At 51.7% G+C, this 143295-nt stretch overlaps 1 protein-coding gene across 1 annotated transcript; it reads right to left on the reverse strand.

Annotated features, from left to right (window-relative positions):
* Nucleotides 1-2488: 2488 nt before the first annotated feature.
* Nucleotides 2489-58207, reverse strand: LOC123346978 (antigen WC1.1-like). Its single transcript, XM_044984436.1, has 15 exons — nt 57997-58207; nt 26373-26687; nt 25830-26144; nt 19735-20052; nt 19340-19654; nt 16834-17142; nt 16236-16298; nt 15836-16150; nt 15376-15411; nt 14867-15004; nt 11691-11786; nt 5788-5871; nt 4559-4648; nt 3437-3580; nt 2489-2637 (listed from the first exon to the last, which is right to left on the reverse strand). The coding sequence occupies exons 1-15, from the start codon at nt 58205-58207 to the stop codon at nt 2489-2491; spliced, it is 2898 nt and encodes a 965-aa protein (XP_044840371.1).
* Nucleotides 58208-143295: the final 85088 nt, after the last annotated feature.

Below are 143295 nucleotides of genomic sequence, written 5' to 3' on the forward strand. Positions count from 1 at the left end.
GCCTGGATTAAACCAAACTGTTACAGCCCTCAGGAGACTAAACTATTGAGTGCCACAGACAGAGACTAGGAGGGACTGAGAGGCACCCACACATGATGCCCCTTTAATGGCAGGGAATTGATTTGGTGAGATGTACCCAAATGATCCTAGCAAGTGACTTGTGTCCCATGTTGCAGAGGATGGAAAAAACTTCCAGTGTCCCTACCAATCTGACCTGGGGAAAATTTCCTTTCTGAACCCCAAAATGGAGATCAGATAGACCCTGAGCATGTGAGCGAGGCCCACCCGCCAAGCACCTGAGAGAAATAGTTTTCTATATCACCTGAGAGCACTTGCTTAAGTAGCCCCTGCCCCTCCCACCAACTCCATGTGGGGTGGAGAATCCATCATTTCCTTTGGAACTTTGTTCCAATGTTTAATCACCTATTTCAAATTTGTCCCTTATTTCTAATTTTAATTTCTCTGGCATTAACTTCTTTATTATGCCTTTGTCTGCTAGATGACAGAGACCTTTAGTATCCAGTATTTTCTCTTTGTGAGGGTATTTATGCACCGTAATCAAGTCACCTCTTGATCTTCTTTTTGATAAATTGAACAGATTGAGCTCTTGTCTCTCACTGTAAGAGCTCTTTTTCCAATAGCTCTTCTCTGCCCCCTGTCCAATTTTTCACTGTTCCTCTTAAAATGTGAACACAACTGGATGCAAGGTTTTGGTATTCGTCTTACCAATGTTGAATAGAGAGATAAAATCAGCACCCTATTTCTAGTCATTATTCTCTTGTATATACATTCAAGAATTGTGTTGGCCATTTTGGCTGCAGCATCACCCTGGGATTTCATGCTGAGTTGTTTGTCCATTATGACACATAAATCCTTCTCAGAGTCACATATGTATGACCTTGCATTTTATCAAAGCTCACTTATACAAGGGAATTCCATACTCAGTCACCTTCACCTACTGCTGTCCCTTTTCTCTTTCCTTTTCTCCAGGATCTGCGTGTACCATTTTGGGGGGAGTTCTCCTCCTCTCTTTGCCTGTGAGCAACGTGACACCCCTGGATGGACTGACCAAACCCAGGATTCCTTCAGCCTGAAAGAAGACAGGAGAGTTGACCTGCTTCCTCTTTAAGGCTCCATTCCCAGGCTCTAGGCATAGTCAGAAGCCTGGGTTGGCCGCTAAAGCACAAATATCCACCCTGGAGCCACCTCCTCTCTCTGGTCATTTCCTTTGTCCTGCACATCTGTCTTGAAGATACAACCCCTGGAATGGATTAGCACAGCCCCTGAGATTTCCCTTCTCAGTCTCCAAGGGTCAGTACACTGTATTACATGTCTCAATAATGTTGTCTTCTGTTTTTCCCTTTCAAAAGTAAATTGTTTTATTCCTAGTCTCTTCGTATGACCGTCCCACCCCCAAACTTCCTGCTTCCAATCATCTGCTTTCACCTTCTGTCAACCTTTTCTATCTCCATTGTATCTGTGTACAGATGAAGTGACCAAACTGAATGCAGGATTTGTGGTAAAGGAAAGAAAGACATTTCAGTGAAATAGCAATGTACTCGGCATGCGTTCTGCTACTGATTTCATTGAGGGTTCATCCAGAGAACACTTCTGGCTTCTCCACTGGTCAGTACTCAGCTCAGCATCGACATTAAACTATATTTGTAGATGGCATTGGAAATAAATATTCTACTGTGTGAACATGATCAGTTTTACTGGGGTTTCTAGTAACAACTCAGTGACTTGTTACTTGTTGTAGCTTTATTGGTTCAGTGGAAATCTAGACTCTGATTAAACTTCCCCCTGTCACTATTGTCTATAAAGTATTTATTATCCTAGCAGAAATATTCTTCCTTTGTATATTTATCGCTAATGGGGAATTCTTTTCTCCATTTGTTTAATTTCAGGTGTGAATTACCCAAGGGGAATTTCCCATTTATCTCCTTGGATTCAATGAATGTTTCAAATCTGAGTTTGCTTTAGGAACAACCATGTTGCTCATTGCAGAATGTTCTCTTGCTGGTGTCTCACTTTTACCACATGCCTGATAGAACATTCAGTGTAAACCATCCCACCTGCTTCAAACAGCTGGCCAGACCCAGAGGTAGCCCATCCTTGTCTCTTGGTTTGTTCAGTCTCAGCCTCTCCCTGTGATGAGCTGTGGAAACTGCACAATTCATCTGGCAAGACAAGCTTCCACTATGGGGAAGAATTTCAGAAAGGTTTTAATAAAAAAAGGCACAAATTGAATCTGAAGAAATTACAGGGATAAAAAAGCAGGAAACTTCCATCCTGGTCAATCAATGGGAAGTTACACAGAGGAAATCTCTGAACTTTTTCCCAATCACACTTGTATTTCCTGCAACTTCACACAAACCCTAAAGAAACATCTGCTTTGTCTATCTACCAGGCAGGGACTGTCTCTGGGCATCATGCCAGAGGGAGCATTTCTGAGAGAAAGAGGGAAAGCTTTTACATTATCCCAAGGTTATTTGGCCCAATCACATTTCTCTGATACTGATCCCCCAGAGTCACCATGTCCCACATCATCATAACTTGTGTCTCCAGGAGGCGGGAACAGGGTTTCTTTCTCTGTCGCAGAGACACCTTCATTCCTTAGAGAGTGCAGACTCCAACCTAAAATACAAAGAGAGACACATACAGTCAGTGGATACATTTTATGGCTACATAGCAATGGTGGAGGGCACTCTCTGGTATGGGTTAGAAAATGTTCCCTCTTCGTTCTTCTCATTGGGTCCATGACAAATTTTACTCTATCATCTCTGTACATATTCTGGAAGTAAAATCCTTGGTTTCCAGGCCATTTGCAGTTGCCAAGTGAGAACTGTATTCACTTGTCACTGCATGTACAAAACCCATGTACTTCCAGGAAGTAGCTCTTACTTAATGGCATTGTATAATTCACTCTGCACTAACACATAAACCTGTTATTCTTATCAAGTACTAAGTAATGCACATTTGATTGCCACTCCAATTCCTCTGAGGTAGCTGATGGTGTTTCTGCTCATGACACAATGGGGAAGGGAGGGGAGGGGAGATGATGGCCAAGGATAATGGGCAAAGCCTGACTTTTACAGGAAGTTTCATGGGCTCTTTAACAATGTGCATCAGTAACAGGATTTTGGTTTATAAGATTCTGTCCAAAAGATACACGCACAGTAAACTGGTGGGAATCCAGTAATCCAGGGTGTGGCAGCCACACAAGGATTTGAACCTAGAGATTGAGGGATTTTGCTGCTTTTCCCATCCCCACTGCAAGCACTGAAGCCTCTGCTTTGAGGGAAAGAATAGAAGGAAGAAGGAGACATGCTTTTTTTTTCCACAGGCGTTGGGTTGGCCAGGTTTGTTCCTTTGCTGTATAATGCATATTTCCACTCATCTCATTCTGTAGAGACACTCTGAAGTGCAAACTCACCTGTCTGTGAATCCCTGTTCCTGTCACTCGCCCCAGTGCCTTTCTCATCATTCTGCCCCAAACCAGGGTCATCTTCAGGCTCAGACACTTCTCTGGCATCATCATAACCATCCTCTGGGACATCTCCAGGCAGGGCAGGAGCATCTGACATGAAGATGTGAAGTAATTAAGAGAATATTCACAGTGAAGACACAATTAAACTACAAGCTGCAGATGCAGCAGCCTCACTGGTCCCTGGGGATCTCTCAGCTCTTCCACCCTCAGGGTGGTAAGAGGAGCCCCCTCTGGAACCCTCAGATTGAAGGGATTTACAGATCACATTGATTTGATACATTTCAGTAGCTGGTTCAGAGGATCCTAGAGCTCCCAGATGACAAGGGGGACGGGGAGTTGTTGAAAGATGTGACTGGGATCTAGTACAGAGGGATTGCTCCACAAGGCATTTGGTTACAATAATTACAAATGTGAATGACTTGGAATTCTCCAGAGTTTGTTCCTGGTTTCCTAAATTTGATAATATTTTAAAATGTCTTTTCAATGCGTTCTCCTGATACATTTTACCCCATAAACTGCCATCAGTCTCCAGTGCACTGACACCACTGGGAGCTGAGCCAGCTAATAAGGGTCAGAAATGGGATTTTGGGTGTAAAATCTCTATGTTCCCCTCTCCACCCCCGTCACAGCATGTCTGACACAGATGTATATAAGCTGCCATAGCTGCATGTCAGGAAAGGCTGGAAGGGAACATTGCTCCTATGTAAAGGTCTCTGCTTCAATGTGCCCGCTTTACAAATAGTGAGTAACCTTAGTGTTCATGGCAATGAGGGTCACAGGGCAGTGATCTGAGCCAAGTACCGCGTGGGCAGCTCATGAGCAAACTGCTCCTTCAGTCCCTGCAATGGGCCTTTGTCATGACCTAGGACATCACACGCTTCCCTACCCCTGGGCCTCCACACAGCTCTTGTAATGCACCTGGTCAGCGCCTCCAGTGTTACGCCAATAGACAATACTGGTGGGTGAACTTTGTGGTTTTCTTAACAAACCACTATTGTTCCTACTGGGAAATACAGTTAGTTTTTTGTCAGGGTGATGTTGCTTCCAGGAGGCGGATTCACTGCTCACCTCGGCCATCTGGAGTCTGGGAGACGTCGTTCAAGGCAGGCTCCTCCACATTATCATAATCCAACTGAGACCCCCCTGGGGAAGCTCCCTCTGAAACAGCAAATGCCACAGTCAGCTCCTGGCACCAGCAGCATCTCTTCAGCACAGGTGGCCCTTATAACTAGAGCTGTTTATCATGGCACTTCAGAGGGGAAGTCACAGGGGGCCCATGGTGAGAGGGCACAAGTCAGAGAACGACAGTAAAACAGGAGTCCCAGAAATAACTTGGGGCCAATCCTGTCCCTGCAGAATCCAACAGCAGCTCTTGTATGTGTTTCAGTGGGAGCAGGATCTGGGCTTGTGCTGAGATAACAGGTTGGGACACGGGCACTGCCAGGCCAGAGCTGGCCTGTGTGAATCCAGCTGATCTCTGTAGACAGGTTTGAATTTTCCTGTTACCCTGGGGGGGGGGGGACCTCCCCTCTGCAGGAATTAAAGCTCCCACTGGGAGGTCACTGGCCTGATCCCTTGTGAGCTCCTGCTCTCCACTAGCCTCTCAGGCAGCCCAGGGCTCAGCTTGGCAGTGCTCCAGCTTCTTAGCAGAACTGGCTCATCTGCTCAGTGTCTCCTCCCTCAACCACAGGCTAAACTCCCAAAGGGCCCACATTCATGGACTCCCTTGAGAGCAGCTGGGATAGAAATGCTGCCCTGTTTATACTTAGAGATGGGTCCAGGCCAGAAAGTTCAGATCCAGGGTTTTGCTTCACCTTGTTATAGCAACAGGTGTCAGCTGCAAAACTGACATCTGGAGCTGGGGCCAGAATCTGCAAATCCCCCGTCCCCCAAAGTTCTGGTGGGTTCGGATCAGTGAGTTGGGCTGAGCCCATCTGTAATTATAACACAAGACAATCTTCCCTCTCTCTAACATAGGACAATATTCCTCTTCTCAGGAGTGAGAGATGAGCCCTGCTGGGCACTGACGCCTTCCACCCAAAGAGACTGACCCGTCTCCTCCAGCTCCTCACCTGGGGAGGTCACTGCAAATCACTCCCAGGGGTGTGTGCTAAGGAGATGGTCACATGTTCCCATCCTGAGATTTTGGCAGAAATCCTGTTCACTGGGATTAGACTCAGCAGTGTAAAATGGGACCCGTGTGAGGGGAAATGGCTGCCATTGCAGAAGTGTCATAGAAATTCTGTTTTCTGCCTAGATTTGGGTCTCTTGGCCTGAGTCTGCCCCTCCCTCATTACCTTGTTCTGATCCAGGATCATTTTCCCCCTCACTGTCCCCGGCGTAATACTGCAGCTTTGTCACTGAGTCATCTGAATAGGAGACTGGAGAGATGAGAACCAGAAATTCATCACAGTGAGAACAGCAGAACTGTGGGACTGGGAACACACCCGGGGCCAGGAGCGGGATTTCCAGTTTCAGTCTATTCCTTCTTCTACAGGAGATGGTGACTCTTGAGTGGTGAGAGGCTGAGACACACTCCCCAAGAGAAATCTCCATGTTATTGTGGTAAATGTGACTGAGGGGATGCTACAATCTGACCTGAAATATACTGGGGCGAGTGAAGGGCACGTCTCTGGCTGCTGGTCCAGGGAAGTTCCACAATGGTCCTGGCCTCCTCAGCCACAGAGGGGACTCCTCCTCCCCCATGAATCAGTTGATCAGCTCTCCATAATGTTTCCAGATTAGGCCAAGACAGGCCCAGAGCAGAATCTGTGATTCCCTGTAACCATTTTAGCAGTGGTGCTGGGAGATGCCCTGAGCAAGTTCCCTGAGCCCCACCACAGCACAGCCCTTGGGCAGGATGTTCCCATCAGACATTGAGACAAAATGGCACAAAGGATAACAGGGCAGTGACTCAAAGTCATGAGGCTCTCCTGTGCTGATCTCTCTGCTCCGCAGGACTAGCTCACAACATTTTGGCACCTGAGGCGGGGAGCTCAAATGATGCCCCCATACCCCCTCGCTTGGGCCAAAACTTTGAAAGGTCTCAATTCTGCCTTCTTCCTGTTCTACTCCTCTCATGGTACTGCTCTACTACCTACCCCAATAAAGAAGAACTAACAACTTAAAATGCCTTGTTCAAAAATTTTAAGTAACACTTAACTTTCAAACACCTAAACAGCAAATGTAACTTTTCTTGTCTGCATAGTAAACACTGTCATTTTTATCTGTTTGAATAATCAAAGTGGTGCTTTTTGTGCCTTCTTTGTTGCAAAGATTTGAACTGCTTCCTGCTGAAGGGCCACAGTCTTGGCCAGCTCATGCTCTATTGAGATGGTTGCAAGGCCGACCAGCCTCTCCTGTGTCATTGTGGAGCATAGGTGTTTTTTTTATTAACTTCAGCTTGGAGAAGTTGCATTCTCCACTGGCAACTGTTACAGGAAGTGTTAGAAGTATATGCAGAGCAACAAAAGTATTTGGAAAGAGTGTGGCCATCTTATTTGTGCACATATATTCCAGAACAGCCTTTGGAGTTAATCCTGCTGAAATGTATCTTGAAAGGGCTTTCAGTTTGTCACCTAAATAACTCGCATCAATATTGCGCATGCCGTCATGTGTCAACACTGTCTCTGGTGCTCTGCATTACTGGTGTAGGTCTTCTTCAGGCATAGTGAGGAGTTTTGGAATATCATACAACATCCCGAATATACTGCTGTGTTCCTTGAGCTGCATGAAACGTTCTTCAACTGACTGTATTGCACAATCTAGCACCTGGTTAAAAAAATCAACTTTGAATTGTTCTTTGGGGTCTCTTATGGGATTATCCCATGCCTCGTAATCAAAATATCTTCTTCTTCAGTGTGAAGTTCCTCTGCCAACTTCTGTGCACTCTTCAGAACATTTTGAAAGCCCTCATCTGTCCGGTAAGACTGTAGGTATGACTTTGCTTTGTCCAGTTGTTCCATTGCTCCAGATATATCAAAGTCAACACCTTGGAGTCTCTTGCTTACAACATTTATTTCAAACAGTATGTCCTGCCACAACACTAAGCCACACAGAAATTTGAAGTTATGTATGTTTCTGGGGATTCCATTTCCCTCTGCCACTGTTCTCCCACATTCCTGTCATAGCATTATCCTCCATAATGGCAACTATGGCATCATCTATCTTCCCAATTTGGTGTTTGATAGGGTTTAATGCCTCCAGTTGCCTTTCCCATCTTGTACTCAGTGGTTTCAGTGTCAGAGAGAATGTTCCCAGATGTTGCTTCAAAATTTGCCATCCATGTGTTGATGCAGAGAAAAATACATAGATGCTTTGAATTACATTAAAAAATTCAGCAGCCTCACTAGAAGCTGATGCTGCATCACTGATCACCAAGTTCAATGTATGGGACATTGAACTGTATGGGACAAAAAGAGCTCGAGGGTTTAACTCTCGGATCCGTGTCTGCACTCCTCTATTCTTTCCTCTCATTTGGCACCATTATCGTAGACCTGACCTCTCATGTCAGTTATCGCAATTCCTGTATCTTCCAGCTTTTTAAGCACATTTGTTATACTAGCTCCTGTCATATCATCAATGTCAATAAATTCTAGAAAATGCTCTCTGACAGTCACCATTGCAGGGACATTTTCACTAGGTTCTGTTGTTACAAAAAACACCATTAAAGTCATTTGTTCAGTATGGCTGATGTCAGGTGTGCAGTCCAGAATAACAGAGTAATATCTTTAAAAAGCGACAAAGAGTCCTGTGGCACCTTATAGACTAACAGAAGTATTGAAGCATAAGTTTTTGTGGGTGAATACCCACTTCGTCATAGTAATATCTTGTTGACTTCAGATGTGCCACAATCTTATGTTTGACTTTTGTTGCCAGTAACTGTATGATCTCATTTTGAATTGTTTTTCCAAGGTAGTGGTGTGTGTACATTTCTTGGGTGGTGACTCTTCTTAGATGCTCCTGGAGTACAGCATCAAACTCAGCCATCAGCTCCACAATTTTAAGGAAGTTTCCATTGTTTGGCACATACAACTGATCTGAAGTGCCACATAGTGCTAGGTTTTGGGTAGCAAGAATTCTCACAATGGCAATGAGCCTTTTAGGAACCTTTTGCCAGTAAAGAGACTCTGCTGCAATCTTGTCTTGATGCTGATCATCTATGGTGGCCTTTAACCTTAGTCTCATCCCAAGCTCTTTCCACCTATGGAAAGGTCTCTGGTGATTTGCTGCCTTCCCACGGCATGCCCCATTTCTAGTCAGATTTTTCCAGTTCTTTGTTCCTGTAGAACCCAATGTGTCTGGAACATTATACTGGAAGAGTCTGCAACAAAAACAGTATGCAGCATTCTGGGTTTTTGAGTACATAAGCCATGGCCTCTCCACTTTGTCACCATTGGGGATTTCACACCAGTAATGTGTTAGATGGAAACTTCTATTTTCATTGTCTTTGGGGAACATGAAGTTTTTCACTTGCTGTGGTCCATGAAGTACAAGGAAGTCCCTCAGACTACTGCTCAGGTCGGTCCATAGTCCTGGATCATCTAGACTTAAGGAACTAAACTCAGCAGCAGCTGTTTCTAGCACCTCCACCACACTCTTCTCTGATCTACAATTTTCTTCAGGAATGTGCATGGTTACATCCATTTGAGATGGAGATAAGGATGCTGCAGTAGCTGCCAGGTCACCTGCACTCTGACTAACTGGAAGATCAGGCATCTCCTCGCCACTCACATACTCACTGGGGCTGGAAGTCTATGTATCTCAGGAGAGCTCCTTCCTGATAGCTAGAAAAGCTTCCTTTGCTTTCTTTCTTTTTCTGAATGCTGCCCCAGAGGGGCGTTTTCTTCTTGCACTCATGACTGCTGTCCTGTGCCAGCTAGAGTGGCTCTCAGCACTCAATGGAAGGGGACAAATAAGCAGGCTGGTAGCAGGGCCTGAGTGAGGGAAGATATCAGTGTCTTAAGGGCCTAACTGGCTCCTACTACTTCAGTTGACTGCCTGTTCTCCCCAGGTGGGTTCAGGGAAGCAGCAGGAAACAGGAAGCTCCCTGAGAAGCTGGTGTTAATCAGTCCAGGCTCCTGGGGGTGCTCGAGAGGGATACATAAGAGGCTCCTCCTCCTCTCTCTCCCTGCAGCTCCTGCTGCTTTCTGTTATTCCCTCTCACCTTTTCTCCTGCCTGCCTGTTATGTCTCTTGTGCCCTCCTTCCTCCAGCACATCACTCCACAATCTCTGTGCATCTAGAGCAGAGAGATACATATGCACCAGCAGCAGACACAATTTTCTACACTCTGGGTCCTAGTGCAACCCCCCATAGTCTGGCACCTGAGGTGGCCGCCTGAGTTCACTTCATAGTAAGGTCAACCCTGCTGCTCAGAGGGCAGGAGGGAGCTCGCTCAACACACCAGTGACTGCGGTGGGAGGGGGGCACAGGACATCCCCTGCTCCAGTGCTCCAGAGCAGTTTTCAAATGATAGTTTAGCCTGGCCACAGACAGTCGCTTTCCTGACCCCTCACTGGTTACACTCCAAGGCTGCAGGATGGGCAGATAGGGCATTAACTGTCCCTAGAATTGGGACTCACAGTGTATGTTGGGAAGGAATTCCATCTCCCTCAGTCTACAAGACTAACTGCTGGTCTCAACATAGAACCAGCTACCAGAGCTACAGCTTGGCAAAAAAAAAAAAAAAAAAAAAAAAAAATAGATGGTTTGGTTCTCTGGCCATTGTGGAAGAAAAGCAAAATAATTCCAAGATTGTTTTGAGTTGATCCCAAAATGACTTTTTGGGGAAATTTTTGGCAAATGAAAAAGTAAAAAAAAAGTTTAATGTTGACTGAAATCATTTGGACATTAGTTAATATTTGTTTGTTTATTTGTTTTTATAAATAAAGTTAAAGGAAATTTCTAATGGAAAAGTAATATAAAACTGAAAAAAACCAAAATGTTTTCTTTAGAAAGAGTTGAAATGAATTGTTCTGTGTGTATTTGGAACAATTGGGTGGAATTGTCAGGAATTTGTGAAATGTTTCAGTGTCTCTGAATCTGCATTTTTCACCAAAACATTTTGCAATGAAGACTTGTGCCCAGTTCCAATGACAAGCTCACAGGACTGAAGCTGCAGTGATATAACTCTGGGTCAGGGCCTCAGATCAGTGGCTTAGCCAGGTTCTAAGTGCAGGGGGAGCAAACATAAAAAAGGTGCCCCCCCTTGGCTCCTCCTCTGGCCGTTGTGTCCCCCGCCCCCGGCTGGCTCCTTCAGCCGTGCCGCGCCCCACCCGGCTTCTTCGGCCACGCTGCGCTGCGGCCATGCTGCGCCACCCCTCAAAGGCGCTCGGTCTGGGGGGAGGGGGCCGGGCGCAGTGCGGCCCAGCCTGGCCGAGGAAGTTTTTAGGAGGGGAGGGGGAGAAGAGGCGACAAAGTTTCACGTGTCCCTGGGAGGGACTCACCAGCTGCCGAGTGACCTCGGAGGAAGCCATGACACCGCGCTGGGCAGCCGCCACGGCAGTGGGAAGTGAGAAGCGCGCAGGAAGCTCCAGGTGGTTGGGATTTAACCAGAAACTAGAGGGTCCACGCGGGGGTGTGGGGCCAAGCAAACGGGTGGGGAGGGGTGTGGTGCAGGGGGGTGGGGTCATGGGAGCAGCCCGAAGGGCGTAGCTGCACTGTAACCACTTCACCCCCGTGCCCCGGGCAATCCCTGCAGGTGGCGGCCTGGAGTCTTGGACGTGACATGAGCAGGGAGTGGATGGTTGGTCCTTACCCTACCCCCACTCCTGCACATGGGCCGCAAGCCGCTGCCGGGAGATGCTGCTGCTGCCGCATTAGCAAGGGGCGGGAAGCGCTCGGCCGCCGAGCCCTGAGCCACTGCAAGAGGCGGCCGCGGCGATGTTGGGGCCGCGCTGAGCGTGGGGCACGATGGCCGAGGAGCTGTCCCCCTCACTCCTCCACCCCCCCCATGGCTCCTCTGGACGTGCTGCTCCTCCTTGCCTGTAGGAGCCCGGTGCCGGCCCCGCAGGCCAAGCTTCAGAGCTGAGCATGGGCCCCGCCTGCTGGCACCATGGTAACCCCTAACTATGGCGCTGCTTTTGGAAAATGTGCTGAGGGGAAGCGGCTGCTTCCCCTGCACCCCTCTAGCTACGCTACTGCCTCAGATCAAAAGGGCATTAGATAGCTGCTTCCTGTTAAGAGTGAGACACACAGACCTGAGCGACTGAACATCTCCTGCTTCTCTCTCATCAGGTTATAATCAATCTCCTCATACACGGCCTCAGAGAAGGGATCCAAGGGTCTTCTGGAACCTGAAAACAAAGGGCAGGGTTTGCACAGGGTCACTGAAACCAGAGATGGGAAACACTATGGGATCATCCAGCCCCTCCCCCCAGGGCCCAATGTGAGCCTACAACACATTCCCACTGCTGGAATTGAAATGAGCCCGGGGACAGGGTTTATTTCCACAACAGCCCTTTGATAATGGTTCCCAGGGCTAGTTCGCTGTCAGGGAGCTTCCTCACATTAATCTTAAATGTTCCCTTTTTAATCTCATCCCATTATTCCGGGCTATTCCCCTTTGGAGCATCTTAAATAACTATTCCCCCATGATGCTGTTTATCGGCAAAATGGTGATAACACCTTTTTTTTTTTAAATTGAGTTTAAGGCCAGAAGGGACCATTAGAACATCTAGTCTGACCTCCTGTATAACACAGGCCACTGCATTTCACCCAGATACCCCTAGGTTTGAGCCAAAAGATGCATTTAGACTAAAGCATTTCAGTCCTCAGGATAATAAGCTCTTGTGTGCCACAGGCAGAAAGCAGAAGCGACAAAGGTACCACCAATGCCCAAGGCCCCTGCAAAGGCAGGGAACTGACTAGACGAGAGACGCCTAGATAATCCTGGCAGGTGATCCATGCTCCATGCTTCAGAGGAAGAGGAAAATCCTCCAGGGTCCCTTTTTGCCAATCTGACCTAGGGGAAAATTCCTTCCTGACCTCAAATCTGACAATCAGTTTGAACCTGAGCATGTGGAAAAGACGCCAGCCAGATATCTTAGCAAGAGGTTTCTCTGAACCACCTCAGAGGACTGGTCCAGCCCATCCAGTGTCACAGCTCCCTCTATAGCTAATGTCTGATGCTTCAGAAGAGGGCAAGAAACAAAACAATGCAAAACAAAGCACAAATATGGGGGCTTCCCAGAATTCTTTCCTGACCCCAGCAGGTAACTGGCTGAAGCCCTGAAGCATGAAGTCTGATTATAGTCAGAGGTGAAAGTAAGCCGGTTTGGTCCGGTCCGGCGTACCGGCAAGTGCCAGTACGCTGTGCTGGACCGCACCGGCTTCCGCGGCGGAGATTTCAAGGGCTCTGGGCTCCCCGCAGAGTCCTTTAAATCTCGCCCGCAGCTCGGCGCCAAGGCTGTGGCTGTGATTTAAAGGGCTCGGAGCTCCTGTGGCTGCGGGGAGCCCAGAGCCCTTTAAATTCCCCCCCGCAGCTCTGGCAGCCGGGCTGGGGCCGGGATTTAAAGGGCTCAGAGCTCCCCACCGCTGCGGGGAGCCCCGAGCCCTTTAAATCCCCCCTCAGCTCTGGCGGCTGGGCCGGGGCCGGGATTTAAAGGGCCCAGAGCTCCACGGTAGCTGGAGCCCCGGGCCCTTTAATTTGCCCCTGAGCCCCAGGGGCTCTCAGCCACCTCTGCAGCTGGGAGCCCCGGGTTGATTTAAAGGGCCTGGGGCTCCCAGCCACAGCCAGTGCCCCAGGGCCTTTAAATCTTGAGATGCCCCGCCTCTTCTGCTTGAGGCCACGCCTCTTCCAGATGAGGCCACACACCCCTCAGGACTCCGGCAGTACCGGTAAATCCTGTAAGTTACTTTCACCCCTGATTATAGTCATTGTCTTACTGCAAAGTTGTGAATGTTACGTGTATGTTGATGGCCACCCCGTTCTCCATCTTCTTTCCAATGAGCTGTTATCTAATGTTTGTACAGTGTTTTATAGAAGTAAAATCCCCTACAAGTGCCAGTTTTCAGTACAATACAGTATAATCCTTTCCCGCACATCTCCTTCCTAAGATTGTCTTTTCTACTGGATCACTCTCTTCACAACTATTTACCATAGCTTGATTTTAATACACTTTTTTTTCCCCTGACAATATTTCCAATTTCTCTAGGTTCTTTTTCCACGATGTCTCTCCTCATGATATTCAGAACCCCTCCCTGTGACAGATACTGCAACCCCAGGCAGTATCTTTGGGAACCACTGTATTAAATCTATGAATAGTTTACGTTCTACTGCATTTGGGAGGGTTACCACAGCTCCTTCGGAAAGAAAAAACAGGGTGGGTGGGTGGGTGGGTGGGGGATGCGTGATTAAGGTGAATCAATGAGGCTATGGCTACATTAGCGCTTCAAAGCGCTGCCGCGGCAGCGCTCCCGCGGCAGCGCTCCCGCGGCAGCGCTTTGAAGCGCTAAGTGTAGTCAAAGCGCCAGCGCTGGGAGAAAGCTCTCCCAGCGCTGTCCATACTCCACCTCCCTGTGGGGAATAACGGACAGCGCTGGGAGCCGCGCTCCCAGCGCTGGGGCTTTGACTACACTGGCGCTTTGTAGCGCCGCAATTTGCAGCGCTGCAGAGGGTGTTTTTTCACACCCTGCTGCAGTGCTGCAAATTTGCAAGTGTAGCCATACCCTTAGATTGTAACAACTCCAGAAAGGTAACAGCCTTCAAGGTGGTTTATACAGACTGGTTCAAACTGGGTTATCAGAGTCAAGAGACAAAGAAAACTTCTGGTATGAAAGGCTGTTTAAACAGGCTCAGGGCCTTCGTTTTGATTTATCAAATGGGCAGGACCTTCTGACCACAGGGATCCCAACACTGAATCATTGGACGGACGGTGGTCTACCAGGCTGCTGAGAGAAAGCTGGCTCGTAACTTGTGACTGCTGGCAATGCACTGCTCAGAGCCTTTGGGGAGAACACACAGCACTGGGGCTGGCCTGTAGGCAGACTGGTTTGCTGGCGGTATCACAGTGGAAGGCAGGGGGCTGTGCATCATTAAAAACCCCTGGCCACAAGGAGGTGGGACAGGGGGTTCCCACCCAGAGACAGGTGATGGCTGGAGACCTGAGTAGGAACTCCTGGAGTGGATCACTGGAAGGTGGGGGGGGGGGGATAGAGATGCAGCTTCTCTGAAGCTGTCCCTAGCTAGTATCATCTCCAGATTTCATGACTGGACTGTTCAATTGCCAAACAGTTAATAAAATAGTAAACGAGAGAGGAGTTACCAGGCACCCCGTCCACCCTACCCAGCTCAGTATCGCCCCTCACCCTGACACCCTGCAGCCCCCCTGCTCTTGCAGAGGCATTTCACACAGTGACATCAATCAGCACCCACCTCTGCGCTGTGCCTTGGCACTTCGCACCTGCGCCCCCAGGATGATTAAGACCAGGCAGAGCAGGGCCCCCAGGATAATGCAGATGACCACGGGCACCATGACTCTCCCACTGTCAGTTGGAGGGCGGCGCGGGGGAGCTGGATGGAAATGAACAGGCAAAAGGGAGAGATTATCCTGTGAGAGTCGGGGGGCAGGGGCAGGGAGCTCCCCAGTCACTTATTGCGCAGCCCAGTACAGCAGGGTAATGGGCTGGGACACAGTCTGTGAACCATGGAGGCAGCTCACAGGCTGCTGTTTAAATCATAGGCCCTTCCTGGTCAGCTGGAGCCAGCAAACAGGAAACATCCTGCTCAGCAGGGCCTGCAGCTCCCACCCAGGTGTCATTCACCCTCAGATGTCACAGGCCATGGAAAGGAGATCCTTCCCTCAGGCTGCAGCTTGCAGCTCCTCCTCTGTGACCCAGCACCAGGGAAATTTAACCCTTGATGAGAGGAGAGGGATGGTTTACCTGGGGTATTTGGAGAATCTGTCCTCTCTGTCACACCTGCAAAGGGAAAGGGAGGAGAGTTGGAGTCTGGAGTGAGGGGGAGGTGACGTGTTTGTTACCAGGGGGAACCTCGCCACTGAGAGTCCCTGGTTGTCTCAAGCTGTCACCTCCACAAACTCCCTCACAGCAGCACAGGGCCTGTTTGTTAGTGATGTAGGGCCCAAGTCCCTTGTGCTCTGTGCAGCAATGAGGACTCTAGTAACAAACCAGCACACTGGGGCCTGTGATGGATGCAGGAGCTGTGTGGGCTGATGCCTGAGCCTGTCTGATCCCAGAAAGGTTCCACCCAACAGCATCCATGATGCTCCTGCACACAGGAGATGGGAGGGCCTGGTCTGGGACCAAGGGGGGCGGGGGTGGGCTGATCCATCCTCCTCCCTGAAAATTACAGCATGTAGCAGAAATATCTCCTGTCACTCACCTAAGCAATTCACAGCAGCATCTTCCTTATGGTCACAGTTACTCTCACCCCAGGGCTTGGCAGGACAGTCCCAGAGAGATGACTCTGTCCCTCGGCAATTCAGCATCTCCACCCAGATCGGGCCAGTCCCCTCGCCAAATGCAGCCTCACGTGGGGCAGATACAGCAGATCCACAGCCCAGTTGTTTACACACAACTTTGGCATCTGCCATGTCCCAGGAGTCATCACAAACTGTTCCCCAGGAGCCACGGTACCAAACCTCCACTCTGCCCGAGCATCTGTCCTTTCCTCCCACGACACGTAACTTATCCTGGTCTGGAATTGAAGAAACCTCACATGTTACTGGACAGCTGGGAAAGTCCTTAGTGACCAAGAGGGAGACAGTGAGAAGCAGAGATACCTGTGCAGCTTGGAGAGTTCGGGCACTCGGTGAATGGGTTTCGAGTTGGTTTTGCTCTTTTTCCTATGAAGAGAAAAAGCCGAGGTGAATGCACTGGATTTTGTGTGTGATGTGGGGGTAGAATTTATCTGTATTTTAAACCCCTAATTTCAGCACTGTATGAACTGAAATGTGAACTCTGGGTCATTTAATACCTAATTAATTTGCTATTCAGCTGTTACTGAGACACACAGGCCGACATGCACATAGTCTTGAGCCAAACTGCACAGCCTGGGCCCATCTCTGATTGTTCATCCCAAAAGGATTAATAACCACAGAGCTGCCTAATGACGGTCTCTAGGGAGAGGCTTTTCTTCGCTCTCACACTGCCTTAGCACATTGTATAATTAATTGATTAACTTCCATGTTTGTTGTAAATCAGACAAATGCTTATACTTATAAAACATCATGAAAATATGTTTGTAACTTGTGTTGAGAATTTACATCGGCCTACACTGAGATGTGAAGAACAAGAAGTTCTATCCTAACCATTCAATTAATTGAACACATCGCATACATGTGTGTGTGCACGCGCGCATGCAGGTAGTTTCAGAATTACCAACACAAGAAATATGGGTCTCTTCTGCTCGGTTATCACATGACTTTGGATTCCATTGGTCTGATGGGCACTGCCAGAGGGAGCTGTGCTGCTCACTGCATCTAACGTGGTCCAGCCATGTGGGACCCTTTCCATATTCTGAGACTCCTGCAATATTCCCTCCATCCCCACAGCTCAGCTGTTTGCAGACAATTACTGTGGTGACTTCAGACAGCTGATTGGAGCAAACACTGCCCCACGTCCCATTGTAGAAAACCTCCAGTCGCCCAGCACAGTCACTGTCGCTCACCAGCCTGAGATCTGTGAATTCTAGAAGGAAATGCACAAAAAGGGAATTTAAATCGTCTGATTCTGAAATGAACTGGGGTGTGAAAAGTGAAATCCCAGAGATTGCTAATGATCCTGCACATCATTCTGCAGGAGCAACTGCTAGAGAACCACTCCAAGAATAAGAGACTCTTTTAGACACCACAGGCCCCTTAGAAATACACTGGGCATCTCTGGAAAGCCACCATTTACCAGCAGCTACATACAGACTGTAACAGATAAAGGACGGGAAGGATTGTGACATTGGCAGACCAGATGCCAGCTCTTGCCCAGGCTGCAGGCATTAGCTAAGACCTGACAATCTTATAGCTGGAGACCAGACCAGGTCACCTGTGTGTTAGTTTTGCTCAGAAAAGGTAGGAAGTCTTGTAGGAATGTATTTAGTGTTTAGACTCTATGAAATGGTGGTTGGTTGCTGCAGACATTAATCTCACTTGTAATGTCTGTGGTCCTTGCTACAAGAAAATATGTAAGTTTTGCTTTATAACTGAAAATGTTTGCTCTGAACCAGTGAACTCAGGCACAGGAATCATCTCCCCTCCCCACCACCATCCCCGAGGACTATCAAAATCAGATGGCCCATCAAGGATCATCACAATATAAAGGATTGGATAATGGCCTTATCACACCCATTGAGATGCAGAAGGCCTCGTCCCATCACTTTGAAGGCTGGAAGAGGGAAATAAAAATAGTAGATGTGAAGATTTTTCATCTTTTGGGCTGTTTGAACTGTGACAGGGCTAGAGACACCAAACTGAAGCCACAGACCCCAAGGGGGGTTACCCTTGAGTCAGCGCTGAAGGACATTTGGAATTGACAGATCACTACAATTCTGTCCCTCCTAGGATGTAAATGGTAACTCATTTGTGTGTAGATGTTTGCTTGCTTTAACATGTATTTCTTTTTTTATTCCTTTTATTTCTTTTCCCCTAGTTAATAAACCTGTATATAGTTTATTACAGGATGGGCTGCAGGCATTGTCTTTGGCGTAAGATCTAGGTTAGCAACTGGTCTGGGGTAAGTGACTGGTCTCTTGGGACTGGAAACAACCTGAATGTCGAGTGATTTTTGTGTGTAAGCCCAGTTTGTGTCTGGGTGGCCAGATAGACTGAGAGTCTAAGGCGACTGTCTGTGACTCAATGGTAAGCTTGATATAGTGATCCTGGAGTTCACATCTGTTTCTGACTTGCTGAAATCTAATTATAAAATATACCACCAGTTGGGGAGTTGCCCTGTTTTTCACAGTTTGCCCGGAGGTGAGCACTCAGAGCTGTGAGCCACCCCAGACAGCGTGGCAGGGGTCAAACAATCTGACCTTCTGTAAAACAGCTGCTTAGAGCCTAATAAGTTGAGTCTGACTTAAGCAGAGCTTCCAGAAAGGCATCCAGTCTAGACACCAAGATTTCAAGAGATGCAGAATGCACCATTTCCCTGGCAGTTTGTTCTGATAAGTTAATCACCCTCCCTGTTAAAAACCTGGGCCTTATTTCTGAGGCGAATTTGTCTGGTTTCAGCTTCCAGCCATCGACTCTTGTTCTGCCTTTCTCCATTAGATTAAAGAGCCCTTTAGTAAGTGGTATGTTCTCCTTGTGACTGTCATCAAGTTTCCTCTTCATCTTTCTGTTAAGCTGAACAGATTCAGCATCTTAAATCTCTCACAGTAAGGCTTTTATTCAAGCCATCAGATCACTTTTGTGGCTCTTCTCTGCTCCCTCTCCAATTTTTGTGGACATCACAACTGGACACAATATTCCAGTATCTGTCTCACCAGTGCCATATACAATAGTAACGTTTAGTCCTCCCTCCTACTCTCTGCTCCCCTGTGTATACATCCAAGGTTCGCATTAGCCCGTTTTGCTACACACAGCACTGGGAGCTAATGTTCAGTTATTTCTCCACTAGGACCCTACATCCTTTTCAGTCACTGCTTTCCATGATACTGTCTCCTTCAGACACCTGAGATGCAGCATTCTAACATTAGGGAAATCTTCCAATAGCTCCAGTATCTCTGGGTGGGAGCTGAAGACTTTCTAATGGTGACTCTGGTAGGTAGTTACACAGGGGAAAGAGAGGCAGAGACTGTCAGGGAAAGTATCATTCTCACCAATATCCTTAAACATCTGCCCCCTCCATTAAATCCCCTGGTAACACGGCTCACCAGAGCATTCCCAGAACAGACCTGAGCAGAGAACTCCTGCATCCTCTTTGTGTCTGCAGTTGTGCTGGCCCCAGACCCTGGAAGGACACGACCAGAGATCAGATTCATTCCCAGAGCAGTTCACATCATCCAGCCAGATCTGCCCGGATCCTTGCCCATAATGAGCAGATACAGTTGCCCTGATGGCATGTCCACATCCCAGTTGTTTGCAGACGACATTGGAGTCTGGCAGATCCCAGGAATCATCACAGACTGTCCCCCAGCTGCCATGGTAATAAATCTCCACTCTCCCGGCACAGCGACCTGTCCCATTCACCAGTCTGATCTTCCTGCTCCCTGCAGGGATAGATCCCAGCTGTTAATATGCTTTTTTCCTACTGAACAGAGAATATTTGTGAGATTTGGAAATGAATCACCTGAGCAAACGACACCGACGTCCTCAGTAATTCCTGCCTGGGCTGCCTCAGACATGAAGATGTCACAGAGAGTCAGACGAGTCTCATTTCCTGCACACTGGACCCTTCTCAGCCCCACGGGGCCCGTTCCTCTCTCAAACTTAAGGGGGTTATAAGCTTTCTCAGCGACTCCACACCGGAGCTCCCTGCACACCACGCTGGCATCGTTCATGTCCCACTGGTCATCCAGCACTCTGCCCCACACACCATGGAGGGAAATCTCAACTCTCCCATCACAGCGGCTCTCTCCATTCATCAGTCTGAGTGATTCAGAGTGACCTGGGATCAGGAGAGAGGGGAAATACACTGAATAACACTCCCTGTTATACACTAGAAATAGTACAGAGTGTGCATGAAATTATGGACTGTTTCTCAGTAAGAAGATATAAGCCAATGATCAGAGTGTGTCATAGTGTTAAAGGGAACAGACTCTGTCAGAAGACACTTATTCTTTTCACTCTATAAGTGGAAGGTGCTATAAGAATTGTAACACTCTGAGCTTGACAGAAGGGCTTGCTAGCAGCCCCTGTAAATGAGTGAGCGAGGGAATTCCTGCAGAATACTGATTGGGAAAATAGTCTCTGTGTGTGGTGGTAGAATGGCTGCTGAGGTTTGTAGTCACTTTATCCAGGCTTAAATGCCTGGAAGCCAGTGAATGGTGTCTGCACAAGCACTTAGCAGGTGGGTCATGAATGATATAGGCAAGTTTGCCTTGAGGGAGTTTGGCCAATGGAAGAGCAGGGCTCACTGTGGTCAGGAACAGATTATTGTTGGTAAAATTCCTTAGTTCCCTCTTATCTTTGCTCAGTCGGTGGCAACTTTCTTGGTTCACCTGGGTCCAGTGCAGGAGCTCCCAGTGTGAGATAGTTCCTGGCACTGGTGGTTCTGACTGGAGCTGTCCCCTGAATTGTGGTGTCATCTCTGAGCCCAACATGAGATTCCAGCTGATCAATTCACACCACACTAAGCAGGTTGTGTGTGGGGCGGGGAAGGGGATGTTCTCTGTTGGTGAATATTGTGACTCCCTGGGGATGCGAATGTCAGTCTTTGCGTGTGTCTCAGAATCAGTGAGTCCTACAGCAAGGTTGTAAGTTAGGAATTACTCACCGAGTTCAAACACAGCTGCAGCCAGGAGAGACTGACAAAGTTAAAAGACAACAGAAGAGTCAGAGCAGGGCACACCCACTGGCTGTGTCAGGTACAGTCTGTACTAGTATGGCAACCTGATGGGTGCAGTGTGTGTTCACTGGACCCAAACAGTTCAAGGATCTTGGTAGCCAAATAACATTTCAAGGCTAAGAGTGAAATCCTGGCCCCACTGATGGCAGTGGTAAAACCTCCATTGACTTCAACACAGCCAGGAGTTTGCCCTAAGACTGAAGCAGGAGAATGCCTGTGTGCAGCAAGTGTAGTGCAGGGGTGTAGCCATGGGTGGGCTGTGGCCCACCCAGTTAGCATCCAGGCCCACCCAAATCAGGGCTGGAGCCCCCCAAATCTTACATAGGTGCCTATTACCTCCCACCACCTGTCCAATTTTTCACATTTGCTATCTGGTTACCCTAGGCACGTCCCGCAGCCTGTGTGGCCTGGCCAGCCTCAGCTTTGGGTGCCTGCTGAGCGGTAAGGGCCGGCTGGAAGGGGTGGAGGGAAAAGAGCCCCCCTCCTGCTCCCTCACCAGGGCACTGGATCCCTCCTACACCCATCCCTCTGGCCCTCCCGTCATTGTCCACTCCCCAAAATTCAGGGCCCCTGTTTGAAATGGGCCATCCAAGTGTAGTGCAGGGGTGTAGTCATGAGTTGGCTGTGGCCCACTCAGTTAGCATACAGGCCCACCCAAATCAGGGCCGAAGCCCCCTGAATTCACACGGTGGGACTCCCAAACTCGGCTCGGTGTCCGTCAGCCTGGAAGCGTCTCTCTCTTGCCGGCGCTGTGTGATGCTTCCCTGGTCTCTGACCCCAGCTCTAGCCCCATGGAGGGTGTGCCTTGTGGGAGCAGGTCTGGGCGGGGCTAGTGCTGGGGCTGGAAACTGGAACAGCAGCTCCCAGTGCTGGCAGGAAAGGGACGTGACGGACACTGAGCCAGGGTCGGGAAGGGTGGGTGGAGCTCGAGCCCCAGAGGGACCCCCCTTCACCCAAAGGGCACGCCTAAATGATGAGATGTCCTGACTTTATAGGTACAGTCCTGAAATTTGGGGACTTTTCTTATATAGGCACCTATTACCTCCCACCACCTGGCCAATATTTCACATTTGCTGTCTGGTTACCCTTGGCAAGCCCCGCAGCCTGTGTGCCCTGGGAAGCCTCAGCTTTGGGGGTCAACTGGAAGGGGTGGAGGGATGCAAGCTCCCCATCTCTCCTGCCTCCAAATCATGGCACCGGATCCTTCTTGCACCCCTCCCTTTGTCCCTCCCATCACTGCCCACCCCTCGAAAGCCAGATTTCCTGTCCTAGCTACGCCATGTAGTGTAGTGTGAGGGTAGACAGTAGATTTGGGGCTTTCCGATGAGGCTCATGGATATAACTGGGTACCACAGCCCCTCAGGAATGGCAGAAGGGGTCACAGCAGATGGAGCTCATACTGAAGGAACCAGGTGTTTTTTCTTAGAAGGGATTCTCCTTCCAGCAACTGTAGGGAGAAATCAGCATCCCCATGTGCTGAAGAGTTCCCTCGGAGAACCAGGGTATGGACTGGGTAGGTAGTTAGCAGAGACAGGGCAGGGCTGCAGGGAAATCAGTTAGGAATGCAGGTAGCAGCCTCTGTGAGAAGCAAGAGAGCTATGAGGTGAATTGCCCCCAAGGTACAAAGGTATCCGCTGTAAAGAGGAGAGCAGACCTCTGTTGAGAGTGCTGGACAGGGCCTTATAGGCCTAGTCATGGTGTGTAACGGCACCAGTGACACTGGGCTCTGCGGGAGACAGTCCTGGAACTGGAAGCTACGTGTCCATTATTAGGAAGAAGGTTGAAATCCAGGGCTTCTGCCTCATTCACTTTAGAATGTGGAAGGCCTGTAGAGAATGAGCAGGGCTGTGCAGGAAGAACTAGGATGATCTTGTTAAGAGCAGTGACCCTCATTCAGTAGAGCTCAGTTCTGTTCCTGCCTCTGCCACAGATTTCACAGGTGATGCTGAGCAGGTCTCTTAAGCCAATTTTTACGGGGTGTGATTTGCAGAAATATTGAGCACTCACAACTGCCAATAGGGTCAAGACAAGATGTGCTCAGCTTTTCTGCAGCCAGGCAGTGGCATTGGGTGGAACCAGCACAGGGCTGTGACGCAAAACACATTGTTGTATCCTGTCTCCGCTGCTGACTCACTGGGTGGCCTTGGGCAAGTCACTTTGCTTTTCTCTCTCAGTTTCACCATTTGTAAAATAGAGCTAACAATAATACTTACCCACCTGCTTCCCTGGAGTTTGGTGAGGGTTTATTAATGTCTGGAGAGTACTTTGAACACACAAAGCTCTGCAGAAATGGTGAGTACTCTGAAGAATCAGGCCCTGAGGGTCTCAGGTTGCTGCCCAATCACCCCAAATTTGGAATTTTGGCTTTAATCATTGTATGTCAAATTTTCAAAAGCAGCTAAATGATGTAGGAGCCTAAGTGCCATTTTCAGAAGTGACTTAGGCAGCAAGAGGGAGAAGTCTGCATGGTTCTTGGGCTCCTACGTTACTGGAGGAAATAGGATTTAAGTCTCTAAGTCACATTGGCATTTTGGAATATGTTATTCTTGGTCTACTAAGTGCTTAAGTCACTTTTGAAATGAGCATCATAAAAGTCTGCTATCTCCTGTGGTGTTATGAAGATGAATTCATTCATGCTCGTGGTGCACTCTGATACTACGGTGACGAGCACCATAGAAAAGCCCATGAAGAAATTAATAATTCTGTATTCAGTGCAGTGTTTGTATGGTATGGGGGATAGTTCAGTGGTTTGAGCATTGGCCTGCTAAAGCCAGGCTTGTGAATTCAATCCTTGAGGGGGCCATTTAGGGACCTAGGGGAAAAAAAAATCTGTCAGGGACAGCACTTTGTCCTGCTAGTGAAGGCAGGGGACTGGACTCAATGACCTTTCAAGGTCCCTTCCAGTTCTATGAGATAGGTATATCTCCATATATTCTATAGTAAATAAGACCCTGGATCACATGTTGAATGATGAGGATAAAAAGAAATATTCAACTGCTTCCTCCATCCTCTGAGCACCATCCTCCCAGTCCGCTGAAGAAGGCAGGAGCTGGAGGTAGGTGAGAGTAATAGGATGTGTGCATGCAATAAGAATGTATCATAACGTATATGCACAAAGGAGGGTGGGAGGCTGAATTAACATTACATAGGTAACCTTATCTTGTTAAATCTTGTGCCTTTGGATTTGACTAAATTAACTTAATGGTGTTTAATTTCTTTTTTTTTTTTTAATAAAAAGGGTAAATATTAGAGCGGGTCAACAACCCAACATTTTTCCCGTGAAGTATTTCTAATGCAGTATTTCAATTTTTAAACAGATCTAAGATACTGCAAATGGAATGAGAATTTTTGTTTAGATTCTAACTAAAATGTTGATTCATTTCAACTTTTGGAAAATTAAACATTCAATTTTCCTTTCCAGTTTTTGGATTTACAGGTTTGTCACTTCCTCCCTGTAGCAGGATGGTGACCCGCTCCAGTCCTGATAGGGTTGGAACCAGCCCTAGGAGAGGGCTGGCAGGCTGTGAAAGAAAGACCTGGGCTGATTGGAGAAGCAGCCGCAGCTGGGCCACGCCCCAATCAGGGCCCAGCTGGCCCTATAAAGGCTGGGAGCCAGGAGCAAGGACTCAGTCTCTCTCTGCATTCAGAAAGCGAAGGGCTTGGCTTCAGGAAGCTAGAGACTGGGTACCTGAGTGGAGCAGGGCTGGGGAAAGGCAGAGGAGCTGGGGAGCTCCAGCCTGGAAAGCCGCAGGCTGTGGCCTAGCAGAAGGGCAGCCCAGGGATAGGCCAAGGCAGCAGGTCCAAAACCAACCTTGCCAGTGATGAGTAGGCTGATACTGCAGTCTGCCCCAGGGTGTGGAGCTAGATGATGACCAGCAGTAGCCTTATACTGAGGTGAGTTGGGAATAGTGGGTGGAGGGTCCCTGTGGAGGGAAGACCCTAAAACTGAAGGGTTATGGTTAGGGGGCAGCACCCCAGTTACAAGGGCAACAGGGTCCAGGGAGGGACACAGGGGCCAGAGGACAGATGGATCCCTGGCCTGCAGAGGGCACTCTGGAGCTGGAAGGAGCTAATTCTGAGAAGTCACCAGCAGGGGGCACCACAGGGGTGAGTCCGCTCCTCTACATTCCCCCTTTCTATTTTTTCATCTTTTCTTCCACTATAAAAAGTTAGAAAAAAGTTAAAAAGTATAAGAAAGCAGGGGAAAACATCTTTTGAGTTTTTTCAATTGGAAAGATGTGAAAGTAGAGAAAACTAAGTGAGTGAAAGCACTACTTTCTCTGTGGTGTGCTACCAAAAATATCTGCAGGAACTCACGTGAGAGAAGGGAAATGGTGATTTTCAGCAGTTTATAATTCAACCAAACCCGGATGGAATCTCACTGCACTAGGAGAAGACACTTTCCTGGCCCCAGCACTGACCCCTTCCCAAATCACAAAAGCTCTAGCAATCAAGGAAAGTGCAAGAACGTCTCAAGAACATGCCGAGAGTATTTTATAATAGAAAGTGTGAAGCAACCTCCATATTGAGAGTCACTACCAGCTCCCCCTCTAATTACTATTGGAGAAGGCTGAGGACAATGTGTTGGTGACATTTATGTAACCCGAAGGACAAAGTGCTGCCCCTGCTCCTCTGCCCTGCGTAAGGACAGAGCTGATGTTTTTACTGGAGAATCCAGGGCTTTCCCAGGTCACAACTATACTTTTGTGATAATATTATTTACTTTAATTTTATTTTTAATACATTTACCATTATTTTACATGGTTTAGTATCTAGCTCCCCCTCTCCTTGCTGTGCCCTGAGGTTCCCTTGCTCTGGGGGCAGTGTCACACACTGACGGGCAGGTGTCATTAATCCAGCAACACTCCTGCACTTACCTGAACAAATCACACTGGCATCATTGTTGTGTGAGCACTGAGAGGCCCCCAGGGCAGTAACAGGGCACTGGCTCAAATGGGTTTCAGTCCCTTTACAGTGAAATGTGTCTGTCCAGACTGAGCCAGTTCCCTTCCCAAAATACGCTTCTTCTGGAGTCGATACAGCAAACCCGCAGTTGAGCTGATGGCAGAGAACGTTGGCGTCTGGTAAATCCCAGCGTGAGTCACAGAGGGTTCCCCAGGCACCAAGAACCTGGATCTCCACCCTCCCTGAGCATGTTGTGCTGCTGTTCACCAGCCGGAACCCTGTGTGCCCAGGGGAGAAGGGGTTTAGAGAGGGAGCCTTGGGGCTATTTTATAGCAAATAGTTAAAGAAAGGAAAGTCAGGTGGCATTTGATCCCTTTCTCATTATCTTGGCTTGTTTGGGGTTTGATCCAACCCTATTAAATCCAGCTCCCTACACAGTGAGAACAGTACATTGCTTCACCATAATCTAGAATACACATCACTGGGATTTTAAAGACATTGTGCTGAATTCTTACGTGAGCATATGACACCAGCATCATTTATGTGTGAGCATCTCTGATTCACTTGTGATTTCCTGGGACAGGAGAACAGGAGAGACTCATTCCCCACACACTGGAATTCTTCAGTCAAGATCTCGCCTTGTCCTTCTCCAAAATGACCTCCTCCTGGGACAGATACAGCTGTTCCACACTGTAGTTCATTACAGATAACATTGGCAACTTTGAGATCAAAGTGTGCATCACAGACTGTGGTCCACGTGTTTCCATGTATTATCTCCACACGTCCTGAGCAGGCACCATCTCTTCCAACAAGACGGGGCTTAATGTGTCCTAGAAAGTCAATGAAGGCTGAAAATTATAAAAGGGGCTTTGGGAGTTGGGGTGCTCCCCTGGTATAAAACATTTCCTAAAATCTCATTCTGGGTCAGTGGCAAAGTGAATGCAGCAATAGAAATAAAAAGGCAATATATTACAAAAATGGAAAAAGTGGGAAATAGAGGAAATCACTATACATTAGAAGTTATGATATGAAGAAAACTGACAAGGGAAGCTAAAGACATCAGGATAAAATCTGTGACAGGGAGGACTATGAAAAATAAGTCATTTTTAAAGTATATTAGGAACAAACTAACAAACAAATCCTAACAATGCTGTGGGACCATTAGAAATCGACATGGTAAAATTGTTAATAATGAGGTAGAAATGGCAGAGGTGTTCAAAACACATTTCTGGTTTTGGACAGCAGCAGGATGTCTATTCATATCCTGTAAAGAGTATGAATCACTCTACAATCTATTGGTACCTAGGGAGCATGTCAAATAGCATTTATCAGGGATCAAAAAAAAATTACATCAGAAGGCCTGAATAGCTGGTAAAACCACAGAACAATAGAAATGTAGGGTTGGAAGAAACCTCAAGGGATCATCTAGTCCATTTCCTCCTATCAAGGGAGGTTTAACTATACCTAGGCCACCCCGGCATATGTTTGTCTAACTTGTTCTGCAAAGTCACCAATGATGGGGATTACACAACCTCCCTACGTACCCTGTTCCAGTACTTAATTATCGGTATAGTTAGAAAGTTTTTCCTAATATCTAATCTGAATCTCATTTGCTGCACTCTAAGATAATTATGTCTAGTTCTACCCTTGGTGGATATGGACAACAATTGACAAACAATCTTTCAATTATTTGAAGACTGTTATCAGTTCACTCCTCAATCTTCTCTTCTCTAAACTAAAAATGTCCAATTCTTTCAACATTTCCTCATAGATCATGTTTTCTAAATCTCTTACTCTGTCTGTTGCTCTCCTCTGGACATTCTCCAATTTGTCCTTATCTTTCTTATACAGTGATGAGCAAAACTGGACACAGGACTCCAGCTGAGGCCACGCCAATGCTAAGTAGAGTGGGACAATTACCTCCTGTGTCTTACATATTACATTCTTTTTAATATAATTCAGAATGACATTTCCCTTTTCCGCAACAGCATCACGATTTTTCAGGTTGTGATCCACTGTAACTGTGAGATCATTTTCTGCAGAACTGCTGCCTACTCAGTTATTCCTTATTTTGGGGTTTTTTTGCATTTGATTTTTCCTTTTTAAGTCTAATGATTTGCACTTATCTTTACTGAATTTCAATTTACTGATTTCAGACTAATTCTCCAGTTTTAGTTTTAGATTTAGTTGGGGATTGGTTTTGCTTTGAGCAGGAGGTTGGACTAGATGACCTCCTGAGGTCCCTTCCAACCCTGATATTCTATGAATCTATGATTCTCTGATTTTGAATTTTAACACTGCCTTCCAAGAGTTTGCGACCCCTCTCAACTTCATGTCATCCACAAATTGTGTAAGTGTATCTCTACTCTATCACCCAAGTCATTTACGAAAATATTGAACAGTACCAGACCCAGGACAGTGTTATTTTTTATTTATCCATAGGAACACAGCAATCACAGAGAAAAGGGATAAAGTGACTGAAGGCCCACAGGCCTATGTCTTACCTAAAGTTCAGCTTTTCCCTCAAAACCTGGGCTGACTCAGCTTATCCCAGGAACTCCTGCTTCTGGGGATTGTGTTTCAGTCTCCTTCCCTGCAGACTCTGCCTCACCCACTCTGTTCATCAGGGCTCCCCTGTTAACAATTCCCAAGCTCTCTGTTTAAGATTTCCCACCTCATTGGCCCATCCCAAGGAAGGGGGCTTGTGCTCAGCTTGGCCAGATGCACAAGATCAAAACCCCTGACACCTGTATTGTCAGTTAAGTACCAGTAACTGGGTTCTATGAAACCATTGTCTGCCATCCTGGGACATGTGAGGACCTCACATGGGGGTTGCCCTTTGAGCCCTGGTAGGAAATGTGAAAATAGCAGTAAAAGAGACTGAGGTGCACATAATAGTCACAGAGATACATATATTTCCCATGTTCTGTGCAGGATTATAGTGGGCAAAGAACTGAACGTGAGCTCCCAGTGTGATGCTGCTGCAGAAACGGCGAAGGTGATCCATGGATGTATAAAGAGGGGAGCAATGAGCACAGCTGGCTGAAATGCAGGATTTCAGGTGTACAGGAAATTTCACTCTTTTAAAATTTCCTGTGAATTGGAAATCCAGCTAAAATTTTGTTTTGGAAACTCCAGTCCATGGTGTATCCAACATGAAATTTGCTCCCAGGACCCCCAATAGATGCGGAGTGACACTGACTCCTTGTCAGTGTCACCACTGTTAACCTCAGGACAAGCATGTCAATTTCTCACATCCACTGCTGGGGTTCTGGGGCAGCCTCCTCATGTAGCCTGCCCTGGACTGGGGACCCCCAGGCTCCCAGACTCCTTGGCCAGCTGGTAGCCTAAATAGGCAAATAGCCCAGTCCGGGGCATTCTGCGAGGCAGGGCTGCCCCAGAGCCACAGACCCTGGGGCACCAGAACCCATCCCAGGACTTCCAGGATCCCTGATGCAGACCCTGGAGCTGAGCCTTGGTTAGAGCTGGGGCTCCCAGGGCTTTCGGGTTCCTATCCCATGGCAGAGAGCCTGAAAGCATTGGCAGGGCTGCCCTGGAGGTACAGACCCTAGAAAGACTAGGGTCTCAAATTCTGGGACAATCTGTATGGTGGGGCTGCCCCAAAGCTGCAGATCCTAGAAGACTGGGGTACCCAGCCCTGGGACAATCTGCATGGCAGGACTAACAGAAGCCACCAGGGAACCTGGCAGGGAACCATGGACATTTCTACCAGATCCTGCTTGTGGTTTTCAGAAAGTTCTTTGAACTTGATTCACTATCATGACAAATATTGAATTCAACAACCTGGCATTTTCCATTTAAACTCTGGTTTGCCAAATAATTTCCAACCAGCTCTAGTAGGATGTTGATTTTTCCTGTGTGTACAGCACTGGGGAGACAAATACTGCATCTGCTTTTAGTGTCCACATTGTAAGAAGGATGTTAAAAAATGGGAAAGGGCATAGAGAAGATCCACAATAATGATTCCAGGGCTTGAAAATGTGCCCTGTAGTGAGAGATTTAAGGAGGTCAATCTGTTTAGCTTGTCAAAAAGATGACCTAGATGTGTCTTGATCGCAGTGTATAAATACCTTCCCATGGACAAAACACTGCATACTAAAGGCCTCTTAATCGAGTGGAGAAAATCATAACAAGAACCAATGGATGGAAGTTAAAGCCAGATAAGTTCCTATTAGAGGTAAGGCAGACATTTTTCACAGTGATACTGATTAAACATTGGAACAAACTACCAAGGGAAGCAGAAGATTCTCCACTTCCTGAAGTATTCAGAACAAAATTGGATGCCTTTCTGGAAGATATGCTTTAGCCAAACACAAGTTGAGATGAAGTACAGAAGTAATTGGTTTAAATTCTTTAGTCTTTGTTACCCAGGAGGTCAGACTAGATCTAAAGCTCCCTTCTGGCCCCAAAATCTATATAGCTCTGAATAAAAAAGAAAGTTAAAATTTGCAAAGAGAAGCATTCAAACATTCAGAACGCCAGACTTGTACCTGCCTGTGAAACCTTCATTAGTCCCTTTGTGACTATGGGTGCAGGTTCATTGTCCAGAACATGAACCTGGAAAAAGCGTGGTTGGTTTTGAAAAAACACAAACACTCATGAGAAGTGCTAGGCATTGGCACGTGCATAAACACATTGCAGAAGGGTAATACCAGAGCACCTTGATACAGGGTTATGGTGTAAACACACTTCCCAATGATGATACAGGGACACACTAACCCCTCCTAATGGTAAGTCAGGATGACAAGGTGATGGATAGAGATGTTTTGATCCAACCAAACTGTACCAGGTAAAGGGTGGTAATTAACCACGTCTGAGGGGCAAGACATAACTGGTTTCTATCAGAGTATAAAAGACAAGTCACAGAGGGAGTCTTCTTCTGGCCTCGGAGTGGGGAGGTGGGGGTGGAAAGTCTCGCCACTCACTGAGCCAAGTCCATTGTAAGAGGCATAGAAGTGCCAGTGTAACTGTGGACATTGATCCGGGGAGCTAGTACCATGCTTTGTCAGCAATAAACCGGAATGAGCGCCTTCACCACTGAACCAAATCTATAGTCTTCTTGGGCAGTTTGATTGAGGCCTGCTGCGTCTGCTATCTGCACAGAGCTGGTGCAACACACAGAGAAAAAACACACACAGCTAACAGCTGACAACACCTGGGAGGTAGAGAAGTGTAATTATCTCCATTTTAAACATGGGGAACCAAAGCCCAGAGACACTCTATGGCCAAAATTATCAAAAGCATCCACTGATTTTGGGTGCCCAACTTGAGATACCCACGTCCTGTTTTTTGAGAGTACTTAAGCTTGTGCAGCACAGCTCCCACTGACTTCAGTTTAGAGCTGAGAGTGCTCAGAACTTCTGCAAATCAGACACTCACAGTCTCAAGGGGGCCACCCATAAAATGAGGAACACACAGTTAATGACCACCTGTGGGAGAGGCAGGGATAGACTCTAATTCCCCAGGACAGCATCCAACTGCCCTAACAAGAGACCCTCCTTTCTGTTTCTGCTGAAGGGTTATGCTTGTGTTTGTTGTCAGATGCTCCCCGTGTGGTGCTTTGCTCTGTTCAATGTTGATATCAATCGGCTGCATGCGTGTGCTCCCTCTGTGTGCTGTCCCAGCTCTGTGCAGATAGCTGACACAGCAGACCCTGTGAGAACCCCCAATGACCACAGACTCTAGTAAGGTACAAACAGGGGCGGCTCTAGGTATTTTGCCACTCCAAGCACGGCAGGCAGGCTGCCTTCGGTGGCTTGCCTGCGGAAGGTCCCTGATCCCACGAATTTGGCAGCAGCCTGTGGGAGGTCCGCTGAAGCCGCGGGACCAGCGGACCCTCTGCAGGCATGCCGCCTAAGGCAGCCTGCCTGCTGCCCTCGCGGTGACCGGCAGAGAGCCCCCCGTGGCTTGCCTCCCCAGGCATGTGCTTGGCATGCTGGTGCCTGAAGCCGCCCCTGGGTACGAAGGCACTTCGGCCAGGTTTATTGTCAAACAAAGTACAATGATAATTCCCTCTAGACTTTATTCTACAGGCCATGCTATGAATATGTGCCCCCTGGCAATAGACTCAGCTCAGTCAGTGGCAGGACTTTACACTGCTCCCTAGGCTGGACAAAGACACCGCCCTAGGGATGCTTTGGTATACACAGGTACAAACAAGTTACATATCACTCCTTACGTATTGAGGTGCAACCCCTCTACGCAGCAAGGTACCGCCTCTCACCTTGTACATGTTGGTTTGAACAAAACAACTCTATCCATCATATTCCCCTTTTGGCCCTGTCATTGGGATGGGTCAGCTTGTTCCTTGTTACGTGTGGAATGTTTCAGTATCAGTGTGTCCTGCTACCATGTTTATACTTCTGGTATCCAATACACTATAGAGATATATGATTATACAACATCAGCCCTTTCCTTGCCAGGTTCTGTGAGCAGGGCCTGCCTCTGGCTCACAGGTTAACTTTGCTTTGTTAGCAAAGTCTTGACCATTACTTTAGTTCAGGCCTTAGGCCTCATACCGGGCCTCTGATACCAAGGGTTTATATTTCAGGGCCTCATCTTACTACAGTGTTCATTTTGGATAAAATGTGGTTTGCAGGGTGCTTATGCATAGGGAAGCAGGCTGTGGCTCACCAGCCTAGGAACATTCTAGAGAAGGCCGGGGGGCGGGTGGGGGTGAATTCAGCATGCGGCATGGAGAACTATGAGCATGTGATAAACAAATATATGGAAAGGTTAAATCTGATTGGTTAGAGGTTTGCGTTATGTAACTTGTTATGTAAGTGCCATGTGCTATAAAATAGCAAGGGGAGGGGCTCCTTGCTGGAGGGACTCTGCCTGATCTTTGTACCAGGGGTTCTCCCTTTGTGCACATTGAATAAAGCCTTGTCGAATTGAATCGAACCACATTGAATCGCATCGCATCAAATCAAAGTCCCTTCATTCTGCCCAGCTTCTGACTCATTGGGAACCACAAAATCCCAACAGTTTATTGGCTCAGCGAGCAGGATGAAAAATATCCTTCAGGATCATGACTTACAATCAAATTAGAGGGTAAGTTCATTCATTTTTTATTTGGTTGTGTGTCTCTGACCTGACTGGTGACTCTCAGACCTTTTGTAGTAAGCAAGTCTTGGTGTTGGGGAATTCAGGTGGTTTGTTGCAGTCTTAAGACATTGTACTTAGTGTGGGGGCTGGATAAGCTGTAAGTTCCTCTGACTAAGTGTTGTTGAAGTGGGAAATCAAAGAGGCTGTAAGGACCAACAGTTAGTGTAGGGGCAGGTATAGCCATAAGTACCTTTAGCTAATGTGTTGGCTGTCCCAGATCTCCTTATTGGACATTGTAATTATGCAAATCAAATAAATTGGAAAAAGGATTAATCTGCTGATTGGGCATTTCAGTCTGGGGTGTTTGGAATAAATTGTTATTAGTCTGTAAACAGAATTGTATTTAAAAATTTAGAGATCAGAGAATATTTAGGTTAAAGAAAAAAGGGAAAGATTAAGGGATATAGTGATCCACAGTATGAGGAGTGTATAATTAGTGCTTTTATAATTATTGTAGCAGTAAGTTTATTAGTTTTCTTGTGGAGATATTTTGGCTGTATGACTGGAATAAAGAAGAATCAAATGTCTGGTATGTGTTTAATTGTTGATTATGAACAGCTGGTTAGAAAGAGTGATGTGCTAAAAGGAAGGGTGGGAGAGTTAGAAGCAGAAGCAGAAAAACTGCAAGCAGAAGCAAAAAAGTATAAAGAAGCAGACTTGCAGGGAAAGAGATCTTGTCCCTCAGCACCTTTGGACCCTACATGTGTAACATGGGGATACCAGTCTAGTTTCATGGCTCTGGTGAGAGTGCACACTGTCCCTAATCCTAATCAAGGGGAAGGGGACCCTGCTACTGTTAGTCGCCTAGAGCACACTCATATGAGTCCATCTGACTTGCGGAGCATGTTAAAAGAATTGCCATATTTGCAGCTTAATAACCCAAACCTACCCTTCTGGGAAAAGGCATAGGAGTGGATGGAGGGAGGCTTACAGGCTTTTGATGATCACATAGTGTTTTCAGTCTTGGACATTAGCAGTGGCTTTTGGTCTGTTCCTGTGCACCCTTACAGTCAATTTTGGTTTGCATTCACTGTTAAAGGGAAGCAATATACCTTTACTCGCCTAAGCCAGGGTTTCTATGACTCACCTACTTTGTTTCATACAGTGTTAGCTGATGTGCTGGTAAAGCTGCCAGACATGGCTTCTTGTGTTGTACAGTATGTTGACGATCTTCTTGTCTCCTCACCAGATTGCCAAACGCACATGAAAGACTTAAAAGTGATCCTGCAGCACTTGGCAGACAGTGGGGTAAAATGTAATGCTAGAAAGGCTCAGATTGCAAAGGAGGAACTATCATATCTGGGGTATCTAATATCCAAGGGGTTCAAGCATTTAACTGTTGACCGCATGGAGGCTATGAATGCATGCTCATGACCAATTACGGTCAGGGGAGTTAGGAAAGTTTTGGGGCTATTTAATTTCTGCCAAACTCAAATCCCAAATTATTCAAGGATTGTCCAGCCCCTTAATAATCTCCTGAAGGGTGCCGGTGGACCACATGATGCAATTGAATGGACACTTGAATGTGAACAGCCATTTACCACATTGAAACAAAGGCTAAGTACTGCCCCAGGGTTGGGACTTCCTAATCCATTAATGCCTTTTACATTGTACACGCATGTCAGTGAGGGACATATGACAGCAGTGTTAATGCAAAAACATGGGGACAAACAGTGCCCAGTAGCATACTACTCTTCTAAACTAGATGCTGTCACTCAAACAATGCCACCATGCCTCCAGGCGGTGGAAGGAGCTTCTATGGCCCTAAGTCAGGCCTCACCACTAATTGGTGTGCAGGATGTAAATATTGTCATGCCTCACGCTGTCCTTACTATTTTATTAGGAAAGAAATCTTCGGCAGTCCATGTGGCAAGATGGACTCGATGGGAAACGAGCTTGCTAATGCCTTCGGTACACCTGCAAGGAACGTCATCGCTAAACCCTGCCACCCTTATGCCTACCCCAGATAAGGGACACCCGCATCATTGTTGCCTTAAGGAAGAGCCCATGGACCTTCCATTGGTAAAAGAAACTGAAATACCTGGTGCCCCTTGCCTATACGTGGATGGTTTTTCCTTCTATGTGGATGGCAAGCGACACACAGGATGGGCCGTTTGTACTCAAGATGGGCAGCTGGTGGCACATGGCAGTTTACCTGAAGCATCAGCACGAGTAACAGAACTACAGGTGTTAGTTGCAGCATGTGAAGCTACGGAAGGTCATGCTGTAAACATATATGTTGTGTATTTGGTTGTCATGGTAATAGAATCTTGTGTTGCTATGGCAACTGAGTCGGATTATTAGGGGATAGCCCAGCCTGTTTGGCTGGCTGTTTTTAGTTCTGTGTGTAGCAATAAATGGCTGCTCCAAGGTTTACAGCTCTCTGTGTCTCCAGTGATTTCTTCCTAAAGCTGCTGCCCCCAAGGATATAACAATGTGGCGACGAGAATGGGATCTCTGTGCTGCCCCAGCAACAGAAGGAAGTAGAAGTTAAGGTACAAAAACAAACAAACAAACAAACCTTGTTTGCTGCTGGAAAGGGGTGAGAACTGGCTTGTTTGCATTGACTGAAACTGAAACTAAAACCATGGCTACATTTACAGGGCCACTGGGACCTTTTGAGGAGACTATAGTGCAATGGCATGTGTATACTGGGCGTTTTGAGCTTTTTGTTATTGCAAATGACATTACAGAAGCAAAGAAGGTGCCAATATTCTTAAGTGTTGTAGGGGCTAAGACCTACTCCCTGCTACACAGCTTATTACATCCTGTTAAGCCAGAGACCAAATCTTACAGTGACATTGTGGAAATCCTGGGGTCCCATTTCAATCCCAAACCACTGGTAATTGCTGAAAGATATAGGTTCCACAAAAGAGACCAGAAAGGAGACGAAACAGTTGTACAATTTGTAGCAACTCTGAGAAAGCTGGCAGAACACTGTGAATTTAAGGAGATATTAAATGAGGCCCTACGTGACAGGTTAGTGTGTGACCTGCACAGTGAAGCTATATGGAAGCACCTATTGACAGATGCTCAGCTTACCTTACAGAAGGCCATTGATATTGCTGTCTCCATGGAACTGGCTACAAAGGAGGCACAATCCATCAATGCATCCCCTAGGGTGCATAAGGTGTCACAAGAACCTACCCACAAAACTGTGAGGAGTCAGGAATGTTACCGCTGTGGTAAGCCAGATCATCGTGCATCAGAATGCTGGTGTAAGGACCTGGTGTGTCAACACTGTGGCAAAAAGGGACACATTGAGTGTGCCTATAAACAAAAGAAAAAGAGGCCTGTGGTCTGGCCGACCAAAACAGGAAATCTGCATACCCTAGAGCAGACCCAGGATGACCAAGGAGATACCTCCTCACAAGAAGAAGAGCCACTCCACGTTTTGTCTTTGGCAGTGGGCTCACATGAATACTGGGTAACCCCGTTGTTGGATGGAAAACCTATACGCATGGAACTGGATACCGGTGCAGTGGTCTCACTGGTCTCAGAGACTGTGTATAAAGAAAAGCTACAGCATCTTCCACTTAAAGCAACAAAAACAGTGCTGAAGACATATACGGGAGAAACTGTGCCCATGTTGGGCACTACTGATGTTAAGGTGGAGCCCAATGAACAGGCTGCTAAATTGCCACTGTTTGTGGTGAGAGCTAACTACCCAGCCTTAATGGGTAGGTCTTGGCTTAGGAAGATCCAGCTGAATTGGGCAGAAGTGCACCGAGTGACAAAAGAAGAAACCAGTCTGACCACAATACTAAGGAAACATGCTGCTGTTTTTGGAGAGGCTCTGGGAAGTATGAAGGGAATCACTGTGACATTGAACATTAAACCTGACAGTCAACCAAAATATCTGAAAGCCAGAACTGTGCCATATGCTATCAGGCTGAAAGTTGAAGCGGACCTGGAGCACCTGGTCACAAATGAAGTCCTAATACCAGTTACCCATAGCTCATGGGCCACTCCTATCGTTCCAATAGTGAAGAAAGATGGCTCTCTCCGGATTTGCGGTGATTTTAAAGTCACTGTCAACCCAGTGTTGTGTGCAGAGCAATACCCGCTTCCCCACATCAATGACCTCTTCGCAGGCCTGGCTGGGGGACAAAAGTTCAGTAAGATTGATCTGAGTCAAGCATATTTACAGATGCATGTCGATGAAAAGTCCCAAGAGCTGTTGACTATTGTGACGCATAAGAGGCTTTATCGATACTGTCACCTACACTTTGGAATAACACCTGCTCCTGCCCTGTTCCAGAGGGCTATGGACCAGATCTTGTGTGGCTTGCCAGGAGTCCAGTGCTATCTGGATGATATCCTGGTCACTGGAAGGAATGAGGAGGATTACCTAAGGAATATAGAGGCTACCCTGCAAAGACTGGAAGAGTATGGACTGCGAGTCTGCAAAGACAAGTGTGAATTCTTCAAGCCCTCTGATTTAGTTGGGTTTGGTCCTGCTTTGAGCAGGGGGTTGGACTAGATGACCTCCTGAGGTCCCTTCCAACCCTGAGATTCTATGATTCTATGATTCTATGAATATTTGAGACACATCATTGATGCTTCAGATCTTCATAAGGCCCCTGCCAAAATTAAGGCTATTGTGGAGGCTCCCCCTCCTCGAAATGTTAGCCAACTTCGCTCATTTCTAGGACTATTGAACTATTATGGAAAGTTTATCTCACAATTAGCTACACTGCTAAAACCACTTCATGAACTCCTTGGGCAGAACAAGGCCTGGAAGTGGACTGAAGCCTGTGATGTTGCATTTAACAAAGCTAAGGATGCATTGCTAAATTCTGATGTTCTGACGTACTTTGATCCATCCTTACCCCTACAGTTGGCCTGCAATGCGTCCCCTTATGGAGTGGGAGCACTCGTGTCACACTTTATGCATTCGGGAGAAGAAAGACCTATTGCTTTTGCTTCACGCACTCTAAGCAAAGTGGAAACCAACTATGCCCAAATCGAACGTGAGGCATTGGGAATTGTTTTCGGAATTCGGAAGTTTCATCAGTACCTGTTTGGACGGAAGTTTACTCTTCTTACTGACCATCAACCCCTGACTTCAATTTTTGGACCCCACACAGGCATTCCTCCATTAGCCGCTAGTCGCATGCAACAGTGGGCATTGTTGCTTTCAGCACACACATATGAAATCGAATATAGGAAATCCACTCTGCACGGCAATGCGGATGGTCTCTCAAGGCTGCCCAGAAGGAAATCTTTTACTTTGAACAAGTAGAGAATACACCCATCACTGCTACTCAGATAAAGAAGGCAACTCACGGTGAGCCAGTATTGTCCCAAGTTATGGACCTGGTGATACATGGAAAATCTTAACAAACCTCTCCGGTCTCACCCGACCTTGTTACCTACACGTCCAGGAGACGGAGTTATCGATCCAATCTGGTTGTTTGTTGTGGGGAAGACGTGTCATTATTCCACCACCACTGAGATCACAGATGTTAGAACAGCTACATTCCGGTCACTGTGGAATAGTGCGCATGAAGGAAATTGCACAAAGCTATTTTTGGTGGCCTGGGTTGGACAGTGCTATTGAAGAGAAGGCAAGAGCTTGTATGTCATGTCAGGGTGTGAGGAATGCACCCCAGTGGGCACCCCTACATTCATGGGACTGGCCTGAAAAGTCGTGGCAACGTATTCACATTGACTTCGCTGGCCCCCTTGAAGGAAGCATGTTCTTTGTGGTGGTAAATGCCCATTCTAAATGGCCAGAAGTCTCTATAATGCAGTCCACTACTGCAGAGAGTACTATTCAAAAACTACGAGGACTCTTTAGTCGTTTCGGTCTGCCAGAACAACTTGTGAGTGACAATGGACCACAGTTCGTCTCTCAGGAGTTTCAAAAGTTTATGAAGGCAAATAGGATACACCACATCACTTCTATTCAGGAGTAGATGCAGGCAGGACCCTGGCCTGGGACCCGGTGGAGAGGGAGGGCCTGGATTTCCTAAAATACTGAGGCAACTTAACCTGGAAAACAAGGGGCTGGAGGTCAGACGCAGCAACCAGTAGGTCGCCCGCCCCTTCAAGCGCCCTGTTACAAACCTGAACTTTTTTCCCACTGCAAATGTGCAGCTCCAGCTGAGATGCAGGTGCAGTTTTACAGAAAGGTGCACAGAAGGGACTTTTGCTCTGATACCCCTTGGTTCTTGTGCAGCTCCCTCCTCCTGGTGAGGCTCAGAGGAGAGAGAGTCCCTGCTGTGCACTTGCTAGGTGTGCAGCACAAGGCATTGCAGTTGTTATTACCAGGTTAGGGAATTTACATTGACAAAGGTCGATCTGTTTTCTGCAGAGTTTTAAAGTCCTGACAATGAAGCTCATTTTTGTAAAGTTCCTGCCGAACCCATCTTTTTATTTTGTAAAAATACTAGGAAATTGCTGATAGAAGCACGGTCTGAATGAGTTCTCCCCTGACAGCTAGCTGGGAATGGGAAACACTTCAGGAGCAAACTGTATTTACATGAACACCCCTCCTCTGCCTAGATATCCAGCAGATAGAGCGGGATGTAAATTACTGGGGTGTAAATTTACCTCACACTAGCCTGCTGCACATTGAGTGTCTGTGTGGACCCTGCTGCTGCGCACTAACATTTCCCTAGTGCTGTGAAACAGGAGTAAATCAAAGCACACTAGGGAACTGTTAGTGCCCGCCAGCATGGATCACATGGACACTCGGTGCATGGCAGGACAGTGCAGGGTAGATTTGCACCCCAGCTTGCCACAAACTAAATGTTCATGTAGATCTGCTCTCAGTCTCCCCAACCCCACCCTGACTGCTTATTCCAGTCTCATTGCCCAGTTAGTTTTAGACTCTCCCCACACTCTGGTCCCTGATCTGGTCAGTCTGTCCTCACCCACCGCCAGTTCCACCCCACTGGTTCCCAGTCCCAGACTCCTTGTCCAGTCAGTCCCAGTCTCCCCCAGCTCCCAATCTCCTTGCTCAGCAAGTCACAGTCTCTGTCCCCCAACTCTTGTTCTATTTACTCAGCCAAGCCAGTAACAGTCTCCTCCCCTCCCTCCTCCCACACCCAGTCTCCTGGCCCAGACAGTTCCCATCTCCCCCTTTCTCTCCCACTCTCAGTTTCTTTCACTTCCTACCAGTATCCAGTCTCGGAATGTCCGTCTGTCCCCCGGCCACCCCACAGGCTCCTGGTCCCAATCTACTCTCCTCCTCTCATCCCGGTTTGATTCTTGTCCTTTCTACATTCAATTCAGGTGGTTTCCTTTCTGCACTGCCTGGGCCCAATAGGGGAAGACAATCTCCCTGGGACAGAGTGCTGGGGGTGAACAGATGAGCCTGCACTCGGATTGTGATGCTGGCAGACCAGGTGCCAGCTCATGCCAAAGCCCCAGGTCTCATTGAAGGCTTACAAATGCACGGCCTGGCTAATTTACCTGTGTATTAGTATTGGTCAAAGTGATTATTAAATGTGTAAATGTATAAGAGTGTTTAATCTTCAAGAAAACTAACAGGATGTTATTTGCATTGTTCTCACTTATCTATATCCCATTATAATGCAATAGCAAACATTTACACTGTGTATAGCCCTGTAACTAAATAACCCACCAAAGGAGAAAGAAGCCTTGTGGAATGCAAATAAAGAACTTTCACAGAAAAGTGCTAATTTCAAAGCAAGTGGTCATTGTGTGTGATAATTGGAGGCAAACACTAAATGCATTCCTCACTCTCTGTCATCAAAGGAAGAGTCCATGTGGGTAATAACCCTCTCAGTTTGTTTTCTCTGAGAAGAAGCTGTAAGTCTGGATTCAGGGAAAGATCCTTCATCTCTGGACTGTCTGAATTATAACAGGGTGGAATAAGTGAATGAAAAGATGGAGCTCCCCAGAGTTATTCAGGGTAGCCCTGAGAGACTTTTGGGAAACTGGCAGATGACTACATCTCTGCTACAATTTTGAATTATAGACGGTGGCCACTGGGAACTGCGGGCGGCTGTGAAATGTAAACAAACTGTCTGGCAGCCCAGCAACTGATTACTCTGATGGGCCACATGCGGCCTGCAGGCCGTAGGTTGCCCACTACCGGTCTAAGGGCACTGTCTGTGACTCCGTAGTAAGACTGTTATAGTGATCCAGGCACAGGTGCCAGCTTCCAGTTGTCCTGGGGGGTACTCAACTCCCGCTCCACCCCCAGTCCCATCCCCGCCCCACCCCTTCCCCAGTGCCCCGTCTCTTTCTACCCTTCCTCCGAGTGCACCCCATTCCTGCTCCTCCCTCTCAGTGCCTCCTGGACGCCACAGAGCAGCTGATCGCGGTGAGTGGGAGGCACAGGGAGGGAGAGGGAAGAGTTGATTGGCGGAGCCGCCAGCAGGCAGGAGGCGCTGGGTGGGGGGAGCATGGCTGCTGGTGGGTGCTGAGCACCCGCTAATTTTTTCCACAGAGTCGGTGCCTAGGAATCCAGGGGTTCACATTTGATACTGGCCTGGTGAAATCTAATTATAGAACACACCACCAGTTTGCAGTGTCTGCCCTGTTTTCTGACAGTCTGCCCTGAGGAGGCACTCACAGTCATAAGTCTTTCCAGACAGTGTGACACTGATCTCTTAGATGTCAGTTAGTCCCCCAAAGAAAGCTGACTGAGGTCATTAGCTAAGAAGGCTCGCAGGCTGGGCGGATAAAGAACCAAGTAGCCCATCAGCCCGAATTGGATAAAGAAGCACAAGAAGGATGCCCCTGGAGGGAAAGAGAGAGGGGAACAGGGCTAGCTGAGTCTAGTCTCAGAAAGGCCTTAGGGGAGGGAAATCTTTCTTTCCCATAGGTCCTGAGGTGAGGGCCAAAAACACAGAGGATACTGTGCACAGACTGTTGCATGGGAACTGTAGTGCCATGGTGGAGGGAACTCAAAATCAGTGGCACAGTGAATGCACAACTAGTGGAGTCTAGGCTGCGTCTGTTGTTTCTAGAGTATTTACATCGGCGAGGGCCAGTCCGTTTTGTGTAGAATTTCAAAGTCCTGGAAATGAAGCTCATTTTAATAAAGTCCTGCCTGTCATCTTTATTTTTTAACAATGCTAGGAAATTGCATAGCACGCCCCCCCTTCACCTCCCCCATGTTAAGAGGTTGTTGAGATTTTGCATAGAAACACTCACAATCCAGAGAGGGTTAAGATTAAACACTTACCTTTAGCTCCCATTGCCAAGGGAGCTGCTAAAACATTTGAAATTCTAAGAAAAATATTCTACTCTTCCTTGTACTGTTTGCATAGGAATTTATTACTCCTACTAACTGTTAAAAAGAGAAGAGTTAAAAACAAAACTTATAATGGACCCGTAGTTGTAATGTTAATTATGGAGTCACAGGAAATTCCTCCATAATACGATATCCTTGTGCCGGATAAGGCTGAGATATTCTTTTGGCTGAGCCCTCTGTGCTACACCAGATCTACAGGGTATCAGAGAGTCAGGATGATCAACCCATTGCCTGGTCACCCTATGAGGGTGGGAAAGGGGCTCCATAAACACCCTTCCCTCTGTGTATCTTCCAAGCTACTCTGGCTGGGTGCCTGAGTCTGAATTTTAGCCTAAGGGTAAAAATTTCAGATGTGCCTCAGTGACTTAGGAGCCTACGTGTCATTTTCAAAAGTGACTCAGGGCCAGATTTTAAAGGACATTCAGGCACCTAGGAGTGAAGACAGGAAACTACCGGGTCTTTCCAAATCTCCTGGGAGTTCAGCACCAGGCACATTTGAAAATCCCACTGAGCACCTATCTGCATTTATAGACACCTACATATCTTTTAAAACCTGGCCCTTGGGCACTTAGGAGCCAAAGTCTCATTGAAAGTCAAAGCAAATTAGGCACTGAACTCCGATCAGCCTCTTTGGTAATCCCAATGTAAATTCATATACAATTTTTTGAACAGAAGTTAATGGTTATACGGTAAACAACCAGACACATTATTTGCAAACAGGCAAATTCACTAATTCAATGATTTTCATTAAATGTTTCTATGACCATGACTGAGTTTCCCAAATATTTTCCCAAAAAAGTGGCAACTGGCAGCCTCAGTCCCAGGGCCCTGTGGGGCAGACAGCGCCAGCATCATTACTGCCCTGACGAATGACTACATCAACAAATAATCTTCCACCCTGCAGAGCAGGGCCAGCTCTAGGCACCAGCGCTCCAAGCGTGTGCTTGGGGCGGCACTTTCAAAGGGGCGGAACTCCAGCCCCCCCTCCCGCCCTTTTTTTTTTTTTTTTGCTTGGGGCACAAAAAGCCGGGAACCGGCCCAGAAACAAGAAGATGTTCCCTGCCAGCTGAGGCTTTCAGGCTGAGCTGGACCTGACACTGCAGTTCTGGCTGCAGTCGCTAGATGGCGCTCACGGCAGCCAGAGTCGCACAGGCTGGACCTCGGTTCAGGCTGCCCTGCCGCTGGGAAGCCCGAGCATCATCCCCCGGAGCTGAGCCGGGCTGCCGCGGCGAGAGGGGCTCAGCTCCGGAGGATGATGCTCGGGCTCCCCAGCGGCAGGGCAGCCTGAACCGCAGCCCAGCCTGTGTGTGAGGAGCTGGGGGGGGGGGGAAAGTGGGGCCCGGGATGCAGGGAGGGAGGAGGGGCCCTGCTGCCACCACCCCTGCCGCTCCGAGTCTCCCCAGGGCAGGGCAGCGTTTCCCCACCCGAGTGGGCTGTGCAGGGCGCCGCCGGGCTGGGCAGGGGGCACAGATCCCAGCTCGCGCACTGACAGGGCGAGTGGCTGGGCAGCCCGAGCTGCCAGGGAACTGCCACCTCCTGCCCCCGGACCCACCTCACCACGCACCTCCCCCACCTCAGCCCCCCGCTGAGGCGGGGAGATGCAGAGCCCGGCTCCGAGCGTGGCAGCGGGGGATACTGCCCCCCAGGGGACCCATGCGGCTCGGGCACCTTGGGGTGAGTGTCCGTCCTCTTGGCTCTGCCTGCACGGGGCTGGGGAAGCAGCTGTCAGCACCTGCCCCTCTCAGCTCTTGCACCCCCCATTCCACTCCCAGCCTCTTCACTTGTACCTCCCCCCATTGCTCCTTCCCCCAGCCCTCTCCTCCCGCACCTCCCCCCTTCCCCTGCACCTCTTCTCCTGCAACCCTCCTGATACCTCCCTCTCCTCCTCCACCCTCCTCCGTGAGTACATCACACCCAGCTTCTCTGCCAGTGTAGAGCCCCCAAGCGCCCCCACACCCGCTCCTCTGCCTGAACACTCTTTACTAGATCCCCATCCCTTTCCAGGTACAAGGTTTGAGGGTTAGTCCCTATGCCTTCCATGTGCATTTGGAGCACTAAAGATGGGATTTCGGGGGGTGGGGGCGAGATTTATACTAAAGTGAAATAAAACTAGGAGAAAGAGTTTGGGGATTGCTGTGGTGAGCGAGGTGGTCACATTTGTGGGGGGGAGCCCAAGGCTGGGGTGGCAGGGGGTGCAGGTGGGGGAGGGCACTGGTGTGGAGGAGGAGAGACCAGGGCTGGGGTGGGGGGCAGCCACATTTTTTTTTTTGCTTGGGGCGGCAAAAATCCTACAGCCGGCCCTGCTGCAGAGCAGGCAAACTCCTGGCTGGATCAGAGATTCCTACCAGATAAGCCTCCACCCTGGCCATGGTCCCAGAGCTGGGCTAAGATCCTCCATGACACTGACCCACATTCAGAAAACAAACTGTAAAATGGGAGCCATTCCAAGGGAAAGGAAAGGCCTGGCACTGGAGCATCTGCACACAAGAAAATGAAAACATTTTACAGTCACAGAGGAGGGTCCTTAGTGGCCAGCGCCCTGCAAACACTGAACCTTCTCCCCAGTCAAAAACAACCCCACACTTGTTACATTGTACAACCCCTTTGCCTCCTCTCACAACCCCTTCACCCTCACTCACAGGGTTCCAGCTAACACTGTCCTTTTACCATCATTAAACACGGGGACTGCTTCCATCTCCCACCTCACTGCTGCAATCCCCATGGCAAGAAGATAGCTGTGCTCTGCCACTGACACACTCTACAGAACACAGCACTGAAATGAGGCATATGGGATCCCCAGGGTAGTCAGGCACCTCTTCCCTTTCATCACATGGTGGTGCTTAGTCCCAGACCTCCTCATATCACAGTCACAGCTCTGCCAAAGTGCTCCCACTCATGCCTCCACCATTCAGCACAGCTACACCTAACACAATGACTGAAGCTGGAGCACATGCAAATTATTCCCAGTGCCAGTAGCTAGGTCCAGCTCCAGGGGGCAGAGTTAAGGCTGCCTTGGCATTTACCGTAACTATTGCCTGGTTTTCAGCGGTTTGAATTTGGCCCAACTCGATGTCCTAGAAGGGCACGAGATACCTGTGGGCAACATGCACTCTGTGTAAATGAAGCTTTCTGTCAATTAATTTTAACTTAACTCCACAGTCTCTGACATGCGGAGCTGTCTGTGCACAGGCAGTAAGGAGAGTCTGGCCTTCATTGCAGTGAATGAACAACGGCCTCCTGTTTTGGGTGGGACTCGTAGAGCACCAGTGACAATTAATAGGGCACCAGTGTGAGAAATGTTTAGCTCTAGCAGTGAGTGCAGGGCTATGTGCACACAGAGGGCTCAGGTCTCCATAGCGCTGGGTGTAGGCAGCTGCACTGATATAAACTGGGCCTTTGCCATCACCACTAGTGCACTGCACCCATTTGCCACCTCTGAGGTGACAGTTGGCTGAATGAAGTCATTGTAACTGCAACTAGACCCGCTGTCTTGGTGAGACAAGAGGCAGGCTCCAAAAGAGAATTTGGACAGTGGCTCAGCAAGAAAGGAAGCGATCAGCAAAATCTATATTGTGCATATTCTCCAGCGCAAGTCTGGGCAAATTTGGTGTAAGTGGCTGTTGTATGTGCAAAGCTGGTGAACAGGGGCCCTACTCAATCACAGCATTTAACAAGGCCATGCTCTGTGCTGGCTTCTCTGCTGTTCTCCCCTGGGGCATGTCCATTGTCATGCTCCCCTCCTGGTAGTGCCCTGTAGGTATAAGATTGCTGCCTGGCATGTAGACTGTGGGAACTGTGATGTTTTTACTTTGGTGAAATATGGATAATTCGCCATAATTGGCAGGAGGAGGACAATGGACCGAGCAGTGACAGGAGTCTAGGATAAGAACTGGCCTTTGGAGAGACATGGGAGCTCATCTGTGACTGAGAGACAAAGAGAGAGACAGAAAGAGAGAAGAATCCAAGGTGGGTCCACAGCAGCATGGCTCATGGTAGCCCTTCTGTGGCCCAATATGGAGTGGGGTTACAGTTGGAGGGTGCTGGAGGGAATATTTGAGGGGGTCCTGGAGGGGTGTGTGCGTACTGGGAGGGAGTATTTGGGGGATGCTGGAGGGGTGTGAGCTTACTGGGAGGGAGTATTTGGGGGATGCTGGAGGGGTGTGAGCTTACTGGGAGGGAGTATTTGGGGGATGCTGGAGGGATGTGTGAGTACTGGGAGGGAGTATTTGGGGGATGCTGGAGGGGTGTGTGCGTACTGGGAGGGAGTATTTGGGGGATGCTGGAGGGATGTGTGTGTACTGGGAGGGAGTATTTGGGGGATGCTGGAGGGGTGTGTGCATACTGGGAGGGAGTATTTGGGTGATGCTGGAGAGGGTACCTGCAGCCTCACTCTTGAGGTGGGGGTAAGTGTCACATTTCCTGCCAGCTGGTGCATGCCTGGTCGGCAGAGTCAAGGTCACCCTGCAGGCTTCTCCCCATTCCCTGGGCTGGGAGATGGGGCCTGGCCCTCTCACGACTCCTGACTGGGTTCTGAGGCCCTGTGGTGGGGCAGGTGGCCAGGCCAACAGGTGCTTGGTGGCTCCGCTTACTTGGTGGGCCAGGCTGGGATGGGGCTAGCAGGACGCGTCAGATGCGGATGCCCTGGGGAGGGACCAATCAGGGCGTGGAGATGGCTCTTTCTGAGCTGCAACATCTGGAAAAATCCTGGACATTTTCTCTTATTTGGAAAATCTTCCTGGACAGAAGTCAGCAAACAAAAAAAAGTTTATGTCCAGGAAAACCAGACGTATGGTACCTAACCGTAGGACTCCCTGATGCTGTGTTCCAGCTGACTAATAACCCCTGCTATGTTTTGAAAAGGCTGATAAAGACTCAAAATGAAGGACACACACTGAGCATTCATGCAGGAAACTTAAAGTGTTGAAGAATCTTTTCCTTTAGCATAAATGGCTCTGTAACCTCAGGACAACAATTCTTTATTTCTGAGGTAAATAATTTTCAGTAGTAAACGTGAAGGGACACAATTTATGTGGCTCATTGGTCACTTTGGTACCAAGATGAGTTACATCATCAAAACCAGGTAACTGGCGTTGGATGGCTGGAGTGAGAGTTTCTCAGACAGGTAAGTTTCTACTTTGCACTTATTCGGGATTTGCTTTGGAAACTGCTTGTGCCTAGTTCCCAGGCAGCCAGTCGAGTTCCTTTGCACCCTCTGGATACTCCCCAAATCCCCCAAGCAGCAGGGAACAGCCCAGAAGTTCAGGGTTTACAATCCCAGGCAGAGACTACCTGTGCCTGCTGATAGTACGGGGGGCACAATTTAAATTTTCAGCCACCCTTGGAACACCTCTAGTCATGCCCCATCCTGCAGACTGGCCCCACCCCCTGTTACCCTCAGTCTCCCCTCCTGGAAAGCAGCAGCCCCCTCCCTGCAGCTCCCATCTATTCCTCCTGCCTCTCCGCGTGGGGCAAAGCTTGCAGCTCACAGGTTCCAGCAGCTGCCACCAGGGGCGGCTCTAGACATTTCGCTGCCCCAAGCAGGGTGGCATGCCACGGGAGGTCCTCTGCCGGTCGCCGGTCCCGCGGCTCCGGTGGACCTCCCACAGGCATGCCTGCGGGAGGTCCACCGGAGCCGCCTGCCGCCCTCCTGGCGACCGGCAGAGCGCCCCCCGCGGCATGCCACCCCAAGCACATGCTTGGCGTGCTGAGGTCTGGAGCTGCCCGGGCTACCATGCAGGGAGGGGGCCGGGCCGCACCATGTGACCGAGCAGGGCTGGGAAACCATGGCAGAAATCACACAGACACACACACACCCAGCAGGGAATGGGGGTGTGGCTGCTAGGTTCCTGCTTTTGGCTCCTCCCATTATGCGAATGAGCTCCTCTCTGCAATTGTGCATTTCTGGTATAGAAACAGTGGCAATAAGGATGGTGCAGCTCAGTCAGTTACACCAGGGTCAGTTGAGAGACTGCAGCTGCAGGACTCACTTTACGTGGGAAACCCAGAATCAAGCCCAGAAAGAGACCCTCGGACCCGGTAGCTCCTTGCACCAGAGCTGAATCTGGTACAGGGACTGAGAGGGGAGCCAATGTGTAACCCATGCCTGCTGGGTGTGGTGCTCTGTCTCCCTTTAGTGGCACCTAGATATTGATACGTTTGCTACAGTTTTGTTTAATAGGCTGGTAATTTTTTAGCTCATGCAGTAGAGACCCATAGCACTAAGCTTTAGAGGTCCCAGGTTCAATCCTGCCCACTAACGACCAGGGTCTGTCAGTGTTACCTCCATGTACTGGGGGTTACTCCTGTTTAGGAGGCCCCCTGTACCAGTGTGAGACTCACCCCCGCGGTGCCTCCTGCTGGTGTTCTGGGAATTAGCTCATTTTCCAGCCTTGGAGCCCCCTCTGCAGGCCAGTGTCCCACTGCTGCTTGGCCCCTGTGTCTCTCTCAGGACTCCAGTGCCCCATTAACTGGGATGCTGCCGTCTGGCAGTACACCCCTCAGTCTCAGGGTCTCCCCTCCCCAGGGAACCCCTACCCCCACCTTGTCTCACTCATAGGCTACTGTCAGTCACCAGCTAGCCCCCGCTCCCTGGGGCAGACTGCAGTATAAGCCACTCATCACAGGCAAGGGGGTTTTGCACCTGCTGCTTTTCTGTACAACTAAGTACCTCTATGGGGCTTTGAACTAGGCCATGCAACCTGGGGAGGTGCCGGCCTAGAGCTCCCCAGCCCCTGTGGCCGCTCCCCAGCCCTGTCTTTCTCTAGGCACCCTGAGCTTCCCAGCAGCCAGGCCCCCCTCTCTCTCTCTCTGAAAGCAGAGAGAGACTGACTGCTCCCTGGGCCACTGCCCTCTTCTAAGGGCCAGCTGCAGCCTAATGGGGGCATGGCCCAGCTGTGGCTACTTCCCCAATCAGCCCAGGTTTTCCCCTACCACAGCCCTCTCCCAGGGCTGTTTCACACCCTTCAGGGCAGGAGCAGGGTCACTGCCCCATTACACCCCCACTGTACCAGGCATAGTTCTGAGGGAAGGGGCGGGGCTTATGGTGACTGTGGCCCCTTTGTGCTGACACAGCCAGGGCTGAGAGGGCACAGAGCTGGGGTGAACTCCCCCCCCCCACACACAGTTTCTGGAGATCCTACAATGAGGATAGTGAGTGAGTGGCAGGGGGCGAGAGGGAGACACACAGAGCACTGACCCCCGTGCTCAGATGTGACCTCACCAATGGTGGTGATCAGTGACTAGCAGAGAGGTGCAAACTGAGCTAATCAGAACAAAGAGGCATTATCGCTGTTCAGCCAGCTGTAGTGATCCATGTTCCTATCCTAAGTATTACCTGTCAGGGGCTGTTTCTATCAGTGCATTAGTCACTCTGTGCAAGCCCCTGTGCCCAGGCATTTTTCTTGCACAAGCTCTGAGGAAGCCAGGTTATGCAGACACATTTATTTCCCAAATGCAGAGTGCAGAGGGATCCAGGTGTATCACAGTGATATTGCTCTGGGGGTAAATCTAGCCCACCCTGCATGGGAAAGCAGCCAGGTGGCCTGTGGAGCAAAGAGCTACGCACCATGTGGGAGTTTCCTGCCAGACCCTGTGGGGGGATTCAGGGAAGGAGGGAGCCGTGTGGCGCAGTGTAGCCAGTTTTTGCCCCCTTGCACGTGCCCCAGCTGTTTTGGCCCCTCCCCCTTGCCATGGTCAGGCTCAGGACTCCTCCCCTGCTGCCTAAGGGAACTCTGGGGAAAGCTCCACAGCACTCGCCCCCCCGGCTCTATCTCCAGCAGCCACAGGCAGGGTCACAGCTGCTGCCGCTGTCCCAGGGAGACACTGAGCTGCTGTACCCAGGCATGTTCCAGCACAGACCTGATAATGGGGCCACCCACCCCACAACAACTGCCCCAGCTGCCCCTGCTAGTGGCCCAGAGGATGGCACAGCCTGCTCATCCCCAGTCTGCCCAGGGGAGCTCAGGGAGAGACTAGTCAGCTCCATCCTGACCCCAGTGCAGGGCACAGTCCAGCTCTGAGTCACCAGGAATGTCACACACTTTCGGTTCAGTCCCTTCTCCCTCATGGGGAGTTTCCTATGGGGGCAGGTTGGCCGAGTTCTTACCTGAGGAGATCACTCCAGTGTCATAAGAATGAGGGCACTGGACTGCACCCCATCCTCTATGACTGCAGTTCCAGAGAGCTGACTCGTCACCACCACAATCAACTCGATACAGCCAAGTCGGTCCAGATCCTTCTCCAAAATGAGCCCGACGTGGGGCACTGACAGCAGATCCACATCCCAGCTGCTTACAGACAACTCCAGCATCTTTCATGTCCCAGCCAGTCTGACACACCGTCCCCCACTGATCCTGGTGTTTAACTTCCACTCTCCCAGCACAGGGGCTGCCTCCATCCGCCAGCCTCAGCTCATCAGCACCTGCAAAGAGAGACACAGAGCAGGGTCAGAGCAAGCAGGGAGCCCCCTCACCAGCGTTATCACAGCAGACTCTGCACCCGGCAGCAGGGGATCCGTGCCCAGAGCCAGGAGGATGGGACATGCCCAGAGCTGCCTCATGGCACCACCTGATCCCATCTCAGGGCCTCACACTCGGGGCTGTCAGTGCTGCAGCTCTCGCCATTTTATCTCCACTCTGGTGATTTGGGGTGTTTTTACCCACCTCGTGAGAACACGATGAAAGACGCCAACTCGCCGAGTTTCCCGTATTCCAAAAGGCGCCATCTCCTGTCACTGTCACTGGGGCTGAAGCCAGCGAGATGCCGCCATCTCCCTACAGTATGCCCACATGCCCCTGAATAAAGCTGGCTGCCACTTCTCACTGTTTTCAATGAGACTGAAGGCCACAGGGAACGTGGCTTCCCCTGAATGGCTCAAGGGACTGGACAGGACCCAGGGACTCTGATGGGAAGCAGAGACCCTGTGCAAGGAGGATGGGGAGAGTGAGGGGAGAAGGGCACTGGGGGGCAGGAGGCAGATTCAGGGGTTGCTAGGGAATGGGGTGCAGGTGCTGTGTGGGCAGAAAGGAGGAGTGTAAAGTGGAGGGTGGAGGGTCTGGCGCAGGGGACCAGGGAAAGGGAGGGGGCTGGAAAATTGGGTCAGGAGGAAGGAAGAGGAGGGGGTCTGGTGTAGGGGAGGAGTGAGATCTGTGGAGGGGGCTGAGGGGGCTGGAGAAGGAAGCAGGAAGGAGGGAGGCAAGGAGTGTGGAGGGGCAGATAGGTGGGGGTCTGGAGCAGGGGACCAGGTGAAGGAAGGGGGCTAGAAAGTTGTGTCAGAAGACAGGGAGAGGAGGGGGTCTAGAGTTGGGGAACAGGGACAATTGGCTGAGGGGTCTGGAGAAGGAGGCAGGAAGGAGGGAGATGAGGGGAATGGAGGAGGGGGTCTGGAGCAGAGGGGCATGAGGGAGTAGTGGGGTGAGGAATAACGACTGGAGTAGGGGGCAGGAGGGAGGGTGGAGAGGGGAGGAGGGGGTCTGGAACAGGAGTCTGGAGGGAGGCAAGGGAAGAGGAGGGGCCTCTAGATTGTGAGGTGTGCTTCAGTCTGAGGCCTTGTCTACACTACCAGACTATTTCGAATCCAATTAAGTCGAATTTGTGGATTCGACCTTACGAAGTCGAATTTGTGTATCCACAGTAAATACACTAATTCGAATTTCTGAGTCCACAGTAATGGGGCCAGCGTCGACTTTGGAAGCGGGGCACTGTGGGAACCTATCCCACAGTTCCCACAGTCCCCGCTGCCCATTGGAATTCTGGGTAGAGCCCCCAATGCCTGCTGGGGGAAAAATGTGTCGAGGGTGGTTTTGGGTAACTGTCGTCATTCAACCATCACTCACAACCGCCCTCCCTCCCTGAAAGCGCCGGCGGGAAATCTGTTCGCGCCCTTGTCTTGTCAGTTTCAGCGCGTACGCCACAGCACTGCGAGCATGGAGCCCGCTGCGATCATCGCTGCACTTATGGCCGTTGTCAACTCCTCGCACCTTATCGTCCACCTCTGCAACAGCCAGCTTCTGAGAAATCGGGCGAGGAGGCTCCGGCAGTGCGGTGGGGACAGGAATTCACAGAGTGGCGCAGACCTCTCAGAAAGCAGGGTACGCCGCGCCGTGGAGATCATGGTGGCAATGGGTCAAGTTCATGGTGTGGAACGGCGATTCTGGGCCCGGGAAACAAGCACGGACTGGTGGGACCGCATAGTGCTGCAGGTCTGGGACGAATCACAGTGGCTGCAAAACTTCAGGATGCGTAAGGGCACTTTCCTTGAACTCTGTGACTTGCTGGCCCCTGCCCTGAAGCGCCAGGACACCCGGATGCGAGCAGCCCTGAGTGTGCAGAAGCGAGTGGCCATAGCCCTCTGGAAACTTGCCACGCCAGACAGCTACCGGTCAGTAGCGAACCACTTTGGCGTGGGCAAATCTACCGTGGGGGTTGCTGTGATTCAAGTAGCCCACGCAATCGTTGAGCAACTGCTCTCAAAGGTAGTGAACCTGGGAAACGTTCAGGTCATCATAGACGGCTTCGCCGCGATGGGATTCCCAAACTGCGGTGGGGCTATAGATGGGACTCACATCCCTATCCTGGCACCAGCCCACCAGGCCAGCGAGTACATTAACCGAAAGGGCTACTTTTCCATGGTGCTGCAAGGACTGGTGGACCATAGGGGACGTTTTACCAACATCAACGTCGGGTGGGCGGGCAAGGTTCATGACGCGCGTGTGTTCAGGAGCTCTGGTCTCTTTAGACTCCTCCAGGCAGGTACTTTCTTCCCGGACCACAAAATAATGGTTGGGGATGTGCAGATGCCTACAGTGATCCTCGGGGACCCAGCCTACCCGCTAATGCCCTGGCTCATGAAGCCCTATACAGGCGCCCTGGACAGAGAGAAGGAACTCTTCAACTACCGGCTGAGCAAGTGCAGAATGGTGGTGGAGTGTGCTTTCGGACGTCTCAAGGGGAGATGGCGGAGCTTACTGACTCGCTCGGACATCAGCGAAAAGAATATCCCAGTAGTTATTGCTGCTTGCTGTGTGCTGCACAATCTGTGTGAGAGCAAGGGCGAGACCTTTTTGTCCGGATGGGAGGTTGAGGCAAATCGCCTTGCTGCAGTTTACGCTCAGCCAGACACCCGTGCCGAGAGAATATCCCAGCGGGAAGCGCTGTGTATCCGGGAGGCTTTGAAAGCAAGTTTCCTCGGAGAGCAGGGTAACCTATGACTCTCCACTTGCTTTCAAGAGAAACTGACCCTGGTCCTGTGTCTGTTTCTGTCAATTTCGATCTGCGGCTACATACCGCCTTCTCCAAGTTTCCCCCACTTCCAAAGCACGTTTTAAAGCCAAGTAATTGTAACACTCATTATTAATAAATCTTTGTTTTACTTTGCATTTCTGTTCTGGTGTTGAAACATGGGCGCATACTGTGCTCGGCACGGTGTGCACTGACGTACAGACCGCTTCCTCCATAGAGGACTGACATCCTCCTGCTCCTACATAGGTCTCTGGGGTGGGGGACGGCTGAAAGTGGTTCTGCATGAAGGGGAGGGTTTCCAGGAAGGGGCGAGTGGTGCCTTCTTTGCATAGGGGTTTGGATGACGGCAGTGGGCTGCGGGTTTGTGCGTAGGAAGGGGTGATGGGTGTGGGAGAAGGGTGAGTATCTGTCCGTGGATGACGGCTCTTGTTGGGGCTCAGGGCAGCGGATAGGCTCGTTGATCCGTTGGAAGTGCATGGAAAGGGCAGCCTGCCTTTACATTAATGGCGTGGCAGGCGCTAGGACCCTGGACAAGCATACACATTACGGAATGACCAGGGGCAGCATACACAACACAGAATGACCCTGGTGCCTACTGACTGCAGTGTGTGTGTGCCCTGCAGTTGATCCTTTCCCCAAGTCTGTACCCTAGTACTGTAGGCTATACCGTGCAAGTATGAAACCCCTGTCCACCCCATACACCGAAAAATCCTCTGACAGGAAAGACATGACCGAAACAGTGATTAACAGCAAACATCTTTTATTAATCTAATAAACAGTGGGGGGATGAAACTTGGATTTGGGACTGGCTGAGCCTATAAGGGAAGCACTTCTACAAATTTCTAACGTGAGAAGTGCGGGGTACATGGTCGCTCTGTTCTGGTTCAGTGACAGTTCTCACGGCCCCTACCGCCCCTCCGTCTTGTACTTTTGGGTGAGGGGGGGCAGGACTTCTTGGCGGGGGAGGGCGATTGCAGAGACACTGCAGGGGGGCCCTGTCCTCCAGCCTGCGGTCCTGCAGGACATCAACAAGGCGACGAAGCGTGTCCGTTTGTTCCTTCATGAGACCAAGCAGCGTTTGGGTGGTCTGCTGGTCTTCCTGCCGCCACCTATTCTCACGTTCCATGAGTGTGCGATGCTGCTCACATAGGGTCTCCCTCCAGTGTTTCTGCTCTGCAGCCTCTGCTCGGGAGCAGGCCATCAGTTCAGCGAACATCTCGTCCCTAGTCTTCTTCTTTCGCCGTCTAATCATTGCCAGTCTCTGCGAGGGGGATGCCGGGGCAGTCCGGGAAAGAGCCGAAGCTGTGTGATGGGGAAAGTTAGTGATTTCCTTGAACAGATACATTTTTGCGAACAGTGAACACCGTCTAGTCAATTTCTATGAACAAGACTGTACCGGGCAACAAGTCTCACGTGGTCTCAAGACAAGCACGACATTTTGGGCTACGCTCTGATTGGCTGCGGCATTGCACAGGAGAGCGGACAAGTCGGGAGAGATAGCTGAATCCGTCTAGCAGACAGTCCTGGTAAGCCTTACAGTAGATTATGCTTATCAGTTAACGGATAGCTGTGCCCTCCTGCTAAAGGCAATCTGGAAATCAGATACTATGACCCTTTTGCAGCCACTCCCGACACTGCAGGGGAAAGATCAATGTATGCTTTTCCTCTGTGGCCTACAGCATGTGGCTGCTAAGCGAGGGGCTTTCTTATGCAAAGTATAAGTAAACCATTAAGAACAGTAACTATTCGCTAATTGCCCTAATTAGATGCAGCACTTCATGAACAAGATTACCCTGAGGCGGGTCTCTCATGTACAGAAAGACAGGATGTTAAGGGAAGCACTTCACCGACAGGGACCCTACGCGGCCATGCTGGTTGAGGTGATGGTTCCCCTGTATCTACGGATGTCGTGGCGTGGAAGAGTGTGCTTCACCGGAGGACCAAATAAGGCACCTCTTCCTAGAAACCTCCTGCGGAGGGTATTTGAGGAACTTTTTGACGCATTTGTGGAATTGTCCCTGGAGGACTATTGTTCCATCCCAAACTGTGTGGACCTACTGTTCGTATAGTTTCCCGTTAAAAACTTTTAGATATAGTATTTACATATAGAATTTCTATTTTTTGTATACATGTTTTCGTACAAATAAATGTTTTCTTGTTTATACGACTTACCGCCTGATCCTTCCCCTGACTCTGAGTCCGGGTTAACGGCCGGGGAGAGTTGGTAGGGGATCTCTGTGAGGGTGAGGAAGAGATCCTGGCTGTCAGGGAAAGCGGCATTGTGTTCGCTGTCGCCTGCGCCTTTCTCCACGGACCCTTCCTCGTCTTCCCCATCGACGAACCTCGAGTAGGAACTGTCCTGGTTCACTATGCCATCCACTGAGTCCACGGTCACTGGTGGGACAGTGGTGGCAGACCCACCGAGAATGGCATGCAGTGCCTCGTAGAAGCGGCATGTCTGGGGCTGTGCTCCGGAGCGTCCATTTGCCGCTCTGACTTTTTGATAGCCTTGCCTCAGGTCCTTGACTTTCACGCGGCACTGCATTGCATCCCGGCTGTATCCTTTCTGTGTCATGGCTTGGGAGACCTTCTCGAAGGTCTTTGCATTACGCTTGTTGGAGCGCAGCTCCGACAGCACAGACTCCTCGCCCCACACAGCGATCAGATCCTGGACTTCCCGGTCTGTCCATGCTGGGGATCTCTTTCTATTCTTCCATTGGGCTGACTCCTCTGCTGGAGAGCTCTGCATCGTTGCAGGTGCCGCGGAGCTCGCCCCGATGTCAAAGCAAGAAATGAGATTCTAACTGTCCAGACAGGAAAAGGAATTCAAATTTTCCCAGGTCATTTCCTGTGTGGCTGCTCAGAGAATCCAAGCTCGGACTGCTGTCCAGAGCATCAACAGAGTGGTGCAGTGTGGGATAGCTCCCGGAGCTACTAAGTTCGATTTGCATCCACACCTAGCCTAATTCGAGCTAGCAAGTGCGAATTTAGCGTTACTCCACCTGTCGGGGTGGAGTACCAAATTCGAACTAAGGAGCCCCCTAGTTCGAATTAAATGGCTTCCTGGTGTGGACGGTTGAGTGATTAGTTCGAATTAACGCTGCTAAATTCGATTTAAGGTCCTAGTGTAGACCAGGCCTGAGACAGAGAAGTTGCAGGGGTGGGATGGGGTGGGGGAAGCCAGGGAAGTTTTGCTATTTGCAAATGGCTAAACCAAACCCATCGTGTTACGGTGACATTATTGCCGATGTGAATGGTTGATGTCAGTGCGAAGGTCTCCAGTATCTGTAATTCAGCCCTGAACAGTAACAGAAGTTCTGTGCGCAAGTGTGAACCATGCTGCATGAATTAGCTCAGTGCCTGACAAACTATTTCCCAGCCACCCCTTCGTCTGTCAGAGGAACTGAACCAGGAGGGAGAGCAAAGGCAGTGCTGGGCAATGGACGGCAGTTCCCGTCTCAGGGGTGAGGGGAGGGAAGCGCAGTCTCCAGCTGAGCAGCCAGTGCAGTTTGGGTGCACTAAAGGGTGACTTTTCAGCCTGCGATTCTCACCCCCACTCTGGAGTAGAGGGGGGTTTTAAAGTCCAAAGACAGATGGAAAAACTAGACTGGATTTTTTTTTAACCTCACAATTTTTGTTCTGTGGCACTTGGCATTACAGCTTCCTCTCCCTCCTGCCCCACACATTTCCCTCTTCCACTGGTCTCCTCCCGCCCTCCTCCCCTGGGCTCTTCCCCTTCCCCATCTCCCGTTTCTGCCTGACCTCTCTGCCCTGCATGTACAGGCTGCTCCTTTCCCAGATAAGGAACAGACTCTGCCCCCACTTCCTGCCATTGGCTTTTCTCCCAGTAGCTCTAAGTTCCACTCCCAGCCCAGAGTTGTCTCTAGAGTTTTTTGTATCTCAGGGGGTTGTAGAGAGGCAAAGCTGGCTGCTGGGAGAGAGGCAGTTCACAGGGACTGTGAGGATGGGCCACTGCCTGCCACACAATCCTGGGAGACAAAACTGGCCCCCAGAACAGGTTGGTCCAAAATCTGAGAAATAGCGGAATAGATGGGGAAGTGCTCTCAGCTAAATCTAATTGTGGCCAAGCTGGGAGAATCTGCTCATTCCTCAGTCACCCTATGAGGGTGGCAAAGGGGCTACATAAATGCTCCACCCTCTGTACCTCTGCGGTTGGGTGTCTGGGTCTGGATTTTGGCAGGAGTGTAACATTTTCAAAAGTGCCTCAGTGACTTAGGAGCCTAAGTGACATTTTCCTTTTCCATTTCCTGTCCTATCTGCATTTTTAGACCCATTCTGAGGGAAAGGAAAAACATGACACTGAAACAACTGGAGATGAGATAACAGTCACACAGGGGGATCCTCAATGGCCAGTGACATGAACAGTAATAATTACAGCTCAGTAATAACAATCATTACAGGAATTGTCTGGTTTTTGTTCATTTCGCATTAAGGTCACACGCACACGATGCCCTCTGGGTTCAAGCCCTTTTGTCTCAGAAGATTTGCCTTTCAGGACTGAGCTGGCAGATTCTTACCTGAACAGGTCACTCCAGCATCCCACTCATGATAACAGTCATGCATTTTCCATTCCATGTTCCCGCAGTGCCAGAGAGCAGACTCGGTACCATCACAGGCAACTCTATCCAGCCAAATTGGTCCAGATCCTGGTCCAAAATGAGCATTACGATGGGCACTGACAGCAGCTCCACATTCCAACTGCTTACAAACAACCCCAGCATCTTTCATGTCCCAGTTGCTATCACACACCGTCCCCCACTGATCCTGGTGTTTAACCTCCACTCTCCCGGCACAGGGGCTGCCTCCATTCACCAGCCTCAGCTCCTCAGCACCTGCAAAGAGAGACACAGAGCAGGGTCAAAGCGAGCAGGGAGTCCCCTCCCCAGCGTTATCACAGCAGAGTCCACGCTCGGCAGCAGGGGATCCGCTCCCAGAGCCAGGAGAATCCCAGAGCTGCCTCATGGCACCACCTGATCCCATCTCAGGGCCTCACACCTGGGGCTATCAGTGCTGCAGCTCTTGCCATTTTATCCCCACTCTGGCGATTTGGGGTGTTTTTACCTGTCTCATGATAACATGATGAAAGGCACCAAGTCACAGAGTTTCTCTTATTCCAAATGGTGCCATCTCCTGTAACTGTCACTGGGACTGAAGCCAGCAAGATGCCGCCATCTCCTACAGCCTGTTGGTATGTGGGTGTGTGGCCACCCTGAGTAAAGCTGTCTGCCGCTTCCACTAAAGCCCACGGGGAACACAGCTGTCTCTGAGTGGCTGACGGGGCTGGAGAGGACCCAGGGACTGTGATGGGCAGCAGAGACCCTGTGAAAGGAGGATGGGGAGAGTGAGGGGAGCAGGGCCCTGGGGGGACAGGAGGCAGATTCAAGGGTTGAAAGGGAATGGGTTAAAGATGATGAGTCAGCCAGAAGGAGGGGTGGAGAGGGGCTTCTGGAGCAAAGGGAGGAAAGAGGGTGGGGAAGGGAGAGAGTCTATAGAAGGCAGCAAGAGGGACAGAGGGGAGGAGGGTCTGGAAAGGGGAGTAGGAAGGGGCAGGAGAAAGGAGGTGGGTCTGGAATGGGTTTGGGAAGGAGGTCAGAAAGCGGGAGCAGGAGGGAGAAGTGGGGAGGGGAGGGGTGTCTGCAGTGGGGGTTAACAGGGAGGCAGGAGAGAGAGTCAGAAGGGAGGGGAGGGGACAGGGATCTGAAATTGGGGCAGGAGGGAGGAGTGGAGATGGAGCACATGGGGAGCAGGGAGCATGGGGCTGGAGGGGGTTATTGAGAAGGGGTAGCAGTGAGAGGGCAGGGGGTCTGGAGTGGGGGACAGGAGTGAGAAGTGAGGAATCAGGCAGGAGAGAGAGGAGAAGGGGGCAGAAGGAGACATGGGGAGAAGGGAGGTCTTATAAGGGAGGAAAGAGAAGGGAGGGGTGGGGAAGGGTGAACTTGTGGGGAAGAAGTGAGGGGGCCTGAAGCAGGGCAGCAAGAGGATGTGGAGGGGAGGTGTGTAGAGCAGAGGATGGGAGGTAACGGAGGTAGCCTGGAGCAGGGGCCCATGAGGGAGTGTTGGGGAGGATGGAGGAATTGGGATGGAGTGGGGGGGGGGTCTGGTGCCAGTGGGCAGGAGGTAGGGGAAGGGTTCTGGAGCAGGGAGACAGGAGGAAGTATTGGGAGGGGGCAGGAGGGAAGGAGAGATGGGGAGGAAGGTGAAGGGGATTTTAGAACGGGGGCAAAGCTTCCCAGTCTCACGCAGAGAAGTTGCAGGGGGTGGGGTGGGGTGGAGGAAGTCAGGGAAGTGTCGCTGTTTGCAAAAGGCTAAACCAAACCTGTCATGTTACAGTGACATAATTTCTGTGAATGGTTAATGTCAGGTCAGAATTAAAGTCTCCAGTGTCTCTGTCTGTAACTCACCCCTCAACAATAACAAAATTTCTGAGTGTGAATGTGAACCATGCTGCATTGATTAGCTCAGTGGTTGTCAAGCTAGTTCCCAGCCAGCCCTTTGTCTGTCAGAGGAAATGAACCAGGAGGGAGAGCGAAGGCAGTGCTGGGCAATGGGCAGCAGTTCCATGTGTCCGGGGTGAGGGGAGGGTAAGCGCAGTCTCCAGCTGAGCAGCTAGGGGGAGTTGTGCAGTTTGGGTGCATTAAGCGGTGACTTTTCAGCCTGCGATTCTCACCTCCACTCTGGCAGAAGGGTAGAGCGGGGTTCTAAAGTCCGTAGACAGACTGAATAATATCACTGGATGTTTTTTATAACTTTGTAATTTTTGTTCTGTGGCGCTTGGCATTACAGCCTTGTGCTCCCTGCCAGAGCTTCCTCTCCCCACCTGCCCCACATATTTCCCTCTTCCACTGGTCTCCTCCCACCCTCCTCCCCTGGGTGCTTCCCCTTCCTTTTCTCCCCTTTCTGGCTGACCTCTCTGCGCCAGATGAGGAGCAGACTCTACCCCCACTCCCTGAAAGCTGCTTTTCTCCCCCTAGCTCTGAGTTCCACCCCTGCCCCCAGTTGTCTCTACAGCTGTTTGCATTTCTGGGGGTTGTGGAGAGGCAAAGCTGCTGCTGGGAGGGAGGCAATAAACAGGGACTGTGAGGATGGGCCACTTTCTGCCATGCAGTCCTGGGATATTTCCTGGGATAACTGGCCCCCAGGACAGGGTTTGAGGACCCAGGACTGTCTCTGAGACTGTGAGCAAGTACGGGCATCATTACTATGCCTAGGAGCTACGGCTACATGCAGAGTTCCCCTGTGACCCCTGGAACAGGCTGGTTGCATCAGTGGATGGCTGAGCCAAGGACACAATGTTTAAGGAGCCTCCATGGAGCTTAGAGAACACCGCAGTTCATACAAGTACGTGGCCAGACCATCCTGCTCCCTTAATGCCAAGCAAATACAAAGTGGTCCCTTTGCTGCAATCCATAGGGAAGGTTATTTAGGTGCTGCTCTGTTCAGTCCAGTCCCAAAGGAAACCCCTTGGGCCTGATCTGTACTAGGAAAAAAGGGGATTTTCTCAGCCAAGTTAACTCAGTGACATTTACTTGTGGTAGGACCCACACAGTCCTGTTTCCCTGCACACAGTTGAACCTAACAACAGCCGGCAGTTTCAATGCTCAGAAGTCCCCAGCCTGCCCCTCCAGTAAGCGCCAACAGGCTTCTTTGCACCCTACTAGGATCCTGGCCACAACTCCTTCTACTGGCTTCTCCCTCCAACAGACACAGTCCAACACCAATATCCTGGCCCCTCCACTGGCAACAAGAGAAACCCCTGGCTAGCTCTGCCCTGACCATGTGGCCAGTGCCTTGGGCAATAACCCCCATTGACTGCAGATGTTTTTACTACATAAAGGATTTTGATGGTTCTGTCTATTGAGCCTAATAGAGTGTAGCTTGGTCCAGCCACTGGCTTTCATGAGGTCTGTGATTCGCTTTCAATCCAAGTCCCTGTGATGACAGCCATTACCACCGTTCAGGACAACAATCACATTTGCATACTGCACCTATCATATGCTGGCTCCACTTCTGTGGACCAGCTTAGAATAATGACCCCACCCAGCACTCTGAATGTTGGGGAAATTCAGATCCAGGTCTGGGAGTGAAACCTGCAGTTTTGGTCCATCCCTGGTATTTTCTCATTTGTTTGCCTGGAGCTCACATAATTGTATTATGTTTGCCTGGAGACCAAATGTTTGCTTTCCCACACAATTTAAAGAAGTCAATAATTGTGAAACGCTATTGTGACGGGTTCCCCCTGGGGTGCTACCTGGAACTGGGGTACCTCTGAGCCCTTCAGCCTGCACTTTCACCAGCATTCACACAGGTAGGGACACACCCAGCTGCAGTTACACACAGGCTAACCACCAGCTTCCCAGCCTCGGACCCCAGCGAAGTACTGTCCTGCCCTGGTCAAATCTGGCCAGAATATTGGTTTAAAACCTGGTCCACCTCTCCCTCAATGTGAAGAGAACAATGTAAACTTGTAGTAACCAAGTAGAGATTTTATCCACCACTCCAGTCAAAGCTCATCAGTTTAGATTAAAACAAATATAAGTTTGTTAACTACAAAAGATAGATTTTAAGTGATTATAAGTGATAGCAAACAGATCAAAGCAGATTACCTAGCAAATAAACAAAAATGCAATCTAAGCTTAATATACTAGATAGATTGGATATGAATAGCAGATTTTCACCCTAACTGATGGTACAGGAAGACTTGCAGATTCTTAAGGCATAAGCTACACTTGTTTTGCAGCTTGGAATCCCCAGGTGTTTCATACACAGGCTAGAAATCCCTTTAGCCTGGGTCCAGAACTTCCCCCAGTTCAGTCTTTGGTCCTCAGGTGTTTCCAGGAGTCTTCTTGTGTGGTGAGTGAAGACCCCAGATGAAATCACTCCCTGCCTTTACATAGCTTTTGCCTATGGCAGGAACCCTTTGTTTAAAAGCTTGGAACACAACGGAGCCACTTGAGCTAATGTAACTGACAGCAATAGTAGTTTGTCATCCTCTTTATGAACCAGCACTAGATGAGGATCAGAAGATTTTTTTGGAGGGTTTGACAAATATTTTCTGACAACAGGGGAATGGCAAAACTCAGGGATACTGGGTTCCATTCCAGGCTCTGGAGAGGTGTGTTCTCTAGTGGTCACAGACCTGACTTCCCCTTTTCTAACAAGCCTAACTCCTTGTGTACCCACCCCTACAACCTGTCTCTTCCCCATCACTTGCTCTGTGTCCCAGTCTCATTCTTCTTGTCTATCAAGTTCCAGTCTCCACTTCTCAAGCTTCTCATCCCCAATCCCAGTCTCCTGGACAAGGCAATTCTAGACTTTACTTCTGGGCTCCCCAGCCAAGTCCCAGATTCCCCCCTGTTCTCTGTGCTGCCCCTCCCCTCTGGGGTCCTCAGCTGATCTGCATCTCCTGCTGACAGTGCGATGCAGACACTGCTTTAAGTCAATGTAAGTTACATTGATCGGGTGGGAGGTCTTTCCACATGCCTGAGTGACATAACTTACATCAACCTTAAGCAGTAGTGTAGACAGGGCCTCAGTGCGCAGCCACACCGTCCTCATGGACACTTGGTGCATGGCAGGACAGTGCAGGGTAGATTTAAATCCTTGCTCATAGGTGTCAACACTATGGGTGCCCCAGCTTCCCACAGACTAAACGTTCCTGTAGATCTGCTCTCAGTATCCCCCACCCCACCCTGGCTGCTTATTCCAGTCTCATTGCCCAGTGAGTCTTAGACTCCCCTGACACCCCAGTTCCTGATCTGATCTGTTTTTCCTCATCCACCTCCAGTTCCTCCTCACTGGTTCCCAGTCCCAGACACCTCACCCAATCTCCCTGATCAAGTCACAGTCTCTCCCCACCCACTCCCTGTCCTAATCACCCTGCCTAGCCAGTCCTAGTCTCTTTCCCCCTCCTTCAAGTCCCAGTCTTCTTGCCCAGCCAGTCCTCATCTCCCAGTCCCAGTTTCTCTCCCAGTCCCAGTTTCTCTCCATCCACCAGCCTCCAGGCTCAGAATATTCCCCCTGCATCCTTATCCTCATCTACTTTCCCTTGTCACCCCCTGCATTCAATTCAGGTGGCTTCCTCCTCATACTGTCTGAGCCCAATAGGTGGAAACACTCCCTCTCATCGCAGTTCTAGTGCCTGGTGCCACATAGCAGCCAGGAGCATATTTTCAGCATAATGTTATTGTTTACAGATCTTGCCACTGCTCCAACCACTCTTTGGGGTCTGTCACCTTGTTGTGGTGAAGGGGCTTCTGTGCTCCAATATTCCTCAGAGCTATGCTCTCGGGAGCTTCATTTATCTTCAACTTTGGTATAACGAGAAGATTTCAGAAGACTTGAGAAATACTAACATTGTTACAATCTTTAAAAATGGAGATAAGTTGGAGTGTGGAAATTATCGTGGCATTGCCTTGCTATCTACAGTAGGGGAAATTCTTGCACATATCCTCTTAAACCAATTACTTTCCCTTGCTGAGGAAATATTGCCAGAATCTCAGTGTGGTTTTAGACAATCCTGCAGGACAACCGACATGATCTTCATTGCCCACCAAATCCAGGAAAAGTCTCAGGAGCAAAATCAGGACCTGTACATGTCCTTCATCGATTTGACAAAGGCCTTCAACTCTGTCAATTGCAAAGCCCTGTGGAAGGTGCTAGCCAGGTTTGGCTGCCCTCCACAATTTATTCAGGGCCTAAGGCTTCTTCATGGTGACTGCCACCGTTCTCTGTCATGGCCTTGAGAGGGGTACTTTTCTCATCAAAACTGGGGTTAAGCAAGGATGTATTATTGCTGCAACCCTGTTATCCATTTATTTAGCAGTCATTTTGGTCCTTCTTAAAGACTGCCTCCACACTGGAGTTGACATTCAATATAGAATGGATGTGCAGCTTATTAATCTTTGACTTTTCTGCTCAAAGTCTAAAGTCCTCAGGGCGTCCATTACTGATCTTCAGTATGCTAATGACTGTGTCATCATCATACACACTGAGAATGACCTTCACTCCTCACTGGATTTTTTTGCACAAGCTTACCGAAGCCTATGACTCTCACTCAATATCAAGAAAACTAAAGTGCTCCATCAGCCTGATTCAGGCCTTGCACATCACCCACCAGAAATCACCATCGAGGGACAGACCTTAGAGAGAGTTGAGGACTTCTGTTACCTCGGTAGCCAACTTTCTCAAAATGCAAAAACTGACAGTGAGATCCAGTACAGAATCCATTGCACAAGTCCTTCCATGAGGAATCTGCTCTGGTACATTTTCACAGACTGTGACCTACAGCAGGACCCCAAAATCAGGTCTGTGAGATAATTGTTATTCCTACACTCCTTTATAGATGCGAAACCTGAGTGACCTATCAACAGCACCTCAAGAGTCTGGAGAGGTACCACCAAAGCTGCCTCTGAGAGATCCTTTGCATCAAGTGGGAAGATTGCTGCACTAACATCAGGATCCGCAATCACCAATTCCACTGGGCTGGATATTGTATGCTTATGCCAGACTCTCGCCTCCCAAAACAAGCCCTCTACTCTCAGCTCATCGATGGTCAGAGATCATGTGGTAGTCAGAGGAAACTCTACAAAGAAACACTGAAAGTGTATCTGAAGAAAACTCATGTGGACATCACAAGCTGGGAGGAGCAAGGAATCAACTGATCTCAATGGCGCCACATACTCCACCAGGCAGTGGCCTGCTTTGAGGAGAAGTGTCTTGCGCTTGAAGTTGAAAAGAGAGAGAGAAGGAAGGAAAGAAAAAGAACTTTCTCCCAGCAGGCAGCTGACCCATCAGGAAACATCTGTACTTACTGCAGGCAGATCTATGGTTCCAGGATTGGACTCCTGAGTTGTCTCAGGACCCATATGTAAATCAATGATGGTGATGCTGCTGCTGCAACCAATGAGGCTGTGGGTCTACATAAAACAGGCTCTTTCACTGTGCATCCCTGATTCACCCCCTGGGAACCATCCAGCCTGTGCACTGACTGAGGCAGGGAACTTGGCAGAGGAGAATGTTTTGGCCAAGTCTGGTATTAATCCACCGGGAAATGAGAAGTGAAAGCTGACGAGAAGGGGTTGAGAGACACAAGGTGGCTGAGATAATATCTTTTATTGGACCAATTCTAGACAAGCTTCTGAGCTTACACAGCTCTTCTCTGAAAGATCGAAAGTTTGTTTCTCTCCAGCAGAAATGGGTCCAATAAAAGATATTACCTCACCCACCTTGTATCTCTAATATCCTGGGACTAACATGGCTACAACAACACTGCATATAAGAAGACGACTGTCACTTTTTGTAAAGTTTTCTAGTATTCTCTCAGGACAGCATCTCTCAAAAATCACTTTGTGCAGAAACATAACAGCTCCCGTATGTGTTTGTTCTCAGTGATATGTAGTGCATAGGGCAGTTTGTAGATGGCTGACTGGTTGTTTCTGGAAAAATTCTGAATGGTCCCAATCCTGAGTCCTTTATTCTGTTTCTACTCAGTCTGTACAACGCAAACTCAACTTACAGTCAATACCTGCCTGCCTGGGCAAGGAACCCTGGGTTTGGCCCTATGAGCTGGCCCTGAACCTCTATCCAGGGAAGACAGGGATTAGTGACAAGAATGAACATAACTATAAGGGCCAGGGAAACACTCATCCTCCTCTCCAACTTTCAGCACAGGCATGGTTAGCAAGGCAGGAGTTAAAGGAGCCTTTGGGCCCAGCTAGCCCCACCTTGCTTTACCTGCAGCCAATGTCAGGCCTGGGTGGGGGGGGGGGAGGAAAGGAGAGAGCCTGACTCAGTTGAGCGTTTACTGGCAAAGTGGCCCTCAACTGAGGACTAGCTACCAGGGAGTAGGCACTGTCTCCCCAGCCAAGGGAGACTGTGGAGGAGACTAGGAGCCTCCAGCAACTGAGGTAACTGGGTCCCTGAAGCCCGGAGATATTGTGGGGTTCAGTCTCACCAAACTTGCAGCTGCCCCATCTGAAGGAGCCTAAGACTGCAGTATGTTGCCACCCAAGATCCACAAAAGGGTGCTATTGGATGGAAGCCACTCAGTGAATGGGACTAGAGGGGCCAGGCCCCAAACAAAAGGGACCGTGGTAGGAAGTAGCCCAGGACAGTGAATTTAGACTCTCTGCTGGGAGGCCTCCCCTATTCAGGGGTTGATGCCAGCGGGACCCTGGGCTGAGACCCGGTGGAGTGGGAGGGCCTGGGTTTCCCTACCCCACTGCCTAAAAGACTGAGGCAAATTGACCTTGAAAACAAGGGGCTGGAGGTCAGGGGCACCAACCACTAGGCAGCCCGGCTGTTCAGGCGCCCTGTTACAAATTCGAACTTTATTCCCACTGCAGACGTGCAGCCAGGGCCGCCCAGAGAGGGGGGCAAGTGGGGCAATTTGCCCCAGTCCCCAGGCTCCACAGGGCCCCCACGAGAATGGCTGAGGCTCCCACCCCAGCCTCGGCCCGACCCCGCCTCTGCCCCTCTCCCAGAGCCTCAGCGCATCCAGGACCGTCCCCGCACAGCTGCACCGTGGCTCCAGCGGGGCCCCGGACCTCCATCCCGCTCAGAGCCGCATGGTAAAAGGGTGGGGCTGTGAGCTCCAGTGGGATGTGAGCTCCATCCGCTCAGCCTGGAGCTCGCTGCCCCGCCCCCTTACCACGCAGCTCTGTGTGGGGCGGAGCTCAGGGGCCCCGCTGGAGCCACGCTGCCTCTGTCAAGCGAAGCTCCTGGATGCGCTGAGGCTCCGGGTGAGGAGGGAGCTGGGGGTAAGGGGCCAGGGCCAGGGCTTGGGGGGTTGACTAAGGGGTAGGGAGTCCTGGGGATAGGGAGGGGACAGAGGTTGGGGGGTAGGTCAGTGGACAGGGAACAGGAGGGTTGGATTGTGGGCGTTCCAGGGGTCTGTCAGGACTCCACGGGGGGGTGGATAGGGATCAGGGCAGTCAGCGGACAGGGAGCAGGGGTAGGGTCCCAGGGTGGTTGGGAGTGGGGTCTCTGGGGGACAGTGAGGGGACAAGGAGCAGGATGGGTCGGGGATTCTGAGGGGGCCAGTCGGGGGGCATGAAGTGGGTGGGGGTCGGGTAGGCTGTTTGGGAGGCACAGCCTTCCTTACCCTAAAGCTCATTCAGCAATTTGAGGCTTGCAGAAGAGCCAAGCTGTTAGCTTTTCCATTAGGGCTACCATCCCTTTCACTTCTCAAATGCCAAATTATAGTCTGTATTTAATTTCAGTGCCATAGGAAGATTCATGTCAGGGGAGGGTAGCTTCATTTAAAATTAGCCACTGGGGGAGGGATCACATGAGAAGAGCAATATCCTTCCCAACCCTACCAAGGGAGACCCCCCCCCCTTCCCCTGCATTCCTTGAGGCTTCAAAGGGGTTAATTCAGTGGTTCGCAAACTGGTGACCCCTTTCACAGAGCAAACCCTTGAGTGTGACCCCCCCTTATAAATTAAAAAAACTTTTTTATATATTTAACTCTATTATAAATGCTGGAGGCAAAGTGGGGTTTGAGGTGGAGGCTGACAGCTCGCGACCCCCAGTAATAACCTCATGACCCCCTGAGGGGTCCTGACCCCCAGTTTGAGAACCCCTGGGTTAATTTAATTTTAGCACCCTGTGTCCATTCACAACCATGTGCTATTTTGAGCATTTCAATTTTCACAACATAGGCTGATCCCAGATTCGGGAACAAGCTCAAATACTCAGTTCGTGGAGTATGTACATAAGCTATACTAAAAACAAATCCCCAGTTTGTGAGGGACCCCATGGAGCCAGTCTCTGGGAAACAGATAAATGCATGGAGGTTAAGTTCATTAATGGCTATTAGCCAGGATGGGTAAGGAATGGTGTCCCTAGCCTCTGTTTGTCAGAGGGTGGAGATGGATGGCAGGAGAGAGATCACTTGATCATTACCTGTTAGGTTCACTACCTCTGGGGCACTTGGCATTGGCCATTGTCGGTGACAGGATACTGGGCTGGATGGACCTTTGGTTTGACCCAGTATGGCTGTTCTTATGTTCTATGCTAAACGAACCCAAAGTCATGGAGACAGATATGAGATAAGGAAGCCAGCAGAGTATCAGAAACCTAGAAAAATCTCTGACTGGATGGGCTCAGGTGTTTGCTCACAAGCTGAGGTGGTTCAAAAGTTTTGGATTTTTTTAAGCAGAATTTTTTTATTGTTTCTTTAAACAATCAAACACAGCAAGCAGCAAATATTTGGCTACACACCTCTGAAACCCCAAACCATATTGAGGTTTTGGCAGACTAATTTCAGCTTTTCAATTAAAAAAACCACAACAAATTTTGAAGGAAAGCAGACATTGTCCATGATTTTTTTCTGATTTTTAAAACCCCCTCGTTTTTGATCTAGAAAAAAGTTTTGATGGAAAATATTTGTCCAACCCTTTTAATGAGCTTTAGTGCCTTTTAGCACTAGTTGATGCTGAGAACCAGTGATACCTTGTAAAGAAGTTTTCTCAAAACTGGGTTTGTGCCGAGATGCAGAGGTTTATTTTTCCCAGGGCTGCCCGTGGGTGCGGAGCAAGTGGGGCAATTTGCGCCAGGCCCCGCAGGGGCCCCCACGAGAATATAGTACTGTATAGTATTGCAATTTTTTTTATGGAAGGGGACCCCAAAATTGCTTTGCCCCAGTCCCCCTGAATCCTCTGGGCGGCCCTGCATGCAGCTCCAGCTGAGATGCAGGTGCAGTTTTACAGAAAGGTGCACAGAAGGGACTTTTGCTCTGATACCCCTGTGTGCAGCTCCCTCCTCCTGGTGAAGTTCAGACAAGAGGGACTCCGAGCTGTGGATTTGCTAGGTGGGCAGCACCAGGGAGTCTCTGAAAACACTTTGTCCAGCTATCTGGAAGCAAAGGGCTGTTGTTCCTTTAAGGGCTGTCTTCAATGGTGGGATGTGGGGAGAGGAGGTGAAGAAAGAAATGGATGGACAGAAAGGACAGGAAGACTTTGGAAGTAAGTTTTTTTTACTATAGTAATTAAAATGTGTATTTTAGGTAAGGGTGGTCTTTTGAAGGATTTATTTAAAAAAAACATATGTCTAAAGATCCAAGCATTTAAGGCTAAAGATGATTGTGCATCTAAAAATCTATGCAAGGATTTTTTTTAGAGATGTGATTTTATAATCTTCACCAACTCACTAATGAAATATTTTTAAAACAAATTTTAAACTAAGGTGCTGTAGACTGACATCCTGACCAGGGCCGCCTCTGGCTTTTTTGTTGTCCCAAGCAAAATAAAAAAAAACCCCAAAAACCTGGGCAGCCAGAGCAGCGAAGCAAAAAACAAACAAACCAAAACCATGTAGGGCTACCAGAATGGCGAGTGCGTGCTCCGGCTAGTGGGGGAGGGGCGGACAGAGAAAGGGGGCGGACAGGGCTTCCTTCAGCCGGAGCACTTGCCACTCACAGGGCCGCCCAGAGGGGGGGCAAGCTGGGCGATTTGCCCCAGGCCCTGCATGGGCCCCCTGCCCCACGAGAATGTCGGAGGCTCCCCCTGCCTCCGCCTTCCCCCATCCGCTGGTGCCTCAGCGCGCTGGGTCCAGGAGTGGCCCTGGACAAAGCTAAAGCGACATGGATCCAGCAGGGCCGAGCTCCTCCCTGCTCAGAGCCATGTGGTAAGGGGGCAGGGCTGCGAGCTGCGGCCAAGTGGCAGGAGCTCAGGTCCCCCTGGAGCCAGGCCGCTGCAACGCTGTCCAGGGCCGCTTCTGGATGGGGCATGCTGAGGCTCTGGGAGAGGGGGGGAGGTGGGGGTAAGCAGCATAGTAAGCCCCTCTGAGCCGGACAGCCCCCGATCCCATCCCCCCACAGCCCTGACTCCCAGTTCCGAGCCCTGCTCCATCTGAGCCGGACACCCCCTGACCCCATCCCCCACACAGCCCTGACCCCCAGCTCCGAGCCCAGCCCCTCCAAGCCGTACACCCCCTACGCCATCCCCCCCACAGCACTGACCCCTAGCTCCGAGCCAAGCCCCTCTGAGCCACACACCCCCGACCCCATCCCCCCCATCAGCCCTGACCCCCAGCTCCGAGCCCAGCCCCTCTGAGCCGGACACCCCCTATGCCATCCCCCCCACAGCACTGACCCCTAGCTCCGAGCCAAGCCCCTCTGAGCCACACACCCCCACCCCATCCCCCCCACAGCCCTGACCCCCAGCTCCAAGCCCAGCCCCTCTGAGCCGGACACCCCCTGACCCCATCCCCCCCACAGCCCAGACCCCCAGCTCCGAGCCCAGCCCCTCTGAGCCGGGCACCCCCCGAACCCAGAGCATAGCTCCCCACCCAGTCCTGGGCAACAGAAGTGCCACCCCCAGGCAGCAACAGCCCATTATGTAATTGTAAATGTATACATACCATTAAAGCATTTAATGTTTTTAAATAATGTATTTTGTGTATTTTCACATTACTAAAAATTAATTTTTGAATGTATTTCACTGGTTATTTTTTACATTTCCAAATACATGTTACTATAGTATTGCAACTTTTTTTTAATGGAAGGGGCCCCTGAAATTGCTTTGCCCCAGGCCCCCTGAATCTTCTGGCCCTGGCCACTTGGCCCCTCCTGACGCGCCACCTGCTGGGAGAGCACCACGCCGCTCCCGCCTGCAGATGAATTGAAGGTCGGCTGGGAGGGAAGGACGTGGGCTGTCGGGCTTGCTGCAGACCAGGCACCAGCTGGGGCAGACGGAGCTTGCAGTCCGCTCCCAGCAGCTCACTCCCCTCCTCTGTGCCTCCACCCAGTACAGGGCGGCCGGAGCGGCAAAGAAAAAAAAAAGGGTGCCCTAGGATTGGACGGAGTGCCCCATAGAATATGCCACCCCAAGCACGAGCTTGCTTGGTGGTGCCTGGAGCCGGCCCTGTGTCCTGAGTAAATATTACAGTGATGCATAACTGTTTTTGTCAGTACATTCAGAAACTGACAGTATATACCTGGGGGTTGGCAAATGCCTGTTAAATGGCTTCATTACCCCTTGAATTGCTCCTTAACACTTGTGCTAATAAGTCTGGCAGGCTGGAGGCTTTTTCTCTTTTAACTACTAGATCCCCTTCCCAGGAAGACTCGTAGCCTGCAGGAAGGGTCAGAACAGGGTTAGGAAAACCAGAAGGGTGGACACTAAGACCCAGTGGTGCCCCAATTTTTCAGGTGCCCTACCGAGCTGCTTATGTTGCCTATGCCTAAGAATGGCCCTGGGTACCCCCAACCACTTGGCGCCCTAGGCGACCGCGTAGTTCGCCTAGTGGTTGCACCAGTCCTGGCTGGGAGAACTGGCCCCCAGGACAGGGTGTGAAGAGCCAGGACTGTCCCTGTGACTGGGAGCAAGTACGGGCATCATTACAATGCCCATGAGTTACGGCTACATACAGAGTTCCACTGTGACCCCTGGAACAGGCTGGTTGCAGCAGTGGATGGCTGAGCCAGGGACAGCATGTTTGTGGAGCCTCCATGGAGCTCAGAGAACAGCGCAGCTCACACCAGTATGTGCCCAGACAATCCTGCTCCTTTAATGCCAAGCAAATACAAAACGCCACTTTGCTGCAATCCACAGGGGTGTTTATTCAGGTACGGCTCCCTTCAGTGCTGTCCCACAGGCAACCCATAGGGCCTGGTCTGCATTAAGAAAAAAGGGGCATTTTTTCAATGGAGTTAACTCAGTGATGTTCACTCATGGCAGGACCAAGGCTGTAACACTGCTCTAGCTAAGTGCAGACACAGTTCTGTTTCCCTGCACACAGTAGAAACACAGAAATCCCCCAGTCTGCCCCTCCAGTGAGCTCCAACTGGCTTTGTTTCTTTTCTGCTTCCAAGATCCGGGTCACAACTCCTTCTCCTGGCTTTTCCCTCCAACAGACGCAGTCTGATGCCAGTAACCTGGCCCCTGCATTGGCAACAATGGAAACCCCTGGCTTAGCTCTGCCTTGCCCATGTGCCCAGTGCCTTTGGCAGTAGCTCCCACTGTCTGCAGCTGTTTGAACTACATAAACGATCTTGATTGCTCCATCTGTTGAGCCTAAAAGAGAGTTCTCACCCTGCCATTGGCTTTCATGAGGTCTGTGATTGTCTTAGGCCTGGGCTACACTAGCGGGGGGGCCGAATTAAGATACACCATTTCAGCTACGCTAAAGTTCGACTTACCTGGCCGCGCCTCCCCCATAGACGCCGCTTACTCCTCCTGCTGAGGTGAAGTACGGGCATCGATTCGCAGCTCGATTTATCGTGTCCAGACGAGATGCGATAAATCGATCTCCAATACATCGAACTCTACCCGCCGATGCAGGTGGGCAGTATAGACCTGCCCTTAGTATCGAAGACTCCGTGATGGCTGCCATGAGCACCTTTCAGCTATCAATCACATTCACATACTGTACTATCATATACTGACTCCATATCTATGGCCCAACTTGGAATAATGACCCCACTCAGCCTCTGAATGTTGGGGAAGTTCAGATCTGGGTCTGGGAGTGAAACCTGCAGCTTTGGACCACCCCAATATTTTCTCATTTGTTTGTCTGGACTCAACATCATTTTACAAATTTGTTTTCCTGCACAATGTAAATAGGTCAATAATTGACATGGCTTCTGCTCAGGGCTCAAGGAGGAGAATTGGGGCCCTGAGGGAAAGGGAAAAGTAGCTATATGGTGATATCCTCTGTACTGTAAACTCCCCCGTGTCACTGTGTCTGTGTCATGTGAAGCAAACTCAAATTTCCCATAGAAAAAAATATTAGAGGGGTGATGCACATTTCCTCATCAATCAAACAAAAAAATATTGAGCTGAGCATGTGCCTGGCATCACTATATGACGCTATCCCACAAGTAACTGGAGAGTATTTTATGCTCTCCCACGTCACTGTGTCTGCATCATGTGAAGCAGTCAAATTTCCCATAGAAAATAAGAAATATTCAGGGGATGATAAACATTTGATCATAAATCCAACAAAAATACACTGAGCTGAACATGTGCTTGTCATCACTATATGACACTGTCCCACAGTCGTGCAGTAATTTATCCCTCATGTGGTAACAATTGTCCATCGCCTGCAGTGTCAGTCTCATTGCCCAGAAGTCAGCACAAAATTCCTTGCTTTTCGGTCGTGTTCAGCTGTGTCATGGGCTCTAATCCCAGCACATTATATTTGAATTTCTTGGGAATCTCAAATATAAACTCCAAGTAACCTGCTAGATGGTTTGGATTTTCTGGGTATCATCCCCCTACTCATCACAGTTACTGAGCTGTCTGTGAAATATACATTAGGGCAGGTTTTTCTCTAAGACAATAATTCAGACTGACATTTCTGATTATCAACTTCAGGGTCAGTTTCTCAGGCTGGCGCAGCAGCACATCGGAGTCCCATGAACCAGCTACTGCTGAGCAGCTCACTGCCCTGCCAGTCACATGAATCATTCTTGTGCTGTTAACACCAACCCAACAGGTTCCAATCACTGTATTATTTGAATCATATCTGGGTCCCACATTCAATTTTAATCCTATTTTTAATCAGTTTTGGAATCTTTGGCGAGATTCACTCCCTAGATGCACCGGCACATGCTTCTGTAACACATGGTCTCCCCCCCCCACAATTGCTGTTAAGTCTTCCTGGAGCTGGGACACTGTATGGCAAGGAGCCTGCAGCCTCCTCTGTGCTAGAGGAATGAGAGCAGCCCTGAAACTGGGCAGGGGCAGCCTTGAGGGAATGAAACCAATGTGGCCATGAGAGGCACCTCTGCCATGCAAAGGTCGGGCTTCTCTAGTCTCCAACTAGGATTCAAAGCTTCTCTGCTCCAGCAGAAACCCTGAGGGAGGGAGGCAGGGCTCATTCAGCATAAATCTTCCTGCTGGTAGAGCTTCTGGTACCCCTGTGGGCACAGGGTATTGCACATTGCACCCCAATCCATGCACACACCCCTTCTCTGGGAGGAATCAGCTCTGGGTCTATTTGGATAAATCCTGATCACTTCAAAATTGCAAAACTTCTGCTGGCTTCAGTGAGAGAATGGGGGAGTGAGGAGCCAAGACTTGCATTTACTGGGTTTTAAAATAGCAAAGCGATGCCCAGCCAGGACGGTTGGCACCCGGACGGCATTGATAACACACTCAAATCCCTGCAGCATGAAGTGACCATTTCAACAGGAACTCAGCCAGCCAGACACCTACAGAAACTCCTTCCCACCCATTTCTCATTATGTGACACATGGCCTGGGTCCTTCCCAACCACAACTGCACCCTAAAATAAGTGTCTTTTGCAGTATGTCCAGAAGGTCACCAAATTTGGGCTATTTTGGCCCAAAGGGGACAAGTTTCAGAGTCCTGGAGGCCTGCCAGAGAGCACCCTGCCAGCCACCTCTCTCCTTTATAAAAAAGGGGGAAACCAGCTCAGGTGCCCCTGCTAACCAGAGCTGTGGCAGTACAGCATGGGGAGAGAGGTGATCCCTCAGGGAAGCTGGTCCCAGGCCATTCAGGACTTTATAAATCCTAATTGACACAAACCTCCACCCAGAGCTGGGCAGCCAGTGCAGACCCGGGAGCACAGCTGTAACATGCTCCCAGCAAGATGTGCTGATCAGTGAGTCACTGCCAGTTGCACCAGCTTCGTTCTCTGAATGGTTCTAAGGTGCAGCCCCACATTAGGGTCATTTGAATAATCCAATCTCAAGGTAACAAAAGCCTCGATAACAGTGGCAAGGCCCAATCCCGAAAGGAAAAGTCACAACCTCCTAGCCAGGCACAGATGGTAAAAAACTGACTGTAAAAGTTATCACCCTAGTTCCAGTTAACCAAGCTCCCCTGGTGAAACACAGAGGAGACTTACCTGTTTTGTCCTTAATTGAAAGGAGAAGAAGCCACAGCACCGGAGTGGAGAGGTGACCCTTCATTGCCAGCCTGACTTGCTGTCCCCTCCTCACACTGCTCTCGCTGCACGTAAGCACCTGCCAGGGCTCCTCTGTGTCTGACAAGTGATAACAAAGCAGTGGAAGGGAAATATATAGATTCAGAGGCTGGCATCAGCTGTGCGAAGGAACCAATAGCAAACCCACCTGCCTTTTTAGTTATTATCAGTGGTTTTATCTGTGACTTTATGCAGTTAAAACATCCAATAAAACTCGAAAGCAACAAACATCACCATATATGAGTGATGAGCCCCCTCCTGACGTCAGGTTTACCACAGCCTCAGATCATCGGGTAACCCCCAATCCCTGGTGCGGGAAAGAAAAGTTCTGTACAAACTGTATCCATGCTGTTTCTCACCCCAATAGATTCTATATTATATTAAACATGAATTGGGAGACATTAGAGGCTGGTTATTTTATAAACTATGAAAGAAATCCCTTCTGCCAAAGGTGATCATTACAAGACCAATTCCCAGTATAGGACATGCCCAATTGTGGACAAGGGCAACTCAGTAGAACCAGGTTGTGTCACTCAGATCAGCTTCATAGAAGAAGAATTACTCAGCAGCAACTGAAATATTGACAGTTCTTCTACTAATTGACCTTGGGGCAGGGCCGATGGGGGCAGGAGGGGCAGCTGCCCTGGGGCCAGCAATTTAAAATTTAAATCACCGCTGGAGCCCCGGGTGGCATGGGCTAGCCCAAGCAGATGGGCTGGCTGGGGGAAGCTGACCCCCTCAGTCCCGCCCCTTCTGCCCAAGGCCCCGCCCCTTCCAGAGGCCCAGAGCCGGGTCCCCATACTGGTAAGTGCTTAATGTTACTTTCACTTCTGACTTGGAGTTTCCTGCCTAGACCATGATTCTTAGTGGCAGAGGCAGAGCTTAGGGCTTCCTTAGTAGGCCGTGACCCTCTCTTGCAGTAGCAGGATGCCCTGCACACACCATGCCCATCAGTGCTGTCAGCAAGAGGAGGGCTCCTTGGAAACAAGTTTACTTGATTCATGGGACAGAGACAATAAAAGGAACAGGCACAAGGCAAGGGGCATATAGCACAGAACAATGACTGGCTAGCATCACGCCTACCTCCTGCTCTTCCTCAAGAGAACTGTTACAAATACTTGGATTAAGGGGAACGTCTTTAACTCTTTACCTTTGCATTTTCTCCCATGCTGCCCTTTCTGTATATGGAGAAAACTCCCTGAGAAATCCATGCAGCCAACACCTGATCCTCCTTCCAATCCCTAGAGACTCTGCTCTGTTGTGATTCTGGAAAAACACTTGACAGTGAGTGACTAGCTTGGCACGGGAAGAGGTGTGGCTGTGCCTCTTCCCCTTCCTTCCCTCTCCTTATTTTTACCAAACTCCCTGCCCCAATCCTGCCATTCCCCCTCACTCTGCCCTCCCACTACTTAAAGAAACAGCAATGACAAAACAGGAAATTTCACCAAGTAATATAAGGGTCCTACCATCAATCATATGTTAGCCCTGCCCCCTGACCCATTAAGCCCTACCCATCCATCACCGGAAGTCCCACCCCTGGGGGTATTACTTCTGGAGTCAAGCCAGACACATGACCAGAAGCAAAGTGTGTCATGTGACCCTTCTAAGAACTCCTCTCACCGCCCTCTACCAATCACGGCGAGTTTCAGCCACTGGGAACCACCCCCAAGAGGAGATTTGACCAATTTCGGGGAGTTTGGGGTGGGGTGTCCCGTCCGGAAGTGGGTTGTGTGACGTCTCTTAGAACTCCTCCTACCACCCTCTACCAATCAGGAGGGATTTCAGCTGCTGGGGACCACCACTGAGAGGATATTTGACCAATCGGGGGAGTTCTGGGGTGGGGTGACCCATCCGGAAGTGATTTGTGTGACCCTTCTAAGAACTCCCCCACTTGCCCGCTACCAATTGGGGTGGGTTTTGGCCACAGAGGACCTATCCGAGAACAGACTTGACCAAAATAGTGCAGGCTCTGGGGCGGAATGAACCGCCCAGAAGAGGGTCATGTGACCCCTTTAAGAACCTCTCTCACCACCCTCTGCCAATCAGAGCACAGCACCACCACCCCATAAGTCCCAGCGCTGGGAAGAAGAGTCCATCTCTTACCAAGAATGCATGTTTTAGAAATTGTGGAAACACTGAGAGGAAACATGGACTCTTTCACCACCCACATAAAAACTTCAGACTTTGTTTTATCGCTGAGGGTCTTCAACCATACATGGAGAAAGGGCTACATCACTGACAGTTCCGAGGAGGAGGCGGGAGCGGCTGATGGGAGCCCTTTGTCCCAGCCATTGATGGATACACCACACCCAACCCTGAAAACCAACTCAAGAACATTTAGTGCAAGCAGTGACCTTAATAAATGCTGTGCAAGTCAGTGGAGACACTGACCAGGTTCGGCTCTGGCTTTTTTGTCGCCCCAAGAAAAAAAACAAAAACAAAAAAAACTGGGCCACCGGAGCAGTGAAGCAAAACAAACAAACAAACAAAAAAAATGTGCAGGGCTGCCAGAACGGCAAATGCGCGCCCCGGCTGGGGGGGGGGGGGGGACAGAGAAAGGGGGCGGACAGGGCTTCCTTCCTCTGGGGCGTTCGCCACTCACAGGGCCGCCCAGAAGGGGGGAAATTTAGGCAATTCGCCCCGGCCCCGGGCCCTGCAGGGGCCCCCTGCCCCACGAGAATGTCGGAGGCTCCCCCTGCTCCGCCTTTCCCCATCCCCTGGTGCCTCAGCGCGCTGGGTCCAGGAGTGGCCCTGGACAAAGCTAAAGCGACATGGATCCAGCAGGGCCTGAGCTCCTCCCTGCTCAGAGCCACATGGTAAGGGGGCGGGGCTGCGAGCTGCGGCCAAGTGGCAGGAGCTCATGTCCCCCTGGAGCCAGGCCGCTGCAACGCTGTCCAGGGCCGCTCCTGGATGGGGCATGCTGAGGCTCTGGGAGAGGGGGGAGGTGGGGGTAAGAAGCATAGTAAGCCCCTCTGAGCCGGACAGCCCCCAATCTCACCCCCCCACAGCCCTGACCCCAGCTCCGAGCCCAGCCTCTCTGAGCCGGGCACCCCCCGACCGCATCCCCCCACAGCCCTGACCCCCAGCTCCGAGCCCAGCCCCTCTGAGCCTGGCACCCCCCAACCCAGAGCACAGCTCCCCACCCAGCCCTGGGCAACAGAAGCGCCACCCCCAGGCAACGACAGCCCATTGGCACCAACCATCACCATCACCCAGCGACAGCCCATTATGTAATTGTAAATGTATACATACCATTAAAGCATTTAATGTTTTTAAATAATGTATTTTGTGTATTTTCAAATTACTAAAACTTAATTTTTGAATGTATTTCACTGGTTATTTTTTACATTTCCAAATACATGTTACTATAGTATTGCAACTTTTTTTTTAATGGAAGGGGCCCCCGAAATTGCTTTGCCCCAGGCCCCCTGAATCCTCTGGGTGGCTCTCGCCACTCGGCCCCTCCTGACACGCCGCCTTCCGGGAGGGCACCACGCCGCTCCCGCCTGCAGATGAATTGAAGGTCGGCGGGGAGGGAAGGACGTGGGCTGTCGGGCTTGCTGCAGACCAGGCACCAGCTGGGGCAGACGACATGTGCAGTCCAGTCCCAGCAGAGCTCTCCTCTCCTCTGTGCCTCCACCCCGTACAGGGCAGCCAGAGCAGCAAACCAAAAAGAAAAAAAGAAAACAAAAGGTTGGCCGTGCCGCCCTAGGATTGGACAGTGTGCCTCCCCGTAGAATATGCCACCCAAGCACGAGCTTGCTCAGCTGGTGCCTGGAGCCGGCCCTGACCTTGATCATGTTTTAAAGAAAATGACCAAACCAAAAGATGCTGCTTTCAGCTTTCTATTGACCATCTGGTCCGTATAAAAAGTTAAGAACGCCGCTTAAGAAAAATACTATTTGTAAGAAATCTAAAAGGATTAAGTTAGAGAATGGTGAGGGGACAAACATGCAATATAAAACTTAGTAGCTGTAAATAAAGAAAATCTATTGAAAAGGACTTTGTGACTATCTGTATTTTTGTTATAAGGTCACTGTGGCCCTTAAGTGAGCTAAAAGGTTTGATGAAGCATCTTGGTTTGTTTTCAATGAGCTGTATGTTTTTTAAATAAAAAAAATAGTCTATGAGACCCTAGCTCTTGTGTCTTTGTGTAAAAGAGACCCATTTACAGCAAAAAGCAGAAATGTATGTTGTAGAATCTTGTGGTTCAGACATGTGTTTGAGTACAATAGAGCTGACCCACCTTGTTGAACTGAATGTTTTTTACCACACTCCCCACTGAATAGCCAGGGTGACTGAGATTACCCACTCTTGTTGTCATCAGGGTTAATCATATTAGTGATCAGTAATTAAATCTGATGCGTGTACACTCACAGTAAGGGAGGGAAGGAGGGATGTAGGTGGGTGAAGATGGTGAGCTCTGGTTAAAATGAAATGAAATAAAAGTTCAGGAGTTCACAGACACTATTGGACAGTTTAAATATAACCCAGGAGTTGGTTGAACACTATGGGTCACTCTTTCTAGCAACTCAAAGTAATTAAAACAATATATTTACAAAAATAAACAAGGGTCTAACCCAAAACTGAAATGTTTCAAGGGTTCACAAACCTCCACCATACTTTAGAACAAGCATTTGCTCTAAAGACAATCAAACATTTAAAAGCTGTGGGCATTTGTAGGTGCTTACTGTGGTTGTGATACACCCATTTTATTTAAAAAACAACCCCCAAACTTTAAGCATGAAATAATCATGTTTAAAAAACAAACAAGTCCCAAGACATTCATTGATATCTGCAAGGGGCCCCCACTTGGGAATGGGAGTACAGGAACATTAACGATTGTTGTGTATGATGAGTTACTGTTTTTTCATTGAAACAGAAAAATGTATTTTAAATAATAATAAAAATAATTAGCCAGAAGCAGCCCAGTTGTGCAGACAACTTAATTCCCCCAGCCCAGATGACAAAAGGGAATGTTAGGAGAGGGGTGCCTGAAGTCATAAGAATGGCCATACTGGGTCTGACCAAAGGTCCATCCAGCCCAGTATCCTGTCTACTGACAGTGGCCAATGCCAGGTGCCCCAGAGGGAGTGAACCTAACAGGTAATGATCAAGTGATCTCTCTCCTGCCATCCATCTCCACCCTCTGACAAACACTGGCTAGGGACACCATTCCTTACATATCCTGGCTAATAGCCATTAATGGCCTTAACTCCATGAATTTATCTAGTTGTCTTTTAAACCCCGTTATAGTCCTAGCCTTCAGAACCTCCTCTGGCAAGGAGTTCCACAAGCTGACTGTGCGCTGCGTGAAGAAGAACTTTCTTTTATTTGTTTTAAACCTGCTGCCCATTAATTTCATTTTGTGACCCCTAGTTCTTATATTATGGAAACAAGTAAATAACTTTTCCTTATTCACTTTCTTCACACCACTCATGATTTTGCATACCTCTATCATATCCCCCCTTAGTCTCCTCTTTTCCAAGCTGAAAAGTCCTAGCCTCTTTATTCTCTCCTCATATGGGACCTATTCCAAACCCCTAATCATTTTAATTGCCCTTCTCTGAACCTTTTCTAATGCCAATATATGTTTTTTGAGATGGGGAGACCACATTTGTATGCAGTATTCAAGATGTGGGCGTACCATCTATTTATATAAGGGCAATAAGATATTCTCTGTCTTATTCTCTATCCCTTTTTTAATGATTAATAGCATCCCGTTTGCTTTCTTGACTGCCTCTGCACACTGTATAGATTCTTCAGAGAACTATCCACAATGACTCCAAGATCTCTTTCCTGATTAGTTGCAGCTAAATTGGCCCCCATCATATTGTATGTATAGTTGGGGTTATTTTTTTTTCAATATTTTTTTCCTAAGTCTTTAAGTATCTATTAATTCAGAGTTTTGGTAATCGAATCAACCTGCTAATTACAGACTTTTGAAGTCTGTTTAAAACTGAGGGTACATCTACACTTGCAAAGTTACAGCAACAGCAGTTACAGCACCACTCAGAGAATGCCGAAGGAAAAACTACTGTTGTGTGTTGTGACAAAGTTCCTCCTCTACCTTGGTGGGTCCTGCGCTTATTGGCAGATTTGCTCACCTCAGTGATCTTCCCCACAGTCTGGGTCAACTCCTCCTGTGTCTGATCAGGAGTTGGAAGGTTTGGGGGGGAACCCAGGCCCACCCTCTACTCCAGGTTCCAGCCCAGAGCCCTGTGGATTGCAGCTGTCTATAGTGCCTCCTGTAACAGCTGCATGACAGCTACAACTCCCTGGGCTACTTCCCCAGGGCCTCCTCCAAACACCATTTTTATCCTCACCACAGGACCTTCCTCCTGGTGTCTGATAATGCTTGTACTCCTTAGTCCTCCAGCAGCACACCCTCCCACTCTCAGCTCCTTGCGCCTCTTGCTTCCAATTCCTCACACACATTTCCTCTTCTCTAGCTCTCCCTGACCTGACTGGAGTGAGCTCCTTTTTAAACCCAGGTGCCCTGATTAGCCTGCCTTGATTGGCTGCAGGTGTTCTAATCAGCCTGTCTGCCTTAATTGGTTCTAGCAGGTGCCTGATTCCTCTAGTGCAGTCCCTGCTCTGGTCACTCAGGGAACAGAAAACTCTTTCTCCAGTGGCCAGAAGACCTCCCTTTGACTCCTCTGCTGTAGAGGATAGGAGGGAGAGGGCTGCTGCTGCTGCTGCTGTTCCTGCTGGGCCCTTGCTGCTGCTGCTCCGGCTGCTCCCCTGGCTGGGCTGGACACCACCACCCACCCCCTTTCTCTGCTATCTGCTTGCTGGCTGGCTAGTAGATTTCCCCCCACCACCCGGTTGCTGCTGTTACTCCACCTACAGCCCCTGGGGGGGGGCTGCTGGCCTGCTCCCCGGAGGAGGGGAGTGAGGGACCCCAGCTCCGGCCCTTGTTGCTGAGGGCTCCACCACCACCATCTTCTGAGCGGGGTCCCTCCTGCCTGGCCACCAGACCACCGCCTGGAGCTGCTGGAGCTGCTGTGTTTGCTGCTGGGGAGCTGCTGGAGCCCCGAGGAGGAGGAGGAGAGGACCATCTGCTGCTGGAGGACCTCATGGTGACTCTGAAGACCACCGTGGAGGGGGCACTAAAGGACTGAGCATTTTTTGAACTGTGCTCTTGTGGTGGGGGTTTGGACTGTGTCTGTTGGGACACCGGGGGTGTGGCGTGGAGCCTGCCCCCGGTCCATCCGTGTCCCCCTTCGCCCCCACCACCATCATTGCCCCCTCCACCACCCCCGCTGGCTGTTTTCCTTCTGCTTCGGTCTCCTGCCTCTGGGACTCAGCTGCTCGCCTGGCCTGCCACGCCCTATTGCCACCGTTTGGGCCTCCAGCGGCAGCCAGCCAGCTATTGACTGTGCACAAGTGCTCGTGGGTGCACGCACCCCCCCCTTCCCCTGGACTGACCCCTTCCCCTCTGCAACAGGCCCCCTGGCTTTGCCCCTTGTTGCCTGCTCTGTTTGCCCCTTGTGGCCCCCCCTCCCCCGGCACTCAGCTTCAGTTTGTTTGCCTGCCCCACCCATCTCCCTTTGCAGCTTTGTTTGTCCTGCCCCGGCCCTGAAGCCAGCCCCTTGGTCCCTCTGCCCCACTCCCAGCCTGGTTGCTCCCCTCCCTCCGCGGCCCCTCGCCCTGATTAGCCCCTCCCTTCGTGCACCCATAGCTCCATCAGTGCGCTTGTGCCTCTCCCCTGTTTAAGTTGCCCCTCTTGCACTGCACCCCCCATTGCTCTTGTTTCCCCTCCCCTCCCCTAGTGCAGCTAGAGGAGCCGGATTTCAATCCTCTGTCGGTGACTAACCCCCACCCCCGAAGTCCTCGATAGTCCCCGTATCTGCCCCCCCCTCTTTATTGTTGGCACCATCCTCCCTGCCCACAGCCTAGCAGGGAGGAGTAGGTGACCTGTCCCTTACCCCCACCCCCTTTCTCCGGTGTTTGCCCTCCCTCCCCATTCAGCATGGCGGGAGGCGCAGCGGGTGGGATTCCCGGGACGACGTCTGTCCCCCCTCCCTCGCCTGCTCCCCCCAAACGCCTCCCGGTCTCGACCTCACCCGCCGCTGCCGGACCACCTGCCACTGCTCCCGCTGAGGCGCCGGCAGAGGCGACCGACGGGGTGCCCTCTGCTGCTGCCACGTCCCTCGCCCCTTCCGCCTCTGGGGGAGCCCCCCCAGCCGGCGGAAAGGGCCAGGGCAAAAAGAAGGGAAAGGGCCCCGCTAGGAAGATGAAGCCCTCCATGGCGGAGCCTGCCCCCGCTGCCGCGGCCCCGCCACCGGCAGCGGCATCCCTCCCCGCTGTTCCCTCCACCAGCTCTGCGGGTGTCCCTCCCTCGGCCCCCAGAGCGTACGCCCAGGTGGCGGCGGCCCCCCCGCCCGCCGCTACGTCATCTCCCCCGACCGCCGCCTCCGCTACCATCTACAGCGGCTGGGGCCCCTTCCCCACCTTGACCCGGAAGCACGGCGTCCGTTGCCTCCTGGTGCCCACCTCGCCCCACGTGGAGACCTACGTGCGGGCGTTGGCGAGGGTGGTGGGGCCCACGGCCATCGTGGCGGCCTCCAAAATGTATGGCAAGGTGGTCTTCTTCCTTGCCTCGGAGGCCGCCGCCCAGGAGGCGGTGGAGAAGGGCCTGGCGGTGGGGGGCGTGTTCATCCCCCTGGAACCGCTGGAAGACCTGGGTGTCCGAGTGGTCCTGACCTCCGTCCCTCCCTTCCTGCCCAATGTCGCCCTGTTACCCGCCCTCTCTACTCTGGGGAAGCCCATCTCTGTGGTGAGCCCTCTCCCCTTGGGCTGCAAAGACCCCGCCCTCCGTCATGTCCTCTCGTTCCGCCGGCAGGTGCAGCTTCAACTGCCGCCGGCGGCGCGTGGCGGAGAGGCGCTCGAGGGGTCTTTCCTGGTCCCCTATCAGGGGGCCCAGTACCGGGTGCACTACTCCACGGGGGAGGCTCGGTGCTACCTCTGCCGGGCAACGGGGCACGTCCGGAGGGACTGCCCCTTGGCCCGGCTCGGAGGAGCTCTCGGGACCCCCGAGCCCCGGCAGGGTGCCGGCCCTGCCATCGCCGGTGCCCTTGACCGCCCGGTACCCAGAGCCGCCCCTCCTCCCCCTCGGTCCATCGCTGCTCCCGCTCGGGCCTCAGGGGTACATTCTCCGGGGCGCCCAGATAGGCGGGAGAGCCCCGCCTCCGCTGCCTGCACTCTGGCGGGGCCTGTGGAGGAGGGTGCGGCAGGGGTACTGCCGGGCGTGGGAGAGGGCTCTCCCCAGGGGGATTCATCCCTCCCTCCTGTTGTTCCACCAGTGCCTCTCCCAGCCCCCAAACTGTCTTCTCTGCCCCCTGACCCAATCCTTGTTGACCAGCCCGCAGGCGATGCCATGGAGGGCTGGACCCGGGTGGAGGGTAAGTGGGGTAAGCGGAAGGCTCGGGCTCCGCCCGTGCCACCTGAGGCGGAAGCCCCCTGTAAGACCAGACGGGGGGCCGCAGGCACCGAGCCTTCCGCCATGCCCACGGGGACAACCCATCTGCCGATGACGGCTAGGGCAGACGTGGCAGCGCCGGAGGGTACCACCATCCCTCCTCCGCAGTCCCTTCTTGCGGAGGCCTCCGATGCAGCCCCTCCTGTCCCCTTGCCACCTGCGCCCCCCGCAATACCCGAGGCGAGCGTCGCCTCGGGTGCGTGTTGGGAGGACCCCGGGGTGGTGGGAGGTGAGCTCCCCTCCATCTTCGCGGAGATCGAGGCCCTGGGTCTGACCCCGGTCACCCTGGGGGAGGACGACCCTCTACCCACGGGCCTCGACTTAGCTGACCTCACCCCAGCTTCCCCTTCCCCGTGCTCCACCGACCCTCCCGCTGCATCCACTCCCGCCTCCGCGGGCCCCCTGGACTCCTCAGCCTGCCCGGCTGCAGACGGCACCCTGCTGCTGGCTGCCGAGCCTGCTGTGGCGACGGCCGGTGCCTCGTGGCAGGGTGATGGGCTACCGGGGGTGTCCCTCGGTGGTGTGGAGCAATCGAGTTCCTTCCCGGGTGGGGGCCCCCCTGAGGGTTCCACATCTCCCCATGCCGAGGCTGCTCTACCTTCCATTGAGCCCGAGCCCGGTGTCACTGGGGACCCCCTCCCTACCCCTCAAACCCCCGTACCTGGCCGCGAGGAGCCGCTTACCGATGGTCCTGCTCCTGCGGCCCAGGGTCCCATCTCTGTCCCTCCCCCCAACACTGCTCCTGACCCCAGCCCTGCCCCCTCCACCTCCTGTACTGTTATTGCCGCCCCTGGGGCTGTCTCCTTCCCTTTCCCGGAGGATGACTCCCAGGGAGCGGCCTTTGAGTTCCACAGTCCCGACCCACTAGGGGCTGCGCTCTTCCCTCCGCCCCCCCCCCATTGAGCCAAGGTCCGGGGCGGACCAGGTGGCACCGGTCCATCAGGCGCCACGTCGCGGGTCCGCCCCTTGTTTACCCATCCCAGCGGGCCACGGGGCTGCGCCAGAGGCCCCACTGGTGGACCCCCGGAGGCCAGTGACCCCGCCCCCCATACGCTGCAAGAGGAGTTGCGGGAGTTCTTGGAGGACGTCCGGGGCTCCCGCAACAAGGTCGTGCTTGCTCTCCAGCGCTGGGGGGACTTCCACCGGATCCTCCTGGCCACGCGGGCCCTCATAGGGGAGGGCAAGGGGACCGGGAAGCAGAATGTCGCGGCCTACCACCGGGCGCGCGGCTTCCGTGACTCACCTGCTCGCCTTCGGGGTGGGCCACAGTTTGCTGCGCGGCCCAATGGGGGCCGTGAGCGCCCCTGCTGACGTGGATCCCCCCCAGCCCTCCTCATGGCAGTCATCACCTTTGCCACACTAAACACCCAGAGCTGTAGGGTGGGTTTCCGCAGGACCCAGGTGCTCTCCTTCCTTCGGGAGGGGGGGTACTCCGTGGTTTTCCTGCAGGACACCCACACGGATCCGGCCGCCGAAGCTAACTGGCGGCTGGAGTGGGGGGACGGGGTCTACTTCAGCCATCTCACCACCCATCAGGCTGGAGTGGCTACCCTGTTCTCCCCTGACCTACGGCCAGAGGTGCTGGGGGTCGCCGAGGCTGTGCCGGGCCGCCTGCTGCACCTCCGGATCCGCATGGAGGGGCTTGTGGTCAACCTCATCAACATCTATGCCCCGGCATTTGCCCCGGAGCGGCTGCGGTTCTATCGGCAGGCGTCCGCCTTCCTCGGCTCCCTGGATCCTCGCGAGTGCCTGGTCCTGGGCGGGGACTTTAACACCGTCCTCGAGGAGCGGGACCGCTCAGGAACCGAGCAGAGCCCGGCCGCCGCGGACGTCCTCAGGGAGATCGTCGCCCATCACTCCCTGGTGGACGTCTGGCGCGACCACCACCCGGACGACGCCTCCACGTACACCTATGTCCGGGTGGAAGCCCATCGGTCGTGCCACTCCCGGTTGGACCGCATCTATCTGTCCCGGTTCCATCTCTCAGGGGCCCAGTCCTCCAGCATCCGGCCGGCCCCTTTTTCGGACCACCACCTCGTCACCGTGACGGCCTCTCTCTGCGCGGAGAGGCCGGGGCCGGCCTATTGGCACTTCAACAACAGCTTGCTGGAGGATGGGGGCTTCGTGGCGTCCTTCCGGGAGTTCTGGCTGGCCTGGCGAGAGCAGCGGCGCGCCTTTCCCTCGGCGCGGCGGTGGTGGGATGTGGGGAAGGTGCGCGCCCGGCTCTTCTGCCGTGACTACACCCGGGGCGCCAGCCGACGGAGGGATGCGGCAATAGGGCAGTTGGAGCGGGAGGTCTTAGAGCTGGAGAGGCGTCTGGCCGCCAGCCCCGAGGATCCATCCCTTTGCGGAGCGTGCTGGGAGAAGCGGGAGGAGCTCCGGGTCCTGGAAGACCATCGGGCCCGGGGCGCCTTTGTTCGATCCCGCATCCGCCTCCTTCAGGAGATGGATCGCGGCTCCCGCTTCTTCTATGCCCTGGAGAAATGGAGGGGGGCCAAGAAGCACGTCACCTGCCTCCTGGCGGAGGACGGCTCCCCCCTCACGGATCCGGCGGAGATGTGCGAGAGGGCCCGGACCTTCTACGCGCGCCTTTTCTCCCCGGATCCGACCGATCCTGCCGCTTGCAAAGTGCTCTGGGACGGACTCCCGACGGTCAGCGCGGGCGACCGGGACCGGCTAGAGCTGCCTCTCACTCTGGCCGAGTTCTCGGAAGCCCTCCGTCGCATGCCCACCAATAAATCCCCGGGCATGGACGGGCTGACCGTGGAGTTCTACCGCGTGTTCTGGGACGTCCTCGGCCCAGACCTAGTCACCGTCTGGGCCGAGTCCTTGCGGAGCGGGGTCCTCCCTCTCTCGTGCACGCGAGCCGTGCTCGCTTTATTGCCGAAGAGGGGGGACCTCCGCGATTTACGGAATTGGCATCCCATCTCGCTCCTCAGTACGGACTATAAAATTGTTGCGAATGCCATTTCGATTCGGCTAGGGTCCGTGCTGGAGGACGTGATCCACCCAGACCAGACCTACACCGTCCCGGGCCGTACCATCTTCGATAACCTGTATCTGGTCCGGGATCTCTTGGAGCTTGGGTGCAGGGATGGTCTGTCGTTCACCCTCCTGTCCCTGGATCAGGAGAAGGCGTTCGACAGGGTGGACCACGGGTATCTCCTGGGCACTCTGCAGGCGTTAGGCTTCGGATCCCAGTTTGTGGGTTTTCTCCAGGTGCTGTACGCTTCCGCAGAGTGTCTGGTCAGGCTCAACTGGACCCTGACCGAGCCGGTCAGCTTCGGGCGGGGAGTGCGGCAGGGGTGCCCCCTCTCGGGCCAGCTGTACGCCCTGGCGATCGAGCCCTTCCTCTGTCTCCTCCGCAGGAGGTTGACGGGGTTGGTGCTTCGGGAGCTGGAGCTGCGGCTGGTCCTGTCAGCGTACGCCGACGATGTGCTCCTCGTGGTCCAGGACCCGGGCGACTTGGCGCGGGTGGAGGCCTGCTAAGCCGTGTACTCGGCGGCCTCCTCCGCCCGGGTCAACTGGGTCAAGAGCTCTGGCCTGGTGGTCGGGGACGGGTGGCAGGCGAGCTCCCTCCCACCCGCGCTTCAGGCCATCCGGTGGAGCGCGGGTCCGCTGCTCTATCTCGGCGTTTACCTTTCTGCCACGCATCCCTCTCCGCCGGAGAACTGGCAAGGTTTGCAGGACAGGGTGGCGGAGCGGCTCCGGAAATGGACAGGACTCCTCCGGTGCCTTTCCCTCCGAGGGAGGGCACTGGTGCTCAATCAACTGGTCCTGTCCATGCTCTGGTACCGGCTCAACACCCTGGTCCCGGCCCCGGTGTTCCTGACCGACCTCCGGAGGGTGGTGCTGGAGTTCTTTTGGCCAGGACTGCACTGGGTCCCTGCAGGGGTACTCCACCTGCCCCTGGAGGAGGGAGGGCAGGGCCTGAAGTGCCTCCGCACTCAGGTCCACGTCTTCCGCCTCCAGGCACTGCAGAGGCTCCTTTATGGTGCGGGTAGTCCGGCATGGAGAGCCCTGGCGCACGCCTTCCTGCGCCGCTTCCGAGGGCTCCGATACGACCGGCAGCTCCTTTATCTCGACCCGAGGGGCCTTCCGCGAGACCTCTCCGGGCTGCCGGTCTTCTACCAGGACCTCCTCCGGACCTGGAAGCTCTTTTCAACGACCAGGTCCGTGGCGGCCACCGTGGGGGTTGATCTCCTCGCGGAGCCCCTGCTACACAACCCCCAGCTCCGTGTGCAGGTGGCGGAGTCCCCCGCGGTGCGCCAGAGGTTGGTCCTGGCAGATGCCACCAGGGTCGGAGACCTCCTGGACTACGACCGGGGAGACTGGCTGGATCCCCTGACGCTCGCTCGGCGGATGGGGCTCTCCAGACCTTGTACTCCCCGGCGCGTACTACAGGAGGTGAAGGCCGCTTTGCCACCCGCTGCTCGGGCTTACCTCGACCGGGTCCTGCGTGAGGGCACACCCCGCCCACCCCCCACCCCGAGCCCTCCGGACCTCTTCATCGGGCCCCTGCCCCGTGGACCCGACTGGCCCCCCCGCCCCTTCTCTGCCAGCCGGCTGCACGATCTGCAGCCGGTCCGTTTCCAAACCGCGCCAAGGAAACAACTCTACGCGCTCGTGCTCCATACCGTTCACTTCCTCACCCTCGTGTCCCGCCCCGACACCAAGTGGCGGGACCTCTTGCCACCTGTGGAGGGTGAGGAGCCCCGGTGGGCCAGCCTGTACTCCACCCTGGTCCCGAGGCCCGCCGGGGATATCAGCTGGCGGCTCCTTCACGGGGCCGTGAGCACGGGCGTGTACTTGGCGCGGTTCACCCCTGTCCCGGACACCTGCCCCTTCTGCGGCGTGAGGGAGACCGTGGCGCATGTTTACCTAGAGTGCGCCAGGTTGCAGCCCCTATACCGGCTCCTCACCGACATTCTGTTACGTTTCTGGCTGCACTTTTCCCCTCACCTCCTTCTCCATGCACTCCCTATCTGTGGCCCCACAAAGTCGCGGGACCTCCTGGTCAACCTCCTCCTCGCCCTGGCTAAAAAGGCCATCCACGCGACCAGGGAGAGGAGGTTGGCCGACGGAGACTCCTGCGACTGTGGGGCTTGTTTCCGGTCCCTCGTCCGCTCACGTCTCCGGGCAGAGTTCCTCTGGGCGGCGTCCGCTGGCTCCCTTTACGCCTTCGAGGAGCAGTGGGCGCTGTCCGGGGTTCTCTGCTCGGTGTCCCCATCAGGCTCCCTCCTTATGAACCTTTGACCTCACTCCTGTCCCTGTTCTTTTATTAGTTGTCCCCCGCACTTAGTGGGTTTCCGTGGCCCTGTGGATCCTCCCCTTAGGCTGGGGGGGGGGTCCGTTAGCATGGGGCGGGCTTCTGCCCGCCCCCTCTCCCGGATAACCCAATAGTACAACTCCCTGGGCTACTTCCCCAGGGCCTCCTCCAAACACCATTTTTATCCTCACCACAGGACCTTCCTCCTGGTGTCTGATAATGCTTGTACTCCTTAGTCCTCCAGCAGCACACCCTCCCACTCTCAGCTCCTTGCGCCTCTTGCTTCCAGTTCCTCACACACATTTCCTCTTCTCTAGCTCTCCCTGACCTGACTGGAGTGAGCTCCTTTTTAAACCCAGGTGCCCTGATTAGCCTGCCTTGATTGGCTGCAGGTGTTCTAATCAGCCTGTCTGCCTTAATTGGTTCTAGCAGGTGCCTGATTCCTCTAGTGCAGTCCCTGCTCTGGTCACTCAGGGAACAGAAAACTCTTTCTCCAGTGGCCAGAAGACCTCCCTTTGACTCCTCTGCTGTAGAGGATAGGAGGGAGAGGGCTGCTGCTGCTGCTGCTGTTCCTGCTGGGCCCTTGCTGCTGCTGCTCTGGCTGCTCCCCTGGCTGGGCTGGACACCACCACCCACCCCCTTTCTCTGCTATCTGCTTGCTGGCTGGCTAGTAGATTTCCCCCCACCACCCGGTTGCTGCTGTTACTCCACCTACAGCCCCTGGGGGGGGGCTGCTGGCCTGCTCCCCGGAGGAGGGGAGTGAGGGACCCCAGCTCCGGCCCTTGTTGCTGAGGGCTCCACCACCACCATCTTCTGAGCGGGGTCCCTCCTGCCTGGCCACCAGACCACTGCCTGGAGCTGCTGTATTTGCTGCTGGGGAGCTGCTGGAGCCCCGAGGAGGAGGAGGAGAGGACCATCTGCTGCTGGAGGACCTCATGGTGACTCTGAAGACCACCGTGGAGGGGGCACTAAAGGACTGAGCATTTTTTGAACTGTGCTCTTGTGGTGGGGGTTTGGACTGTGTCTGTTGGGACACCGGGGGTGTGGCATGGAGCCTGCCCCCGGTCCATCCGTGTCCCCCTTCGCCCCCACCACCATCATTGCCCCCTCCACCACCCCCGCTGGCTGTTTTCCTTCTGCTTCGGTCTCCTGCCTCTGGGACTGAGCTGCTCACCTGCCTTGCCACGCCCACTTCCACCATTTGGGCCTGCAGCAGCAGCCAGCTACAATTGACTTTTTGCTCAAGTGCCCATGGGCGCACCCCCCCACCTCCACCCCTTGGTCTGGCCCCCTCTCCTTTGCCACTTTTGTCTGCCCCACCCATTTCCCATGTGGCCCTGATTGTCCTGCCCCAGCCCTGCAGCTAGCCCCGTGGTCCCTCTGCCCCACTCCTAGCTCAACTTTCCCCCCCTCCCTGTGCTTCCCCAGCCCTGTTTAGCCCCTCCCCTCGTGCGCCCATGCCCCCTTCCATGCGCTTGTGCTCTTCCCCCATTTGAGTTTGCCCTTGTTCACTGCACCCCCCTATGCTGTTAGCCCCCCTGATCCCCTAGTGCAACTAGAGGAGCCAGACTTCCCCTCTGGGTCGGTGACCTGACACCCTCCCGCCCGTGGGTCCTCGATTGCTCCCCATGCCCCTTTAGCCTTCCCTTTCTGGCACCCTCCTCCCCTGCCTGCAGCCTAGCGGGGAGAGGTGGTCGCCTTCTTTCCCTCCCCTCCCCTCGCTGTTTGTCCCCCTCCCCGCTCTCGTTATGGCGGGGGACGTGGCGGGGGAGACCCCTCGCGATGCTCCCTCCGCCCCTCCTCCAGACACCCCCATGTCCATTCCCCAAGCCTCTACCTCGATCACCGCTGCCGGTCTATCTGTCACCGCCCCCGCTGGGGCACCTGCAGCGGCGAGTACCGGGGAGACGTCCGCTGCTGCCACGTCCCTCGCCCCTTCTGATTCGGGGGGAGCCCCCCCAGCCGGTGGGAAAGGTCGGGGTGGGAAGAAGGGTAAGGGCCCCGCTAAAAAGACCAAGCCCTCCATGGCGAGGCCTCCCCCCGCTGCTGCGGCCCCACTACCGGCTGCAGCATCCCTCCCCGCTGTTCCCTCTACCAGCTCCGCGGGTGTCCCTCCCCCAGCCCCCAGGGCGTATGCCCAGGTGACGGCGGCCCCCCCGCCTGCCGCTGCTCCTCCGACCGCCGCTTCCGCTTCCATCTCTAGCGGCCGGGGCCCCTTCCCCACCTTGACCAGGAAGCACGGCGTCCGTTGCCTCCTGGTGTCCGCCTCGCCCCACGTGGAGATCTACGTGCGGGCGTTGGCGAGGGTGGTGGGGCCCACGGCCATCGTGGCGGCCTCCAAGATGTACGGGAAGGTAGTCTTCTTCCTGGCGTCGGAGGCTGCCGCCCAGGAGGCGGTGGAGACAGGTCTGGCGGTGGGGGGGCGTGTTCGTGCCCCTTGAGCCCTTGGAAGACCTGGGAGTCCGCTTGATCCTGACCTCCGTCCCTCCCTTCCTGCCCAATGCCGCCCTGCTGCCCGTCCTTTCTGCCCTGGGGCGTCCTATTTCTGTCATCAGCCCTCTCCCGTTGGGCTGCAAGGACCCCGCCCTCCGTCACGTCCTCTCGTTCCGCCGGCAAGTGCAGCTTCAACTGCCGCTGGCGGTGCGTGACGGAGAGGCGCTCGAGGGGTCCTTTGTGGTCCCCTACCAGGGAGCCCGCTACCGGGTGCATTACTCAACGGCGGAGGCCCGGTGCTACCTCTGCCGGGCGATGGGGCACGTCCGGAGGGACTGCCCCTTGCCCCGGCATGGAGGAGCGTCCGGGACCCCCGAGCCCCAGCAAGGCACCGGCCCTGTCACAGCCAGTGCCTCTGGCTGCCCGGCATCTGAAGCTGCCCCTCCTCCTTCTCAGTCCACCACTGTGGAAGAGGGTGCGGCGGAGATAACGCCAGGCGTGGGAGAGGGCCCGCCCCAGGGAGACTCCTCCCTCGTTCCTGTTGCCCCTCCGTTGCTTCCCCGACTCTCTGAGCCATTGCCCTTGCCCCCAGACCCGACCCCTGTTAGCCAGCCCCCGGATGATGCCATGGAGGGCTGGTCCTTAGTACAGGGGAAGCGGGGCAAGCGGAAGGCTCAGGCCCCATTACGTCTTTCGGATTTGGAGACCCCCCAGAAGAACAGGGGGTCTCTGATGACGAGCCTTCCGCCTTGCCCCCTGACGATGCCCGTTTTGTGGTGCCGGCTGGGGACGACGTGGCAGCACCGGACGGTGACGCTGCCCCTCCTCCGGGGTCCCTTCCCGAGGGAGCCCCCGAGGGAGCCCCTCTTGCCCCCTTGCCATCCGAAGCCCCCGCGAGCGCTGAGGTAGGCGTCGCTTCGGGTGTTGGCGGGGAGGGCCCCGGGGTGGCGGACGGCAATCTTCCCTCCATCTATGAGGAGATCGAGGCCCTGGGTCTGACCCCAGTTACACAGGGGGAGGACGACCCTTTGCAAACGGGCCTCGATCTGAGCAACCTCACTACGGTCCCCCTGTTCCCGGGTTCCCTACCCCTGCCTGATGCTTCTGCTCCCGCCTCCGAGGGTCCCCTGGGATCTTCCATCAGCCCGGCTGCAGGTGGCACCTCACTGACGGCCGCCGAGCCCATTGAGGCGACGGCCGGTGCCCCGCTACCCGGACCCGATTCCCAGGGGGTGTCCCTCTTGGGTGTGGGCCAACCGACCCCTCGCCCCACCCTTGTCCCCTCCACCTCCCGTGATGCCATTGCCGCCCCTTGGGATACTCCCCAGGGCGCGGCCTTAGTTGTTTTTCCCTGCTCTGACCCATCAGGGGCTGCTGTTCTCCTTCCGCCGCCCTCTGTTGAACTGGGGAACGGGGCGGACCGCGTGGCGTCGGCCCATCGGACGCCACGTCGAGGGTCTGCCCCCTGCCTGCCCGCCTCGGTGGGCCACGGGACTGTGATGGGGGCCCCGCTGGGGGACGGTCATCGATCCGTTACCCCGCCCCCCCATGTGCTGAGGGAGGAGCTGCGGGAGTTCCTTGAGGACATCCGTGGCTCCCGTAACAAAGTCCATCTTGCGCTCCAGCGGTGGGGGGATTTCCACCTGATCCTCCGGGCCGCAAAGGCCCTCATGGGGGAGGGTAAGGGGACCGGGAAGCAGGCCGCCGCGGCCTACCGGCGGGTCTGCTTCTTCCGTGACTCTCTGCACACCTATGGGTTTGGTCACGGATTGCTGCGTGGCCCAACGGAGGCCGTGGGCGTGTCTGCCGTCGAGGATCCCCCGCAGCACTCCTCATGGTGCCGATCATCTTTGCCACTTTGAACGCCCGGGGCTGTAGGATGGGTCTCCGCAGGAGCCAGGTAATCTCCTTCCTTCGGGACGGGGGGTACTCTGTGGTTTTCCTGCAGGAGACCCATACGGATCCGGCCGCTGAAGCTAGCTGGCGGCTGGACTGGGGGGACAGGTTCTACTTTAGCCACCTCTCAGTTCGCTCGGCAGGAGTGGCGACCCTGTTCTCCCCCGACCTACGGCCCGAGGTGCTAGGGGTCGCCGAGGCTGTGCCGGGCCGCCTGCTGCACCTCCGGGTCCGCATGGAGGGGCTTGTGGTTAATCTCGTCAACGTTTACGCCCTGACATCGGGCCTGGAGAGGTTGCGTTTAAATCAGCAGGCATCCGCCTTCCTCGGCTCTCTGGATCCTCGTCCTGGGCGGGGACTTTAACACCACCCTCGAGGAACGGGACCACTCGGGGACCGAGCAGTGCCCGGCCGCCGCGGACGTCCTCCGGGAGATCATCGAACGGCACTTCCTGGTGGACGTCTGGCGCGACCACCACCCGGATGACGTCTCGACGTTCACCTTCGTCCGGGTGGAGGCCCATCGGTCGCTCCACTCCCGGCTGGACCTCATTTACCTGTCACGTTTCCACCTTTCACGAGCCCACTCCTCCAGCGTTCAGCCGGCCCCCTTTTCAGATCACCACCTTGCCACCGTGACGGCCTCTCTCTGCGCGGAGAGGCCGGGGCCGGCCTATTGGCATTTTAATAATAGTTTGCTGGAGGATGCAGGCTTCGTGGCGTCCTTCCGGGAGTTCTGGCTGGCCTGGCGAGGGCAGAGGCGCGCATTTTCTTCGGCGCGGCGATGGTGGGACCTGGGGAAGGTGCGCGCCCAGCTCTTCTGCCGCAACTACACCCAGGGTGCCAGCCAACGGAGGGATGTGGCGATAGAGCGGTTGGAACGGGAGGTTTTGAAGCTGGAGAGGCGTCTGGCCTCCAGCCCCGAGGATCCATCCCTCTGCGGAGCGTGCCGGGAGAAGCGGGAGGAGCTCCGGGCCCTCGAGGATCATCGAGCCCGGGGTGCCTTTGTTCGATCCCGCATCCGCCTCCTTTGGGAGATGGATCGCGGCTCCCGCTTCTTCTACGCCCTGGAGAAAAGGAGGGGGGCCAAAAAGCACATCACCTGTCTCCTGGCGGAGGACGGCACCCCCCTCACGGATCCGGCGGAGATATGCGGGAGGGCCAGGGCCTTCTACTCGGCTCTTTTCTCCCCGGATCCGACCGATCCTGACGCTTGCAGAGTGCTCTGGGACGGACTCCCTACAGTCAGCGCGGGCGACCGGGACCGGCTAGAGCTGCCTCTCACTCTGGCCGAGTTCTCGGAAGCCCTCCGTCGCATGCCCACCAATAAATCTCCGGGCATGGACGGGCTGACCGTGGAGTTCTACCGCGTGTTCTGGGACGTCCTCGGCCCGGACCTAGTCACCGTCTAGGCCGAGTCTTTGCGGGGCGGGGTCCTCCCTCTCTCGTGCAGGCGAGCCGTGCTCGCCTTATTGCCGAAGAGGGGGGACCTCCGCGATTTACGGAATTGGCGTCCCATCTCGCTCCTCAGCACGGACTACAAAATCGTTGCGAAGGCCATCTCGATGCGGCTAGGGTCCGTGCTGGTGGACGTGGTCCACCCAGACCAGACCTACACCGTCCCGGGCCGCACGATCTTTGATAATCTGTATCTGGTCCGGGAACTTCTGGAATTAGGGTGTAGGGATGGTCTGTCGTTCGCCCTCTTGTCCCTCGATCAGGAGAAGGCGTTCAACAGGGTGGACCACGGGTATCTCCTGGGCACTCTGCAAGCGTTTGGCTTCGGACCCCAGTTTGTGGGTTTTCTCCAGGTGCTGTACGCTTCCGCAGAGTGTCTGGTCAGGCTCAACTGGACCCTGACCGAGCCGGTCAGCCTCAGGCGAGGATTACGGCAGGGGTGTCCCCTCTCGGGTCAGCTGTACGCTCTGGCGATCGAGCCCTTCCTCTGTCTCCTCCCTCGGAGGCTGATGGGGTTGGTGCTCTGGGAGCCGGAGCTGCAGCTGGTCCTGTCAGCGTACGCCGATGATGTGCTCCTCGTGGTCCAGGACCCGGGCGACTTGGCGCGGGTGGAGGCTTGCCAGGCCATTTATTCGGCGGCCTCTTCCGCCCTGGTCAACTGGGTCAAGAGCTCTGGCCTGGTGGTAGGGGCCGGGTGTCAGGCGAGCTCCCTCCCACCCACGCTTCAGGCCATCCGGTGGAGCGTGGGTCCGCTGCTCTATCTCGCCGTTTACCTTTCTGCCACGCATCCGTCTCCGCCGGAGAACTGGCATGGTTTAGAGGGCAGGGTGAGGGCGCGGCTCCGGAAATGGACAGGACTACTCCGTGCCTCTCTCTTCGAGGGAGGGCACTGGTGCTGAATCAATTAGTCCTGTCCGTGCTCTGGTACCGCCTCAACACCCTGGTCCCAGCCCCGGATTTCCTGGCCAACCTCCGGACGGCGGTTCTGGAGTTCTTCTGGCCAGGAACGCACTGGGTCTCTGCAGGGGTCCTCCACCTGCCCCTGGAGGAGGGGGGGCAGGGCCTGAAGTGCCTGCGCACTCAGGTCCACGTCTTCCGCCTCCAGGCCCTGCAGAGGCTCCTGTATGGTGTGGGTAGTCCAGCGTGGAGCGTATTGGCGCACACCTTCCTCCGCCGCTTCCGAGGGCTCCGATACGACCGGCAGCTCTTTTATCTCCATCCGAGAGGTCTTCCGCGAGACCTCTCTGGGCTGCCGGTCTTCTACCAAGACCTCCTCCGGACCTGGAAGCTCTTTTCAACGACCAGGTCCGTGGCGGCCACCGTGGGGGTTGATCTCCTCGCGGAGCCCCTGCTACACAACCCCCAGCTCCGTGTGCAGGTGGCGGAGTCCCCCGCGGTGCGCCAGAGGCTGGTCTTGGCAGGAGTCACCAGGGTCGGAGACCTCCTGGACTACGACCGGGGAGACTGGCTGGATCCCCTGACGCTCGCTCAGCGCATGGGGCTCTCCAGCCCTCGTACTCCCCGGCGCGTACTTCAGGAGGTGAAGGCCGCTTTACTCCCCGCTGCTTGGGCCTACCTCGACCGGGTCCTGCGGGAGGGCACACCCCGCCCACCTTCCACCCCGTGCCCTGTGGAACTTTTTATCGGGCCCCTGCCCCGTGTACCTAATCACCCCCCTCGCCCTTTCACTGCAAGCCGGCTGCCCGATCTGCAGCCGGTTCTGTTCCAGACCGCGCCAAGAAAACATCTGTACGCGCTCGTGCTCCACACGCTTCACTACCTCACCCTCGCGTCCCGCCTCGATACGAAAGGGCAGGACCTCCTGCCACCTCTCGAGGGTGAGGAGCCCCGGTGGGCCAGCCTGTATTCTGCCCTAGTCCCGAGGCCCGCTGGGGATGTCAGTTGGCGGCTCCTTCACGGGGCCGTGAGCACGGGCGTGTGCTTGGCGCGGTTTACCCCTGTCCCCAACACCTGCCCCTTTTGCGGCGTGAAGGAGACCCTGGCGCATGTTTATTTAGAGTGCGCCAGGTTGCAGCCCCTGTTCCGGCTCCTCTTGGATCTCCTATTGTGTTTTTGGTTGCACTTTTCCCCTCACCTGTTTATCTATGCACTCCCCATCCGTGGCCCCACGAAGTCGCGGGATCTCCTTGTCAACCTCCTCTTAGCCCTGGCCAAACTGGCCATCTATAAAACCAGGGAGAGGAGGTTGGCCGACGGGATTTCCTGCGACTGTGGGGCCTATTTCCGTTCCTCCGTCCGCTCACGCATCCGGGCAGAGTTCCTCTGGGCGGCGTCCACTGGCTCCCTTGACGCCTTCAAGGAGCGGTGGGCGTTGTCCGGGGTTCTCTGCTCGGTGTCCCCATCTGGTTCCCTTCGTTTAGCCCTATGACCTCACTCCCGCTCCTGGTTTTTTTTTTTCATTGGTTGTCCCACGTAATTAGTTAGTGTCCCGGACCTGTGGATCCTCCCCTTAGGCTAGGGGGAGGTCCTTTAGCAGTGGGCGGGCTTCGCCCGCCCACTTCCTGGATACTAATAGGACCACCTTAGTTGCTGCTGTTACTCCACCCACAGCCCCTTGTGGGGGGGGCTGCTGGCCTGCTCCCCAGGGGAGGGGAGTGAGGGACCCCAGCTCCAGCCCTTGGTGGTGGTGGCGTCCTCAGCAACATCTTTGAGCGGGGTCCCTCCTGCCTGGCCACCAGACCACCACCTGGAGCTGCTGGAGCTACTGTGTTTGCTACTGGGGAGCTGCTGGAGCCCTGAGGAGGAGGAGGAGAAGAAGGAGAGGACCGCCTGCTGCTGGAGGACCTCGGAGAGACTCTGAAGACCACCTGTCATGGAGTGTGGGGGAGCCCGGCCCTGCACCCCTCTTCCTGGGACTCACAGCGACTCTCAGCCAGCCAGTAAAACTGAAGGTTTATTGGACAACATGAGCATAGGATACAGCAGAGCTCGTGTTCAGCGCCAGGACCCCTCAATCTGGCCCTTCTGGGGGTTCAGGGTGTCTGGAATCCAGCACGGGTTCCCCTGTAAACCCACCACCCAGCTCCTAAACCGAAAATGACTCCACTCCACCCTTCCCTTTGTCTAGCCCCAGCCAGAGGTGACGACCTCCCCTCCCCCAGGCCAGGTTCATGTTACAGCTGAATACCTGGCTCTCACCTATCAACCACACAAACAGTCCCTACTCCATCACACCTCTTCCCCCTCCGAGACTGAACTGAGCGGGGTCACTTTGCCCAGTGACCTGGGGAAGTTCAGGGCCTCCTCTCCGGGACAGCGCATCCGCTATCAGGTTGGCACTTCCCTTCACGTGGACCACGTCCATGTCATAGTCCTGCAGGAGCAGGCTCCACCTCAGGAGCTTGGCGTTGGCTCCTTTCATCTGGTGCAGCCAGGTCAGGGGAGAGTGGTTGGTGTACACGGTGAAGTGGCGCCCAAAGAGATAGGGCTCCAGTTTCTTAAGGGCCCACACCCCGGCCAGACATTCCTTCTCGATGGCCGCGTAGTTCTGCTCCCGGGGTAGCAACTTCTTGCTCAGGTACACGATGGGGTGTCTCTCCCCCTTTTCATCCTCCTGCATCAACACCGCCCCCAGGCCCGTGTGTGAGGCGTCGGTAAACACCATAAAGGGCTTGTCAAAGTTTGGGTTTGCCAGAACTGGGCCTTTGAGCAGAGCCTCCTTCAGTGCCTGGAGAGCCTGCTGGCACTGCTCGGTCCAGACCACCTTGTCTGGCTTCCCCTTCTTGCACAGCTCAGTGATGGGGGCGGCTATGGCACTAAAGTGGGGCACGAACGTCCGATAGTACCCCGCCATCCCAATAAAGGCCTGGACCTGCGCTTTGGTCTGGGGAGCGGGCCAGTCTCTGATCACCTCCACCTTGGCTGGTTTCGGCTTTAGGCAGCCGCCCCTCACCCGATGGCCCAGGTACGATACTTCCGCCATCCCCACCTTGCACTTCTCAGCCTTTACGGTTAACCCCGCCTCCCGGAGTCGGTCCAGCACTTGTCTAACCTGGAACACGTGGTCCTCCCAGGTCTGGCTGAAGACGCAGATGTCATCAATATACGCCACAGCAAAACTCTCCATCCCCCTCAGTAGCTGATCCACCAGGCGCTGGAAGGTGGCCGGCACTCCCTTGAGGCCGAAGGGCAGAGTCAGAAACTCGTAGAGCCCCAGGGGGGTGATGAAGGCCGATTTCAGCCTGGCATCTGCGTCCAGCGGCACTTGCCAGTAGCCCTTTGTAAGATCCATGGTGGTGAGGTACCGAGCGCTTCCCAGCTTGTCTAGGAGCTCATCAGGCCTTGCATGGGGTAGGCATCAGATACGGTGATGGCATTGAACTTTCGATAGTCCACGCAGAACCGGATCAACCCGTCCTTCTTGGGGACCAGCACCACTGGGGAGGCCCAGGGGCTGGCGGACGGCTGGATCACCCCTAAAGCCAGCATGTTCCTGACCTCCCTTTCCAGGTCCTGGGCAGTCTTCCCGGTAACCCGAAAAGGGGAGCATCGTATCGGGGTGTGTGACCCAGTCTCCACCCGGTGGACAGTCAAATTAGTGCGCCCAGGCTGGTTGGAAAACAACTGTCGGTACAGATGCAGCACCCCTCTGATCTCAGCATGCTGGGCCGGGGTCAGCTGATCAGAGAGGGGAATCGCCTCCAGGGGGGAACCAGCCTTTGTCCCTGGGAATAGATCCACTAGAGGGTCATCCCCCGGCTCCTCCCAGTGCCCACACACGTCCAACACCATATTCCCCCGGTCATAATATAGCTTCATCATATTCACATGGTACACCCGGTGGTGATGAGCCCGGTTCGACAGCTCCACCACATAGTTTACCTCATTTAGTTGCTTGACAACCTTGAAGGGCCCTTCCCAGGCAGCCTGGAGTTTGTTTTTCCTCACGGGGATGAGAACCATCACTTGGTCCCCGGTGGCGAAGGCACGGGCCCGCGCTGTGCGGTCGTACCAGACCTTCTGCTTCCTCTGGGCTCGGGCCAGATTCTCCCTGGCCAGGCCCATGAGCTCGGTAAGTCTTTCCCGGAAGGTCAGGACATACTCCACCACAGACTCTCCATCAGGAGTGGCCTTCCCCTCCCATTCGTCTCTCATCAGGTCCAGGGGCCCCCTTACCCGCCTTCCATACAACAGTTCGAAAGGCGAGAACCCAGTAGATTCCTGGGGTACCTCCCTGTACGCAAACAGCAGGTGAGGTAAGTACTTGTCCCAGTCCTGTGGGTGCTGGTGCATGAATGTTTTTAGCATCATCTTTAGCGTCCCGTTGAACCTCTCCACCAGCCCGTTGGTCTGGGGGTGATACGCTGAGGCCCAGCTGGGTCGGACCCCACATTTCTCCCACAGGGACTGGAGCAGCTTCGACATGAAGTTGGACCCCTGGTCCATTAAGACTTCCTGGGGGAACCTCACCCGGCTGAAAATGGTCAGCAGCGCATCCGCCACGGTGTCTGCTTCGGAAGAGGACAAGGCCACTGCCTCGGGGTATCGAGTGGCGAAATCTACCACCACCAGGATGTATTTCTTCCCTGACCGGGTCGCCTTGCTGAGAGGTCCCACCATGTCCATGGCCACCTTCTGGAAAGGTTCTTCTATGATGGGCAAAGGCCTCCGAGCTGCTTTCCCCTTGTCCCGGGCCTTCCCCACCCGCTGGCAGGGGTCACAGGATTGGCAATACTGTCGGACATGGGTAAAGACCCCAGGCCAGTAAAAGTTCTGTAGCAGCCTCTGCCTGGTGCGCCGGATTCCCTGGTGCCCGGCGAGGGGGATGTCATGGGCCAGGTACAGGACCTTGTGGTGAAACTTCTGGGGAACCACCAGCTGCCTCCTGATCCCCCATGACTCCACTTCCCCGGGGGGAGCCCATTCCCGGTACAGGAACCCCTTCTCCCACAGGAACCTCTCCTTGCAACCTCTCCTCATGGTCTGTACTGCACTGAGGTTAGCCCGGTCCCTGGGCTTCTGCAAGGAGGGATCTTTCTGCACCTCGGCCTGGAACTCAGCAGCTGGGACAGGGATGGGGACCTGCTCTCTCTCACCGGCTGGGTCTGAGGCCGCAGCCTCTCTGGGTCGTGTCTCTGGGCGTTCCCTCCCCACCAGGTTAGGGTCTTGTGCCTCGGGCAGAGTACCTTCCCTGTTGTCAGGGTGCAGTGCCCTGCGCCGACTCTGACTATGGGTCACGATCAGGGTACCCCGGGCATTGCCTGGCCAGGTCTCGAGGTCCCCCCCCATTAGCACCTCTGTAGGCAAATGGGGGTGTACCCCCACATCCTTGGGGCCCTCCTTGACCCCCCACTTCAGGTGCACCCTCGCCACTGGCACCTTGAATGGGGTCCCGCTCACGCCCATCAGGGTCAGGTAGGTATCAGGCACCATCCGATTTGGGGCCACCACCTCGGGCCAGGCCAGCGTCACCTCTGTGCCTGTGTCCCAGTACCCAGTGACCTTCCTCCCATCCACCTCCAGGGAAACCAGGCACTGTTTCCGGAGGGGCAGCCCCGTGGCCACCCTGTAGCAGAACCTTGTGTCCGGAGCATCCAGCCCCCCAGAGGCGCTGACCTGGGGCCCTCCTCCCTCCTTCCCAAGTGGGACGCTGCCAGCCCCCCTCTCTTGGGAATGTTGCCCCTCCTCCGATTGGGTCTTTACCCAGTCAACCCTCTGTGGGTTGGGTCTGCTCGGTCTGTCTCTGAACTTGGGGCACTGGGCCCGTATGTGGCCTTGTTGGCCACAGTGAAAGCAGCCCATGTCTCGTGGGTCCCCTCGAGTGGGTCGGGTGGACCTGACGCTGGACGTTCCCCTTTTGTGGGGGTTCTCCATAGGGCCCCGCTGGGAGGTCCCATGGTGACTCTCTCTCTGCGTTGAGGCAGGCCTGCTCCTTCGAAACTCCTCCCTGCCATCCCCTGCCCGACTGTCCACATATTGGTCGGCCAGTCGGCCTGCATGCTGCGGGTTCTCCGGCTTCTGGTCCATCAACCACCGCCTCAGGTCGGATGGGCACTGCTCATACAGGTGCTGCAGTACGAATAGGTCAAGCAGGTCCTCTCTAGTTTGGGCCCCAGCTGTCCACTTGCGGGCATACCCCTGCGCCCGGTTGACCAGTTGTAGGTATGTGACCTCCCGGGTCTTATGTTGGCTCCGGAACCTCTTCCGGTACATCTCCGGGATCAGCCCAAACTCGCGGAGCAGGGCCTCTTTGAACAGGTTGTAGTCCCCCGCCTCCACCCCTTTCATTCGGCTGTACACCTCCACGGCGGTGGAGTCCAGTAAGGGGATGAGGAACTGGATCCTGTCTGCAGGGTCAACCTTGTGCAGCTCGCAGGCATTCTCAAAGGCTGTCAGGAAGGTGTCTATGTCCTCCCCCTCCTTACGCCGGGCCAGGAAGTTCTTATCGAAGCTCTTTGTAGGCTTAGGCCCCCCCTCACTCACTGCAGCCGGGGCCTTACTGTTGTTCAGCTGGGCCAGGGCCAGCTCATGTTTGCGTTGCTTCTCCTTCTCCCTCTCCTCGTATTCGCGTTGCTTCTGCTTCTCCTCCAGCTCACGCTGGCTTTGTCTCTCCTCACGTTCCCTCTGTCTCTCCTCATGTTCCCTTTGTTCCTTACGCTCCTCCATCTCTCTCAGTTTTATCTCTCTCTCCAAGTCCAGCCGCCTGCACTCCACGGAGGCCAAGCGTCGCCGGGACGATCCCCGGCTGGGGGGTGAGCTTCACCGGGAGGATCCCCTGCTGGCCAGGGGGGTCACGGTGCCCTCGGTAGCTGGGCTCCTCCTCCCCCTCCCCCTAGGCCTAGGGGTGGGAGGTCTTGGGGAGCCCTCAGCGGCCGGCTGACCACTCCCAGCGGGGACAGACATTGGTGCCTGCGCTGCATCTGCCCGGCTGCTTCCCTCAGAGACAGGGATCGGTTCATTCCTGCGATCTCTCTCCTCCAGCCGGGCAATCAGCTGGGCCTTGGTGAGCTTCCCACAGTGCAGCCCCCTCTGCTTGCACTGCTCCACCAGGTCGCACTTGCGCTGCTTGGCATACATCTTCCTGCTGGCCGCTCACAGGCCGGGGTGCTCGCCGCTCCCCACGGGTTCCAGGGGGACCCCTAGTGTGCCAGTCCTTGAGGTCACCACCTCTTTGCCAGGGTCGAGCTGCAGACTCCTCCGCCCCTGGGATCGGTCGCTGTGATCCCCTGGGTGACCCTGTTACTGCAATGTCCTGCTCTCTGGTCACACTCTGCTGGGGGTTAATTACCCTGCAATCGCCCCTTCGTTTTACTGCTCCCCAGTCACTTACTGCGGGAAGCGCTGTCCATGGGGTGCAGTCGATCCCACCGCTACCACCAGTTGTCACGGAGTGTGGGGAGCCCGGCCCTGCACCCCTCTTCCTGGGACTCACAGCGACTCTCAGCCAGCCAGTAAAACTGAAGGTTTATTGGACAACATGAGCATAGGATACAGCAGAGCTCGTGTTCAGCGCCAGGACCCCTCAATCTGGCCCTTCTGGGGGTTCAGGGTGTCTGGAATCCAGCACGGGTTCCCCTGTAAACCCACCACCCAGCTCCTAAACCGAAAATGACTCCACTGCACCCTTCCCTTTGTCTAGCCCCAGCCAGAGGTGACGACCTCCCCTCCCCCAGGCCAGGTTCATGTTACAGCTGAATACCTGGCTCTCACCTATCAACCACACAAACAGTCCCTACTCCATCACACCACCGTGGAGGGGGCACTTCAGGACTGAGTATTTTTCAAACTGTGCTCTTGTGGTGGGGGTTTGGACTGTGCCTGTTGGGACACCGGGGGTGTGGCGTGGAGCCTGCCCCCGGTCCATCCATGTCCCCCTTCGCCCCCACCACCATCGTTGCCCCCTCCACCACCCCCGCTGGCTGTTTTTCCATCTACCTCAAACTCCTGCCTCTGGGACTGAGCTGCTCACCTGGCTTGCCACGCCCACCTCCACCATTTGGGCCTGCAACAGCAGCAGCCACCATTGACTTTTTGCACAAGTGCCCGTGGGCGCACCCCCCACCCCCACCCCCTTGGCCTGGCCCCCTCTCCTTTGCCTCATTTGTCTGCCCTACCCATTTCCCTCTGCGGCCCTGATTGTCCTGCCCCAGCCCTGCAGCTAGCCCCGTGGTCCCTCTGCCCCGCTCCTAGCTCAACTTCCCCCCTGCCCCGCGATTCCCCAGCCCTGATTTGCCCCTCTCCTCGTGCGCCCATGCCCCCTCCCATGCGCTTGTGCCCTTTCCCCATTTGAGTTTGCCCTTGTTCACTGCACCCCCCCCCATGCTGTTAGCCCCCCATATCCCCTAGTGCAACTAGAGGAGCTGGAATTCCCTTCTGGGTCGGTGTCCTGACACCCTCCCGCCCCTGGGTCCTCGATTGCTCCCCATGCCCCTTTAGCCTTCCCTTTCTGGCACCCTCCTCCCCTGCCTGCAGCTTAGCGGGGAGGGGTGGTCGCCTCCTTTCCCTCCCCTCCCCTCGCTGTTTGTCCCCCTCCCCGCTCTCGTTATGGCGGGGGACGCGGCAGGGGAGACCCCTCGCGATGCTCCCACCACCCCTCCTCCGGAAACCTCCATGTCCGTTCCCCGAGCCTCTACCTTGACCGCCGCTGCCGATCTACCTGCCACTGCCCCCGCTGGGGAGCCGGCAACGGTGAGTACTGGGGAGGCATCCGCTGCTGCCACGTCCTTCGCCCCTTCCGATTCGGGGGGAGCCCCCCCACCCGGTGGGAAAGGTCGGGGTGGGAAGAAGGGTAAGGGCCCCGCTAAAAAGACCAAGCCCTCCATGGCAGGGACTACCCCCGCTGCTGCGGCCCCACTACCGGCTGCAGCATCCCTCCCCGCTGTTCCCTCAACCAGCTCCGCGGGTGTCCCTCCCCCGGCCCGCAGGGCGTATGCCCAGGTGGTGGCAGCCCCCCCGCCTGCCACTGCTCCTTTGACTGCCACTTCCGCTACCGTCTATAGCGGCCGGGGCCCCTTCCCCACCTTGACCAGGAAGCACGGTGTCCGTTGCCTCCTGGTGCCCGCCTCGCCCCACATGGAGACCTACGTGCGGGCGTTGGCGAGGGTGGTGGGGCCCACGGCCATCGTGGCGGCCTCCAAAATGTACGGGAGGGTGGTCTTTTTCCTGGCATCGGAGGCCGCCGCCCAGGAGGCGGTAGAGACGGGTCCGGCGGTGGGGAGCGTGTTTGTGCCCCTAGAGCCCTTGGAAGACCTGGGGGTCTGCTTGATCCTGACCTCCGTCCCTCCCTTCCTGCCCAATGCTGCCCTGCTGCCCGCCCTTTCTGCCCTGGGGCGTCCTATTTCTGTCATCAGCCCTCTCCCGTTGGGTTGCAAGGACCCCACCCTCCGTCACATCCTCTCGTTCCGCCGGCAAGTGCAGCTTCAACTGCCGCCGGCAGCGCGTGACGGAGAGGCGCTCGAGGGGTCCTTTGTGGTCCCGTATCAGGGAGCCCGCTACCGGGTGCATTATTCAACGGGGGAAGCCCGGTGCTACCTCTGCCGGGCGATGGGGCACGTCCGGAGGGACTGCCCCTTGCCCCGGCACGGAGGAGCGTCCGGGACCCCCGAGCCCCGGCAAAGCGCTGGCCCTGTCACCGCCAGTGCCCCTGGCTGCCCGACATCTGAAGCTGCCCCTCCTCCTTCTCAGTCCACCATTGTGGAAGAGGGTGCGGCGGAGATAACGCCGGGCGTGGGAGAGGGCCTGCCCCAGGGGGACTCTTCCCTCGTTCCTGTTGCCTCTCCATTGCTTCCCCGTCTCTCTGAGCCATCGCCCTTTCCCCCAGACCCGACCCCTGTTAGCCAGCCCCCGGATGATGCCATGGAGGGCTGGTCCTTAGTGCAGGGGAAGCGGGGCAAGCGGAAGGCTCAGGCCCCGTTACATCTTTCGGATTCGGAGACCCCCCCGGAAGAGCAGGAAGGGGGTCTCTGATGACGAGCCTTCCGCCTTGCCCCCTGACGACGCCCGTTTTGTGGTGCTGGCTGGGCACGACGTGGCAGCACCGGACAGTGACGCTGCCCCTCCTCCGGGGTTCCTTCCCGAGGACGCCCCCAAGGGAGCCCCTTACCCGCTTGCCATCTGCAGCCCCCGCGAGCGCTGCGGTGGGCGTCGCTTTGGGTGTTGGCGGGGAGGGCCCCGGGGTGGCGGACGGCGATCTCCCCTCCATCTATGAGGAGATCGAGGCCCTGGGTCTGACCCCAGTTACGCAGGGGGAGGACGACCCTTTGCTAGCGGGCCTCGATCTGAGCAACCTCACCTCGGTCCCCCTGTCTCCGGGTTCCCTACCCCTGACTGATGCTTCTGCTCCCACCTCTGAGGGTCCCCTGGGGTCTTCCATCAGCCCGGCTGCAGGTGGCACCTCACTGACGGCCGCCGAGCCCATTGAGGCGACGGCCGGTGCCCCGCTACCCGGACCCGGTTCCCAGGGGGAGTCTCTCTTGGGTGTGGGCCAACCGACCCCTGGCCCCACCCTTGTCCCCTCCACCTCCCGTGATGCCATTGCCGCCCCTGGGGATACTACCCAGGGCACGGCCTTAGTTATTTTTCCCTGCCCTGACCCATCAGGGGCTGCTGTTCTCCTTCCGCCGCCCCCTGTTGAACTGGGGAGCGGGGCGGACCGCAGGGCGTCGGCCCATCGGACGCCACATCGAGGGTCTGCCCCCTGCCTGCCCGCCTCGGTGGGCCACGGGACTGTGACGGGGGCCCCGCTGGGGGACGGTCATCGATCCGTTACCCCGCCCCACCATGCGCTGAGGGAGGAGCTGCGGGAGTTCCTTGAGGACGTCCATGGCTCCCGTAACAAAGTCCAACTTGCGCTCCAGTGGTGGGGGGATTTCCATCTGATCCTCCGGGCCGCAAAGGCCCTCATGGGGGAGGGTAAGGAGACCGGGAAGCAGGCCGCCGCGGCCTACCGGCGGGTCTGCCTCTTCCGTGACTCTCTACTCACCTATGGGTTTGGTCACGGATTGCTGCGCGGCCCGACGGAGGCCGTGGGCGTGTCTGCCGGTGAGGATCCCCCTCAGCACTCCTCATGGCGCCGATCATCTTTGCCACTTTGAACGCCCGGGGCTGTAGGATGGGTCTCCGCAGGAGCCAGGTGCTCTCCTTCCTTCGGGACGGGGGGTACTCTGTAGTTTTCCTTCAGGAGACCCATACGGATCCGACCGCTGAATCTAGCTGGCGGCTGGAGTGGGGGGACAGGGTCTACTTTAGCCACCTCTCAGTTCGCTCGGCAGGAGTGGCGACCCTGTTCTCCCCCGACCTACGGCCCGAGGTGCTAGGGGTCGTCGAGGCTGTGCCGGGCCACCTGCTGCACCTCTGGGTCCGCATGGAGGGGCTTGTGGTTAATCTCGTCAACGTCTAAGCCCCGACATTGGACCTGGAGAGGTTGCATTTTTATCAGCAGGCGTCCGCCTTTCTCGGCTCCCTGGATCCTCGTGAGTGCCTGGTCCTGGGCAGGGACTTTAACACCACCCTCGAGGAATGGGACCGCTCGGGGACCGAGCATTGCCCGGCCGCAGCGGACGTCCTCCGGGAGATCGTTGAACGGCACTCCCTGGTGGACGTCTGGCGCAACCACCACCCGGATGACGTCTCGACGTTCACCTTCGTCCGTGTGGAGGCCCATGGGTCGTGCCATTCCCGGCTGGACCGCATTTACCTGTCACGTTTCCACCTTTCACGAGCCCATTCCTCCAGTGTTCGGCCGGCCCCCTTTTCGGATCACCACCTTGCCATTGTGACGGCCTCTCTCTGCGCGGAGAGGCCGGGGCCGGCCTATTGGCACTTTAATAATAGTTTGCTGGAGGACGTGGGCTTCGTGGCGTCCTTCCGGGAGTTCTGGCTGGCCTGGCGAGGGCAGAGACGCGCCTTTCCCTCGGCGCGGCGATGGTGGGACCTGGGGAAGTTGCGTGCCCGGCTCTTCTGCTGCGACTACACCTGGGGCGCCAGCCGACGGAGGGATGCGGCGATAGGGCAGTTGGAACGGGAGGCCTTGGAGCTGGAGAGGCGTCTGGCTGCCAGCCCCAAGGATCCATCCCTCTGCGGAGCGTGCCGGGAGAAGCGGGAGGAGCTCCGGGCCCTCGAGGATCATCGAGCCCGGGGTGCCTTTGTTCAATCCCGCATCCGCCTCCTTCGGGAGATGGATCGTGGCTCCCGCTTCTTCTACGCCCTGGAGAAAAGGAGGGGGGCCAAAAAGCACGTCACCTGTCTCCTGGCGGAGGACGGCACCCCCCTCACGGATCCGACGGAGATATGTGGGAGGGCCAGGGCCTTCTACGCGGCTCTTTTCTCCCCGGATCCGACTGATCTTGACGCTTGCCAAGTGCTCTGGGACGGACTCCCGATGGTCAGCGCAGGCGACCGGGACCAGCTAGAGCTGCTTCTCACTCTGGCCGAGTTCTCGGAAGCCCTCCGTCACATGCCCACCAATAAATCTCCGGGCATGGACGGGCTGACCGTGGAGTTCTACCGCGTGTTCTGGGATGTCCTCGGCCCAGACCTAGTCACCGTCTGGGCCGAGTCTTTGTGGGGCAGGGTCCTCCCTCTCTCGTGCAGGCGAGCCGTGCTCGCCTTATTGCCGAAGAGGGGGGACCTCCGCGATTTACGGAATTGGCGTCCCATCTCGTTCCTCAACACGGACTACAAAATCTTTGCTAAGGCCATCTCGATGCGGCTAGGGTCCGTGGTGGTGGACATGGTCCACCCAGACCAGACCTACACCGTCCCGGGTGGCACAATCTTTGATAACTTGTATCTGGTCCGGGACCTTCTGGAATTAGGGTGTAGGGATGGTCTGTCGTTCGCCCTCTTGTCCCTGGATCAGGAGAAGGCATTCAACAGGGTGGACCACGGGTATCTCCTGTTTTTTTCATCGGTTGTCCCACATACTTAGTTAGTGTTAGCATTCACGCATCTGGGCAGAGTTCCTCTGGGCGGCGTCCACTGGCTCCCTTGACGCGTTTGAGGATCAGTGGGTGTTGTCCGGGGTTCTCTGCTCGGTGTCCCCATCAGGTTCCCTTCGTTTAGCCCTATGACCTCACTCCCGATCCTGTTTTTTTCATCGGTTGTCCCACGTACTTAGTTAGTGTTCTGGACCTGTGGATCCTCCCCTTAGGCTGGGGGGAGGTCCTTTAGCAGTGGGCAGGCTTCACCCGCCCACTTCCTGGATACTAATAGGACCAGACTCCTGGACCCCACTGGTTTGGGTCTGTCACAGTATTCACACTTACAGCTTCCTGTACAATAGTGCATTCACTCTTGTGGCACTTGCGGTGCTATTCTGAGCGGTGCACTCTGGGCAGCTATCCCACAGAGCACCTCTTTCTCTTTTGTCGTTAAGACTTGTGGGAAGGTGGAAGAGGTCGCGGAGCATCCTGGGTCCTGTCCCAATGCCCCGTGATGCATTGTTTCGCACACCAGCAATCCCTGTGCTTCCGTCTGCATTTGGTGCCATCTTTCAATGGTTTGTGTACTGCGCGCCCTGCCCTGCCTCTTTCGGGCTGCAGGAATGGATCCCGAGCTGTTTACCAGTATGCTGCTTGCACTGACCATCATGTCACGAGTGTCAAACTACATAGCCAAGAGGAGTGTGATATTGATCTCGCCACACGTAGTAGCTACGACAGAAGATTGCTTGTGGCATTCACAGAGGTGCTGACCACAGTGGATCGCTGCTTTTGGGCTCAGGAAACAAGCACTGAGTGGTAGGATCACATCGTGATGCAGATCTGGGATGACAAGCAGTGGCTGCAGAACTTTCACATGAGGAAAGTCACATTCATGGGACTGTGTGATGAGCTCACGCCAGCCCTGCGACACAAGGACATGAGAATGAGACCTGCCCTGCCAATGGAGAAGCGTGTGGCGATTGCACGGTGGAAGCTGGCTACTCCAGACTGCTACCGATCGGTCGCTAACCAGTTTGGAGTTGAAATGTCGACCATTGGAGGCATGTTGATGGAAGCTTCAGGGCCATTAATTGTATCCTGCTCCAAAAGACCGTGACTCTGGGCAACACGTGTGACATTGTGGATGGCTTTGCACAAATGGGTTTCCCTAACTGCGGAGGGGCGATAGATGACATGCATATTCCAATTCTGGCACCAGACCACCTAGCCACCGAGTACATAAATCGTAAGGGGTATTTCTCAATAGTTCTCCAGGTGCTTGTGGATCACTGTGGACATTTCAATGACATTAATGCAGGCTGGTCTGGAAAGGTGCATGATGCAAGCATCTTTCGGAACACTGGCCTGTTCAGGAAGCTGCAAGCCAGGACTTTCTTCCCTGAACAGAAGATCACTGTAGGGGAAGTCAAAATGCCCATTGTGATCCTGGAAGACCCTGCCTACCCTTTATTGCTGTGGCTTATGAAGCCATACATGGGGCAACTTGAGAGCAGCAAGGAGCGGTTCAACAGGCTGAGCAAGTGCAGAATGACTGTGGAGTGTGCATTTGGCTGTTTAAAAGCCCGCTGGTGGTACCTGTATGGGAAGCTGGACATGGCCAATGACAATATTTCTATGTTTATATCCATGTGCTATACGATCCATAATCTTTGCAAAGGGAAGGGTAAAAGCTTCACTCAGGGTTGGACTGCAGAGGCTCAGTGTCTGGAGGTTGATTTTGAACAGCCAGAGACCAGGGCTATTAGAGGGGCACAGCCTGCAGCCGTAAGGATCCGGGATGCTTTGAGGCAGCAATTTGAAGCTGATAGCCACTAATATTTGTACTACAATGCATTGGTGACCTTCCAGAAAACACCATCCTAGCCACCATGGATGTAGAGGCTCTCTACACAAACATCCTACACACTGATGGAATACAAGCTGTCAGGAACAGTATCCCTGATGATGCCACAGCACAACTGGTTGCTGAGCTCTGTGCCTTTATCCTCACACACAACTATTTCAAATGTAATGACAATATATATCTCCAGATCAGTGGCACCGCTATGGGCACCCGCATGGCCCCACAATATGCCAATATTTTTATGGCCGACCTGGAACAACGCTTCCTCAGCTCCCGTCCACTCACGCCCCTTCTCTACCTACGCTACATTGATGACATCTTCATCGTCTGGACCCATGGGAAGGAGACTCTGGAAAAATTCCACCATGATTTCAACAGCTTCCACCCCTCCATCAACCTCAGCCTGGACCTATCTACACGGGAGGTCCACTTCCTAGAGACCACGGTGCAAATAAGTGGTGGTCACATCAACACCACCCTATACCGAAAACCTACCGACCGCTATGCCTACCTTCATGCCTCCAGCTTCCATCCCGGGCACACCACAAGATCCATTGTCTACAGCCAAGCACTGAGGTACAACCGTATGTGCTCTAACCCCGCAGACAGAGACCAACACCTAGAAAATCTCCACCAAGCATTCTCAAGACTACAGTACCCACATGAGGAAATAAGGAAACAGATCAACAGAGCCAGATGTGTACCCAGAAGCCTCCTACTGCAAGACAAACCCAAGAAAGAAACCAACAGGACTCCACTGGCCATCACATACAGTCCCCAGCTCAAACCCCTCCAACGCATCATCAGGGATCTACAACCCATCCTGGACAATGATCCCACACTTTCACAGGCCTTGGGTGGCAGGCCAGTCCTCGCCCACAGACAACCTGCCAACCTGAAGCATATTCTCACCAGCAACTGCACACCGCACCATAGTAACTCTAGCTCAGGAACCAACCCATGCAACAAACCTCGATGCCAACTCTGCCCACATATCTACACCAGCAACACCATCACAGGACCTAACCAGATCAGCCACACCATCACCGGTTCATTCACCTGCACGTCCACCAATGTAATATATGCCATCATATGCCAGCAATGCCCCTCTGCTATGTACATCGGCCAAACTGGACAGTCTCTAAGGAAAAGGATAAATGGACACAAATCAGACATTAGGAATGGCAATATACAAAAACCTGTAGGAGAACACTTCAACCTCCCTGGCCACACAATAGCAGATTTTAAGGTGGCCATCCTACAGCAAAAAAACTTTAGGACCAGACTTCAAAGAGAAACTGCTGAGCTCCAGTTCATCTGCAAATTTAACTCCATCAGCTCAGGACTAAACAAAGACTGTGAATGGCTTGCCAATTACAGAACCAGTTTCTCCTCCCTTGGTTTTCACACCTCAGCTGCTGGAACAGGGCCTCATCCTCCCTGATTGATCTAACCTTGTTATCTCTAGCTTGCTTCTTGCTTGCTTATATATACACCTGCCCCTGGAAATTTCCACTACTTGCATCCGAAGAAGTGGGTATTCACCCACAAAAGCTCATGCTGCAAAACGTCTGTTAGTCTATAAGGTGCCACAGGATTCTTTGCTGCTAATATTTGTTGCTATGCTCAGGATTGCAGTACTTGTAATGATAGGAGGTGATTGGTGCACATGATGCAAGAAGGTCCGTTAACATAATTGTATGTTGCTTTGCAGTGCTCTTTTTGCTTTCACTTAATAGAATAACGATTGCTTTCAAACAAACACAATTATTTTATTGAAAGACGACAACCAGAGGAGAGAGTCAAGCAAAAAAATCATCAGGAGGGAAGGTGATGGGGGAAGGAAAGGTATCAAGAGGAGGAGAACAACTACAGATTTAATTATGTCCAGGGATCATACCCAATCTTCTCCTTTGGAGTACAATGCAACGGGTGCTGGACTTCAACAGGGTCAAACTGCAGAGAGATGGGTGTTGAATGCAGTGAGTAGTGGGAAGCCACATTGCTGGACTGTGAGAAGGGAGGAGTGGAATGCTGCGGGTAGAGAGTGGAGCCAGGAGGTTGATTACAGTGTATTGGCAGGGGGAGGGGCACATGGGAAAGAGTTTTGCGACAGCAGCTGCAGTGGAGGGAGGGCGCGGAGCTGCTCAGTTTGAAGAGTTGGAGCGCCTGGAGAGTTTCCACTTGTTGCTCCATAACTGTTAAGAGCAGCTCTGCAGTTTCTTTCTGGTGTGCTGCATTCTCCTTTCGGTCCCTCGTCTTGCTGTCCTGCCCAGTGGTTTCCCCAGGAATTGAAATTGGGGGGGGGTGTTCGAATTTACAGGGGGGGTGTCAGGACCAATGAGATATATAAAAGAGATATGAATAAAGTAAATGTTTTGTTAGGATTATGCAAATTTAACTTAAGAATAATGCAAGTTACACCAAAACACATAACAGGTCTAGATTTCTAAAAAAATATACATTTTAAAAAAAGTATTTAATTTAAATTGACTTTTGAAAAGTAAGCCATCATGGGGTAAGAGGAAAGTCCTCTCATGGATCAGTAACTGGTTAAAAGATGGGAAACAAAGGGTAGGAATAAATTATCAGTTTTCAGAATGGAGAGAGATAAATAGTGGTATCCCTGAGGGGTCGGTACTGAGATCAGCGCTGTTCAACATATTCATAAATGATCTGGAAAAATGGGTAAACAGTGAGGTGGCAAAATTTGCAGATGATACAAAACTATTCAAGACAGGTAAGTCCCAGGCATACTGCGAAGAGCTACAAATGAATCTCACAAAACTGGGTGACTGGGCAACAAAATGGCAAATTAAATTCAATGTTGATAAATGCAAAGTAATGCACATTGGAAAGCAATCTCAACTATACATACAAAATGATGGCATCTGAATTAGCTGTTAACACTCAAAGAAGAGATCTTGGAGTCATTGTGGATAGATCTCTGAAAACATCCACTCCATGTGCAGCAACAGTCACAAAAGCAAACAATGTTGGGAATCATTAAGAAAGGGATAGATAATAAGACAGAAAATATCATATTGCCTGTATATAAATCCATGGTATGTGCACACCTTGAATACTGTGTGCAGATCTGGTCACCCATCCTAAAAATATATATATTGGAATTGGAAAAGGTACAGAGATGGGCAACTAAAATGATGAGGGGTATGAAACAGGAGGAGAGATTAAAGTGACTGGGAATTTTCAGCTTAGAAAAGAGATGACTAATGGGGATATGATAGAGGTCTACAAAATCTTGACTGGTGCGAAGAAAGTGAATAAGGAAATTTTATTTAATCCTTCACACAACACAAGAACTAGCAGTCACCCAATGAAATTAATAGGCTGCAGGTTTTAAAAAAACAAAAGGAAGTATTTCTTCACACAATATAAAGTCAACCCAGGGAACTCTTTGCCAGGGGATGCTGTGAAGACCAAAACTATAACAGGATTATAAAAAGAACTAGATAAATTCCTGGAGAACAGGTCCATCAGTGGCTATGAGCCAGGATGAGAGGGATGCAACACCATGCTCTGAGTGTCCCTAGCCTGTTTGCCAGAAGCTGGGAATACCTGTTCTGTTCATTCCCTCTGAAGCACCTTGTCTTGACCACTGTTGTAAGACAGGACACTGGGCTATATGGACCATTGGTCTGACCCAGTATGACCATTCTTATGTAAAAAATAATTATAATAAAAATGTTTAGTATAGAAACTCCCCAACATAATGACCTCCCAAGATAGCAACAATGTGAGATAACAACCTTGGCAAATAATGCATTTTAAAAATCTTGGCCTACTGGGAAACATATTTATATAAGTTTCCGTTCCCAGTCACAAATCTAGCATTCTGGAGCAAAGTGACTAAAATATAGTCCAACAAACAAATGTTTATTTAACATGCCCCTCACTTTTCCCTCCACCGCACTCCACTCACCGGTGTTGTCCTTGGTCAGTGGAGACTCAGAGTTCAGAGGTGCTTTCACATGAGTACACCTTCCAGGTGGGGGAAAAAAGGCACAGTTTGCTCTGGCCACGGCTGTTCGTTGTGCCCAGGGGCGGCTCTAGCAATTTCGCTCTGGCGGTCGCCGGTCCCGCGGCTCCGGTGGACCTCCCGCAGACGTGACTGCGGAGGGTCCGCTGGTCCCGCGGCTAGGGTGGAGCATCCGCAGGCATGCCTGTGGGAGGTCCAACGGAGCTGCCTGCTGCCCTCCCGGCGGCATGTCGCCCCAAGCGCGCACTTGGCACGCTGGGGTCTAGAGCTGGCCCTGGTTGTGCCACCATTCACTCCATCTCTCTGTTGCCAATGGCCCTGCACAGTCACGTTCTGCTGTCACCTACCACTGTGACCTCTGCGAGTTGGTCTCTTGAGGTTCCACCAACTCTCAGTGATTTCAGCTGAGCTCTCAGTGCGGGAACCTCGCTGCTAGTGCAGTCTGGGCTGTCTCTTGCACAAAAACACTGTACCCACAGGAACACTGTCCCCACAGCAGGACTAAGCACTTAGACCTGATTGTCAGTGATTTCAGCTGCAGTGGTCACTTAACAGAACAAAAGACTATCTATGGAGCCTAATCAGCTCTGTCTTTAAACAGTGGAGAGGGACAGGTCCGCACCCTCTCTCTTGATGCCTACAAATCATCACAGGCTAAGTACAGTTCTACTGCCCTTTACCAGGGGCGGCTCTAGGAATTGCGCCGCCCCAAGCAAGGCGGCACACCGCCGGGGGCACTCTGGCGGTCGCTGGTCCCATGGCTCCGGTGGACCTCCTGCAGGCACGCCTGCGGATGCTCCACCGAAGCCACGGGACCAGCAGACCCTCTGCAGGCATGCCTGCGGGAGGTCCACAGGAGCCGCCTGCCGCCCTCCTGCAGCACGCCGCCCCAAGTACGCGCTTGGTGCGCTGGGGTCTGGAGCCGGCCCTGCCCTTTACTCATACAATAAGAACAACATTTCATACCCCCTTCCCCCCACATTCAAGTGGTTTGTAACCCAACCCCAGCCAAAATCTATCACCTGGACAACACAGCTCTGTTTGCTGGATACCTAGGTAGATTAGGTGTGAATGTAAATATAATCTGGCCCTGAAGCCTTTCCCCACAGCCCCAGCTCATCACTAGCTGTCAGGGAGAGCTCATTTAGACTTTGCTTACAAGTCATCATTTGAAATTATTAGGTTGGCCAACATCACCGAAATGAATGCACCGACATCATAAAAAACAGCTGTATAAGGAAGCTAGTCTATTATACTTTTTCAGATACACATATTTTATCATACACTGTATAAGCTTTTAAAGTGTGTATTAATGTTTCAGTTTAAATTCAGATTTCCAAACAGTCACTAAATTGGTATGTAACTAGCTCACAAAACTGGGAGGGGGGTGGTGTTGGGAAAATTTAGGGGGGGTGTACACCCCCCCTCGGGGGGGTGTAGGGAAATCACTGGTCCCACCACTCCTTCAATTCTTTTTTCTCAGTGGAGAAGTGCATATAAGCTCACGCAGAAAGTCCTCCTTAGTTCTTCTCAGATGCTTTCTAATTCTGCGCAGCCATTCTGCCGCTGATAACAAAGAGGGAGGCTGTGCTCCCAAGGTCATCTCTGTGAAGTTTAAATGCAACATTTTACAGAAGCAGTACTCTTTGCAACACAGACAACACTGTTGCAGTGCTTTAAAACACAGCCAGTACTCACACCTGTCACTAACTGGCTGACCCCAGCCAAGCACACATGAGCCACAAGACCCCCACAACAGTGAGTAGCATCAGGGGCAGGGTAAATCATTGTTCCAAGACCCTTCTGTACACTGGGCACATGATTCTTGGGCACTTGGGGAGAGCCAGCACTGTAGGGTAGGCATGATAATCATTCTTTTCCCCACACTTTCCACAGGCTGTGTTCATTATGGAAGATCTCACTGCTGAGGATGAGCAGGGAATCAAGAGAGGGTCTTCTCCAAGCCTGTGTCTTCTGCCTTGGTGCCTATGCGGCTAGCCTGTTTGCAGCAATGATTCCACCCCCCCACCCCCGCATGACAGCACAGTGAGTTGGGAAAGTTACCATTAATGGGGCAAGAAACAAAGCAGCTCTGCCGAGGAACCTGCGGGAGAGGATTGCCTATTATCTCCACGAGAGTTTCCTGGAGATCTCTGAGGGAGATTCCCGTGAAGTGAGGGAATCTATCAACAGCCTGTTCTGCCACTCAGGCTAGGCATGAGGTGGGAGACAAGCCTGCTTTCTGCAACCCTCCTGCCCCCAACAACTCGCTTCAGCAATTCCCAAAATCAGATCCAGTTACCAGGGGCCTTCTCTCCTGTTTGCGCTTCACCTAGGCTCCTCCAGGGTAAAAAAGAGCTCCTGACTGCATGCATCTCTGGCATCCGAGTCATCCTCTGCCTCTGGGTTCCCCCTCCCTCTCTTCAGCCAAGATTGCCTCCTCCCAGCTCAGTCCACTCTCAACTGACACACAAGCCTCCGAAGTATCCACAGGGTCCTTTGCAGTGGAGTGGGGGTCACCACCAAGTATCGTGTCCAGTTCTTTGTAGAACCAGCAGCTTGTGGGCGCAGCACTGGAGTGGCAGTTTGCCTCCCATGCCTTGTGGTAGGTGTTCTACAGCTCCTTCACTTAGATCCTGCACTACAATGTGTCCCAGGCATGGCCCTTTTCTATCATGCATCTAGAAAACTGTCCATAGGAATCATAATTCTTACGGCTGGAGCGCAGCTGGGACTGGACAGTCTCCTCTTCCCAAATGTTGATGAGGTCCAGCAGCTCGGAATTGCTCCAAACGGGGAATCACCTGGTGTGCGGAGCAGGCATGGCCAACTGGAAAGTGGCACTGAGATCACTGCACGCATCACCAAGCAAACAGGAAGGGGGCTTTCCAATTTGCAAAGGAATGTACGGGGTGGGGCTGACAGTTGGTCACCTGGGGTCAGGGTAGTAGAGTTCAAACCAATTGCCAGAAAAGTGAGAACAGGCATTGTGGGACACCTCCCGGAGGCCAATTGCAGCACTGTAATCACCACAGTGTCTACACTGGCACCACAGTGCTGTAGCCCCAGTGCAGAAAGCTCTACCCCACTCATCGGGGTGGTATTTTTAGAGCGCTGCATCTGCGCAGTTTCTGTGCACTAAATGGCTCGGCAGTGTGTACACCTCGGGAGTTACAGCGCTCAAAGCTGCTTTACTGCGCAGAAACTTGCCAGTGTAGACAGGGCCAAAGGGTCAGGATGGTATAAAAATATTAGTTTTTTGCAGACTGTCCTCTTTCAACAGAAACAATCTTGAATTGAATTGCTGCTGGACTGCAAGTGGAGATATGCTCCCTGTTTTTAACTCTGAAAATATGTATTATATAATGTCACTCTTTGGCCATGCTGTCATTACTAAATAATAGTACCTATCTTCATTGCAGTGTGATCTGTTTAGTATGGAACCAGTAACTTTAAGCTGCATTTCACCATCAGGCCAAGGTAAAGAACAAAACCTATTTTCAACTATAGTTGTGCTTAATACTGTTAAATTAAAAAACTTCCAGTATTACACAGATTGTATAGGGGTTTGATGCATTTAGGGAATAATACTAACTAAATTGTTTGCTTGTTCTTTAACCCAAAGGCCAAACACACATGGAGGGAAACAGAACAGCCATGTGCCAGCAACCCTTTATCCTGTGGTAGAAGGTAACTTTCTGCAATTGGCTTTTAAATGCATGTGGGTTTATTGAAAATTATTTTGTTGCAAACTGTTGGTTTTAAACTACTGGGGTTTTGTGGCTGCATATTGATGGCATGGTGTGTTTCAAACTAACAGTGTTTTTCTGTGCAAAATGATTTTTAAATTGTTTTTTAAAAGCAGGTTTTTTTCAGAATAAAAACCAATGAGATGTATTTAAAAAAGAAAGAGGTTGCTTGTCTACTTAAAAGAGTTGGCTTTAATGTTTAAATTGATTCAGGGGCCTAAGCTAAAGGTAGGGACGAGGGATAGCTCAGTGGTTTGAGCATTAGCTTGCTAAACCCAGGGTTGTGAGTTTAATCCTTGAGGGGGCCATTTAGGGAACTTAGGGTAAAAATCTGTGTGGGGATTGGTCCTGCTTTGAACAGTGTGTTGGACTAGATGACCTCCTGAGGTCTCTTTCAACCCTGATAGTCTCTAAGTGTGGGTATTTAGAAAAGCATTTTGTTGCAAACTGTTGGTTTGGTCTTTTAAACTGCTGGTGTGTGTGTGTGTTTGAGTTTATGCAAAACATAGGTGTTTTTTTAAAAAATGTATATAGCTGCAAACTATTGGTTTGATGTGTTTCAAACTAACAGGTTTCTGTGCAAAATGTGTTTTAAAATGGATTTTAAAAATTGGTTTTTAAAGCAGCTTGGTTTTTATTCTGCAAAATGAGATGTTTTTAAAGATGTTTGTGGGTGGTTGTTTTTTTTTTAAAGTGGTAGAAATAAACTCAAAACCTGTGTTTCTTTTACAGCCGGAAATGGTTTATTTTGTTTTAAAACTATGACTTTTTAAATGGAAGAACACTGTAATGAGTATTTTATTTTTTAATTTATAAGACAGTTTCATGTGTTTTATAATAATAATGTTTTCTGCTCCACAGTACGGTCAAAACATGAGAGATCCTTAGACTGAAGGGTAAACAAGCTCAAAAGAAAAAGGAAAGAGACAGCTGAAAAGGAAAATTCTCCAGCATCAGTGACTGATGGATGGATGAAACCCAGTAAATATATTTTGCTTATTGGTTTGGTTGTTTTATGAGGTTGTGTATTTTAAGTAAATACATAGGTGTTGGTGAGAAGGATAGTAAAGTTAAGTTTAGTAAAATGTTTTTCCCCCGAATCAGGCATGTGCAGCTCTCCTGACAATGCTGTAGTCAGAGCTACACGGACACCTCCACCAGATTCTCGAAAGAACCAGGAATCTGCTTTGAGACCTTTAACAACTCCAACACAAAACAGCACAAGAGTGCAGATGAAGCATCAGGGCAGTTCAAACCTAGTATACGTCAAACCCAAGGACAAAACAAAAGACTCTGGTAAAAACCAACCACGCAAACACAACTCCAGTTTCTCAGGGGCCACCACCACACCAAGCCCTTAGAAAACTGTGAGCAAAAACACCCACATTCACAAACAAGGAGCATGTGCTCTAGGGTTTGTGACTAAAAAACCAAGGACTGAGAAACCATTCTCCCAACACCATAAGCTCGTCACAATTCCCCCATATTCTAGTATTTGGGAAACAGAAGGCTGTTTAAATGGGTCTCTGTCTACTCCTGATGACCCTCATGGAGGCCCCTCAGAGTCTGACTTTCAAATAGCATCTGAAATAGGAGATGCTGCTGATGGTCCCATAGAGGAACCCCCAAGTAACCCTGAAAATGAAGAGGTGTATATGGAGAGAGTGAGAAGCTGGCAATGTAAATTACCTAGATTTGGGGGGTCGGTGTATTGTGAAGAATTTTGTTTTGTCAATCTTGAGCAAATAAATTCAGCTCAGCAGGTTGTTGAAACCAGACACAAGGGGATACAGTTAGTTCTCGATGATGTTAATGGTAGGGTAGGCCCTGATGATTATGTTCAGTTACGTTTAGAGAGCCGTAATTTAACTAACCCTTTGTTTTCCCTCACAAGAACTAGGCATGAGCTGTTTCCTGAGGATTTCTTAAATCAGACCTCAAAGCTGCTACAGACCAATAGAAAGTTGCACGTTGATGGTACGTTGTGCCTCGTTGTGACAGTGGTAAAAACGGGGGTGGGGGCGCTCGTAGAGTTTTAAATTCTATCCTCAGTAGTCAAATCATCCATAGAAAGAGACAATGTTTAGTAGACCTGGCTTACATCAGTTCCAATCTGTGTTTTGTGGGCGGGCTCTTGGCCGTCATGTCCAACCGTAAACCTATGGACACTGAATTGTTAGTGGGGGCAAGAAAGTTGCATGACAAACTGAGGTGGTCAGATAAAAAAGGTTTCTGCTCAGTGACGTAGCAACGTTTGACCAGCATTTAGGAGTCAACATACAGGTGGTGCTTTATGCAGCAAAAGGCGGATGGGGCTTTTTATAACGGGGGGCCCGGTGTATCCCAAGACTTTTTTCATCCTGTTGCACGATGAGCATTACTATGCAGTTCTGGATAAAAATGTTGTTTGGTGAGAAAAAATATTGTGAGTTTTGTCACACAGTGTACAGTCACAACCACTCTTGCAGGTATCATTACCACTTCTGCTTGTGCGTAACATGCTCGGACAGCATGGGTGTGCAGCTGAGGTGTCCTAGCTGTAGACTGTATTGTCGGTCCAAAGACTGTTTAGACAGACACATCGACTGTGGATCGAAAAAACAAGTCAAATGCCTGTCTAAAACTTTGTGTGATAAGTGTCAGTCTTATGTGGACAGGTGGCACAAGTATAAAGGGAGGTGTTGTAAGCAGTGTTAGGGTTTGATCACTGGTGATGTAGACAGCCACCTGTGTTTTATGGACAGCATTAAAAAGCCCAAATCACCGGGGGAATATATATATATATATAAGACTTTGAATGCATGCAGGAGATGGGGTAGGATGTGCCCAATTACATTTTTGCCATGTCCCTAAAGCCGGGAAAAATCCTGGGAATTTAAGGGCTGTGAGTGTCTTTCTAACTTTAAGACTTTTATTGGCAAAGAGTTCCAGGACTACTCGTTCCTAGCACACAATTCCAAAGGTTACAATGTGTACTTCGTTGTTACACAGTTAACCGAAAGAAAAGGTGTGCATGGAACTCATCACTCAGAGTAGTAAACTAATGTGCATGGAAGTTAAGGCCCTGATCATTCATTTTAGACACTTTAAACTTCTTGCCTATGAAGCTTAGCAAGCTCCTGCAGGTGATGGGGTTTGAAGGGTGCAAAGGGGATTTTCCATGTCTTTTTAACACTTTAGAAAAATCAAAATTGCATGGGGCCTATGCAGTGATGAGCTCCCAAAATCTTAAGAAACGGTTATCTACCAGGTCCTCTTAGTGGCACTTCAGCGGCAGGGGTCTTCACCACCAAATTGCCGCTGAAGACCCGGTAGGGAACCGCCAGGTAAGTATGGGCCCAGAGCCCTGGGGGCACCAGGGGGCTCCAGGGGCTATTTAAAGGGCCGGGGCTCCAGCTTCCTCTGCTGCCCCAGTCCTTTAAATAGCTGCTGGAGCCCCGCCGCTTCCCCAGGGCTCAGGCGGCTCTGCGGGGATGGGGGTGGGGAAGCGGGGGAGGGGCTGGGGGAGCCTTGGCCTCCTCAGCTGGGAGCTCAGGTGTGCCAGACAGGACGGTCCCGTGGGCCGGATGTGGCCCATGGACCGGAGTTTGCCTGCCTGTCCACCCCTTTAGGAACCAGTTCTACACTGGCTTCTAAATTTAGCAATCGATTCTTGCAAGCTGGTGCGCACCTGCTACAGCTCACCACTGGGCCTATGCCCGGTGTGGAGCAGAAAGCATGATGCACAGGGCAAAAGCAGAGTTTCTCAACTGGTATCGGGACCATACATATGAGAAGTTTGACTTGCAGAAAGGGCTGGCGTATTACTGTCAGCAGGATGTCAACATTTTGAGATAGGCTTGTATCCTATACAGTAAAGAGATTATGAAAATGATAGAGATGGGAGATATAGTAGAGAGAGGCCCTGGTAAATTCACCGAGATAAATCTGTGTATAGATCCTTTCCGGGACATAACATTGGCATCTGTCTGCATGGCTATGTACAGGTTCATGTTTTTGGAGCCTAAGATGTTAGCTCTTCTCCCTCCAGACCACTACCACAGGCAGAAAGAGATATTTGATCTCATCTATTCAGTGGCTATCGTATACCTCTCGCAAAGAAAATATACAGATACAGCATGCTTTACAGGGTGGGGGAACTACAGGTAGGCCCCTACCTTTTAGACTGTTACACCAGTGTTGATGGGATACACGTGGGCTTTGAGTTTAACAGGTGTTTTTTTCCATGGCTGTGTCACCTGTTATTGTAAAAAAGCACAGAACCCTATGTCAGGGACAACTTTTGGGTTTCTTTATTACAAGAATTACAGGAATAAAGGGAAACAAGAAGACTTTTTATCAATACATTAGAAGCAAGAGGAAGACAGAGTAGGCCCACTGCTCAGTGAGGAGGGAGAAACAGTAACAGGAAACTTGGAAATGGCAGAGATGCTTAATGACTTCTTTGTTTCAGTCTTCACCGAGAAGTTTGAAGGAATGCCTAACATAGTGAATGCTAATGGGAAGGGAGTAGGTTTAGAAATTAAAATAAAAAAAAGAACAAGTTAAAAATCATTTTAAAAAGTTAGATGCCTGCAAGTCACCAGGGTCTGATGAAATGCATCCTAGAATACTCAAGGAGCTAATAGAGGAGGTATCTGAGCCTCTAGCTATTATCTTTGGAAAATCATGGGGGACAGGAGAGATTCCAGAAGACCAGAAAAGGGCAAATATAGTGCCCATTTATAAAAAGGGAAATAAAAACAACCCAGGAAACTACAGACCAGTTAGTTTAACTTCTGTGCCAGGGAAGATAATGGAGCAAGTAATTAAGGAAATCATCTGCAAACACTTGGAAGGTGGTAAGGTGATAGGGAATAGCCAGCATGGATTAGTAAAGAACAAATCATGTCAAACCAATCTGATAGCTTTCTTTGATAGGATAACAAGTCTTGTGGCTAAGGGAGAAGCAGTGAATGTGGTATACCTAGACTTTAGTAAGGCATTTGATACGGTCTCGCATGATATTCTTATCGATAAACTAGGCAAATACAACTTAGATGGGGCTACTATAAGGTGGGTGCATAACTGGCTGGATAACCGTACTCAGAGAGTAGTTATTAATGGTTCTCAATCCTGCTGGAAAGGTATAACAAGTGGGGTTCCGCAGGGGTCTGTTTTGGGACTGGCTCTGTTCAACATCTTCATCAACGACTTAGATATTGGCATAGAAAGTACGCTTATTAAATTTGCAGATGATACCAAACTGGGAGGGATTGCAACTACTTGGGTACCTAGAGAGGTGGTAGAATCTCCATCTTTAGAGGTTTTTAAGGCTCGGATTGACAAAGCCCTGGCTGGGATGATTTAGCTGGGTTTGGTCCTGCTTTGAGCAGGGGGTTGGACTAGATGACCTCCTGAGGTCTCTTCCAACTCTAATCTTCTATCATTCTATGATTCTAATATCAGTGAGAGCATTACATGAGATGCTGAATTGTTTTGTGCCATTGTTGCTTGAATTGGGGATGTAGGTGGGAAGGCTAACTATCCATATAGCTTCATAGGTTTTAAGCACAGCTGGGACCATTATGATAATTAGGGATCCTAGAAATCCATTTGCCATAGAAAAACATGAAAAAACATGGCTCTATGGGCCACTGCAAACCTGCCCAGGGCACTGCTTAGCTCCTGTCCCTGCCTGCCCGTCAGGGAGCCACTCTCAGTTCCCCCACAGGTTGGGATGCCCACTGTTACCATGGCCCCAGGGCGGGGCTGGTGGCTAGGGCAGGGTGTGGGCAGCTGGGCTGAGGGTGCGGGACCAAGGCGAAATTGACCTGGGTGCCATGTGGACAGTTTTTTTTAATTAATCACGTCCGATGCATTTTTAGCCTTCCAAAATGGGTGGCACCTTTTTTTTAATGTGTTCGCTCACCCTGATGTTAGAACCTGGCTACACCCCTGTCTGTTGTGTTTGGAGAACCAGTCCATATTCACCAAATCTGCCTGTCATTGTGCATCCACATCTCAAACAATGGTCTTGTTTTTTTTAAAACGTATTTGAGCCGGTTTGTGTAGAGTGTAATAACAGCTTGTCTTTCAGACCAGGATTATCTGTCTTCTATTTAAACTTTTACTATGCTTTTTGGCCACTTGAAAAAAGGTTCACCCCGCTGAAGCTCCCAACTTCCTCAGGGGTGTAATATATTTTCTTTAACAGAGCCGTATGTGTAGACATGACTGTTACTTGTATCAGCTTTTACTAACATGAGTATGGAGGGGGACACATTCAAACTGACACATTGAAATAAGTTTTATTAATCGCTGGGTTTAACACAACCTTTTACAGCTGCCTGAGAAAATGGATGCCATGACTCCTACCATTAGGGAGTCTGAGTTGGTTAATTCCTCCATTTTGTTCTTTTCTGGGTTGTCCTTTTGAGATCCCTGTCTCAGGCAGAAGCAAAAAACAGGCGACGCAGGATAGATTTACCCTCAGAGGGCTACCGCTGTTTAAGTCCTCAAAGGCCTCAAGACAGACAGACACTTCATTTCCCTGAGCAACATATTTTCCATTTACCTTGTCCACTTGTGACTCCCCCGAGCCATGGTCACCTTCCTCCATAGGGGTGGACAACGAGAGGGTGTCATGCTCGTCAGTCTTCCTCATGAGTGGTTGGGTTCTGGTGTATCCATCAACAGTTGAGTCAAAGGGCCTTCATCAGAACTGTCGCTGATGTAGCGCTTTCTCCACACAAGTGCAAATGTGCTCAGGGCTAAAACAAAGTCCGAAGTTCTCACAGGGGTGGTGAAGGAGTCCATGTTCCCTCTCAGCATTTCCACGATTTCTAAAACACCTGTTCTTGGTAAGACATGGCCTCTTCTGCCTGGTGCTGGGACTTATGGGGTGGTGGTGATGCGCTCTGATTGGCAGAGGGCAGACTTCTTACAAGGATCACACAACCCTCTTCTGGGTGGTTCATCCCGCTCCAGAACCTGCCCTATTTTGGTCAAATCTGCTCTTGGGGCGGTCCTCTGAGGCCAAAACCCATCCTGATTGGTAGAGGGTGGTGAGAGGAGTTCTTAGAGGGGTCACATGAACCACTTCTGGACGGTTCACCCTGCCCCAGAGCTCCCCTGATTGGTCAAATCTCCTCTTGGGGTGGTCCCACAGGGGCAAAACCCATCCCGCTTGATAGAGGGAGGTGGGAGGGGTTCTTTATTACTAGGAGCTTAAAAGAAGAAAGAAGGCGGCTACACTAGTTTAAAAATAAACCAACCTGGCTTATAGGGGAATTGAAGGCTGTTATAAAAATTATATATACGTGATAAGAATGAGTATATAAGAGCAGTCAGGAATTGTAGAAAATTGATAAGGGAAGCAAAGGCATACAAGAAGAAATCTATAGCCAGCAGAATTAAAGACAATTGGAAAAAAATTGTAAAGTATACTAGCAAAAAAATGAATCCTAAAAATGGTGTCAGTCTATTTACTAGATGGAAATGGTAGAAATATCTGTAGCAATGTAGAAAAAACCCAGAAGTGTTCACTATATATTTTTATTCCATATTTGGGACAAAGTCAGATGATGTAGTCATATCATATGAGGATAAGGATGATGATGAAGAAGAAACTCAGGAGAATGTTAAACAGCAGCTACGATTAGACATTTTAGAATCAGCAGATCTGGATAACTTGCAACCAAGAGTTTTAGAAGAAGAAGTGGCCAAGAAGTGTCCCTGCCTGCAGGTATATGGGATCTTGGGGAGCAATTACCACACGGGTGGGGTGCAAATTAATTTATTTATTAAAGGAAAAAGGGAGTGGTGAGAATTTAACAATGAAATACAATGGGATGGGGTGTATAGGGTGTTTACAATAGACAATGATGGTGTGGGGGGGTTCTTATTGAACAGTGTAGGGAGTTCTAACAGTGGGGTACAGTAAGTGGGGTTTAGCACAATGGGATACAGTACAGTTAATAAGCAACTCAACTTTATATAGGAACAGCTCTAGATACAATGTGGAATGTAAAACATACCAAAAGGAAATGCAAAATAAAATAGTAGCTTCTATATAGAATGGTCAACAATCTTAGATAGAATGTATTAAGTGGTAGGTGGCCTTATACACAATGTAACACAATAGTATTAATGCAAATACAAAGTATATCAGAAAGGTGGAAGTAATATGTGAATCACAGTGCAATAATACAATATGGGTGATAAGTGAAATTATGCAGTGTAGACTTAATTTGTGAGGCTGTGATAGCAAGAGTGTACCCAAAGGCTGGGTCAAGAAACAGGAGGGGGGGGGGAATGATAGTGGCAACTGATGAGAGATGCAGCTGCAAGCAGCGAGAGACTCTGAAGCCCTGCGAGTTAAGGACAACAGAGCAGTGTGTGGGGGAGGGGGGGGGTTGGGAAGTTCAGATGGTGATGCAGACGTGGGGGAGAAAGCAGCAAGAAGTTTGAGAAATTCAGAGGGTGATGCAGATGCAGGGGAAAAAAGCAACAAGGGGTTTGGGAAGTTCAGAGGGTGATGCAGAAGGTGATGCAGACACAGGGGGAAAAAAAGGCAGCAAGGGATTTGGGAGGTTCAGAGGTTGATGCAGACACAGGGGAAAAAAGCAGCAAGGGGTTTGGGAAGTTCAGAGTGGGAGATTGGAACAGCAAGAACCTTATCTATCCTCTAACTTAATCAAACTTATATAAAATGACAAGCAGCTTATACAAAGTAACAAAACAGGTACAGAATACAATCAGGCAATGACTTTTTAAATCTATCTTAACCAATGACTAGGCAAAACAACAAATATCACAATTCTAAGCAAACTGCAACAAGCAGCTATATGGAGCAACAAAACAACGAACTATAGCAAGGCAGGTGAGACTTACAAGCTTTACAATCTTAACAAACTATGACTTATTAAACTAAAGAAACAAAATCTATGGTGCACCTTATGCTATGGGGAAGTTACAGACGGCAGAGTGGTATGTGCCCCAGAATACAGCTCCCAAGGAAGCCAAGGGAGGTGGCTGCAGCAGTGGATACAGCTGAAAACCGTGAGTCCAGGGGAAAGCCCACAGGAGCAGAGCTTAGCAGCAGCACCAACTTACTTTTAGTGGCAGAGTGCCACAGAGTTTAAGAGAGAGGTTTTAAAACACAGACCAAGGTTTAGCTTGAGTCTGTGTGCTGGGGAGACAGAGCCAGCAGCCAGGATGGGGGGCGGGTAAGAGAGGTTTTAGGACACAGACCAAGGTTTAGCTTGAGTTTGTGTGCTGGGGAGACAGAGCCAGCAGCTAAAATAATAAAATAAAAGTATAGAAAGTTTCACAGAGGGATTCTTACCATCCCCCAAGGCAGCAGCAGAGGCAGAAACAGCAAGCACATCAGAAGGCTCGGTACAGTCTTGATAATCAGGAGATCTCTCAGGCAGCAATTCATTCTTCGTGGGGGGGGGGGTTTCAAAAACGGGGGTACGCTCAAAAATAAAACGAGAGCAGAGAAAGGACCCCCAGAACCCCTGGTTGATCAGACCAGGCAGCAATGCAAGAACCTTTCTGAAGTCTGTTCAAAAAATGTCTGTTTTTAAAGGCAAACCCTGGCAGCTTCCCGCCAGTAACTCTGATTGGCTCCCCCTCTTACAGGGAGGAGAGAAGGCAGAGAAAAAACTGCAGGCAGCCACAGAGGCATGTTTGGACTAGCCCTGAGCCCAGAGGTATGACTCATGCCCAGGATCTTAAAAACACAATAGGTCTTGCAGCTCTGGACAGTGGCCACCCTACACCAAGCCCAGGTTTTAACAAGGTGATAACAGGACTAACCCTTTGAACAGGGCAGTGGTCCCACTTAGCATAAGTGGCCATCCCTTTGAGAAGGGCAATGGCTTTTGTTAAACAACTTAAGGGGCCCTCCCTTTGAGAAGGGCAGAGGCCCTGGTAAACAACTTAACAGCCAGGGAGGGGCGGCCACAGAGGAGAACAAGAACAAAATAGAGTAAGGGGACAGCTTTAAGAAACAAAATGGAGCTGTAATAAACAAGAAGCTGTCTGAATAATAAATATTGATTTTCAGTAACTCTTGGAACACTGGGGAAGCTTCAAAAGACTAGAAGACAGCTAATGTTGTATTTAAAAAGGCTGAACAGCATGACCTTGATAATTCCTGGCAAAATAATAGAACTTCTAATATGGGTCTCATTTAATTCTGTATTAAATGAGTATAATACAAGTAATGGGAATCAACGTGGGTTTATGGAAAATGGATCCTGTCAAATTAACTTGATATCTCTTTTTGCCGAAATTAAAAGTTTTGTTGATAAATAGCATCATCGTGGTTATGGACTAAAAACTGGCTACCTGACAAGTGGAGCTATTGATAAGTTTAAGATGCAAATTGCACAGGTCACTAAAAACAGGTTCCTTACTCAGGGAGGTACCTAAGATTATTATGAAGTGAGATTGGAGAATCAGACAAATAGAAATAGGAAGACCTTATTTAAATTTATTTTAAATCCAAATAAATCCGAGCATAATTATATGAAAACAAATACATATAACACAACACCCCCACAGCTCACATTCTTGAAATCTTATGGAGACCATTAGAGATAAAGATGAAGAGAACAGTAAGTGGAGAGCACCCAAAGTTGGCAGTGACAATCTGTTTCCACCATCCTGTCATCCCAATGTCCCAAGTAAGGGTTAGTCTGACCATCTTTTATAAAAGGGATGAGATAATATCTTTATCTGCAAACATCTTTTTCCTTATGTCCCCTCCACATATTTTATTTAGGTCTTCATCCGCTGCCCATATTTGTCATTCCCGGGCCCATCATTTAGATTCTGGTTGCTAGCATTAGCCCTTTTTGTGTAATTCTTTTTTCAGTGGTTTCAATACATAAATGTGGTTTCTCCATGTTACAAATCCCCATAAATCCTCTAGAAATCCATTATTTACAGATTGTGGTATCCTTGTGTATCCCAAGCTACGTATTGTAAACTATTATTACATCTTATAATGTTATGTTAAGTTGTGATGCTAACTCCTTTGCTACGTAGGCTATCATAACAACTAACAGATCCACTAATCCTCAGTTTATTGTCAAGCCTTCATTAGTTGATACACAGATTCTTACATAAACCTACTAGCAAGTCTTGCATTACAGCTCTAATAGCTTCTATTTTACGATCTTCAAGCATTTTAATGTGCCTTAACATGTGATATATAATCTAATCTGAGTATGCAAGATTAGGTCAGCGTTACAGGTCAACATAGGTCTCATAATGTAACTATAAACTGGGATTTATCATTGAGTGGGTGTGTTTCCAGTGGAGCCCCACAGGGATCAGTTCTTGGCCTTATGTTATTTAACCTTCTTTACCAAAGACCTGGGAGAAAACAAAGTAATCTCTGATAAGGTTTGAAGATGACAACACACTAGGGGAGTAGTAAACAATTAAAAGGACGAGTAATTGATACAGAATGATCTGGATCACTTGGTAAACTGGATACAAGCAAATATGTGTTTTAATATGGCTAAATGTGAAGTTATATATCTAGGAACAAAGAATGTAGACCATGCTTATAGGATGGGTACTTCATCCTGGGAAGCAGTGACCCTGAGAAAGACTTAGGGTTGCCAACCCTCCTGGATTGGCAAGGAGTCTCCCAGAATCAGACTCGATTTACTGGAGGCTACTGAAGCCAATCCAGGAGATTTTAGGTGGCTAAAAGTCCGGCAGTTCAGCGGGGCAGGCAGGCTCCTAGACAGACACTTGGCCAGGGGGCTCTGCACACTGCCTCCGCCCGGGGCACCAACTCCACAGCTTCTATTGGCCAGGAACTGAGGCCAATGGGAGCTGTGGGGGTAGCACCTACAGGCAAGGACAACATGCAGAGCCACCTGGCTGTCCCTGAGCCTAGGAGCCAGACATGTCTGCCGCTTCCGGGAGCCACCTGATGTAAGTGCCGCTCAGCTGGAGCCTGCACCCCTCACCACCTCCCACACCCCAACCCTTTGCCCCAGCCCTGAGCCACCTCCTGCACCCAAACTCCCTACCAGAGCCTGCACCCCTCACTCTCTCATGTACCACAAACCCATGCCCCAGCCCTGAGCTTCTTCCCACACTCAAATTCCCTCATAGACCCACACCTCTTCCTGCACCGCAACTCCCTGCCCTGAGTCCCCTCCAGCACCCAAACTCCCTCGGAGATCCTGCACCCCAAACCTCCTCCTGCACTCCAACCTCCTGTGCTTTGGTCAGCCCAGAGCCCCCTCCCACACTTCAAATTCCTTGGCCCCACCCTCCAGCCCACATCCCCTCCCATACCCCAACCGCCTGCCCCAACTCGGTGAAAGTGAGAGAGGGTGAGGGAAAGCGAGCGACCGAGGGAGGGGTGATGGAATGAGTGGGGACAGGGCCTCAAAGAAGGGGTGAGGCAGGGACATGGCCTTGGGGAAGGGGCATGGGTGTTTGGGTTTGTGCGATAAGACATTTGGCAACCCTAGAAAGACTTGGGGCTCATGGTGGATAGTCAGCTGAGCATGACTTCCCAGTACAATGCTGGGGCCAAAAGAATTAATGCTTGGATGTATAACGAGGGAAATAATGAGTAGGATCAGAGAGGTTAAATTACTTCTGTAGTTTGCACTGATTCTACCACTTCTGGAGAAACTGTTTCTAATTCGGGTGCCCAATATTTAAGAAAGAATATCAAAGAACCCACACTGCCAGCAGATTGAGGGAAGTGATTATTCCCCTCTATTCAGCACTGGTGAGGCCACATCTAGAATATGGTGTCCAGTTTTGCCCCCTCCCCAGTACAGAAAGGATGTGGACAAATTGGAGACAGTCCAGCGGAGGGAAACAAAAATGATCAGGGGACTGGAGCACATGACTTACAAGTTGAGGCTGAGGGAACTGGGCTTGTTTAGTCTGCAGAAGAGAAGAATGAGGGGGGATTTGATAGCTGCTTTCAACTACCTGAAAGGGGATTCCAAAGAGGCTGGAGCTAGGCTGTTCTCAGTGGTGGCAGATGACAGAACAAGGAGTACTGGTCTCAAGTTGCAGTGGGGGAGGTCTAAGTTGGATATTAGGAAACGCTATTTCACTCAGAGGTTGGAAGTACTGGAATGGGTTACCTAGGGAGGTGCTGGAATCTCCATCCTTAGAGGTTTTTAAGGCCTGGCTTGACAAAGCCCTAGCTGAGATGATTTAGTGTTGGTCCTGCTTTGAGCAGGGGGTTGGACTAGATGACCTCCTGAGGTCTCTTCCAACTCTAATCTTCTATGATTCTATGATAAGGGGTTCTTAAATCTATCAGACAAAGGTATAACAAGATCCAATGGCTGGAATTTGAAGATAGATAAATTCAGAGAAGAAATAAGGCACAATTTTTTTAAATAATGAGATCAATTAACCATTGGAATGACCTACAAAGTTCAGTGGTGAATTCTCCATCATAAGTCATTATTAAACCATGATTGGATGTTTTTCTAAAAGTTAACCTCTATTCAGACAGGAATTAATTCAGGGAATTCCAGTGGCCTGTATTAGATTGGTCAGTGTAGATGATCACAATGGTCCTTTCTGGCCTTATAATATGAGTCTATGAATTGTGGGCAGGAGACAAATGTCTCTAATCAGTGAAGTTCCAGGGATGAATCTGCAGGTCATATTTCCTACCTCTTCTCCTTGAAAACAACAGGAGAAAAGCAAATGGGATTGTTGCAGCGTGACTAGCCCCTTAAAGGGGAAATGGGCCCAGCCCTACCTGTGACACTCTCCAGGTGGGGACAATGTCAGAGGGTCACATGACACAATCTGGCCTCATTTAGCCCAACGGCATGGGCAGAAAGGGGGAACAGCAGTGGTAAATGGCTGCAGAAACTACAGAACACAAAAAGGTTCCTGCAGGAGATCCTGAAATGGACTCCTGCTAGGTCATGCTGGAAGAGACCTGTCATGGCAGAGAAGAGGCCAGGCTTCAGGAAAAGCCCAGGGAGTTAGTGCTGTGGTAAGGAGTAAGAAAATCTATGTTTAAGTAGAGTGTGAAGCCCAGGAGGGTGCAGGAGACTGTTTCTGTTTGTGTTATACTTGGACTCCCAGTGGGGAAAACCCCAGAGAGTCCGTGCTCCCAGGAGAGTGAGAAGAACGTGAGACTATTGCCGAAGGTCATGCTTCTTTTAAACTTTGAGTATCTTGAATGGGGCTGAACTCTGAAAGTGACCTGGCCAGAGGGCTGAGCAACGTGAATTCTTGGGAGAAATGGAAAACCCTGATGAGGAGAAACTGAGTCAGAGGCACCTGCAGGGCCATCCCTAGCCACAATAGGTGTTCAGAAGCAGTGACCCTGTTACACGGACACAGGAAACAAGCAAATCTAAATAGTAGAGCTGGGGGGGTGGGGAACTGTTTTCCCATCCTGCAAATTTTCAAAATACAGAATATATATCCCATCTTAAATTCAGACTATAGACAGGTGCTGTCCAAGGACACCCCTTTATGGTCTAGGGTGGCCCTTCAGTTTCCCTTTGTGATTCCCAAAAATAATCCACTCACAGCAAGAAGTCTTCAAAGCAATATTCCTCTTCTCTTAGGGTGTAATATGTTCAACCTAGTTCAGCTCCCCAGAATCAGCCCCTAGGGTCAGGGTTTCTGCAGTCTGCCTTCTGGGGCTGTGTGGTTCAAATCCTCTCCAGCCTGTAATTTCACCCCTTTTGATCAGGGTTTCACAGCCCTCCTTCTAGTGGCTGTGCACTAGCTGAGTTTTTTTGCTTTCTGGGCTCCCAGCAGCTTTACACAGTAATTGGAGATATACCAATCTCCTAGAGCTGGAAGGGACCTTGAAAGGTCATTGAGTCTAGCCCACTGCCTTCACTAGCATGGACCAATTTTTGCCCCAGATCCCTAAGTGGCCCCCTCAAGGATTGAACTCACAACCCTGGGTTTAGCAGGCTAATGCTCAAACCACTGAGCTATCCCTTCTCCTTGTTGACTGAGCTTGGAGCTTCCTGTTGGTTCACCTGCCCCAACTACTAGCAACCAGACATGCCCCTATCATCATTGGGGCTGGATCCAGGCCAGCAAAGGAAATGAGGGATGCCTTGTGTGCCCACATCCATGGTGAACAGGGATGAGGAGATGTGGTACCGGGATAGGAACCTGTAATGCAGTTATGGGGCATGTGCTGGGGGAACATGATGCAGTAAGATTTCATACTGTTGTTCTAAACCTATCAAAATGTCTGTTGTCACTTTGGTAATGTTTTTTTTTCATGATTATGAGATTTGGATACTTTATGAAAAGCTTAAGACAAAATTTCCTGCTTCTTCCTCCTTTAGCAAGCACCTCCACGCCATCATATTGTCCAACCGAACCAATTTATTAACACAACTAACTAATGAAAATAAGAAATATGACTAAAGCCATTGCAGATGGAGCACAGCTTGTCCATAAATATTAACAAATGTGCAGAGTTAAATGAATTGCTGATTGATGCCTGACAGTGAAAGACAAATAGTGCAGCTCAGTGCAATTATCTGAAACTCAGTCATCACAGTCAGTCACCCTGGGGGTGGAACCTGGTGCCAGAAGTGGGCACCTGCTGTCCTGCACACAACAGAGTGTTGTCCAAGTTGCATGCGTCTGTACAGACGATGTGGGATGTATGCAAGTTGAGTGCACAGAGTACATCTCTCTGTTCTAGCTCATATAGTTGTTCATGGACCACCCATCTCAGACAAACCTAAAGAATTGTCCCAGATTGAGGTGTCATTAGGGGAGGTTTTGGAACAAATTGATAAACTAAACAATAATAAGTCACCAGGACCAGATTATATTCACCCAAGAGTTCTAAAGGAACTCAGATGTGAAACAGCAGAACTACTAACTGTAGTTTGTAACCTATCATTTAAATCAGCTTCTGTACCATATGACTGGAGAATAGCTAATGTGACATCAATTTTTAAAAAAGGGATCCAGAGGTGATCCCGACAATTACAGGCTGGTAAGCCTGATTTCAATACCATGGAAACAGGTTGAAACTATGTGAATCTATGTGTCTGAAAACAAAATTATCAGACACATAGATGAACATATTTTTAGGGAAGAGTCAACATAGTTTTTCTAAAGGGAAATCATGCCTTACCAATCTACTAGAATTCCTTGAGAGGATCAACAAGTATGTGGACAAGGGGAATCCAATGGATATAGTGTACTTAGATATTCAGAAAGCCTTTGATAACGTCCATCACCAAAGGCTCTTAAGCAAAGTAAGCTGTCAGGAGATAAGAGGGAAGGTCCTCTCATGGATCGGTAACTGACTAAAAGATAGGAAACAAAGGGTAGGAATAAATGGTCAGTTTTCAGAACGGAGAGGGGTAAATAGTGGTGTCCCTCAGGGGTCTGTACTGGGCCCAGTCCTATTCAACATATTCATAAATAATCTGGAAAAAGGGATAAACAGTGAGGTGGCAAAATTTGCAGATGATACAAAACTATAGAAGATAGTTAAGTTCCAGGCAGACTGCAAAGAGCTACAAAAGGATCTCTCCAAACTGGGTGGCTGGGCAACAAAATGGCAGATGAAATTCAATGTTGATAAATGCAAAATAATGCACATTGGAAAACATAATCCCAACTATATATATAAAATGATGGGGTCTAAATTAGCAATTACCACTCAAGAAAGAGATCTTTGAGTCATTGTGGATAGTTCTCTGAAAACATCCATGCAATGTGCAGAGGCAGTCAAAACAGAATGTTGGGAATCATTAAGAAAATGATAGATAAAAAGACAGAAAATATCATATTGCCTCTATATAAATCCATGGTACACTCACATCTTGAATACTGCATGCATATGTGGTCGCCCCATCTCAAAAAGAGATATATTGGAATTGGAAAAGATTCAGAAAAGGGCAACAAAAATTATTACGGCTTCTGTATGAGGAGAGATTAATCACACTGGGACTTTTCAGCTTGGAAAAGAGATGACTAAGGGGGGATATGATTGAGGTCTATAAAGTCATGACTGGTGTGGAGAAAGGAAATAAGGAAGTGTTATTTACTCCTTTTTATAACACAAAAACTAGGGTCACCAAATTAAATGAATGGGCAACAGGTTTAAAACAATCAAAAGGAAGTATTTCTTCACACAATGCACAGTCAACCTGTGGAACTCTTTGCTAGAGGATGTTGTGAAGGCCAAGTATATAACAGGGTTCAAAAAAGAACTAGATAAATTCATGGAGGATAGGTCCATCAATGGCTATTAGCCAGGATGGGCAGGTATGGTGACCCTAGCCTCTGTTTGCCAGAAGTTGGGAATGGGCGACAGGGAATGGTTCACTTGATGATTACCTGTTTTGTTCATTCCCTCTGTAGCACCTGGCATTGGCCAATGTCGGAAGACAGGATATTGGGCTAGATGGACCTTTGGTCTGCCCCAGTATGGCTGTTGTTATGTTTTTATTCTCTGCCTGGAACCTTACTGACCATCTAGAATTTCTCCTGGATGAAATGTTTTCAGGCATCACCTGCCAGGATTTAGGGAAAATTAAGGCAAACATTACCAGGATGCTGAATTAGGATGCAGAGGTAACAGAGCAGATTGTTCCTCCTTCCCTCTCCCACCCCAGCCCATACATCATGATGCAAATGCACCAAAGAAGAAGGACAAGCAGTGAAGGGGAGTGGGAGAAAATGGTTGCCATGGAAATGTTATGGCTTCCACCCTCAGGTGAAGCTAACTCATCCTATTGCATGCAATATACTCCATAGGAATAATTGTATTGGTCACAACACAGAAACCCTCCCTGTTATACTACACTTTCCCCCATGGTAATAATAATGACGGTGGGCAGATCTGATCCTTATCAGGCTGTGGATCCAATCCCTGGCTCTGAGCTGCTCCCTCTCCAGGCTCTTCCTGAGGTCCTCCCTAAACCAGGTCCTTGGAAAATGGATCCTGGAAACTCACTAGCCCAGAGATTCCAAATGTTTTCTGTCACGTTCCACCCTCCTTCAGAGACCCTTGCCCCCCACCCGCCTCCCTCCCTCCAAACAGAAACAGCAACTTCATGGATTCCTGGGTCCTGGAGTCCACATCAGCTGGGATGCCTTAATGCTCCCAGCCCACGAGCACCCCCTGCCTGCAACATGCCCCAGGTGGGCAGCCTGAGTAGGACAAAAACAGCCCGTCTGCTCCCCTTCGTCTGGCATTATCCATGGAACTCCCTCCCCCAAATCACCCACAGGCCACAGACTTCTCCAGGCCCAGTGTGACCCCAGCACACATGCCCAACAGCTTGCGCAGGCAGAGAGGAACCACCTCCCAAGGGGTACACATGCCCCCATATAAACAAATGAACTGGAATGGACCCCCAACCTCACACAGGAAGTAGCCACATCCCACTGCTCCCCACTCCGTCCTCCTCATTGCTCCTGTAGCCCAGCAGCAGTGTTAGGGGCTGAGGTGTAGGTGGTCTGGCCTAGCGGTCAATGCTGGGCTGAGGTCCACATGTCAGGGACTTCCTGGGGCTCCCTCCAGGGTTACATAACGCACTTGGCCAATCAGAGGACCTCAGGGTATTGTCATTCTGGATCCCTTGGGTGGTACTTCCTGCGGCACCTACTCTCCACGGTGCTCCCTGGCTGTGGCTCCACAGGGCAGCACTGTGGGAACATCAGCTGTCCCAGGCTCTGCAGACCCAGGTTCTTGTCAATGAATTCTTACATATAAGAATTTATTGGCTACCTCTTCAGGGTAGCCTTCCTCTGCATGGGAACTGGGTCCAGTATATCTGGGTGGTCTTGATGAAACCTTTTTACTAGTCAGGGGCATGGAAATGGGCGGTGGGTTCCTAGGAGCATTTTTCAGCACCGTAGCCCCCCCCCCCAGTCGATTAGGTAGTACAGTCTCCCCACTGCAGTTCAGACCTGAGGATAGCATGGACTATGTATTCCCCATCCCCTTGGACCTGGACCTGCAGGGGCAGCTGTTGAGACTGATTGGCAAAGGGGTCCTCTGTGTAAGTCTTCAGGAGGGATACATGGAAAATGGGATGTAAGTTTAGTGACTGAGGGAGCTGCAATTTTAAGGTGATGAGGTTGATTTTCTGACAAATTTGGAAAAGTCCAAGGAACTGGGGGTCTAGCTTGTAGTATAGCTTGTTCATATGGAGGTGTTTTGTTTCAAGCCAGACCTTTCCACCCACCCTGAGAGCTTGGCCTTCTTGGTGTCAATGATCCACATATGGCTTGTCTCTTTTCACATCTTGGAGATAGTTCTTAAGCTCCTCCTGGATGTGGTGAATTTGTTGGATCCAGTCGGTAGTTGCTGGGTTCACGGAGGCTTCTGTCAAGTCCAGGTGGAAGCAAGGGTGGAACCCGTAATTTGCAACGAATTGACTGTGCCCTTGGAGGGGTGTTCAGCTTGTTGTATGAGAATTAAGCTTAATGAAGGAGGCAGAGCCAGTTATCTTGATGGTCATTAACAAAGCACCGTAGGTTTTGCTCTAATACTCAGTTCACCGGCTCTGTCTGCCCATGTGTCTGGGGACAGTACATGGAGGAGTTAAAAGCATGAACTTCCATTAGCCTGAGAGTTTTATGCCAAAAGTGTGAGACAAACTGTGGGCCTTGGTCCAATGTGATACGCTCTGGAAATCCATCAAGACAGATCACATGAACCATTAGGAGTCGAACTGTTGTTTCAGCAGAGGACAGGATGTTACAGGGGATGAAGTAGATCAACTGACCAAAATGGCACACAATAATCAAGACCACTGTGTGGTTATGAGAGTCAGGGAGTTCCACTATGAAAGTCCAAGGTGATGGCGGTCCAGGGTCTAGGTCAGTGATCTTCAACCATTTTACACACAAGATCGCTTTTTGACTATAAGTATAACCCAGGATCTACCCCTTCCCTTCCCTGAGGCCCTGCCTCTTCCCTGAAGCCCCGAGCCACTCATTCCACCCCCTGCCACTCTTTCTGTCACTCACTCTTCCCTATGCTAACTCACTTTCACCAGGCTAGGGCAGAGGATTGAGGTTCAAGATGGGGTATGGACTCTGGGCTGGGGCCGAGGGGTTCGGAGTGTGGGAGAGGGATTCGAACTGATCTTGGGGCAGGGGGTTGGAGCAGGGCCGCCCAGAGGATTCCGGGGGCCCGGGGTCTTCGGCGGCGGGGGGCCCTTCCGTTCTGGGACGCACCGGCGAAGACCGGGAGCGAAGAAGCTCCTGCACCCGGCCCCGCAAGAGTTTTCCGGGCCCCCCGGAGCGAGTGAGGAACCCCGCTCCAGGGGCCCCGAAAAACTCTCATGGGGGCCCCTGTGGGGCTCGGGGCCTGGGGCAAATTGCCCCTCTTGCCCCCCCCCTCTGGGCGGCCCTGCCCATGAGAACCAGGGCCTGTGATCTAGCAACTTCTGTTAGTTGCTGGAAGAAAGCCTCGTCCACCTCATCCCCCTGGTCTGGTGGTCTGTAGCAGACTCCCACCACGACATCACCCTTGTTGTTCATACTTCTAAATTTAATCCAGAGACTCTCAGGTTTTTCTGCAGTTTCATACCGGAGCTCTGAGCAGTCATACTGCTCTCTTACATACAACGCAACTCCCCCACCTTTTCTGCCCTGCCTGTCCTTCCTGAACAGTTTATATCCATCCATGACAGTACTTCAATCACGTGAGTTATCCCACCAAGTCTCTGTTATTCCAATTACATCATAATTCCCTGACTGTGCCAGGACTTCTAGTTCTCCCTGCTTGTTCCCCAGGCTTCTTGCATTTGTGTATAGGCACTTAAGATAACTCGCTGATTGTCCTACTTTCTCGGTCTGAGACAGGAGACCTCCCCTCTTGCAGTCTCCTGCTTGTGCTTCCTCCCGGTATCCCACTTCCCCACTTACCTCGGGGCTTTGGTCTCCTTCCCCCGGTGAACCTAGTTTAAAGCCCTCCTCACTAGGTTAGCCATCCTGCTTGCAAAGATGCTCTTCCCTCTCTTCGTGAGGTGGAGCCCGTCTCTGCCTAGCAATCCTTCTTCTTGGAAGACCATCCCATGGTCAAAGAATCCAAACCCTTCTCTCCGACACCATCTGCATAGCCATTCGTTGATTTCCACGATTCAACGGTCTGTACCCTGGCCTTTTCCTGCCACAGGGAGGATAGATGAGAACACCACTTGCGCCTCAAACTCCTTTATCCTTCTTCCCAGAGCCACGTAGTCTGCAGTGAAACGCTCAAGGTCATTTTTGGCAGTATCATTGGTGCCCACGTGGAGAAGCAGGAAGGGGTAGCGATCCGAGGGCTTGATGAGTCTCGGCAGTCTCTCCGTCACATCGTGAATCCTAGCCCCTGGCAAGCAGCACACCTCTCGGTTTTCCCGGTCAGGGCGGCAGATAGATGACTCAGTCCCCCTGAGGAGAGAGTCCCTGACCACCACCACCCTCCTCCTCCTCCTGGGAGTGGTGGTCGTGGAACCCCCATCCCTAGGACGGCGCATCTCATGCCTTCCAATCAGTGGAGTCTCCTTCTGCTCTGTTCCCTCAGATGTATCATCCACTCCACTCTCTGCACTAGTACCCGCGGAGAGAACAGAAAAACGGTTGCTCACCTGTATCTGTGTTTCTGGTACATGGACGTTTCTGGTACTCTTTCCTCTTCTGGATGTCACATGCTGCCAGTTATCCTCACTGGCCTTCTGTCCTCGCTGTGTAGCCTGCTCTGAATCTTCAGAACATTGTGCCCGCTGAAGCTGATCCTGACGTCTATCCAGGAAATCCTCATTTTCTTTTATGGAACGCAGGGTTGATATTCGTTTCTCCAGACCTTGAATCTTCTCCTCCAATATGGAGATCAGCTTGCACTTTGTACAGACAAAGTCGCTTCTATCCTGTGGAAGGAAGACAAACATGGCGCATCCTGTGCAGGTCACAACGGCAGATCGCTCAGCATCCATGGTCTCTTCCTTCTAAGAGCTCTCTCCAGGCGAACTCCCAGGCAAACTCCTTCTGTTTGCCTCTCTGCTGTTCACTGCTCAGCTGGTTCACAGCTGACTGCCTTTTTATAACAGTCAGGCCCAGCTGGAACAAAGCACTCCCAAATCAAACTGGTCAAACAAGCAATCAAACAATCAAGCACACAGTCAAACTGCCAAACTGCCCCCCCAACAGACACTCAGATACTCACCAGCGCAGTCCCCCTACTGCAGCACTTAGCGTACCTCTGCTCAGAGGGATCCCAGGCAAACTCCTTCTGTTTGCCTCTCCGCTGTTCGCTGCCAGGGGGATTTAATCCAGGGGGATTTAACTCAATCCATGATATGGTTTCACGTAGGTCATATCAAGGACCTTCTGAACACTACACTAGTACAAATAATGATAAATGTAATGCCTTATTTTAAAGAGCTGTGGATATTCTATAGCTCAGACTATCTGGCCTATCTCAGTGCAATGGGTTTTTCAGGTTTTCATACTTTATATATCAAATACAACATAGACACCCCAAAATACTGCAATACCTGCAGTTGCAATATCTGTCACATCCATTCTGTAAATTCTCAGAACTAGGCCAAATCCAGACTAAGAGCCGTCTAAGAGCACATCTGCAACCAACATCTGCTAAACATCTAGTGTCTGCATCAAACCGCAGAAGTGCTATTGGTGTTCAGGATAAGGTAGCTTTGGGGTTGTTTGTTTGTTTGGGTTTTTTAATAATGGTATAAATATATCATTTCTTTTTATGCTCAAAAATGGCTGACCCGTTTTCACTAAAAACAAATGTAAATCACCTTAAGTAAAGACCAGATGTGGAAGAATTCAGCCTGAAACATAAAAAGCTATCAGGAGCTGAAAATAGACCCTTTCAAATAGAAATGCTCAAGGTACATTAACCATACCTTTAGTGCAGGGGTTGCTAGGTGCTCCATCTACAATACAAACAAGATGACAGCTATCCCGCCATACAGTTAGATGTGCCTATCAATAATCGGCTCTTGTAGTGAATTCACTCAGTTTCAGCAATTCCTTGGACAAATTTGATTCACTAGATCTGGTGACCTTATTATGCTCTTAAGAAGCACCCACAATCTTTTTCATGGGAAAAGGCAATACACCACATTTGTTAGAAATACAACAATTAGCATGTGCATTCAATCACACACACACTCTATCCCGCCAGTCGATGTTATAGTTACCAGTCCAGAGTCCAGATCAATCTAGTAGCCATCTAGGTTGATCATGGGTAGGAATGAGTTGGGTTCTGTTAGTCGTGACACAATACTCCAGGGAAGTCTTGGCAGGGTGAACCCAAAGTTTCATGGCAAGGCACCCTGTTTTTATAGTGTTTTTCCTTCATTGGGACCAATGAGTTTTGCTCTGTCATGCTGTAATCAATTGTTGTCTGACGAGTGCTTATTTTCTTAAATTGTCCTTCTCATCCTTTATCTTGTTCTTTCATCAAGTCTCTCAGGGAGTTACCCCATGCTGGTTCAGGGCCGCCCGGGGGGGGGCAAGTGGGGCAATTTGCCCCAGGCCCCGGGCTCCGCAGGGGCCCCCACGAGCGTGGCTGAGGCTCCCTCCCCAGCTCCGTCTTCTCCTCTCCCCTCTCCCGGAGCCTCAGCCCATCCAGCAGCATCCCGGACAGCTGCAGCGTGGCTCCGGCGGGGCTCCTGAGCCACGCCCCGCTCAAAGCAGCGTGGTAAGGGGGCGGGGCTGAAAGCTCCAGGCTGAGCGGAGGGAGCTGAGCTCAGCGTGGAGCTCCCAGCCCCGCCCCCTCCCCACGCGACTCTGAGCAGGGCGGAGCTCAGGCCCCACCGGAAACACACTGCTTCTGTTGAGTGAAGCTCCTGGATACTCTGAGGCTCCCGGTGAGAGGGGAGCCAGGGTTAAGAGGCCAGGGCTGGA

The sequence above is a fragment of the Mauremys mutica genome, chromosome 1 (genome assembly GCF_020497125.1).
Source record: "Mauremys mutica isolate MM-2020 ecotype Southern chromosome 1, ASM2049712v1, whole genome shotgun sequence".
Lineage (NCBI taxonomy): Eukaryota > Metazoa > Chordata > Testudines > Geoemydidae > Mauremys > Mauremys mutica.

Bases quoted from the DNA above. Each gene is read 5' to 3' on its own strand.
- LOC123346978 (XM_044984436.1), bottom strand. From the start codon at position 58,207: ATGAAAGATGCTGGGGTTGTTTGTAAGCAGTTGGAATGTGGAGCTGCT. The intron at 5,872-11,690 runs GTCTGTGTGTCT...TCATCTCTCCAG, and splicing joins GGAGATGTTCAGTCGCTCAG to TCTCCTATTCAGATGACTCA. The intron at 3,581-4,558 runs GTGAGCAGTGAA...TCTTCATGTCAG, and splicing joins CCAGACTCCAGATGGCCGAG to ATGCTCCTGCCCTGCCTGGA.